Source organism: Sinohyriopsis cumingii, chromosome 18 (assembly GCF_028554795.1).
Source record: "Sinohyriopsis cumingii isolate HCF-2022 chromosome 18, ASM2855479v2, whole genome shotgun sequence".
In the NCBI taxonomy this organism is placed as follows: Eukaryota; Metazoa; Mollusca; class Bivalvia; order Unionida; family Unionidae; genus Sinohyriopsis; species Sinohyriopsis cumingii.
Genome location: NC_142978.1, coordinates 39,080,089 through 39,224,267, shown reverse-complemented (window position 1 = coordinate 39,224,267; position 144,179 = coordinate 39,080,089). Strand labels below are relative to the sequence as shown.

At 35.3% G+C, this 144,179-nt stretch overlaps 2 protein-coding genes across 2 annotated transcripts in view; both read right to left on the bottom strand.

The window, feature by feature from the left end:
• The window catches only part of LOC149776442 (uncharacterized), a 4,189-nt gene extending 1,720 nt beyond the window's left edge, over nt 1–2,469 (bottom strand). Inside the window, exons 1-2 of the mRNA XM_089941304.1 lie at nt 2,385–2,469; nt 1–59 (exon numbers count right to left, since the gene is read on the bottom strand). The exon at nt 1–59 is cut by the window's left edge and continues 157 nt beyond it. Coding sequence (XP_089797430.1) covers nt 1–59; nt 2,385–2,469 — 144 coding nt within the window. The remainder of the gene's footprint in view (nt 60–2,384) is intronic.
• A 73,349-nt stretch (nt 2,470–75,818) lies between these two features.
• Nucleotides 75,819–143,433, bottom strand: LOC149776441 (inhibitor of Bruton tyrosine kinase-like). Its single transcript, XM_089940857.1, has 8 exons — nt 143,317–143,433; nt 130,501–130,579; nt 124,529–124,582; nt 122,343–122,413; nt 116,495–116,553; nt 110,810–110,921; nt 94,313–94,366; nt 75,819–86,936 (listed from the first exon to the last, which is right to left on the bottom strand). The coding sequence occupies exons 1-8, from the start codon at nt 143,431–143,433 to the stop codon at nt 86,790–86,792; spliced, it is 693 nt and encodes a 230-aa protein (XP_089796983.1). The 3' UTR covers nt 75,819–86,789.
• Between the last annotated feature and the right edge of the window lie 746 nt (nt 143,434–144,179).

Sequence of the window (144,179 nt, the reverse complement as noted above, 5' to 3'; positions counted from 1 at the left end):
ACTGATAGGAATAGTAGTAAGACTGATAGGAGTAGTAGTAGGACTTGTAGGAATAGTTGCTAGACCGGAAGAAGTAGTAGTAAGACTGATAGGTGTAGTAGTAGGACTGGTAGGAGTAGTAGTAAGACTGGTAGGAGTAGTAGTGGTTGTAGTAAGACTGGTTGGAGTAGTAGTCTTATGTTACATTTTTAGGCTCTAATAAACAGAAACAAAGAAAGAGTGAAAACAATAAGCTTTGAAACATTTAACAGATAATTTATTTTTCTATGTAAAAAATAAACAAAAATAAGAACGTACTGTATTAAGAATCAAATCCCAAAATGATCCAAGAATAATCCACGAATTAAATTTTAGCAGTCCTAGTAAAGAAATGTTCTAATGAATTTAAGTTCGAGTCGCGAAAAAAAAATCCAAAATGGAAGGTGATGACGTATATTGTAGTTAGCATAGTGCTATATTGTCTGCAGTTCTTTTTTATTCCACTGACAATAATATTCCGGTGATTGAATTTCCGAATAAAATTTCAAGAAATGTCTTTGTCCAATAATTCTGTATGAGTACTCAAATATTTCCAGGTAAAAGAATTAAGAATTCCAAAAAATAAAATTTAGACTCATCTGGTGACAACGAAACACTTTTCAGTGTCCAAAGTAAAAGCCCAACTGAGAAATGTCTCTCTAAACATCACTATTAAATCTAACTACCGCGCAATTTCGGAAAACCAAGAATTGCCAAATAGAAGCTGTTTACAATCTAAAGTCACATACTCCCAGTATGACCTTGATAGAAACCAATTATTTTACTCCGAAAACAAAATAAAAAATAGAAAGTGTTTTTATTATTAAGTGTTTATGAAACGAGTCAGGTGAAACTGAATTTTCTGGAAAATATCAAAGTCCTAGTAAACAAAATTACAAAACTTTGACATGTAATGAAATTAAAATAAAAAAGATTTTAAAACTTACAAACATTTAAATAAAATCAAATATAAATTAAATCAAATATGCATAACATTTCCCCCATAAAGAAAAAGTAAGATTTATATGATAAAGCTCTCTTTGTACCATAGATTATTTATACATGAGATTAAAATAACTCTTATAAATTATATAAAGTGTACATGAAATAGTACATTTCTATACACGGGAAAGTGCATCTGCTATTAAATTATCTTTCCCTTTGATGTACCTGGTGTCAATATCATATTCCTGTAACAACAAACTCCACCTAAAGAGTCTTTAATTTTTATTTTTGATTTTGCCGATGAAAGTAAGGAGGTTTTGGTCACTAAAAACAATAATTGAAGAAGGAACTGAATTAATGTAAACTTCAAAATGTTGTAATGCGAATATCAAAGCCAAACATTTCTCCTCGATTGTTGAATAATTTCTTTGGTGCTTATTTAATTTCTTAGAAAAATGGCACACTGTGTGATCATCTCCATTTTCGTCTTCTTGAATCAAAACTGCTCCAACCCCAACTTCACTTGCATCAACAGACAGTTTAAATGATTGGCTGAAAATTGGATCTGTAAGAACTGGCGCGCTTTTAAGTATGGCTTTTAACTTGTCAAAAGCCTCCTGACATGTTTCAGTCCAAAGGAACTTGTTTTTCTTACTCAATAAATTTGTCAGGGGTTCAGCAATAATAGAAAAATTCGAACAAAATTTCCGATAGTATCCGGTGAACAGGCAAGGAATTCAGAGATAGCCTTGACCTTTGCATATATTGGTTTAACTTGACCATGTCCCACGATATGTCCTAGAAAAGTGATACTGGCACGGCATAACTCGCTCTTGGATAAATTAATTGTCAAACTTGCATCTGTGAGTCTGTCAAAGAATTTACGAATTGTTGCTAAATGTTCTTTCCAGGTGTCGTTGTAGACGATGACATCATCGATGTAAGCATCACAATTATCTAGAGGTAGTCATATTCACGAGACGTTGAAAAGCACTTGGCGACCCATTCATCCCAAACGTCATGACTTTATATTGAAAAAGTCCATCTGGAGTCACGAATGCCGAAATTTCCTTTGCTCTTTCCGTTAGTGGAATTTGCCAAAATCCTTTCAGAAGGTCATATTTGGTAACATACTTGGCATTTCCGATCTTCTCAATACAGTCATCGATTCTTGGTAATGGAAATGAATCTGTTTTTGTCACACTGTTCATCTTCCTATACTCAGTGCACATACGGCAAGTTTTATCTTGTTTTGGAACAAGTATGCATGGTGAACTCCAGTCACTTTTACTGGGCTCTATAAAATGATTCTCCAGTAAATACTGAATTTCATTATTAAGTATTGATGTTCATCCTGTAAGGGTGTCGTTTCACAGATTTGGAATTTTGAAGAATGAGCAAGAGAGACAGAACTCTATTACCAGACTCAAACATGCTCTCCATTGAAGTTCTGACAAACCTTAATTTCGCTTTTGACTTAAACTGCTGAATATCAAATTCAAACATAATAGGCTGGAAAGTTCCAGATCTAAATTTGACCCTTGACCCGACTGGACAAATTTGGGAAGGCCAAATTGAGTAAAAGCCTTTATCAAAGAATGTTAATATCATTACCTTTTATTATTTTTTCTTAAAATGTTTCATGGAATGTGTATCGTCCTTATTTATTTGCCGGGTGGGGAATTCCTTATATCTAAACTTTTAGAACTTAACTTTGTTTCGGAACGATATAGACAGTATCTGTGCTGCAGTAGCGATGTATCCTTATCCTTGCATACTATGAAACATCCACACGCTACAATATCGATGTATCATTATCCTTGCATACTATGAGACATCCACACGCAACAATATAGATGTATCCTTATCATTGCATGCTATGAAGCATCCACACGCTACAATATAGATGTATCTATATCCTTGCATAGTATGAAACATCCACACGCTACAATATCGATGTATCCTTATCCTTGCATAGTATGAAGCATCCACATGCTACAATAGCGATGTATCATTATCACTGCATACCATGAAACATCCACACGCTACAATAGCGATGTATCATTATCACTGCATACCATGAAACATCTACACTCTACAATAGCGATGTATCATTATCCTTGCATAGTATGAAACATCCACACGCTACAATATCGATGTATCCTTATCCTTGCATACTATGAAACATCCACACGCTACAATATCGATGTCTCCTTATCATTGCATGCTATGAAACATCCACACGCTACAATACCGATGTCTCCTTATCATTGCATGCTATGAAACATCCACACGCTACAATATAGATGTATCCTTATCATTGCATACTATGAAACATCCATACGCTACAATATCGATGTATCCTTATCCTTGCATAGCATGAAACATCCACACGCTACAATATAGATGTATCATTATCCTTGCATAGTATGAAACATCCACACGCTACAATATCGATGTATCCTTATCCTTGCATAGTATGAAACATCCACACGCTAAAATATAGATGTATCATTATCCTTGCATAGTATGAAACATCCACACGCTACAATAGCGATGTATCCTTATCCTTGCATGCTATGAAACATCCACACGCTACAATATCGATGTATCCTTATCCTTGCACATTATGAAACACCCACACGCTACAATATAGATGTATCCTTATCCTTGCATAGTATGAAACATCCACACGCTACAATTGCGATATATCCTTATCCTTGCATACTATGAAACATCCTCACGCTACAATTGCGATGTATCCTTATTCCATACTATGAAACATCCACACGCTACAATAGCGATGCATCCTTATCCTTGCATACCATGAAACATCCACACGCTACAATATCGATGTATCCTTATCCTTGCATATTATGAAACATCCACACGCTACAATATAGATGTATCCTTATCACTGCATACTATGAAACATCCACACGCTACAATATCGATGTATCCTTATCCTTGCATACTATGAAACATCCACACGCTGCAAAGGGAAATAATATGATACCCTTTCTCTGTGTGTAACTATATATGCTCTTAATCCCGCATTTTGGAAACACTCTAAACTTATCGTACAGTTGACAATACATTAATCATTTTCCAGGAATATAAAATTTGGGATTCCTCTTTTAGAGTCGGGGTGGGGCTGCGGATTCATCGGTGAAATGTACAAAAATTACCATTAAGTTCATTAATAATAATAATAATAATAATAATAATAGTTGTAGTCTGTATGAAAATAATGAAGACGGTAGTTAAGGCGACAACCCTCTATTATTTATTATGCTCCTCTAGATCTGGGTCAATGAACAAACAGTGTAAACCTCAATATGGCGGCACATTATGCGACGGCAGATCACGGTCATTATTGTTTGCTGGTGGACCAGATGTCCAAGCGAGTATATTCGGTAGTTCTCGTTCCACCACCTCATCTGAAATTTCAGCCAGTACATGACGCTCCGAAATCAGATGAAGTTTACTCAGCTTTCTCTGTTACCGTATGCTTTCAAATGGCATTAAATCCATTTCTTACATAACGAAGCGAGTCCGCTTAACAGTTTTGAGCATGGCACGGAATTGCTCGCCACTTCGTCGACAAATGTCACGACATCGTATTCCGCACAGCTTTTTGCATATAACAAAAATAACTTGCTTTGCATCTAACGCTTGTTGCCAAGAAGATATATTGCTTTTAATGGATAGTTATTTTTTTTAATAAAAACAGTTAAAACAGCTTTGTAGACAGAATATTGTATATGTTAAAAAACGTTTATTCTTTCTTTATATACATGTATATCGGCACAAAATATATGACAACTGTTTGTAGCCCAAGGCGCATGATCTCATAACTGAATGGACAATAAAATCACCTGAAGTTGTTTAATAAAGGTTTATTTCATTGTCATTCTCGCGTGGGCTAGATTGTACAATTAACAGGGGCATTGTAGCAACAATGGTATTAAAGCGAGGACTTAATCTCTTAATACAATACATGTCACTTATATAGTGTCAGTTTGGGACAGTTACTATGTGGGCACGCGCCGCGGCATTATTGTACGGACGATATAAAATCTGGAGTTTCTATGCCGCGGCGCGTGCCAACATAGTAACTGTCGACTTTGTTGACGACCGAAGGTTTTTGACTTTGTCAAATGATCGTTTATTATATATAGTGTAATAAAGTGCTCTCCAAAATGATAAATTCCACATTTTTTTCCAAATTAATTGCATCCCTAAAAAAAATAAACGCCTTTTTACAACATAAATTGACCTATTTCCAATACCATAAATCGATATGTTCCTGTTAGTACAGATTTTGAAACTGATAATTAAATTCTTGATTGTACGCGCTGTTCGGCATAAAATGCGAAGGGTTGAACATTAAGTTATGTTTGCTTATCAACGTATACCTGTTTTAATCTTATATGGTACAATACGATACGGTTTAAACAAATTGTAATGCAAATCCTTAGATGTTTGGTAATGAGTGAATATTTTTACATCTTTACAAAAGGTAAACGTCAGTAATAAAATTTAATTCAAGGCGTTTGACAAACTGATCAAGGAGTTCATCAACTTTGTAACATTCGTGAAACTGCGCTCCACTATCTTCTTTCTGTTCTCACTGCGAAAGTAGATGGGATCATATATTTTATTACTGTTTATCTGTACGTCTTCAGGTACGTGCGTCCGACTCGAATGTTTTAGCGCTATGGTACACAAATTTAAAACTTTTAGCTATGAAATTTGAAATGATTTATCATGGTAAAAATTAAATGACTGATTAGATTTACAATCCATTACTACAAAACATATATATATATATATATATATATATATATATATATATATATATATATATATATATATATATATATATATATATATATATATATACCCTTGAATGTATACATAAAGGGCTAACTTTCATGTTCTTGCCATTATTGCAATTTAATTTGTTTTAACATTTTTAATTTATTGAACTTATACTTGTTGGTCCAAGGTATGAACATACGTGTTATATTAACACCAATCCATTCTTCTTCTTCAAACAAGAATGATAGTGTTTCAGAATGATCTTTTAGCAATCATAATAGTTCCAACTACCCCCTTCCCCCTCAACAAAAGAAGCCAACTGAATTAGTGCAAACTCAGTCAGTACACAACATAATATTGACAGCCCTCTGAAATTATATTTCGGCAATTTTTATCTCAATGTATGTCCAAGACAGGCACAGGACACCCACTTATCTGCGACTGAGTGTACTTATCTCACAAAGTTGGATCATTTATGAGCCGTCACGAGGAGAGAGAGAGAGAGAGAGAGAGAGAGAGTTAGTTCATAACGGGTTCAGAGATGTATACATACAAATATTAACTAAGATGTGGCCACATAAATTTCTTAATGCTTTTTTACTTCTGCCCAAATTCATGGGACGTTTTTGCTGTCGTACCTTATTGTAAAAATGTTATATTGACTTTGAGCGCATATATCTTACTTTTCATTATAATGCTCAAAACCAAAACGTACATATTCAACAACGGATATAAAAGTACGATTTGTTCAGATAATTTCTCTTCAAGTTGTCTTTGCAGCTGTCACTTTTTTCGGGTATTACAATGAAGTACGAATTGTTTTATTTGTAAACATTCTTCTCCGGAAAACAAAAATGGTGCAAGTTTTTTTCTCCCCTTCTATTCTTGCCGTAAAAGGCATATTTTGTCTCTATTCGCGAAGTATCGATCCAGTCTTGACTGGAGATGGATATTTTGTTACGCTGATTTGAACAATGACAAATGTCAAGTAGGAATAGAAACTCATGATAACATTTTATTAACTTTATCTGACAAGCTTTATTTCACTGGCCAGTTTTATGACCATACCAAAATCAGCCTAATGTATTTATTACCTGGCCCGCAGCTATAGACATAGCAACGGTGTTCATGTCGGCACGCGCAATGTCAATGTAAGGCGTACGAGCGATCAGCTAACGCAAGTTTTTATTTCTTTTTAGAGAGTGACCCTCGGCACCTTTATTTAGGTTCACAACAGGGGGCCTGTTTAAATTGGTATTGTTTTCATTTTGCAAAGGTTATTTTAGAATGCAAAGTTGATACTGGCGTCTCCTGGGGGGCAACGCTGTCCTGAACCAGACATTCCGAAACGTGACTGGCACGCGTACCAAATCAAGTCCAAAACAGGTTGACTTTGCCGCAATCATTTTTCCCCCGCTATTGCAATACCATCCCAAATCATGCGCATGACCGGAAATAATCAACATGTCCCTGTATTATCACTATAAAAAGTATCATTTTATCTTCGTTCTTTGTTGAAAAGAATATGTTATTCCGCCATAGATCATGAGAATTAAATTGGAAAGCCATTAGACTTGAATTTCATGCAGGATCAACGAATGTTTAAAACATAAATCCGCCTCTTTCTTGCTGAAAGCCATCTTGATGCCGATACTTGCAAACGTTGCAAAAGGCCGGATTGGGCGTATTGTAGCAATTAATTATATATGAGGTCTCTTAAAAGACAGAAACGGCATGTATGCTTTTCTTTTTTATTGCCAGATGGAAACAATGACCAAAGACAAGCAGACGGTAATTCTATTATGATACCCGGAATTGCGTCGCTAGTAAACTTTAATGGCACTATGGTCATTATGTGCATTCATGTGGAAACAGCCTTCACCTTTGATCATTTTGTTTTCATCGTCATCATCAAGAGTGGCATACCACAATCATCGTGTCAGTCAATCAGTCTGTTTTTTTTTTTTTTTTTCATCCGTCAAACAACTGCCATGAAATTTGATACATATTTTGAGATTATGGTATTCACCAGAAAATGCAATAGCGAAAAAACGCTTTGTTCCAGAACTTTTCATAAGAGGTGTTTCCCTTGTTGACCGGTAACTGAATATTGTGAACACAACTAGTATCACCTATTTCAATGGCTCACCGGGGCCCCGAGTGGCCAAGTGGTCTAAAGCGCTCACCGTTACCATCTCACCTCTGTCTGCGTGGGTTCGAGTCTTAGGTTCGGCGAATGTGGGTATGTGAGAAAGTTTGTCAGTAGCTTATAGTCGGTGGTACTTTCCGGGGTTTTCCCTGGTTCTTATTCCTCCTTTAATACTGGCCGCCATGTTGTCTACCTTGTGCTGAAAAATGGCGTTAAACCCTGCAACAAGAACCTCAATGGCTTACCACGAATCTTACTCTTACAGACTCGTGTCAACTTAACTAGGATACATTTTTCAAAGGATCATGATGAAACATTATACATCTTATGGTCACCACATGAAGACATGCATATCGCAAAATTACTGTCTTCCATTATATATGTCAAGAGTTCTTGCCATTTTTTGTACTGAGTCTGAATGCATGTCTATTAGAGAACATCGTGAATGCCGGTTGTCGCTTAGTACGTTGAATGGGTAGCTACACATCTTGGGACATGTTCTGGTTATCATATAAACACGCGCATATTGACAATTCTTGGTCATGTCGAGCTCTTTGTAAGAGTTATCGCTCTTTTCATTTGCAGCACGGTTCAATGTGTGAAATAATTTTGTAAACGCACCCGCGCTCGTAGATTTCAATGGATGGCCTTGAACATTACGGTTATCCTTAGAATAATGATGAATAATCATTGCACAATGTTTGGAGGCGTTATCATAGCTGACAAGCGTCCAGTTTTTTTCCCATTTTGTTTGTCCCGTATTTTGGACCTGAATACGAGTGTACTTCTTTCAAGTGAAAAATCCGTTTTCAAATAAAATATAATTCAAATAAAATTTGTATTGCAAATTTCTGTTTAGAACGATTACCCGGTTACATTCTGAGAGAAAAACACATCATGTTTAATGTCGTGAGATTGCAGGTGTATTAGCAAGCAAAACACAGTATGTTTAATATCGTGAGATTGCAGGTGTATCAGCAAGCTAACCACAGTGTGTTTAATGTCGTGAGATTGTAAGTGTATTAGCAAGCAAAACACAGTATGTTTAATGACGTGAGATTGTAGGTGTATTAGCAATCAAAACACAGTATGTTTAATGTCGTGAGATTATAGGTGTCTTAGCAATCAAAACACAGTATGTTTAATATCGTGATATTGTAGCTGTATTAGCAATCAAAGCACAGTATGTTGAATACGGTGAGATTGCAGGAGTAATAGTAAGCAAAGCACAGTATGTTTAATGTCGTGATATTGTTGGTGTTTTAGTAAGCAAAACACAGTATGTTTAATATCGTGAGATTGTAGGTGTTTTAGCAAGCAAAACACAGTATGTTTAATACCGTGAGATTGTAGGTGTATTAGCAAGTAAAACACAGTATGTTTAATATCGTGAGATTGTAGGTGTATTAGCAAGTAAAACACAGTATGTTTAATATCGTGAGATTGTAGGTGTATTGGCAAGCAAAACACATTATGTTTAATATCGTGAGATTGTAGGTGTATTAGCAAGCAAAACACAGTATGTTTAATACCGTGAGATTGTAGGTGTATTAGCAAGTAAAACACAGTATGTTTCATATCGTGAGTTTGTAGGCGTATTAGCAATCAAAACACAGCATGTTTAATGTCGTGATATTGTAATTGTATAGCAAGAAAAGCACAGTATGTTTAATGCCGTTATATTGTACGTGTATTAGAAAGCTAAGCACAGTATATTTAATACGGTGAGATTGTAGGTGTAATAGTAAGCAAAGCACAGTATGTTTAATGTCGTGATATTGTATTATTTTAGCAAGCTAAGCACATTATATTTAATACGGTGAGATTGTAGGTGTATTAGCAATCAAAACACAGTATGTTTAATATCCTGAGATTATAGGTTCATTAGCAATCAAAGCACAGCATGTTTAATATTGTGATATTGTAGCTGTATTAGTAAAATAAGCACAGTATGCTTAATACCGTGAGATTGTAGGTGTATTAGCAAGCAAAACACAGTATGTTTAATGTCGTGAGATTGTAAGTGTATTAGCAAGCTCTAATAAGCCATAACAAAAGAAAGAGTGAAAACAACAAGCTTTCAAAAATTTAACAAATAATTTATTTCCCTGGGAAAGCAATGTAAAAGTAAAAAAATAAGAACTTATAGTTTGAAAAATAAAATCCAGAAATAATCCAAGAATAATCCACGAATTAAAGTTTTGAAGTCCTAATAATGAACTGTTCAAATGAATTCAAGTTCTAGTCCCGACCAAAAATCCAAAATGGAAGGCCATGACATATACCGTAGTCAGTATGGTGATGTAGTGAATACAGTTGTCCTAGAATTATGTATGAGCACTCAGATCTTTCCAGGTAAAGAATTATCTATTAGAATCCAAATAATCTGAATCAAATTTAAAATATAACTCCAAACTGGTCACAAACAAAGACTTTTCCAGTGTCCAAGGTAAAGTCCAAACTGAGAAATATCTCTCTAAACATCATTATTAAATATAAATACTGCACAATTTCGGAAAACCCAGAATTGCGAAATAGTAGCTGTTTACATCTGAAACTCACGTAGGACCTTGATAAAAACCAATCATTTTTCTCCGAGAATAAAATAAAAATAGAACGTTGTTTACATGTCTCAGTGATTTCTGAATCAAGGTCGGAAACTAAGTCAAAACTTGGAACAGTGTTTCTATTTTTAGGTATTTATCAAAAGAGTCAGATCAAACTGTATTTTCCGGAAAATATCAAATTCCTAGTAAATAAAATTACATTACACGGACATGTAATGAAATTTACATTTTTTAAAAAATAGTTACAAACAATTAAATTAAATATAAATTCAATCAAATATACGTAACAAAGCAAAACACAGCATGTTTAATTTCGTGCGATTGTAGGTGTATTAGCAAGCAAATTACAGTATGTTTAATATCGTGAGATTGTAGGTATGTTTAATGTCGTGAGATTGTATGTATGTTTAATGTCGTGAGATTGTATGTATGCTTAATGTCGTGAGATTGTAGGTGTATTAGAATGCAAACTACAGTATGTTTAATGTCTTACGATTGTAGTTGTATTGCCAAGCGAACACACAGTATGTGTAATGTCGTGATATTTAGGTGTATTAGCAAACAAAACACAGTATGTGTAATGTCTTACGATTGTAGTTGTATTAGCAAACAAAATACAGTAGGTTTAATACCGTGAGATTGTAGATGTATTCCCAAGCAAAAACACAGTATGTGTAATGTCGTGATATTGATGTGTATTAGCAAGCAAAACACAGTATGTGTAATGTCTTACGATTGTAGTTGTATTCCCAAGCGAAAACACAGTATGTGTAATTCGTGATATTGATGTGTATTAGCAAGCAAAATACAGTATGTGTAATGTCTTACGATTGTAGTTGTATTCCCAGGCGAAAACACAGTATGTGTAATTCGTGATATTTAGGTGTATTAGCAAGCAAAACACAGTATGTGTAATGTCTTACGATTGTAGTTGTATTAGCAAACAAAATACAGTATGTTTAATACCGTGAGATTGTAGATGTATTCCCAAGCAAAAACACAGTATGTGTAATGTCGTGATATTGATGTGTATTAGCAAGCAAAACACAGTATGTGTAATGTCGTAATATTTTTTTAGGTGTATTAGCAAGCAAAACACAGTATGTGTAATGTTTTACGATTGTAGTTGTATTAGCAAACAAAATACAGTATGTTTAATACCGTGAGATTGTAGATGTATTCCCAAGCAAAAACACAGTATGTGTAATGTCGTGATATTGATGTGTATTAGCAAGCAAAACACAGTATGTGTAATGTCGTAATATTTTTTTAGGTGTATTAGCAAACAAAATACAGTATGTGTAATGTCGTGAGATTGTAGATGTATTAGCAAACAAAACACAGTATGCTTAATGCCGTGAGATTGTAGATGTATTCCCAAGCGAAAACACAGTATGTGTAATTCGTGAGATTGTAGGTGTATTAGCAAGCAAATCACAGTATATTTAAATATCGTGAGATTGTATGTGTATTAGCAAGCAAAACACAGTATGTGTAATGTCTTACGATTGTAGCTGTATTAGCAATCAAAACACAGTATGTTTAATGTCGTGAGATTGTATGTGTATTAGCAAACAAACACACAGTATGTTTAATGTCGTGAGATTGTATGTGTATTAGCAAGCAAAACACAGTATGTTTAATGTCGTGAGATTGTAGGTGTATTAGCAAGTAAAACACAGTATGTGTAATGTCGTGAGATTGTAGGTGTATTAGCAAACTAAGCACAATATGTTCAATACCGTGTGAGTGTATGCGAGTAGTGCTGTAAAGCTGGTTGTATTGTCGTAAAAGAGCTGGTGAGCAAAGTTATACAATCCACTGCAGCTAAAGAGTTCTACTCCCATAAATTAATGTGATAAATACAGAAGTTTCAATACTGATGTTGTAAATTTTATCACGCTGTGGTTCGATACTGACGCACATAAAATCATTTCTATATGCATATGGTTCCCATTTCGTACTACTAACATGATCACGACAAATTTGATAGATGTATTAATGGTGCAACTTTCTTAATGTTATCACGTAGAAATCGGCTTTGAAACTTTTCCTTGTGTTTTCCCTCCTAACTCAAAGCCTTTTTGTTTGGGTGACAATATATATATATATATATATATATATATATATATATATATATATATATATATTTCAAGCGTTCAGAATGCACAACAAATGCAGTGTAAACTTAACTAGCATGCAAAACCCTCATTTATGTCTGCTGGCGACCTTCAAAATATAGCTGGTTGACCCAGAGTAATGTCTTTGCCAGGATTATCTAAAACATATCCGTCCTTTAATTGCTTAAGACCGGTCACCTCTGTTCTTGAACCGTTGAATCCCATGGGTCCAAAAATATAGAACATACGGACTTCTTTGTAGCACAGTACTGTATCTTGAGATATCACAATTTGTACAAATTTATTGAAATTAAGTTTTGAACGATTTTCTTGATCCTTACAAGCTTTGTTTATATTTGTCACGATCTTTCATTAATCGATAAATGTTAAAAGATAATCTTGATTTTCAGTAGTCAGCAACCATATCCACAATTTGCAAAACCGAGTCTTTGAGAATATTTCATGTCTTTATTCTTTGTTGATTTTTCTAACGAGAAGATATCGATTATGTCATAAAACACGAGAATTCGGTGATAAATATTATCAAGTTTGACAATCTGCAATCTTTGTCGCGAGTGTTTGCCAGATAAAGATGTCAAAAGAGAGCAGCGTTCCTGTGATTTAACTGGATCACTTCTAAATGTCGGCAATATTATGTAGTATTGAGTCAATAATACAGATTAGACCTTCTTTGATGAAACGAAAGAAAATTATATTCATTAAGCATTACACTGAAGTTTTTATCAATATGAAAATGAAACTGGAAACAAACAGTTGGCTATATTAGTGAAATTTCTTGAGTGGTCAGCAACATCCACCTATGCTCTTGAGGAGGCAACACATTTATGTGGTTCTGCTACCACTGTTTGCGTAATCTTTAGATGTTATGATAGTTTTAAATGAAAAGATCGGCAGCTTGATAATCCTGAATGTGACTGTTGTATTGCGTTTTCCTCACAGGTCTTCACGTCAATAGCCAAAGTATCTAAATATTATCATTAAAGTCACTTTCATCACATCTAAATATGCTGATAGCTATTTTTATCACAACTAAAGATGATGTAGTCAATTTCATCCCATCTAAAAATGCCCATAATCACTTTAATCATATCTAAATATCCCGGTAGTAACTTTCATCAATTACAAATTGGATGGGAGTCAAATCCATCACACCTATATATGATGGTAGTCACTTTCATCACACCTGAATATGCTGGTCACTTAGGGCTGATGTCGTTATGGCTAATCGATTTCTATGTCAACATAAAATATTTTACAGCATCCGCAACAAGCTGAAATAAACCAGTCAAAACATAATAAATTAAAAGGTTTAATTCCGGTAGAAATGGTCTTGTAAAGTTTTGCAAACACAACGGCTTTTATGTTATATTTGTTTGTCTTGTCTGTTTTGTACTTGCCTTTTAAAAAGACTCATTAAGAGTCAAATGCGCTCAGGCTAGTTAGATACTAGTTTTGCACTGTTCGTTGTCAGTTTATTGCATTTATTCCTGACACACGTGATCCTTACTGGATCCAGTGCACTTGAATGGACTGTTATTGGCCATATGATTTGTATTCGTTATATATATATATATATATATATATATATATATATATATATATATATATATATATATATATATATATATATATATATATATATATAATCATCATCAGCGGAAGTCAGTAACTTGAAATATTGCTTACTTTATCAGTTCAGAAATAATTGTATAATTAACATTATTAACTTTAACATGAACAAAGTCATATTATTCATGCCAGAAAAATTATCTAGACATCAAATTTTAACCTGTATTCAAATCTATATTCAAAAGTTCTTTCTAACCTAGAATGTGATTCAAGTGTTCCGAGTGCACAACAAATGCAGTGTAAACGTAATTAGCATGTAACCTCCTGATTTATGTCTGCTAGCGACCTTGACATTTAGCTGGTTGACCCAGAGTAATCTCTTTGCCAGGATTATCTAAAACATATCCGTCCTTTAATTGCTTAAGACCGGTCACCTCTGTTCTTGAACCGCCGATCCCATGGGTCCAAAAATACGGAACATACGGACTTCTTTGTAGTACAATACTTTATCTTGAGATATCACAATTTGTACAAATTTATTGAAATAAATGTTTGAATTATTTTATTGATCATCAAGTTTTGTTCATATTTCTCACGATCTTTCATTAATCGAAAAATATTAAAAGATAATCTTGATTTTCAGTAGTCAACAACCATATCCACAATTTGCAAAACCGAGTCTTTGAGAATATTTTCATGTCTTTATTCTTTGTAGATTTTTCTCACGAGAAGATATCGATTATGTCATAAAACACGAGAATTCGGTGATAAATATTATCAAGTTTGACAATCTGCAATCTTTGTCGCGAGTGTTTGCCAGATAAAGATGTCAAAAGAGAGCAGCGTTCCTGTGATTTAACTGGATCACTTCTAAATGTCGGCAATATTATGTAGTATTGAGTCAATAATACAGATTAGACCTTCTTTGATGAAACGAAAGAAAATTACATTCATTAAGCATCAACTTGATGTTTAACCAATTTGAAAATGAAACTGGAAACAAACAGTTGGCTATATTAGTGAGAATGCGGCTTCAAATTAATTCCCATCGAGCCACATTAATTTACGTTGGAGACTCCGGGTGGCCGAGTGGTCTTGACACTTAAACTAGGAGGAAATTGTCGGTGATTCGGTTTTATATGTACATCTGTACATATTGATTGTTCTCTTTGGTTCCTGAGGGCCGGTCAAAATCCTTTATCAGGAAATATACCGCAGGCATTTTCTTTTTTTCTTCTTCTTTTTCTTTTTCAAATGCCATATATTATCAATCTTTATCAATCTACTTAAAGGGTGGAGGGGAGGGAAGAAATGATGATCGAAGGGTGTTGTTTGCACACCTCTAGGCCATCTATTTGACTTTTAGTTTCTGTCCCAGGCTTAATTTTCAGATATTCGATGCACGGAATATCCTGATTTGCCGATTTGGACGTCATAATAATATTTAGACGATTATGATGTTAATTAGAATATTGCGGACGCAAACACTCATTATTATGGTTCGGATATATATATATATATATATATATATATATATATATATATATATATATATATATATATATATATATATATATATATATATATATATATATATATATATTCTCTGCATTCTTCTATATAATCCAGGAATATTTCTTTCCGTTCCGTCAGGTGTTTATTTATAATTCTCTATAATTAATTCTGTATACCTTGATTTCTTTCACAGGAATCCGGAATGACTGTATATAAATAGATGAGAGTTAATTACTGGGTCGTCACTCGAGCGTGTCTGCTACACACGAGTGCATATAACACCGATTGAGTAGCATCATTTTTGGTGATGTGTACTTAGTCGTGAGGGAATATGGGCTCGTATGTGCAGTCAAGGCGATAGGTAACGTTTCCCCGCGGACCTGGTTTGTGATTTATGTCATAATAATACGACAGTGACTACGAGGGTGACTGTGTACTTTGATGACAATGAATTACTTGTACGAATTAAAATTATCCACCTGTCCGATTATATTTTTATTTAAAACTTCTCCTAATCTTATCAGGCATCATGTACGATCCCTTTGGGTCCAGCAAGAGATTTCACCTTCCGGTTTGTATGGTATATATTTCTAATTTTGCCTGTCTGTGTATCTGTCTGTCTGTCTTTGACTTTTACATCTCCGCGCTTGGTAGAAACATAGGTTTCTTTACGTCTTAGAATTAAAGGGTAAACATTAAGGACCAGTAGCTATTTTTTGTTTTAGAAGCAGACTATGAAAATATATCTTTAAAACTATTGCGGAAAAATATGAATTATTTTAGTTTGAAGTATTCATCGGCATCATTGTATCATCAGTATCACATGTCATCATCTAAACGACCACATAACCTTGTAGAAAATCCTGTCACAAAATATGAATTGGAGTGTAATTTTCATTCGTTATAACTCCGTTTTTATCTTTCTTTTCATTAACTTTCATTTGAAGAAACCCTCTTTAAGCATTCTTAAAGCGCTTTGCTCCTCATTTTGCGAAATTAAAATGGCTCGAGTGGTGAGCAGCATCCACCTATGCTCTGGAGGAGGCAACGTATTTGGGTGGTTGTGCTATCATCTGTTGCGTAATCTTTAGATGTTATGTCAGTTTTAAATGAAAAGATCAGCAGCCGGATACTCCTGAATGTGACTGTTTTATTGCGTTTTCCTCACAGGTCTTCACGTAAATAGTCAAATTATCGGAATATTATCATTCAAATAAGTTTCATCACAGCTAAATATGCCAGTAGTTATTTTTATCACAACTAAAGATGCTGTAGTCAATTTCAGCACATCTAAAAATGCTCGTAGTTTCTTTCATCCCATCTAAAGATGCTTGTAATCACTTTAATCATATCTAAATATCCCGATAGTTACTGTCATCAAATACAAATTGGATGGGAGTCACATCCATCACGTCTATATATGATGTTAGTCACTTTCATCACATAGATATATGATTTGAGTCAATTTTCATCACATAGATATATGATAGTAGTCAGTTTCATCACATAGATATATCATGGTAGTCACTTTAATCACATAGATATATTATGGTGGTCAATTTCATCACATAGATATATGATAGTAGTCACTTTCATCACATAGATATATCATGGTAGTCACTTTAATCACATAGATATATTATGGTAGTCAATGTCATCACATAGATATATGATAGTAGTCACTTTCATCACATAGATATATCATGGTAGTCAATTTCATCACATAGATATATAATAGTAGTCACTTTCATCACATAGATATATCATGGTAGTCACTTTCATCACATAGATATATCATGGTAGTCACTTTCATCACATAGATATATCATGGTAGTCACTTTCATCACATAGATATATCATGGTAGTCACTTTCACCGCAGCTGTATATGCTGGCAGTTACTTTTATCACAGATATATGCTGGTAATCAATTGCATCACATAGATATATGATAGTAGTCGATTTAATCACATCGATACATGAAAGTAGTCTATTTCATCACATAGATATATCATGGTAATCAGTTTCATCACACAGATATATGATAATGGTCAATTTAATCACATCGATGTATGATAGTAGTCTACTTCATCACACATAAATATACACATAAATATAATGGAGGTCACTTGCATCGCATGCAAATAGGATAAAAGTCACTTGCATCGCCTGCAAATAGAATGGAAGTCACTTTCGTCGCATGCAAATAGAATGGAAGTCACTTTCGTTGTATGCAAATAGAATGGAAGTCACTTTCGTCGCATGCAAAAAGGATGAACGTCACTTTCGTCGCATGCAAATAGAATGGAAGTCACTTTCGTCGCATGCAAATAGAATGGACGTCACTTTCGTCGCATGCAAATAGGATGGACGTCACTTTCATTGCCTGCAATTATGCTGGAAGTCATGTTCATCACACTAAAATATGCTCGTAGTTACTTTCACTTTCACCACATCTAAATATGCTGGTAGTCACATCCATCACATATGAAGATGCTGATAGTCAATTTCACCACATCTAAGGATATCAGCCAGTTTCATCCGCTGAAAATAGGATGGTAGACACAGTCATCGCATGTAAATATGCTGGTAGTCAGTTTCCTCGCATGTAAATATGTTGGTAGTCAGTTTCATCGCATGTAAATATGCTGGTAGTCAGTTGCCTCGCACTAAAATATGCTAATAGTCACTTTCATCCCATTTAAATATGCTAGTAATGCCTTTAAAAAAAGGATTTTTTGCTAGTTATGTAATAAAATGTAGACAGGGTTTTCAATTTAAATTTTATATGAAAATCTGATTTATTATTTTTTATGAGATGATTCATTTAATGTAAGAAATACCTGAACATACTTAGAACGCAGGTTAAGTTAAGTTTGTTCTTCGATTAAAACAAAATATATCGGGTAGCTAAAGTTGCATATTTATCGACTGTGAATTCATTCTGTGCATTTGAGATGGGAACATAATTTGTCTTATTTATTTTCTTTCGTCTATTTTATTTCTGGTCAATGTGTAAAACACGTTTAGCTAGAATTAATTTGCTATATTTTGAATTGTACTAGCATATATATTTACATTACTATTTATGTACCTCCAGCATATTTATGACATAGTGAGGTTACACGAAGACAAATTTCAGCGGAATTTGTATTTATGTCTTTCTTCAAAATCCATACCTCGAAATATCAACCTTATGATTTTTCCGCCCATTTTTTATACTGATATGCTGAATTACTATTGTTACAACTTGCATTATGTACACCCTGAACACAACTGATATTACTAGAATTGTGAAAAGTGCTAATTGTAGTGATGCTAATTGATATGATGTTATATGCATATCCAATCAAGCATACATAATACGTTGCTTTCTTAATTGTAATGTAACCAGAGACTTGTAATGCAAGGCAACCTCAACTAGGACCAGATTATTAATGGAGTAAGAGACTTGTATATGCAAGGCAACCTCAACTAGGACCAGAGAATTAATGGAATAAGAGACTTGTAATGCAAGGTAACCTCAACTAGGACCAGATTATTAATGGAGTAAGAGACTTGTAGATGCAAGGCAACCTCAACTAGGACCAGAGTATTAATGGAGTAAGAGACTTATAATGCAAGGTAACCTCAGCTAGGACCAGAGTATTAATGGAGTACATGACTTGTAGATGCAAGGTAACCTCAACTAGGACCAGAGTGTTAATTGAGTAAGAGACTTGTAATGCAAGGCAACCTCAGCTAGGACCAGAGTATTAATGGAGTACATGACTTGTAGATGAAAGGTAACCTCAGCTAGGACCAGAGTATTAATGGAGTAAGAGACTTGTAATGCAAGGTAACCTCAGCTTGGACCAGAGTATTAATGGAGTACATGACTTGTAGATGAAAGGTAACCTCAACTAGGACCAGAGTATTAATGGAGTACATGACTTGTAGATGAAAGGTAACCTCAACTAGGACCAGAGTATTAATGGAGTAAGAGACTTGTAATGCAAGGTAACCTCAACTAGGACCAGAGTATTAATGGAGTAAGAGACTTGTAATGCAAGGTAACCTCAACTAGGACCAGAGTATTAATGGAGTAAGAGACTTGTAATGCAAGGTAACCTCAACTAGGACCAGCGTATGAATGGAGTAAGAGACTTGTAATGCAAGGCAACCTCAGCTAGGACCAGAGTATTAATGGAGTACATGACTTGTAGATGAAAGGTAACCTCAACTAGGACCAGAGTATTAATGGAGTAAGAGACTTGTAATGCAAGGCAACCTCAGCTAGGACCAGAGTATTAATGGAGTAAGAGACTTGTAATGCAAGGTAACCTCAACTAGGACCAGAGTATTAATGGAGTAACTACACTTACCGTAATTAGTGAGTTTGCGTGTGAACTTTCCCTTGACTTGTATTATGATTGTTTATGATTCTAAAACATATAACTTTAAAATGTTTTATGAAGTCCAACGTTATAGCTTTTATTTCCCGTAACTACGAATACGCAATCTTCCTTTTGTGATGACAAATAAGTGCATTATTCCACATTTAAGTTTACGAGTTAGATGATTTTGAACGAATAAGAAATCAAGAAATGCACTACCAATGAACTGTGTTTTGTAAATTTAAATTTCTGTACCAATTGCCAGGCCGATCAGCTGATTTGTACCAAACTGTACGCACAGGTCAAGGGTATATTGTATATTTCAGAGTTTGCTTGTTTGTTCTCATTTGTCTAATGTTTATTTGTATGACCTTGTTAGTTGTAAAGTATCACTAAGAGTCACGACTGAATTGCAAAAACATTTTATATAGATATGTCTGCAAATTCAGCCATGATATGAATACATTTTCTCCAGTGTTTTTGTTAGACAAATTATCTTTGAAGTAACATAACTCGGTTTTCAAATGCGATTCCTGCGCATAATACAATGCATGAATGTTATGATAAATTTCTGAACATTTTCTTTAAAAAGTAGCGTGTATTTATTTCCAGAATTTTTTTCTTCCTATTTTCTGTGGATTTTCATTCATTTCCTATTATAAAACAAAAATATTTCAGGTAAAGGATTATGCCCCAGCAGCGTAAGTAAACATCAGTGCATCAAACCGCATGGAAAGTTTATAAAAATCAGTATATTTATGTATATAAATTGGTTTTTAACGTATTAACTATTCTTCTTATGCAGTTAATCCATTATTTGTAAATTGTTATGCAAAGTTTCATTAACACAGGAAAATCTGAAACATTAATTTCTGTTTTTATCCGCAGGAAATCACTTAGATTAGGATTTAATGTTGTAATAGTTTTCTTTTTATGCTTTCTATTATTATTCCGATTACTGGAACATTTTGGGGAGAATCGCGGCTTGTTAGACTAATTAACATATGATCAATTTTCTCCTCGTTCTTTTCTCTGCACGTACTTAAATTTGTTCTTTTTCCCACCAAAAGCAATTCATGTTATTGTTTCAAAATTAAAGAGAAGTTTAGAAAACAGTCGGTTTTTCGGAACGCCGTTGTGTTTCGAACTGATTGATGATCAAGTACTGGCTTCTGGTAACTAATGGCATCCTAATTAGCAAATATGGCCACGCTTCATGAATCAGTCTCAAGCACCTGATTGTTGATAAATTATGGCAGGCATATGACTGGGTAAATAATTAACAGATACATGCTTACTGGCAAGTATCGTATGTACGATTATAGAAAATTGTATCAACTTAGCACGAAACTTTGGACATTGCATGCTTTTTAATGAAATCTCGCCTCTCAGTGAATTTGTAAAAGCCTATTTTATTTTATTTTCTACATAAATAACTTAATTCCGATTACATTGATCAAAAGATTAGAGTGATGACAAATGGCCATAACTGAGGACCGTGTCCATAAAGTGTACGGTATCCCATCAGGAAGATATAAATGCTATTCAAAGACTGGCACACAACTGGTTCATTTTTTTTCTCTCTCGCCTTCTCTATCTACCTATATGACCCACCAAAGCAAGAAAAAAGTGCATGAGTTAACAAAGTTGAACTACCAAATAATTTTTTTTGAATATTTGTCTACATACTTTTTTTTAAATATTCAATGTAATGTTCGTTTATTTTAAAATTCGATCACGAACAAATATTCTATTTCTGTCCAATAAAAAAATTCATAATAGATTGAAAAGATTAATGATCACTTCTCTCTTTATTGATGATTCGAATATTTACTTTTCTCTGATAGAATTACAAGCCATACCTCAAGAATAATATAATAATATGTCAACATAAATTATTAAAGTTTGCCCTACTTTAAGGTCGCCACATGGCCTTCAAGTCAAATGAGATAATACTTAAACTGATAAATGTAAAACTGAACTCAATGGAACTATGAAAGCAAAACTATTGGTGACCCTTACCCGACCTCGCTTTTCAAGGTGGCACACTTGCAGACCGCATTTGGAAAAAGAAAATTATCCAATGGCAACCTCTTGGAAAAAGAAACTATCCAATGGCAACGTCTTATGACTTCAGAGTATGATCTGAGACTTTTGTTGATCGAATAGCTCCGTTGGCGAATGATGATCCCACCCCAATGTGCTTAAATCCCATCGCACCTCAAGACCCCAACTTACATTTACAACTTTTTAGAGGTTGAATATTTTGTGTTATCAGGTCTCTATTGTTTCTATTTTAGTTTGCAGGAAAATGTTGTCTGCTATCTATATCATGGTTCAGAGAAAAATCTATATTCTGGCTTGCAAAATATGTATGCTGCTTGGTGACTGTTTCAGGCACCGATGCCACTAGAAAGATAGTAAGCATCTAGCGCTTTGTAATTGTGTGCATGTATTTGTGTGCATTAATGCTATCAGTCCAGATAATCTTGTTGTAGACCATTTAAAGGACGACAGAAATGATGATAGGATCTCCAACTTTGAGATGATTACCCAGAAGGAAAATTGCAAAAAAGGCAGGCAGTGCTGATGGTGGAATTAACTTCGGCCAGCCCGGTACTGCAATGTCAACCAATACGACAACAGAAGAAGAAAAACGTTTCGCTCAATACATACCTATGAATTATCGCTTGGTATGAGTCGCCATGTTGTCCTTTGCTGTTGAACATCTTATTCATTTGTTCACAATACAAGTTTTACATTTTACTTTATGGCTTGGACCTGGCTGTACCAAATACGAGTCATCATTGTTTTGCTTAGATTAGATTCAGCTCTGTAAAAAGACCTGAGCTGATGTTTTTGAGCTCTTAGAATCACCCATTCAACTTGAAGTAACTTCCCTTTCTATGGCATGGCGGTTCGCTATCCGCATACACTTTTATCTTCTTTTTAAGAGCGTGTGTAGCGTCTCGATAATATCACCATATTATTTGTTCTTGCTAATATATGCTCGATATTTGGATCGTACATTACCCTTATACCAAATCTTATTATTTGTTCTTGCTAATACATGCTCGATATTTGGATCGTACATTACCCTTATACCAAATCTTATTATTTGTTCTTGCTAATATATGCTCGATATTTGGATCGTACTTTACCCTTATACCAAATCTTATTATTTGTTCTTGCTAATATATGCTCGATATTTGGATCGTACTTTACCCTTATACCAAATCTTATTATTTGTTCTTGCTAATATATGCTCGATATTTGGATCGTATATTACCCTTATACCAAATCTTCTATTGAACTAGACTGTGTCCTTTCTTGTTATCTTCAGCTGATTACGTTGGAAATTATCTGGCCACTGAGACCTCTTTAGGTGTTCATAGTTATCTTGTATATCATTAGCACTCTTTCTCTCTCATCTCCTCTAAGTATTTCTTCTACCAGCGCTTCCAGTCAATAAACCACATGATCTCAGGAATGCGCGTGTTCGCCCATCACTGCTTAACCTTCAGTCGTCTTTTCTTGCTGACTTTGAGGGTCCTGATAATCTCGTCTTTTGGGATCGTACGTTGTTGTAGCCTGTTCTATGTTCTCAGCAACTTGTTGAGATAGCGTGTCACGTCGAGGTGAAATACTTGTTCTCCTACTTCTTCTGAAGAAAAAAAAAACGCGAAACGCAATTGCTGCTGCTTTTCTACGTAGCTGCGAATGTCATATTTCTAGCTTCATGCGTATCGACTCGTCCAAAGGACATTGTCTACAAGGTATTTGCATAAAATATTGCCTCGTAGATATAAAGTCTTTGCAGTACATTTCATGAATGGTTTTTGCATCCCCGGAAGTGTGATTTAGTTCTGCTTGCTACAGCTTGATAGCATTGTTTAAACCTTGCATCATCTATTTGACGACAGTGATCACGTACAATGGATTCTAGGTAGCGAGTATCTATGACAAAAACAATACATGTCTTAAAATACGACGATAGAGTCCTTGTCTCCGTCGAATTCTTCTGCGGCTGGATTTCTTCGGGTTCAAGTATTGCAAAGGTATTCGATTTTCACCAAGCGCTTTGTCCAAGACATACTTTTCTTGGCTAGGATTCAATGTTTGTATGATGACGTTTTCGTAGCAAAGACCGTTCTTAAGCAACAAATGTAGAAGCATAATGATTTTGCCGCGATCTGTGGAACCAACAATCGTGTAATGACAATCAGGAAACAGAAATGGTGCCTCGATTTTCTGCTGTCCTTTGAGTCGAAGTTGATTTTTGTATATAGCAGATCTTATTTAATGAGGCATTATACAGCTTTCGGCACGCTTGTCTGAACCAGATCTTATATGATGAGGCATTATACAGCTTTCGACACACTTGTCTGAACCAAATCTTATTTAATGAGGCATTATACAGCATTCGGCACGCTTGTCTGAACCAGATCTTATTTAATGAGGCATTATACAGCTTTCGGCACGCTTGTCTGAACCATATCTTAATAAGCGCGTCCTACGGACTGGTGATACCATGTCCGGAATCTTAAGCATATCTCCAAACCTGATCACAAACATTGCCACAAAAAAAAAAAACAAAAAAAAAACGATAGCACAGGCGCGGCTAAGAAAACTATGTGGACAAATATTCCACATCGGGAGTTTTTGAGACGACTGCTCATTATAGTTTCTCAGTGCTAAGTTCCTTGCTGTAGAAACAGATCTGGCCTCAAATAGCAGTGTCATTTAATTCATTGTATCTGATACAGATGTTTAACTAAAGAGCTGCGTCTCAATGACTGGCGACATTAACAAGAATTCCAGAAATATGCCAAACCTTGTCATGCCACCCTCGTATAATGATGATGCGTACGCAAAAAGTATGTAAACGACATCGCAGTACTAGTTCTGGTGTAAATACCGACCTGGTTCGTGTAAAGCCAACGGCTGCTTGCAATAGAAACGATTGGCGATATTCCAGGTGAAAAATCATTGTGATTAGTTTTTTTATGTTCAATCGAAGCTTATCTTTGTTCGGATGACTCCAGCAATGGCCTATTCGCCCATTATTATTTTGCAGCCACAAGATATTAGAATTACCAACAATGTGAACTCGACCATGTTTGAAGTCACAGGCACTGCAATGAGAATGTCCCTTGCGCAGACTAGAAATGTGGATGTGCCAACGGATAGTACAGATTCGGCAACAAAATTGTATGTGGCTTACAAGTGAATAAAAAGATGATTGAACACTTTGCAACACTGTCGTCTGATTCTGAAAATCGCGGAAGAATCGTAGTATCTGACTAATCGGAATATTCAGACACCCACAGGGTGTATTTTGCTTTTTACGAGTCACGTAGCTTCGGTTTCGCAAGCAATGAATTGGCTACGTCAGCCATTTCCTCAAATGTTTAGATTATTGTTAGGTGTCCTGCGGCTGTTACTATTTAGCGCTTTCAACCTAGAGGGAGAATAATTGGGACAGAGTATATCAAAATTTGGGGCTAGAAGCATCCAACGAAGACGACCATGCACTGGATTCCGCTTTTTGCGGGTACTGATATAATAAAACAAACCCCGTCTACATTTCACATTGCAAGCCTTGGTGCCACAACATATCTCTATAGATTGTGTTCCGTTTATGCGATACCAACTGACCCCATTTTAATTTTCAGATTATTACGTTGGATGAGCTTTTGTAAATATTTATATAATGTCAAGTGAAATAGTGACTATCACTAGGGGCTTTTACAAGTTACTGTTTGACATAACGTACAACGATCCACCCAAACTGCTGCAGAAAATATACACTACGATAACCTCAAGTATCTAAACGAGTTTTGGCAAGCTTTCAAGGCTGATCAAAGTGGCACTGTGGCAGATGATATCAAGCAAACCCATTTTAATGTAACTAGCAAGCGGGTCAACGTCAAAGCTAGATACGTATGAGGTAGTCAACAATTATACAAAGACGGGTCTAGACGCGATTGGAAAAGGTATAGAGATGTTCATTAACACAGTTGTTGATGAACTGCACTCAAACCTTGTTACGACGGTCATCGAACCTAAAAAGAAGCAAGCGTATATCACTTAAGACACCTAAGAAAGATAAAAATCACAATGCTGACTAGAAGGGTAAGATCCGTACACTTCTCGAGGAACAAACATCAGAAGCAATACGTTTCTGCTATACAGATTCTGTGTGAAGCAGTTGGCTTGAAATTTGACTATGTGAGTACAATTATGCAAGTGATGGCGCTGCCGGATAAACCAGGTCCTGATGGTAATGACGTTCCAGAGCAACGTGAGGCAGATAACCCAACTGTTGAAAAGCAACCACAACAAGATGCAATTTCAGAGAAAGATTGAAGGACAGTAAAGGCTTATTACGATGTCCTAAGATACTTATATTAATACGAGTACAAGTCTAATGTTCTCCCAGCAGCCCTTATTCATGTCAGACATATGATAGAAGTTCATAGAAATGCCAGATTGTTGCTTTAATAGTGTGCCAACAGCAGAAGTTAAAACGATTAACTATTATTATTAGCGCTTTCGCGACTAAACACCGCTCAAGAACTGCCTTGCTAAAGATGCAAACAGCCTTTTGATTCTTGCAAGAGGCACGTTAGATGGCGAGTTTGCTCATTTCTTGTGAAAAACAATTAATGCTTATTATATTATAATCAGATATGCTGACATGCCAACTAACTTTCAGAGGCTAGCACACACACAGTGACGCAATGTATTTTGACAAAATAGGCATGATTAGAGTTTTTACAACGGCAGAAACAAAAATACACAGTGGCATCGTTGCTGATTCCCCAGGATCACAAAACACTCTGAAAATTTGACATATTCCATTTAAAACACTTCTATACCTTGATGCAGCAAAAGCGCCGATGCTTTATTATTATCATGGTATCAAGAATACAACCTTCCAAGCAACCTACAACAAGATGATGTAGAAATGAAATTAAAAGCATCAGCACACTACAGTATTTTAAAGGATTCAAGAGACTGGAATACGTTACCCTTTGCCTGAATATACAGTCTTAAATAAAAGTAAGGAGGACGTGTTTAAAGTTGAATCTGTTGTGGTCTTAGAAATACCTACTGGCTAATTTAATGAAAATGAGCTTACTGAAGAGCAAATAAAAGAATTTGGAAGAAGTCTAGCCTCGCTACTATCTCTTCATCGCAACTATTCAAAATACCAATCCAACTCTTATCATCAGCTGACGAGCAAGCTTGCTGAAGAACAATCACAAGACGAGCCTCTCGTTTTCGAAGAATGCAAGCAGAGGACGAGGAAGTAATTGACCAGTACTATTCTATAGGAGGGCGATATCATCGATTTTAATAACATCAGCGATGACAGTAAAAAGCTCATAGGATATTACGAACACTATCACACTGATTCAAGCGCTTCTGCAGAAATTCGCATCTTATTCTTTCTTTATTTTACCGTGTTTCCGTTTATGCCAACGACTGCTGGGAGTATTTCTTCTGGAGTCATTCTAAATCTCTTTATGATGTTTATCTCTTGCGTTCGAATAGCAACACATGCCTGCTTTAAGAAGCTGGAACCAAAAATTCAAAATAAGCGAGCTATCGGCAAATACATTACAGGAATGTCCTCAATCGGATCAAGTAGCGGGAACCACGTACTGCATCGCCAATATTGTCAAAGGACTACGCGTAGTGGATAATAACATAGCAGATCACAGCCACGTGTTGTTTTCCAGATACAAAGAAAAATTGCAAAAATATCAGAAGCAAGCATAAGATAGCTGCGACATGGTACTCTAACAATACTTAAATCTTGATTAAAGCAAAAACAGCGCATCGTCACCAAACATATTACATTCTTCTTTCAGGGACAGAAGAGCTATTCCTTGTGTTTTTTTCTGCAAGCATTCTTTGGATGTTTAACAGTCATCGGTTTTTCAAAATAAAAAAATTAAGCTCCACATAAACTAAAGATAAAGCCTATTTTATGGTATTTCAAATTAGCGTGCCATCAAAGCGGTTCGGACAAAGTTATTCCCATTTTTCTTGGAACCAAGCTTGTTTTACTCTTCTTATAATCTGCTATGGCTGCGTTCTAATTATATGCATACAAGTTAAAGTGTTCCAGTCTTACCTTAGATACCTGGTAAATCGTCTTTGGGGCGCTCCCACCCGTATGTATCATCAACTGTTGTTTTATGAGAAAACATTTCGCTGACATCTTTTGGCCCCATCCTGCTGGAATCACTGCTAACACACACGTGTCCTTGAATGTGGACACTGTTATCCTGTAGTCAAAGGTATATATGGTTATACTATATTCTTTTGACTAATTGCAACACCAACTGCGTTCCAAATCATGTGCCAGTTTGGCGAGCGATATTGTTGAATGTGATCTTAAATATTTTCCATGGTATGAGCTCGACCAGTTTGTTCTCTGAACTTGCTGGTGATGGTATCATCACATCAGAGATATCTCGCGATCGGCACTCATCATCAACAGTCATAGAGCCATGATATATGTGTTGGTCTTCTTCAAAAACGCAGTAAGCTCTGCCTCAGTAGATTTGCCTAAATTAACCGAATTATCAAAGTCACAAACAAAGCTTACAATGTCAATGACTATCGATTCCTTCACGTATGGGTAGTATTCCTTATTATGGAATATTTTGTCATAATCCGGACAAAATCCTGGATGTGTTAAATAGCATTTTTGAAAAACGGTGTCTACCAGCATGCCTTAGGAAGCGACTACTGATGCCTCTATGCCAGACAATATCTGCATTAAGTAATAATCTGGCAACTTCTCTGCGTCTCTGGCAAAACGACACTTGAACTCGAGGCTATATCTAAACCATCTATCACTTGAATGCAGATATCACTGCCAGCAACCTTTTCAACCTTGATGATCTCTACGCATCTTCTGATGACTGACTCAAATAGCACACCACGCAGACATGGTAGGGTTAACGCAGACGGGCTCTTGTCAAGCTTTGTTTCAGACTATATTGATACTGGCAGAGTATATCGATACTGGTCTTTTTCTTTGCTGTTTTTCATTGTCAACTTTTTTTATTTATTGGTATAGCTGAATCGCATTGACAATGTTCAGAGTTCTTATAATACGTACATATAGTTTTGCTTATTAATGGAGTTTCATGGTGCCTGAACAGTTTTTATGTCAGGATTCATACCAAGACGAATGCTTTCGACAATAAGCTTAAATTATGAACATATCTAAACTTTTCAATGGATAATTAACTGTATGCAAAAGGTAAGTATTTTTAATTGAGGATGAAAAATCCCGAAGAAATAAAGAATAAAATAGGAATGAAACAAAAAGCATTTCTGCAAAATTATTCATATAATAATTTAGTCTTTCATTAATGTCGATTAATTGGCTGAAGAAGCTATGATTGTGGGCGGCATCAACCATGATTTTTTTCAAAAAGAGGATGATATATTTCATTCAAACGGGCTGCTTGTCCAAATGTCATAGTGAAAATAATGATCTTCAACGGATTTATTTATACAAGTATTAACTATTTTAAGCTACTCGGTGCAAAGGTGGTTCAGAGATTATATTCTTAGCTACTATCGGAAGCAGTTTAAAAATATCGTTTGCACTATGTTTCATCTGGCTCGAAGCTATTACTTTGCAACCAAAGTACTGTTGGACAACCGCTGATGCTAGAAAACAAAAAGAAGAAGAAAAAACCGAGGTACTCCAAGTGATAAAGAACTCCTTAAAGATGGCTGCCTTCCAAGACTACAGTAATCTTTTTAAATGTTGTCTCTTTCATTCAATGCGTATTACCGTCAACGAAAACTGGCATAATATATTCTTGTGTATATATGTAAACATGTGCGTATCGTATCTATGTTTTTAAGCTTTTTTAACAAATACAATTTCTTGTCACATATTTATATAAAAAAATAGAACCACATACATCCAAAATAAATTATATTGTACTAGTAACTCACAGATCAAATTATGTCTTGGGTCCTATAGAAAACTTATATAAATACTGTCTTTTCAGGATGTTCATGGATATTTCACCTATGTGAGAGTTTCAGCAATGTTTCATCGACTTGAATGAGAGATAACTCCATAAGGTACAAAAAAACAACATAAAGCAATAGTTCCTGCCTCCCTTACAAAAATGTACGCAGGACAAAGATCGACAATACTTTGTTACATTTTACAAAACAGATGATGATTTCTTCATATTTACACAGCCATAAGGGTTTTTATGAAACTTTAATGCATAAGTTGCCTTAGATCGATCATTCTTTTATTATTGTTTCTAATGACGATAACTACAATTGCAGTGCTTTCTTACTGGGCAAACCGGAAGCTTTTCGCGGACATTTGTTTGATTTTTTTTATCTTTTATTCTCAATGTAGCTTTAAGTTTAGCTATTGTACGATGTCTGCAGTGTGGCAGTTTATAGAGGTGTCTAGTACTGGGCCATTATGCTGCAGACAGGAAGCACCAATCGCGTTATCCTGACACGAGGCTGACTAACCCTAACACTAACCTCATAATGATGTGAGCCAATCAAGACAGCTGCTAATACCATTTTTTAAAGTCTCTGGTATGCCTCGACCCTGATTCGGACCCGCGATCTACCGGTATCGAGGTGGACGCTCTAACCACATAAGCAACCGGATCGGTCCAAATGCTTATATGTGCTTGTCAATTCTTACAGTTGTCTAATTGCAGACTTTATCTTAGACGTGAAACATTTTACTTTAAACCATTGTGTTTTCATTATTGATTCATACAGAGTAAATTTTCAACACGCAGGGTGGGATCTGGGATGGGGGTTGGGGGGAGGTTCCATGGTTTCCAGACCCCCCATGCTAAAACAAAATCCAAAACAAACCTCCTCACAAACATACAGTAACTACTTGAAATGTTAGCATGGGTTTATTCTTACGCACGGTTATTGTGTATTATTCACACTTTGAGAAAATAGAGACATAGACTTTTGGTGCCCTTTTGGTTAAAATCAAGGCCCTTTTGAAATTTTGAACCTGACCCCCTCCCCCAAACACTTGACACTTGGCATGCGTTGAGCCTGAGTCGTCGTATCACAGTTGAATGTTGTCATCTTGGTTACAGTCATGTTTAAACTATATAAGCACGTGACAAATAAAGTAGAAGTCTTTGATGCAACTACAGTCTGATACATACAGCTGTCTCTACTATCAATTATATTTTTTTATAATAAAAAATAGAGCATTTAAGAACAGTCATTGGTGAATTAATCTATAGCAGTGAAGACATGACACCAATATTTGCACAATCTGGTTTGTTAGATTTTAATGTTGTTTTGCAACCACTTCAATTTTTTTATTTATATAAAGTGGAATATTATGTCATAGAATCATATAAGTGAGTCATTTCTTGAAATCACAAAAGGTAACGTGAACGTGCCTGATACGTCCGACTAAATGTGCAGGCTAGACTTTTGCGTTAAGTCCAAAGGTGCAACTTGTTGAATACAACTATAGGGATGGTTGAGTGTTCTCCATCCCTCAGTCATTTTAGAAATTCCCACAACCATCCCTCTGCGCCATGTTCAATAATTCTTAGTTCTTGTTCAAACAAAATATTTCTTTGATATAATTAAAAAGTGTTGTTCTATCTAGGCCCCCTTAGGGCCCGGGACCCGGGGATATATCCCCGGTTGCCCCCCTCTCTTGTCAGCCCTGCAAATTATACGACGGTATGATTTTTGTAGTTGAACTCGTTTGCAACCTCTCCGGTGGCTTAGTGGTTAGAGCGTCCGCCTTGGAAGCGGGAGGTCGTGGGTTCGAACCCCGGCCGAGTCATACCAAAGACTTACGAAAATGGTAATAACAGCTGCCTCGCTAGGCGCTCAGAGTTAAGAGGTTAGTATTAGGACTGGTCGGCCTGGTGTCAGGATAATGTGACTGGGTGGGACATCATGCTACATGTCTCCGGCATGATACCCCAGTGCTAGACAGTGCACTATAAACTGACACACTGCAGATATCGTAGCGATATGACGGAAAAATTGTTAAATCTACGTTAAAAATCCTAAACACACAGACACACACACACACACACATCACACGCTCGTTTGCAACTTGTTTGCAGTTGGACTCGACCTATAAGAGAGTAATACGGTATGACAATTAAGAACAATATACGCGTTTGCATAACAAGATTTAGGATTGATTAAAACGTAACAACTTAGAAAACTAGCTTTCACATTTGTTTGTCTTGAAGTCTTGACCGGTACAGAACTCGTATGGCAATGACGTCATTCAATGCTTGTTTGTTTTTTAAATGAGTAATGTTACGCAACTTGTACACCTTATCGCTGGCTGTAGATAAGATAATAAGTAATATGTAAATTTATGTTGAACAAATGTTTTGTTCACACGGAAAGTTACAAAATCGTCAGAGAATTTTTAGTTTTTTTTTCGTGCCAAATGTGAGAACATACTTATTATCTGAGATGGGGGATGTTGTGAGGGAAAAATTAGGATACACGTTTTGTGACTTTTGTATTGATTGAAAACAATAGCGTAGCAACTGCAAAGCAACTGGGAGAGAGGGGAGGGGGGCCCCGTGGTGGCCACAATTCCCATCAGACATATTTTTTCACTGGGATGATACACAATAATTTAGTTTGGCGGGCGAGTGGGTGAATGGCCTGAATTTCTTGCTACGCCACTGATTGGAAAATATTTTTTTTAAATTCCGGGGAAAAAAAACCTATGCATTATGCGTTGGACGGTTCTTACTTCAAGTCCGAATCAGTCATTACGTATATAGCTTTTAAAGACATTTGAAATCTAGTTTCATTATATAAAATAAGTAAAATCTATTTTATGCTTCCCAAAAATATGATGCATAAATGTATTGTATATGTACAGCATCGCAGGTCGTAGCGTTATAGTCGTGGTTTTGTGCCGTAAATGTATACATACAAGTATTTATATTCTCTCTCTCTCTCTCTCTCCCTCTCTCTATCATTTGCCGTCACGGTAATTGCCTATCATTGCTGTGGACATCTTACACTAAAACTAATTCAGATGAGTTCTCTCTTGAATTAGTGACGTGTTAATTTAACAGTGCGGATATGCTTAAAGTATTTGAAACTATAAGGACACAAAATCACCATTATTCTACAATGGTGGCCTGGAGTGATGCCAGTTGTCTAAATACCCGTACACAAGCCAAATACATTTCAAAATTATTAACCGTAGAACTGTTGCAAGCCAATAATATCGGTCTTGCTGAAAGGAATCTTGGCATAGTTTATGGTTTATATACTATTATAATTTATTTGTGGTCATTTACTTCTTCTGGATCACTGGCGTATCCAGAAACATTGGTTTGGGAGAGGGGATGTAAACAGCAGGTGAGGGAACAGTTTTAAGAACCCACGAAAGCATTTAATGCGTTTACAGTGCATACTTGTAACCGTGTAACTGGAAAGAAAACTTTCTCTTGGAAACGTTCCTGTCGTTTCGCGCTCAGTTTATTTTTCTTTCGGGAAGGGTAAAAAGGAGAAGGATCGTGCCGGTTTCGCCTCCCCTTCCTCCTTGACCAGTCTCTGTGTATGTCAGAGGCATAATAACTGTACTTAACGCACAATAAAGTGAGAAAGCACAAACGACATAATCTTCACAGCTGTAATTTCGAACACCAGTCATTAAAATTGGTATTAAATGTCACTGCATTATCATAAAACCATCCCAAAGCTTGAAAGTTATTTGAATGTCTATTCAGCATCAATACTTGATTGTACTACATGCCATTGTTTTCTGTCCAATTAGTATTATGACTTTTATATAATAATAATAATAATAATAATAATATTATTATTATTATTATTATTATTATTATTATTATTATTATTATCAAAACTTTATTAAGCAGTCAAACGCGGAGAATCTTTGCATAGAAGTTTAATTTAATATTTTTGGATAGGAAACAAAACAAAAAGTTTAACCTTTTAATGGGAAATGTAGAAACGATATTTGTTTAAATTCCAAATTCATATTTAGGAGTATATCAGTCACATATTATAACTATATGTGTGTGTGTGTGTGTGTGTGTGTGTGTGTGCGCGCGCCCGCGCGCGCACTGGTTTTAACGGGACTAGTAACACATTTTTGGCTATCTCTTGCAGATATATGCAGACGATTATATATATATATATATATATATATATATATATATATATATATATATATATATATATATATATATATATGGGAGCTATGTGACAAATCATAAATAATGGTTTTAAAAAAACTTTCACAATGCTAAAGCGTTTGTGTGAGGAGATATACTTATTTCACCATTTTAACATGAAAGCAACATTGTCGGTGTAAAGAGATTATGCGTATAATTAATTTTGGATTGGATAAAAGTGTGGTCAAACCCAAATATATCTAAGAATAGCATTCATGAGAATAAAAGTGTAAAGTTGCGGATCTCAAGCAAAAAATACCCCAAAGATATACTCTAAATCTTTATAAACATGGTTGATTCAAGCAAATTGGAATGCAACATGGTTAAAACAATACGGTATGAAAAAGATATACATCTAGTATTTGATGTGAGAGTACAAATCCTCAAATGTGTGGAAATTTACAGAACAACCCGAACATCTTGTGTTTTGTCATGTCAATTTACAATTATGCAACATAACTAGAGATAGCATTTATGAAGGTCGAGTTTGATTTTAAAACAAAACATTTCGACTGAATATATGAAACATAAGCAAAAGGTGTCAATAGCAAAATTATATATATATATATATATATATATATATATATATATATATATATATATATATATATATATATATATATATATATATATATATACTTTTATTTTCATCATTTGCAAATTTTCAGATATATATATCTGAAAATTTGCAAATGATCAAAATAAAAGTATATCTTTTGGATATTAGACCTGTTGGTGTGTTCCTAAGACACAAATACAATTTGTCAAGCCTAAGGAATTCCCTGGATGTCGTTCATTTAAAATACTGGTGAAAAGGCATTATTCAGTTTCAGTTTGACTAATATCACGAAAACCCAGTTGCGCCAATAAATATCAATCATAATATGGGAACCAGTTAAACGAGCAATAAAATCAAAATATACGCTGAAATGAAAGAATGGTTAACTGCACAGTCTACCTGCACATTATACGAGCAGGCAAGAACACAGACCTACACGTAAAAGGGTTGTGTTAGCTATGTGGGTTGAACAGTTACAGAAAGAAAGTGTTCACATACAAACATATACAAAGAGATACAAACAGAGCTTGAAAGTTATATACAGTTTTTTGATAGCACCAGAGGTTATGTCGGTGTCCCGAGAGTGATTGTCTCTGTATCACTGTGAGATTATAAATGATGCTGGGCGCAAATATACAGAACGTACTAAGCTAGTACCAAATCTGAGATTAAAAATAACTACGTAGCTCACATACGTAATTTGCAATTATATCTGCGATTAGGTATGCGCGTGTAACGGATCCATTGAACGATTAGGTTTCGTTAGAGTGCATGGATGGCTGCGATTAGGTATGCGCGTGTAACGGATACATTGAATGATTAGGTTTCGTTAGAGTGCATGGATGGATACTTACATTCACATCAATACGGTACTGTGCACAAATGTCATGAAGGAGTACGAGAAAGATTTCTTCAAACTCATGAACGATACTGAGTTGTGCAAAACTATGGAGAATCTTCAGAAACGACTTCGCGTCGACCTTGTCCGTGATAGCGAAGACTAACTTATTGTAGACTCGGCTTTTGAGTCCCGAAAGATCTTCGATGGCGGACGCATTGCCGTAGGCAGTAAACAATAGAAATTGAATCTGACATGGTATATCTGCGTTGGTACGTCTGTATTCGTCTTATCCAAACTGTTGACAATATCAATGGATACCGATTCGTTGTTTATGCATATTAACACCGATGTGTGTACCGGCATGGGTAAGACATGGCTGTTAAATGACAAAGGTAAGCATTGCTGGTTGCCCGCCTTCCAACTGCTTCAGTGCATACAAATACCGGACAAAATTGTTTCCGATGAGATTTGTATGCAATGGTAATACTCTTCTGTATAATCAACTCAGCAGGTTTTAACCTAACTGTGCATGTGATTTCATTATTTAGTGTTTGTATGACTGGTGGAAGTCGTGTTACCCACTCGCGTGATCGCTCTGCGATCTGAAGCCTCATACATGATTCCTGCGCGTACAAATCTCCGAATAACCGTACCGCAAGTGTGTGGTTAAATCTTTCCACAATAGCCCGATCACGATATATGTTAATATCTCCAGCGCGAACCTGTACCGTATTTCGTTTTAGGAATGCATCGACGGTTGACATAATTTCTTTGCACGGATCCACTTGCTACCGCTGTGGCCATGTTAATGGTCCGCGTGCATAAACACGCTTAAGCGCATCTGCGATGCATGACAAATCTTTAAACGTAAACTACCCAATTTATTTAAATCGACTGTCAACATATAAAATAACTGACGCGTACTCAAACGTTCACGTGGAACAAACAAATAATCAGCCTGATGATAGTCGTTGGGTGTTTTGACATCAGATCATCCACAGGAAATCTTTCTTAGCGTGGGTAGGTAACCGCTAGGGCTGCAGTAGATTCTGGATAACGAAACTACGTTCGTCATTTAATATCAATGTACTCTATCTTCATGATTAGTGCTAGCGTACACCATGAACAATCTTAGCCTTCATACCTCCTTTGATGAGTCATCTTCCATTTCTTCATCCGAGTGATTGCGTTCAGTCATATTTGAGATCTATATTTGCAGGCTGACGTGCATGAATATCATTTAACGCTTTATAAGCAAGATCATGTTGGTAACATCGCTGAGCTTTTGTTGGTTGTTAGAATCAATTCGTGTATACAGCCGTGCTCCATGCCCACAGAATACAGGGATGTGCTTTTCATCAGAATCTTTACTCCATGGTGTTCCTGGTAGTTTTGCAATCGAGGCAACGACATCTGCGTTTACCATTAGACCTAGATGGTCCGAAAAACATGAACTTCTTTACTCCTCAACTGTAACATGTTAATGATATTGTGCTGTATTGACGCGCATGGTCTCGTAAACATTAATTAAACTTTGTGTGATTTTAATTAATCGTGGGATTTGTTTCGGATAATTCTATGGAAGCCAGACAGGTGCGGTATAGTTCCCTTGCTTTTGAGTTGACCAATGGTTTATGCAAGTTTCAAATCGGATTTTGACACGATAATTTAAACAATTATGATAAAGACAATCCAAACGTTGCCAGTGATACCATACCAGAGTGTGTGAAACGACGCCGGGAAGCAGCCTGAGAATACCTGGAAGTGATTCATGCTATACCTGGCAATAAAAGTGTCAAAGATATGTTACAGTCAAGACAAACTGGATGGGAACATCAAATAGACGGCTTTGAACAAACGTCTACACTGCTGATCAAAGCAGCAAAAGAGATCGTAGCCAAGGCCGAGGAAACCGCGAAAGAGGTAAAGAAAGCTGCGAAAACCACGGCAATGATGATGGGACCAGAATATGAACTTAGTCATGTTGTTCAGACAGCCTTAACGCGTCAAATATATCAAGAAAGCCGAGAGGGCAACCTCAGAGACAACTGGATGCTTAAGGCGATTGAGGAACTCCAAAATACATCGGAGAACATGTAGAGGAAGTTGGTGAGATCCAAGAAGACATCGAGGAAATTAGAGAGATCCAAGAAGGCATGAGGATACTTAACGCAAATGTCAAAGCGGCACTTAAAAATCTAACACATATACCATCTCCACGAGAACTGTTACCTACAAATCAACTGCCAAAGGTTTCCAGAGCCCAAGATCAAGGAAGAAAGAGCAAATGCAACAACAACTGCAACAAAGTTGTGAATATGTTCCCCCCATATTCACCCCACGCGGGGGCTCCGAGAGGCGGAGTGGTCTAAAGCGCTGATCGTTAATGATCACTGCCATCTCACCTCTGTCTGCGTGGGTCTGAGTCTCGGAATCAGCCAATGTGGGTATGTGAGAAAGCTTGCCAGTAGCTTCTCGTGGGTCGGTGGTTCTTTCCGGGGTTTTCCAGAGTTCTTCCTCCGCCATTTATACTGGCCGCCATATATAGCCTAATAATCTTGTGCTGACAATGGCGTTAAAACCCTACAACAACAGCACCACAAGCAAACATTTATCAGAACCATTATATAAATCCGAACCTGAACTCGAAGAATTTTCCAGGATAATGGAACGAAAACAACAAAAGAAAAGAAGTGACTTGGTGGACTGTCCGACTTGCACGACCTTGCTGATCGTTTGGAAACACACGTAGTAAATAAATGTTCGCGAGGGCAATAATACAACATACGTTATTAATGAGGCCGTATCGATTTGTCAAATGCTACACACCAACAACAGAAAGAACCCCATGCGTTTTGCGCGTTGACTTCTATGATGTATACAATGAACGAAATTTGTACACGGATGATGAATTCTGAGGCCATTGAAACACTTCGTGTTTTACGTGAAATAGACGTTGCAATGCACCGTCTCGGTGCAAACACAATCCGGAGCGTTAGCTTGATGAACACAATCTCATCAACGAAACCAGAATTTTATGTGATATTTTCTACACCAATAACCGTAGTGGAAGGTCGCACACAATCGTTATACGTTTATCCCAGTTTGCATAATATTGCATCGTCGCCATTTGGGCACATTCATGCAAGTAATTAGACTTCCCATGGGCAGTAACCAGCTTGAATCAATAAAGATATTTGACAGGCGCTCCAACTAATCAGTGGAAATGGCCTTAACATTTATATGTACACACAAGTCAAAATCATAAAGGGATATATTCACGTTGAATCGTGCTGAAAATAAGACCTAATATATATATAATGAATGCATACCAATCTGAGTCAAATTTGTATACCAGTCTGAATCTATGTTGTATATTAAATACGGGGCATTTTGTTTAGTGATCAGTATAAAACGCTAGGTTGAATTTCAGCAACATTTCTATCAAATTAGAATTCACTGAAAAAGTTGAAAAGAAAAAAGAAATAAGTATGTTGGCTACTATTTGTGCCCTGTTAAATTGGGCACATTTTTTACACGCATTCGCATCATTGGTGCTCCAACTGGTTTATCGGGGCCCCGAGTGGCCGAGTGGTTTAAAGCGCTCACCGTTACGGATCACTGCCATCTCACCTCTGTCTGCGTGGGTTCGAGTCCAAGGCTCGGCTAGTGTGGGTACGTGTGAAAGCCTGCCAGTAGCTTCTCGTGGGTCGGTGGTTCTTTCCTGGGTTTTCCAGGGTTCTTCCTCCACCAGTTATACTGGCCGCCATGTATATCTTGTGCTGAAAAATGGCGTTAAACCCGAGAACAACAACAACAACAACAACCAACTGGTTTATCAATAGACCTCTCACATCACTGCTACTTCTTTCACGTCACTGATGCTCCAACCGGTTAATCAATGGACTTCTTTCATTGCTGCTCTAGCTGGTGTATCAATGGACCTCTCACACCATTGCTGCTCCAACTGGTTTGTCAATGGACGTCTCGCATCATTGATACTCCATGAACATCTCGCGTCGTTGATGTTTCAGCTGGTATCAATGGACCTCCCGCATCATTACTGTTCCAACTCGTTATCAATGGACCTCCCGCGTCATAAATGATTTTTTAAAATATCGGATCTCTCTCGTCTTAGGAGAATGCACAGTCCACATGCATGTATAGTTACTGACTAAAAGTTGACGTTTTCTCCTTTAAATAAAAATCATGATAATCGACTGCACACATTAATTACGTTGATTTTAAGTAATACGTTTTAGTATAGTCAAATCTACATAAGTGACCCACTAGGCTTGATATATATTTGCCCGACTACAAACACCCACTTAAAAAAAAAAACAGTTGGATAAATTTGTACACCTAGCCGTGATATATTAGAATGCTTCTTGTACTTTGGATAATTGACATATGCTCACACTTTCTCACCTGTTTTAGCTGTATGCGGATGCACACTACCCCCAAAGCACACCAATATAAATGTCATACAGAGGTTAGGACATAAAATGTGTGTGTGTGTGTGTGTGTGTGTGTCTTGTACATGTTCATCCTGGTCATTAATTGTCACGAATTTGACCAAGGAAAATTTAAAGGCATCGATGCAAAAATCTATGAACGATATTACCTCCTGAGCGCAATGTGGGTATGTGAGAAAGCTTGCCAGTAGCTTCTCGAGGGTCGATGGTTCTTTGTGGGGATTTCCCGGGTTCTTCCTCCACCATTAATGCTGGCCGCCATGTATAGCCTATCGTGTGCTGAAAAATGGCGTTAAACCCTACAACAACAATAACAACAACAACCTCCTGACCGTCAAATATCATTTTAAAATAACTAAATAAGTTCACCTTCTAGTTAATTTATAACTGATTTTGTTCGCGATTTTCATTTATGGGTAAATGAAGTTACGTGCAATATCATGAAAAAGAACCGATATGCAGTTAAAAATGTATTTTGTGCGGAAAATGACAATGAAAAAAATACGAACAAATGAGTAAAATCTCCAGAAAGAGAACACAAAATGTATAAAGTGAAGACCGAATAGACAGACATACAAACATATGGACAAATATGTTATCATGAACCCCTACCCCGGGATATGTCATCGATATACATGCATAAGATACATTTTATTTAAAAAAATATTATTTAATTTTCTTTGTAATTCAATCTGACAACAAGTTGAAAGTTTATTTACTTCAAATCGACTTCATTGTCTGTTGAAATTCTCTCTATGTAGTAAGGAACTGGCGGGGCAAAATATATTAAAGATGAACAAAATCACATCCACACACACAAATGCACACAGACACACACACACACACACACACACACACACACACATACAAATACACACAGACACACACAAATACACACGCACACACACACACCACACACACACACACACACAGAGAGTGTCACTCGGTCACTGGCGGCCCCAGATTTAATTATCCTTCAACAGATCTTTTTCAAAGGTTCATTTTATAAACTATAATAACAGCGTAGGTATTTTAAGTATTCTGCCTCAAGAACACACCAATCAATTCAAAACGTCATTTCTGTTGATGCATACAGTTCTTGGACAATTTTTATCCGAAATTGTTTGGAGATGTATGGGAGAGCACCAAGGAGGATGGTAACAAACACAGTGTAGGAAAAGAATCTTATAACAGCAATATTTTTAACTTAAATTGACCACTTTTACCCGGTTTACCAGTGTTATATCCGTAAAAGAAAATCAGATGAATGCGTTTATGATCAAGCACGCAGCTTCATGCAGCATAGCCATGGCCGTGACAACATATGCAATGTCAATGTAACGCACATGTGTACTTCTGCATCTGAAGTTCGTATTTCTTTCAAGAGAATGACCCTTGACGCAGCTATTGAGCGTCACAGTGGGTTCGGATTATGTTTGTTTCACTCTGGTAAATGTAATCTAGAGTACAAAACTAACACTGGTGTCTCTCCTGACACCTTTGTCATGATCAAAACATTCCAGAACGTGCGTGGAACGCGTACATAAAGCAATCGGCAGCAGGTAACTGCGACTGTCATTTAGAGGTAAGTTTGAAGTACTATCTCGTTTCGTGCGCTGTACGGGTGACAGTTAGAAGCATACGATCTCGGATAATACAGAAAATACAAGTATTATTTTTCCAAAACCCTTGAAGGCTCCAATACATTCAATGTGTTGCATGGTTTCGAATGATTTTTTTTTAACAATAATGTTACAGACGCTGTTGTGAATTGCAACTCAATATTTCAAGGATGTGTTATTTGTTCATTGGCTTTTCTGTGCTGGTCTGGAAAAAAAGTCATGGTTGAAAAGAAGATTTTTTTAATTTGAAATTTTATATTTTTGTTTACGACACGGCCAGGAAAGGCATGTCGAGCACAGGATCGATGCATTGCCGTAGAACTTGCGACCATGGCACCAATATTAAAAAGTTGAGCGATACGGTGACAGAATCAATTGTCTTAACTATACAGCAATCAATTGAACCGTTTGAAGAAAATCTATCACTGGGTTTAGGTTATATATCTGAACAAATAAACGTTAACGAAAGTTTTCTGTCTGGGACCTTAACCGCACTTGGAAAAGATGCAAGAGAGCATGTCACAGAATTGTCTTAGCTTCTTAATGATTATTAGCAAGTAAAATGAAAATCCCTCGAGGCGTTGAAAAATGCTTACAAATGAAAAACACCAAAGCAAACACATTAACGCATCTTTTCCATGAATTTGACATGATGCCAAGATCAATGGGGCCAGAATGAATAATTGTATCCTCATCACGATTCGCCCCAAGAATGAAGAAAATATATCAGAGACTCAAGGCGTGCATGAAATATATGCCAATTAGATATACTTTAACCAAATACCTTAACGCAAATTGTGAATACTTTAACCAAATACCTTAACGCATATTTTGCTATGACTGTGACCTTTGCACAAAAACTGAAGAGGCGAGACAGCGCAAGTGACATTATGAACTAACTTAGCTTATTAAAAATTCATTCAAGAATTATCAAACTCAAAGGATTTAGAAAATATAAGTAAATGAAGAAACGTCAACAGAAACCTTGTTGCAAATACTGTTGGAGTGGGACCTAGACCTCATGGTAAAAGGGGCTAACACGCATATGACAGCATGAATGGTCTTAGATTTGTAATAATTCATGCCAAGTATGACGAGAATCAACCAAATGAAAAAGTTTAGCCAAAACCTTACAATTTGTATTTTTTAAAATATTTTTTTAAATATTGTAACTCGAATATTGTCCTGCAGGCGAGCAAGCATGTTATATAACTGTCTTAACTTCATAATAATTAGTGCTAAGTATAATTCGAATCTGCCAAAAAGTTTGGGAAACATATGTAAATGAACACCTGTAAACAATTCCTTAACCTGTGTGCTGCTGCCACTGACGTCACCGGAAAAAGTGATTGATATATCTTGCTTCACACTTATCACTGATGGACTGAACAATATTGTTGTGGAAACGGCATTTTGTTTCGGATTTCCCAGTCAGTGTGAAAACAAATAAAGCAAAAATATGGCTTGCTGTGTTTTAAAGAACACCAACATATCCCTATTAAATCATCAACCTTTGTGTCAACTATCCAAGAAATACCTCTCCGTATTGCATTATTCAATGCCCAATCAGTGGAACCACCGGAATAGCGCACAAAAATAGTTAATTTTATCAACAATCAGAATATCGACGTTTTTTTTTTCTTGACCGAAACATGGCTAAAAACATCAGGCGATGAGCCCAAGTGCGCGGATCTAATGCCTATCAGTTACTCATTGAAGTCGTTCCTCCGCCATTCTCGCGGAAGTGCAATTGCTGTCATAACAAAGAATTCCATGATCGAACGTCTTAACCACACCACAACTTTTAATTTCTACCACACATCGTTTGAAGTAGTCCAAACCACACTCACACTGGAACAACAAAAAAAAGTTGACTGAATCTCTCTTTTTGGAGCAGTTTCCGAATCTCCTGGAGTATGGAAATTCGATAGGTGGCAACCTGATTATTCTTGGAGATTTCAACTTTCACTTTGACTGTCCCGGGAACCCAAACACATCAAAACTCATAGATTCCAATAATGTTTTCAACTTCAAACAGTTAGTTAACCAACCCACCCATAAACATGGTCACATTTTAGACTGGATTCTTCTTAGACCTGATGATAATAGTGTACACTCCTCCCTGGTATCCAACGAACTTGCATCAGATCACCTCTGCATCATATGCCATCTTGACGTATCAGTCCCTAACCGTCCACCTTTATTTTCTACTAAAAGAAACCTCTGTATGATAAATAGAACCAAACTAAGGCATGACATCCAAGCAAACCTGACAACTTGCTTACCTCCTATAGCAGAAAAACTCGATAACTGCCTGCGTTCATTGCTCGACAAACATGCCCCACCTACCAAGTGCAGAGTATCAATTCAAAAGTGTTCTCCATGGTATAGCAGTGTTAGGGACCAGCTTCGCGCTGCTTAAATTAGGCTTTGGCTTTCCACCAGACTCACTTTTCATAAGAAAATTTATGAAGCCGCTAAGAATACTGTCACAAACATACTCCATGCAGCGAAATCGGCCCACTACACTACTAAGATCATGGAAAGTTCCAGCTGCAAAGAGCTCTTCGAGATTACTAACAAGATAATGTCAAGGAACAAATGTACATCACTTCCAACTACCTTCTCTCTAGTCGATCTTCCGGACATGTTTGCAAATTTCTTCTTTGACAAAGTACAAACCATTAGAGATAAGTTTGACAACACAATTTCAATTGACTCGTCGTCACCATACAGTTGCGATACAGAATTTCAGTGGCAACCATTAGCAGCATTTGAACCTGTCTCTATGGATTTAGTATGTACAATCGTAGTCAAGAGTGCACCAAAGTCATGTGAACTTGATCCAATTCCAACATCACTGCTGCTTGAGTGCTTAGATTCAGTATTGCCTTCACTGACTGATGTTATTAATACCTCTCTCTCTCTCTCATCCGGGGAATTCAGTCATCTGAATTCAAACAGTCTTTTTAGCAAAGTACACTCTGCATATCGCCCTTGCCACAGTACTGACACTACTCTTCTAAATGTAGTTAATGACATTCTCTCTGCTTTGGATATCGGAAAGGTCACAGTCCTCACCCTCCTTGATTTGTCTGCAGCATTTGACACAATAGACCATGATTTATTACTTCACCGTCTCCAGCATGTATTTGGCATTTATGATACAGCCTTACTGTGATTCAAGTCCTACTTGGTCAAAAGGACACAAATTGTGTCTGCAAATGGAATACACTCCAGCCCATTTAATATATGTTGTGGTGTTCCACAAGGGTCTGTTCTTAGACCTGTTCTCTTCAATCTATACACTCAGCCGCTCTCAAGTGTCATAAATCATCATCCAGTGTTTCACCAACTGTATGCTGACGACACCCAAATATGCAAATCCAGCCACCAAACTGAAGTTGATGCTACCATCCAAGGTGTAGGGAGGTGCATTTCTGATGTGAAATCATGGATGACAGGTAACAAGCTGCAGATGAATGATGATAAAACTGAGGCCGTTCTGATCACAACACAAAGACTCTCTCAGTCACATCCTTTACCTCAAACAATAACTATCAGCAACACCAACATTAAATTCACACAGTCAGCACGAAACCTAGGTGTTACTCTGGACAGTACTCTCATATTGCACCAACATGTCACGAACATATGCAAGGCTGCATATCTTGAGCTGAGACGCATCAGCTCAGTTCGCAAATATCTTTCAGTTGATGCCACTAAAACACTTGTATGTTCATTAGTACTTTCAAGACTGGACTATTGTAACTCAGTTCTCTCTGGTTCATCTCAATATCTACTTCAGAAACTTCAAAAAGTTCAAAACACAGCTGCTCGGATCATACTTAGAGTACCACGATCAGAGCACACCTCTCCGCTGTTATGTACCCTACACTGGCTATCCATTTGATCCAGAATCAAACACAATATTTGTTCTATGTGCTACGTTTCACTGATGGACTCCAGTCCAAAAATACCTATTTGACCTCATCCATGTGTACACACCAGCAAGATACTTACGCTCCTCTTCTGACAATCGTATACTCATTATTCCCACTACGAAAACGAAGTCATATGGACAACGTTCTTTTGCATACCAGGGTCCAGCAACGTGGAATGAATTGCCCACTGATCTTAGAAACAAATACACTGTGATCTCATTCAAGAGTGCTCTTAAAACTCGCTTATTTCGACTGCAAGAACAAACTTAAAGACCTAATAATGTTCCCTCCCTTAACTAGTTTCAGCATGTTTTTTTTTTTAAAAATTATGTTTTCTAATTTCATGGTGTTTGTTTTGTTGCAATAATATCATTATATGTGTTTTTTATGTAATAGGTGTTGTTTAATGTTGCAAAGCGCTTAGAGCTTCTAACGATTAGGCGTTATACAAGTCCTCATTATTATTATTATTATTATTATTATTATTTCTGAAGCACAGTTCACCTTTATTGTGTATGAACTTTTCTTGGTCATTCCACCATGTATTGTGGTCAAACATTATATTTTCTATTTAGGCTTAATGTTGCTTCTGTCGACTGCAATTAACATTCTCCACTGGTTAGCAAATCTGGAGAAATTTCTGGAAAATAGTATAAATATTTTAAAGGATTGCAATGAGATGCAATAACAGCTTATGAAGCGATACCTGGCGTCCTCTATAGAAAAATTTGACCCCAATGGATTTTCGTTGAATGTTTCTGAAACTTATATTCATCTAAATTTTGACCATGGTTGAATAACTTTGTTTTACACAGTACGAATTTGATTACTGGTATCAGTGTATCAGCTTACTGCCCATTGATCAGGATAAATATGTATCGACGTTAAAATCAATAACATCTAACCATTTTAAAGTCTGGCTGCCGGCGGCATGTCGTAAGTCCTTTTTATTATTTTATTTCCATTGCTACAAATATGCAATGTCTTGTTTGTATAGCTTTTGCCGTTTTTCGTATTACATGCGAATGTCACAATTGTGTGATTTTGCAAAATATTATTTTGTGTATCGATCTATTATCGACCAGCAATTATAAATTTATAGGAAGAATTGTGTCACATGCCTAGGAGATTGTGCTCTCGCATGCTACCTCTTGCATTATCGCAAATGTAAGAGTTAACCATGCAGTGAGTTCAAGAAGGTATAGGCATTATGCCTTATTTTGAAAAGAATTTTGAACCGGAAAAAAGCGACCTTAATAAAGACTGATGGATACAAATATTTTCCCGGTTTTAATTCCCTTCAAGAATAGTAAATGAATAGCGATTTAGACATAAATACCAGGTCATGTTTGAAGGCTAGTGTCAAACATGGCACAGAGTGCCATTAAGTCAATCTGCATGCGCCGTAAGTACAAATATAGAAACAGCTGTCTTGGTAACCTTATCTCTTACGTGACTTTAACAGGGATTACAAACAAGAGCGTTAGAGGTAATGGATTGTGACGTTGTTATTACTCAGTAAGGCAAAGTCAATTTTCTATAGTGTTTCTGAGAGACGAATTATCTTTGACATAACTGGCAACTGCAGCTGTACCTACTGTATGACAGATAGGTAGAAATTTTGCCAAAACTTTATTAGAATGATATTTTTTTAAAATTTAACTTTGTGGTTTTCTTTTATCATCAGCCGTTTTCAAAATACTGTCATTTAAGAGGATACGTTGCCGAAAATGGAGGAGACCCCGTCAATTGTCAGACTTTGACATTTGAGTATTTTCAGGTTACCTACCTTTCAGAGGTTAACACGTCCCTAAAAATTCTGGAATTATTTAGTAACATATAATTCTGGCACGTATTCATCAATCTCTGAAGTGAATACATTAGTTGGCAATTTTATTCAACATGTACAAATTTAATAGGTATACTTGTTATGGACTGATATCAACATATATGATGACCTTGATAAGGGAAAGGCCAGACTTAATCGATGTTTTATTTTAATAATTTCCCCCGAAAAAATGTTGAGAAGACAACATTTCATAACATATTTTGGATACATTGCTTCACTTTTTCCTAATAGGCAACAAAAGTGATATTTGAAGTTTTAATTAAGAGCTAAAAAAAAAAGCATGAAATTGTGATTTTATTTCAACGTTCGTGTGTATTGTCGGATTTTCCTGAATTAAACATAATACTTTACACAAAGTACAAATGAGTATAACCACAATACTCTGTTCAAAGGATCAAATAAATGACATTTTGTTTCTAAAACAATAAATACCGCGATATCCGGCTGTGTTAAAGGAGAAAAAGGTACTTTTTAAATCGATTTAAAAAACGGTTGTAAACATACAACACTTTTATGGCTATATCTTTAATTATCCGCACCCTAATATATGTAAAATTATCTCAATGGATAGCGTAAATAAATAAAGTGTCATAGATAACTAGTTGGAACCCTTAGCATATGTCATTTTCTTTCTTTTTCACTTCCTGCACTTTTTTTAAATTTATTTATTTGTTTTAAATTCATGCTTCAATTTGCATTGAATTCGGAAGTTAACACTGCATTCCTTGTCTCGAATATATACGATTCATGTATTGTAAGAATGTCGTACATATTTCATAGGTATGAATGGGTTTTGATTTTAGTGGTTTGTATGTAATAGAAATCATGTATTTTAGGAATTTCATGCATTACTTTGATACGAATTGTGAGAATAGGGAGAAAAAAAATGTACATGCTTTTTTTCTTATTTTATTTTCTCATCGCCGATTTTGCTTTTCTTCTGAGCAGAATTAAACAGAAAATACTGCAACTGGTACCATGACCGCTTTGTCCTTTTGTCTGGGAATGTAATATGCGTGTAGCTGTTAGGGCGTGGAGGGAAATGTGATATGTTCCTCCGCTTCTTATGGTGCTTTGGTTATGTTATCTTGGAAATTATCCACCAGGGTGCTATATCCCGGATCGAGCAAACAATAAAATAAAACATGAATTAATGGCTGGAATAGATCAGAGAAAAGATATAGAATATAGCAACACGACCCCACCCCGGTGTGAAAAACACATCAGTTTTATCAGTTACATAAACAAAATGAATTTGAACATGGCATTTGAATGATACAGTTTCTCTTAGGATTTTGATTTTATTTTAAACGTGGCTTTAACAATGATTCAGTCATATTGCTAAAGTGTGCGCAGTGTGACAATTTATAGTAATGTCTAGCACTGGGGCATCATGCTGCAGACATGTAGCATAATGTCCCACCAAGTCACATTATCCTGACACCAGACCAACCAGTCCTAACACTAACCTCTTAATGCTGAGCGCCAAGCAAGGCAGTTGTTAGTACCATTTTTGTAAGTCTTTGGTATGACTCGGCCGGGGTTGGAACCCACGACCTCCCGCTTCCGAGGCGGACGCTCTAACCACTAGGCCACGGAGAGGTCAGTTTCTCTTAAAAACAGAATTACAAACTTTATGCGAAATGCGGTATGTTAGTGTTGCTGCGTCCCCCCCCCCCCCCTTCTCTCTCTCTCCAACCTCCTCAACCGTATCTTGGTCGTCTGATGTCTTTTCTCACAACGTGGTGCACAGGTATGCAGCTATTTTTCCTTCGAATAAATCAAATGCAACCTAAATATTTTTTCTTTTTTTTTTCTTGCGTACAATATTCCCCCCTCTTGTTATGTCAGATATCGTCTAATCGTAGCTCAACAGACTAAGGCAATGATTAGTTCGCAATCTGATACTGATCACAACCTATTAACATAAATGTAATGTCTCTGTAGCAGCTGATCGCATTCCTAACTGGGACCTTGACATAACTAGACCGCTTTGATAACTATTACGTCCAGCTGTGGCTGTAAATTACAAGCTGAACGATATCGATCGAATTACGCCGATTCTCTCAGAAAGAGAATTCACAACTTAATTACACAAATGAATTAATGGAATTCAAGTCGTGTCTAAACTAAATTACTTGCAAACTAGCGATTCATTGACATAGACATAATAAAATCAACTCTAAGCATACATGCTTCACATCCTTTAAGACAGATAAATAAATTTTCACTATTCTCACAATTCGTATCAGAGTAATGCATGAAATTCCTAACATACATTACTTCTATTACATGAAACCACTAAAATCCTAACCCATTCATAACAATGAAATATTGTACGACAGTCTTACAATGCATTAATCGTATCATATTCGAGACATGGAATGCAGGGTTAAATTCTGAATTCAAGGCAAACTGAAGCATGAATTTAAAACAAATAAGTTCAACAAATGAACATTTTGTATATGATTGAAAAAATACCTCGTGCTTTTCTGAGATTCATTCTCTTTTCTATGAAGCCAAATATCTATTTCCGTGTCCCTCAATTTTCCAGTCACTCCCCTGGTGTATGATTTATTTAAAAACGCGAGAAATTACTTGTTGATTTCCTCAGAGTCCCTCATACTTCCCTTTTGACAGAAAAAAACTTTGAGTAATTTCCTGAAGACGATTGCTTAAAGCTTATGTTTCGTCTGGGAACACACACACACACACACACACACACACACACACACACACACACATACTCGTTAGATTAGCAGTCATGATAAACTTTCCCTAACCGCCAAAATTTTAACACTGCCATCGAAGTCAGAATAATTGTATATAGTCATCCTTTATTAATAAATATTTTGGAAAGTATCATTTTATGACACCTTTTTCAAATGGCCCAAGACTACCCACGTTCTGTCTCTGACTTGTCTCAACTTTGTCATTTCATTCGCTTAACCCCACGTTAACATATCTGTCGGACCGTTATCCAAGCTTTTCTTAATTAAAATTCACTCATTTCCCACCCACAGACAGGAGAGGTTAGCCATCGCAAGTCACAAATTTATGGTGAACCGGGCCCATACGTCAGTCTTAATGGCTACGTGTCACGCTGACCACGACGGAATGTACTGCAAAAATATCTACAAAATTGGCACCATTTCAGCAGCTTTATTATACGCCTACGTATAGGTGGTTCCTAACTTGTGTACTTAGGTCTTCGGAAAACCTCTTGGTTCTTCTACCTAATTATATTTGTTTGTGATCATTAGATGAAAGGCCCGAGAGTGGTCGGACTAGAATGGGTTAACTTCAGTGGCAACATCTAGAGGATTTTCTCCGAAATTTCTTCGTTGACAAAGCACTTCCTGTGCACGTGAGACAGCATTTAAGTATGATTTTGATAAGACATAATTCATTTTAAATAAAGCTTAACAGTCTAATCTAGTCCATCTTTCTCAGAACAGGATTTAAACTATTCTTTACTGTTATCCAATCAGATTACAGGGGTTTGTTTAAGTCTAATTTCTACCACTGGCCCTGCATCAGCCAATCAAAAGTTGAACTTATTCATCCAACGGCATTCCGCTGCTGTGTATAAGAGCGGGTGATCTGGAAAGTTTATTCTTTCTAAAGTTAACCGTCTCAGAAGACGAGAGAGAGAGAGAGAGAGAGAGAGCTATGGTTGCGTTATAAATGCCGGTTTTGGTACTGTTTGTCGGTAACCATTGTGCACAGGTTACTTAAATGGAATTGTGGTTGCCTAGATAATCCTGCATTAGTGTTGTGATAGCTCCGCAGAATAAAACCATTTCGTTCCGTTTAGTGAAAATTACTTTCATTAATCAATGTTGAATTTACTTTGGGTTTTTTTTGGGGGGGGGGGGGGATTTGGTATGTTTTTTATGCATGTGATTGTAAACGACCACATGATACGGATCTGAAATTGCTTACACTTCGGTGAATTCCTAGGACCGTTTTCGGTTTCCAGTCCGTTTCCAGTGTTATACGGACAAGATTTGCTTTTATCAACTCATTACAACATCGCGATAACAAGACCTTCCCCACCTTGATAATGATCAAATTTTGCAACTCCATACAATATTTTCGATTAGACGTTCAAACACTGTAATCGCGAGCCTTTCCTTCTCTAGAACACTCACCTCTGTAGCCAAGCAATGTGTGAAAGGCTGGCTTTAGGTGGAAATGTACCTTTATAAATTGCTACATTTTTATTTCAACATCGTGTTCAGTCCTCTGTTACTTAGGGTCACAGATATGAATAAAGAGCAGCGGATCTCACTGACAACCGATAAAGAAAAAAATTTAAATGCTTAGATATAAAAAAAAACAGTGAATACTAAACATGTCAACTATATTTGCTCAGTAAGTAATAACGACGAACCCCATTAATCTTTGTGTTGTAATTTTGCACAGGCTGAAAAAAGAACAGTTTTGGTTGACAATGAAATTTCCACATGGCTTAACGAAGATACAACTATGTATTGTAGCGTTATGTAATGAGACTGAAACAAGACAATTACGTGCTATGGTTCCGCTCCACATTTTCGCACTTTTTTTACTTTTTATTTTTAAAAAAATAATGAATTTCCCTTTATTCTGGTACATAGTTGATGGGTAGACTTTGGGTTATAGAGCGTACAGCTTGTCCTTATTTCAGATGTGCACCTGTCAAAAATATCTGACCGTTTGCTCGATCCGCTTCTTGAACTTCAAAGGTAGATTGAAAGGGGGAACAGAACAAGCTGATAAAAAATGAACTTATGATTTATTTTATAATTCACTAACTGCACTTTCAGAAGCTGGTAGAGTCTAATCTTTTCCTTATTTTATAACTACTAAAAGTAGTGTACTTTGGACCATGCTCATCTTTCGAGCACATGGGTAGAGCCATTTTATCAGCTGTCGACATTAGATAGTGCATTGTAAATTTCAGTCACAGTACATAAACGTACCATTTAGGCACGTCAGCATTCTCTCGACAGTGCATGTTGCCAACGTAAACTTCATAAACCGGTCCTCTTCTCAGAAGTACGTACTAACTGTACAGCGCCAACTATCTTCTATCAAATGTTTAATTGATCAATTACGCTGATTTGACGACAGAAAGGAGAAAAATTGCAATTATAAAGTTTAAATGGTTAAGTATTTATAAATTTGTAATTCTTACCTATCACTCACAAAGGCAAAATTGTATTTACTTATGAGTGTTATTTAAAATCTACACTTCCATAACACCCAACCACGTATGTATGTATGTATGTATGTATGTATGTATGTATGTATGTATGTGTGTGTGTGTATGCTGTACCACGAGATGTACAAGTTTCTCATTAAAAAGAAACGAGGCCTGCCGAGTTTCCCTGTAATGAAAAATCTATACAAAGAGTGATATATCAGACACAAATTATACAAGGTATACATAATTTCATTTATGTAGTATACAAATACACATTTTTTATTTTCCTAAAGAGTTAAGATTACTTCCAAGAAACTGTGTACTGACAGACTGAATGAATTCTTCACATTTGCGCTTAATGTATCCATTACAAAATGTAGTTCTGTAGCTTATTCACAATCCTCTTTGCAAATTGATAAGTTTCTTCTTTTCTTCTTTTATGTTCAATTTTCATTTATATTAAGAAAATAATATAAGATACACGATAATTATGATTTAAGCGTGAAAGATGGTTTAAATGAGGAAAGTTGAGCATCACAAACTAAGTATGGTTAGCTTCTTGAACACTGAACGCGCAGAGCATATTGAACGAGTCTGAAATATAAGCAATTGAAAAAAAATAGTGCCCTACAAACAAAGCATGGTTAGCTTTTTGAACACTGAACGTGGAGTCACTAACTTACCGGCGAGTATATTGAAACGAGTGGGGAAAATAAACTAAGCGAAATGACGAACCAACAAGAAGTAATTCAAACATTTAGATGCATATGCAGTTGATCTAGGTCATTATTATGCAAAAATTAACATTGCTACAGACCAGAATATCCTCCATCTCTCACTTTCCCCTTTCCATTGGTCGTTTTTTTTTGCAAATTGTACCATCATTCATAGTGTTGTGTTTGTAAGGCCCTACATTCTTTACTAAAACCATACATCGTCTTTAAATCATAAGTGTGCCTTCTATTTAGTTAATCAATATGAATGAAATTAGAAATTAAAGAAAGAATTTAAACGAAACAAAGCAATCTATCGATATGTAAAGAGGACTGTGAACAGCCGCAACGGATACAGAGCTACATTTTGATTTGGACACGTTAAAGAGTTCACTCGTTCCGTCTCAATATACATTGGATTGTATTCAATTTTAAATCCGTTCTATATGGATTTGAATGTTATATATGTATCATTGATATTCCACTGTTCATTAAAAGAAAACTCGGCAAGGCTCGTTACTTTAAGTAAAAAATTTATGTATATATCACTAAGAGGTTAGTGTCAGGACTGGTCGGACTGGTGTCAGGATAATGTGACAGGGTCGGAAATCATGCTCCAGTGCTAGACATCACTATAAAGTGCCACAATGCAGATATGACTGAAAAATGTGTCAAGATACTTTAAAAATCCATCACACACACACACACACATACACACACACACACACACGCATATATATATAACTCACAACAAGAAACAAAGTGATTTATAATGGATTCCAAAGTAAATACACAACTGTAGGGTCAACAATACACAGCAATAATATTAATGCGTTCATAGCACCTACCCACCAACCTTTAATCTGTGTAGCTTGCACTGTCATTAGTTTAAACAATAAATCGCATTTTGATCTACTTAAAACTGAATTTAGAGTCATATAGTCAATTGATGTGCATTGAAAAAACTTTTCCAGTTGGTCTGGAATGGGTATGGGGTGCGATGTTTTCTGCCGATACAACTAAATTCTGTTTTTGTAGTTGTGATGGACTGGATTTATTAGCCAAATCAATTCCATACGACGTATATGTGACTTGCTACAATGCAGCTGCACACGTATTTCTGTTCTGTCATTGGTTGTTTGGCAACGTAATGTGGGAAACACAATATGAATTATTTTAAATTAAATTCTCAAAGACACATGATTAGATATTGTTTGCAAGGGAACATCACATTTATTCGTGTCTGAGTGCAGTAAGGGGAATGTGATTTCTCTTGGAAGTCTAGTCGAAAGTACATTACAATTTCGCTGTGTGGGTCAATTTTTGGAACCATATAATTCTGAGTAGCAGAAGTAACTAGGAAAGTACACTTCGAGCAAAGTTAATATTCAAAAGGTAAGTGTATTTATTACCAGCTAAAGACGGCAAATGTTGATGCCCTGTCACTTGCACGCTCTTTGTTGGAGGGACCACATATATTTCCATGACCCGTTTGACTTGTATAGCTTCATTCAATCCAAACATTTGTTCATGAAAGGAAAACGGGAGAAAATAGAGAAGCAGCTGAAGTGTGACTGCCCATTTCGTCAGCGGAAATATGCGTTTACGTCATCTTGGCTTATTAGCTCTAAGTGTCTTGGGTTTCTACCAAAACCCGCCTTCTTCACTTGCATTTTTTTGGTTCGAATTTAGCGTTTATACTAGCATGTAAAATAGGACTTCTCTGAGGGAGACGAGATAGCCCTTTCTATACTATTTTTATAGACCCTTGAGAGCACGGCCAAAGTCCGAACTATTCTACTGGTACGTAGTTACGAACATCTCTCGTAAATAACCGTTTAAATGATCCAATTGATATTTTTCAATACCGCGTGTATAAAACATATCAATTCTTTTATTAAAATGTTTACAGTTGTATATAATGTCTTAGCATTGCGTTAATTGGCAAGCCATGAATCAAGTAACTTTCTTTATCAGTCTGTTTATCTCTTTATCCACAATATCGATTGGCATGAAAGAGTGATTATTTGTGTTCAGATTTATTGAAACGTTAGAAGAGGACCGAGTATCCATACGCTTTTTTGAAATATGAAAGCGGCAATTATTCATTCTCATCGAACCTTGTTGAAGTTTTTGTTAAACTTAATACATGTTAATTTATATAGATCAGTTGATATACAGTCAGTGTTGTAACGTAGAGGAAACAATTTCCTTTGTATTGGAATTATTAAAATATGTACTTTCTATAATAGTTGTACATTGAGAGCACCATCGTCTGCTACATTCAGATAACGATAAGCATATTTTTATTTCTTTTTGTCGGTTTCGTTCTGAAAACAAATTCTTGCAAATTACAAGGCCTTCTATAAGCAAGAAACGACATGTTTCTGTTTTATTTGATAAGTTGAGGAGACGACAATAAATATTACCTATAAGTAGTTTCTTTAATGTGTGAAGTAGTGATATATATATATATATATATATATATATATATATATATATATATATATATATATATATATATATATATAGAGAGAGAGAGAGAGAGAGAGAGAGAGAGAGAGAGAGAGAGAGAGAGATGTGCCTTTCACAAGGACACAGCTAGACAGCTGAATTAAGAATTACTTCCTGTGTTTTACAATTAATATTTCTCTTCAATTATTGACCGCTCCGATGGACTAGTGGTTAGAGCGTACGCCTCGGAAGCGGGAGGTCGTGGGTTCGAACCCCGGCCGATTCTTACCATAAACTTACAAAAATGGTACTAACAGCTTGCCTCGCTCGGCGCTCAGCATTAAGAGGTTAGTGTTAGGACTGGTCGGCCTGATGTCAGGATAATATGACTGGATAATGTCATGCAATCTGCAAAATGCAATGATGATGATAATAATAATAATAATAATTATTATTATTATTATTATTATTATTATTATTATTATTATTATTATTATTATTATTATTAAGCCAAAAACTTAAATTAATTACAATAACTGTAACTTTAATTAGCTTATCTGCACCCAATTTAGCACATTCTTAAAACGGCATAACATTACCTATTTTTGAAATACGATTAATTTAGACAGAATCGAAAATAATTTCGTCACCAGTGATCGCTCAGGGCAAAGATATGAAGAAACGGGTTTTATCGACGGCAATTGTTTAGCGCGAGCCAAACACTTCGTTTAGCCATCTGTTCACTATTTGCGTCTGCGCAACTCTAAGTGCGCAAGTGAATCAGACGATAGTGGAGACAGCAGTATCACATATGGCGCCTGAATCTTGCTTTTGTGGTTTTGTGTCGAAGTTCAAGTAGTCGACCTTAGTTAGAATATATGCCGCTTAATCTAATTAAGTTATGTATTTTAATTAAACAATCTTTCCAATTAAATGTTTGAGTGCCGGAAGCCACGATTGTTTTTCAAAACACGGTTACACTAAAGCAGTAGAGAAAGATTTTTTGGGGGCTGGTTGGGGTGGGAAGAAGGCGATCATGAAAGATGACAGAATTATACGTGATGAGCGAAAGTTGAAGTAATACTGGTGAAAGGAGAGTAAATTAAACGTGATTGTAATTAACAGAGTGATGTTGGATCAGAGAAGAATAAGATATCAAAGCACATCTAACAATGAAAGACAAAAAGTCGAAGGAAATAATCATACATGGTCAGAGGAATTAATAATTTCCCACCTAGCACCCATTACTTGTATCTATCCTAATTCCGTTGTTGCTGGCTATTTTAATTTCTTTTTTTAAAGTTGCCTTGTGAGTGTAGATTTTTTCAGATGCGCCCTGTTGCATGTGTGTGTGTGTGTGATTTGGATTTTTAACGAGGCTTTAACAAGTTTTCAGTCATATCGTTACGATATCTCAAGTGTGACAGTTTATAGTGATGTCAAGCACATGTAGCATGAAGTCCCACCCAGTCACATTATCCTGACTCCAGGCCGACCAGTCCTAACACTAACCTCTTAATGCTCAGCGCCTAGCGAGGCGGCTGTTAGTACCAGTTTTATAAATCTTTGGTATGACTCGGCCGGGGTTTGAACCCGCGACCTCCCGCATCGGAGGCTGACGTTCTAACCACTAGGCCACCTGAGCAGTCTGTTGAAACATGGGACTAAGTTGAGCAGAAGTCGCGGTGGCTCAATAGTTATCCATCCGATCTGGTAATGAAAATGGTGCGTGTTCAAATCCTATAACTGGATCGGCCTAGTTCGGTTACCGAGTGCGTCCTTGGGCAAATGACTTTATTCCAATTACCTCCGTACTAAATAACATATTTGCGTTGATGAGCCGAAAAACAACAAACACCATTCTTTGTTAAAATTAAGTTAATGATACTGTGTTGAACGAATTTTTTTAATGAAGTATAACAGTTTTGCGGCACTACTGCCAAACAGTGGATATGTATAATGTAGTGCCAACGTTTGAAAAATGTATAAATGAAATGCCTTAAAATTAGAAAGCTAAACTCTCTTAAATAAATGTCAACATGAAGTAGAACAAGATTAAATATAATACATAAATATAATATAATTCTGTAAAGTGTAAGTAAAGAGATAAAGTTAACACAAGAAACCTGATTAGAATGTGTTGTATAAACAGCATTCCATAAGACGTGGAAGATTTTCTCGGGTGGTGACGTTTCCTCCAGCAGTTTACGTCAAAATATTTCTATCTCGCAGGATGGAAATCAACACGACAAAAAATGTGTTCGAGTCTGTGGACACTAGCAGGATACGCAATCCGGTCGAAGTTCGCCTTTCAGGAGATATGCATGATTCATGTATGTGTCCGATTCACGACCGGCACAATGCCACCTCATGTTTCCGACTTGTTCCATTCAAGGGATGCCACTCTCCAACCGTGAGGTTACAGTTCTTGACTTTGTGGAATTTTCATGACACATATTTTGCCAAGTATAACGATATTTTAAGTCAGTATGGTGACTTTTCCATTCGGAAACGGGTGACCGATAGAAAACTTTGGGTGTTTTTTCAGCCCTTTCATTATACTTTGTACTGATATGACTAGACAAGGCAAGATAAAACATTATTACATTCAGGTTGTAAAGTTTACAACATACGAGGCATATAAGAAACAAAACACCGATAGTGTAATATCATCATGCATTGCTTAACAGCAACCGCAAAACTCGGAAAAGACATTCTAAAAATCTGCGAATACTTTTCAAAAGTCAAATATTATCTTTAGTCAATTACTGATTATATTTATAATTGTTATTCATAGAAATATAGAAATCAGGTATAACTTTTTATCTTTCATCGTGAAAATAAGAACACGACAAAAGATGGTCGATATTTGTCACCCATTTCTAACGACTGATAGAGTGTGCAATATTTTTCGTGATAGGGAACTTCTGCCAGTTGCATCAGAAAACCTGTTTCTTGGTGCAGTTCTAAACTAAATTAAGTTGTTAGATATATTTTGTTGCTAGTGAGAAATAGATTTTTTTTCTCTCTAAATCCAAACTAGTTTTGAATAACCTGTCGTTAAGACCTTTAAAAGACGTAACGATATGAGTTGTCCATGCTTTCTGTATTATCTTTTAGTCGTAGTTCAACAGATTTTATCAACCATTTAACTGATACAAAACGTTGATTTCTCCATACGTTGCTAGACACAACATCATCCAATACAGATTTTTTACTTCTATTATCCGTTTATTGTAGTCGGAATTAACACAAATGTGTTTGAAGAGAGAATAGATATGAAAAGTCATTTTTCTTCATAACCACTAACCAATCAAGCCTAATAATTTGCCATAAGACTTTTAATGTTAACAATTAAGGGGAACCGATCATATTCACTGTATTCTATAAATGGAAAGATACATTTTAAAAATAATTCTTCCTATAAGGAAACAAAGATGCATTTTATATAACTATATTAGATCGTACAAATCATCAAGTCCATGATTATTCATCTACAACATCGATATAGAAACTGTTAATCTTAAATTTGTATGTTTTTTGTTGTTGTTGTTGTTGTTGTTGTTAACCAAATGCAATATTTTGTTTGTTTTCTCTGTAATGATTTTAAGTATATTGTACCTTAGCAGTATTATCTACGGCAAGTATCGTGTCATCACAGACGCAACATAACATTTAACATATTTACAGAGTCAGTTTGCTTGGAGGGTACAGAGCGACCTCTATTCCATTTACTAGTAAAAATGGTTATACATATGGTATTTAGTAACTAGGACAACAACAATGGAGATCAAGTTTCCTATTGTCTTAATTTTTTTACACGAGAAAATTTAAACAACAGAAAATTCATTATTTACACACATTATTTGATATCATTATAAATACCTGATATAACATAAAAACACTTTCCCTTTGTGTCTATCGAATACATTTTATGCCATATCCCAATTCTCCATACATTATCAAAGGCACTTTTAAAACCAACAACAGTATTAAAATATTTCTTGCAATGTTTAATAACTTCAATAAGGCTGTACAAACGAAAGATATTGTCTATTGTGTAATGGCCATTCTTGAACCCAATTTGAGTCTCATATAGAAATTTATTATAATAAAGGATTTAAGACAATAATAAGTTTAATATAGCTGTAAAACTTTACTAAGAAAGCTAACTAAAATAACCGGTCTATAATTTGACATAACGGTTTTGTCATAAAAAAGATTTCATGAAACGGCACAATAACAACTTCAGTCCATCCGACTGGTACGAAGCCAGTAATCACGATTACATTTAAAAGTTTTACAAATTTAACATTACAGCAATTGACTTTTTATATAATCATTTATAATATTATCAAGTGCTTTATTGTTTTTAACAAATTTTTTTTAACAACTTTTAATATTTCCTCAGCCGTAATTAGTTCATTCAGACACGAGTTATCAACAACATCCGCCGCTTGTATCATTTAGGGGATTACACGCTCCTCACATTCTACAACTATTGAATTTATTTCTTTAAAATATTCAAACATTCTTGCAATACGATACTTTGAATAAGTCTTTTCTTGCCGATATTATTTAGCAAATTCCAGTATCTTTTTGAAACGTTTAATTGAAAAGTGCGTATTTTCCTTTGCAATGAATTTTATAACGAGAGTCATGATTTGCAAGGTTTTCTTATACTGTCTGCTTGGGGTTAACATACTAGCTTTACTTGCTATACAAGCACTTAATGCCAAACCATGGTTTTAAGTAAACCTTTTTTGTGTGTGTGTGCAGAAGTTTCAGTTATGCCCTTTATGAGAAAATGTCAGTACTTTTGAGCTAAAAACCCGTTACTTATGTTGCGGATAATTCTGTTTACAATCGACAGTACAGAATACGTTTCCCAGATTGCACGAGAAGATCGTGTTTCTGTAATATCTGGGTTGTCAGATTTGAAATTCTGCAGGCTTTCATTTTAGAAAGGTGATTCAAAAAGATCTTAACAACTGGGGGATTTTTTTTAATGAAAAGTTATAACGGAGTTCAAAGCTTTGAGAGATAACGTTAGGCAATGACCCTTTATGAACATTTTCTATTGAAGAGCTTGAAACTACATCAAGGGATGTAACCATTTTGAGTCTACTCATTTTCCCTAGGGCTTAAAATGCGAGTTTTGTCCCTTTATATAGCTTAACAGTTTTCAAGCCCGCCGTCAAAAATACAACCATACATTTGTACATCAGATTTTTAGATGGCATATATATATATATATATATATATATATATATATATATATATATATATATATATGAAACCATTCAACTGATGAAATGAAAAAATGAATTGATCGCTTAAATCATTTTCACCCGACAATTAAATTTACTTATACTGCATCTAGTACGCATGTTTCATTTTTAGATGTAAATGTAATAAAAAATATTGATAACACTACCTCTACAAATATTCTCATCAAGGAAACTAATATCCACCAATATGTGGAATATTCTTCATCCCATGTCATGTAAAAATGGTATACCATATAGCCAGTCCAAAAGATAAAGACACATTATTTTAGATGATTGTATATTACAAAATTCGTTGAATAAATTACAAACATATTTCCAAAATAGAAATTATCCTACATATATAATTGATTCTGCGCTGAACAAAGCCCGTAATCTTACTCAACATGAAGTTTTAAACACAGCAGACTGTAATATTGAGAAAAATGTAATTCCTTTCGCAATGCAATATAATCCTTCATTACCTAATATAGGTCATATAATTAATAAATATTATAGTCTCTTAAATTTATCAAAGAGAACCAGCGTAAAGTCACTTTTCAAAAGTAAACAAATTCTCGCTTATAAAAGACCCAGGAATTTGCAAGATTTTCTAATTTGAACTAAGCAGACAGAAAATAAAAAAGACAATTTTCGTCATCTAAATGTAAAAAACACCAGTGCTCTCAATGTGCAAACATAAGAGAAAGTACTTCTTTCAGTACGCTAATACAAAAGAGATACTTTCTCTACGTGATAACACTAACTGCATATCAATTGATGTGATTTATTTGATAACCTGTTAAAAAATGTAGCATGCAATATGTTGGACAATCACTTCAACGGGTTTCTAAGAGAATGAATAATCATCGATTTCATATAAAAATATATAGAGATCTTCAGTTTTCCTCTAATATTTCAACACACTTAACACCAATAATCACTCTCTACTCGATTTTTCTTTCATGCCAATATATATTGTTCATGGTGATATGAATAGACTCATAAAACAAACTTACCGCGTTCATAAGTTAGATACTTTGTATCCTAATGGTCTTAATGCCAGTGCACTATATAAAATTATATATTTTTTGTGTGTGTGTTTAAATTGATATATTATATATCATTCATAACAATATAATCATATGTAGGACTGTTTGTCTCTTTTATTCTATTATTTTAACCATACATTTGTGAAATATTGCGTCATACAAAATTAAAATGACTAACAATTACTCAGAGATCGGTACAATTATGGAAATTTACTGACACCATGTGCGCAAAATTCAAACGTGAATGTTTGTAATTAAGGAAATTTTTCAACCTGAAGGACTGTCCTAACTAAATAAGTGGCTAACGCGTCATTGCTTGGTACGGATCGACAGATTTATGTAAAACTGTGCAGAATTTGAACTTGAGTATATCCATAGACTTCCAGGAGGGTTCGAGTGACTTTTGGTGGCTTTCGGCTGGATTTTTCCTCCTTTTCATCTCCCAGACATGTAATTCCAAGCATGTTTTGCATGCATTAATTTTAATCCCCGAAGAGCGTGACCTGTACGCATATTAGGGCTAGCTCGTCGGATTGTAGACCAACAAGTAGATCTACGCTTTTTCTTCTTCTGACGCTACTGATAGTAATGTCAGGAAAAAAAGCGGAGATCTACTTGTTGTTTTAGTCGGGTGGTGCCTCCATCCCCACTCCAAGAGAAATTATTTAGTGCGCCGTGCGTACACTTTTCAATTAATCCCCGAAATGAGTGCCCGCACTAAGAATAGGAGTAAAATCTCGTTGAGTCGATGCTCGTTCCCACTGAACGAGTCAACGCACATGGCCGAACACGGATTAAATTCAAATTCAGTCAACCCCAACAGAAAAGACTCTACAATATTCATGTCGCGTACCATTCCGTCATTTCGGTTCTATGGAAACTATCCTTACTCATTTACTGTAAATGTTTTACCCAAGTATTAGAAATTGGGATATCGTTGTGAAACAACACTGAGTTTCAATGTAATAATTTGCGTCATTTCCCATACAATTTCAACAAATTTGTTGCTTAATCGATGAAAAGATAATCATCATAAGATGAAATGTTTATTTTCATCAGTAATTTACACCATGGTTCTAAGTTTTGAATTATTTAACTTAACCAAGTTACTTACAAAACAATTTATTAAAAATTCACACAGTATTAATCACGCTAGCCTAAACAGGCAAAACGTAAATGTTCTGAAATCTTCAAATTCTTGTAAATTCTGTTTGTCAGTGGTTCCGAGTAGTTTGCAACAAATCTAAGTACAGTGTCATTACCAACCTGTTTCAGTTATTTTATTAACCCAATATCTACACGGTTATGCATTGAAATCAAAAGGCATTTGATAGGAAGGAACAACTTTTCAGAAGAAAAACATGCCAGGACGTTGAAATCATTTGGCTTATTTCTTCATTTCGACTTTTAGGAAAGAAGTTCTCTTAAGACTTATACATCATCATCATCATCATCATCATCATCTTTTTTTCCTTCCATGGAAGATTACATGATATAAGAATAAATCATCTGAATACAATCAATAAATATTTAAAAAAAAAAAAAAAAAAAAAAAAAAAATGTTCTATATTAGAATACAAATTCTTACACAATATCAATCAACAAAGTGGTCGTCAACTCATAAGTTGCAAGTTTCAGTACCTTATTTACAGAGGATAGCTGCACACTGCATGACAAAGTATGCTGCATACAGGACGAATAGCTTGGAGTTTTCTTTGTCGATTACTCCTGATGGTAACCTTTTACCTAAAAGATATTGTAGTTGCAGCTCATCTTCTGCATTAAATAACGTAATGTGCAGGCTCAGGGGAAATTTATCAGTAAGGAAATCCCAGAAAGAATTTCGAAAGTTCGACATATAAGGACAACTAACACAACAATGAATTATCAAGTCTGTATAAACATTCCCACATCTAATACACATATCAAGCTGTGTTTGTGGAACAACAGCCCATAGTTTAGCTACATATGTAAATACCTTAGTGTGTTGTCTGGTTTTAGCCGACTGCCACACTGAGGCAGGTCGTAAGTATTCGTGTATCGAAGAGAATCTATCAAAATCTGCTTGATTAGACATACGAACTCTCCAGATGCTATTTTCAAGACCAACAATTTTTGACCTTACAATTTCTTTCCAATTATGTTTATCTGGAATTTCAGAATGATGTAAATAATCAGTTAGATACCCGAGCAAGTCAAACTTCTTTGAGGTATAATATAAATTTGAAATTAACCCGCAGCTTGACATGCATCCGCTCAGAATGAAGTGAAATAACGCAACGTTAAACACACGTTTAGTATGTACATTGTTAGGCATCAAACACAATCTGTGTAAAAACATCAATTTTCTTCTATCAATTTCGGACTGCGCTGATGTCCATCCTAGCATTCCCAGGGCAATGTCTGATCTTGTATGTATTGGAAAACCTTGTAAATGTTTGGCAAAATACCTCAGAGTTTTATCCAATAAAGCGAGGTCACTTTTTGAAATGTTACACCATAATTCACTTCCATAAAACATTGAAGGGAAAATTACCTTTTTAATTACATTTGCAGCAACCAAAGGATTTAAACCATTCGGTTTAATGCCAATACCAAACAGACCGTGAAAAGATTTTGTCCTTTTCTTGCATGCATCGAGTATTGCGTCATGCGACGTCAGCTTTGAGTTAATCCGGTGACCCAGGTGTGTTGCCGAATCGGTAACCGGCAAACATGACGGGCCAAGATACCATTTCATATTGATAAAATTCTTGTATTGGGGTCCGAAAATGATAATGTATGACTTTGTAACATTAAGCTAGAATCGCCACTTATTACTGTAGTCGTATGCTATATCTAACAGCTTTTGTAGATTGCTAGGATATATAGCCAAAAGTGAAATATCATCAGCTAGGGTTGGATTTCCCACAGCTAAGGATCCAATCTTTGCTCCAAATCCACTATTTTCTAACTGTAGCAGCAAGTAATTTATAAATATTGTGTACATCAAGGTTGACAAAACACCCCCTTGTCTCACTCCTTGGCCAATTGAGAACCAATCTGAAAATTGCCCATTTACAAGAACTTTACTCTGTAAATTTGTATACATGTTAAAAAATATCAAAAGGGATTTACCCGTAATTCCCAACGTGAATAATTTAAAAAGCAGTCCTTCGTGCCACACGGTATCAAATGCCTTTTTTGTATCAAGAAAAGCAGCAAAAACCCGTGAACCCATGTTTACATTATACTGTACTGATTGCAACAGCACAAAACTCGCTGTTGTGCAGCCTAAACCTTTTTGGTAACCATGTTGTTGTGAACTGGGTATACTAGAATTAGTATCTTTGAGTCAAGTTACCAAGCTTTCATGAATAATTTTCTCAAAGGTTTTGTAGATAACAGGCAGTAAAGTAACAGACCTGTAACTTTCGAGGGAGTTCTTTGATTTTCTGTTACCTTTGTACAGTGGTATTACTAACCCTTTTTTGCAATCTACAGGTATGTAAGATTGATCAATCATCCGAGTAAATAAAATTGTCATACACTCGATGAGGTAGTCGCTGCCATAGATCAAATGTTCATTGCAAATTTGATCATGGCCCGATGCTTTTGATTTCTTTAGACCTTTAATGATTTCTCTTACTTCATTTAAACTGATACTGGTCTGTAAGGCCTCGATATGGCTTACTTCGTCCTGTAGACCCCGATTTAATTCTCTCTCTATAAATTCATAAAAGTTTCCGTCAAAACTATGGTTTAAATTCGGCGTGTGAATGTCCTCATAGTATCTAGCAAAGCCATTTGCGATGGAATCATCATCACGGACACAAACTCCATCAGTTGATAGTTCCTGACAAAAATTTATATTGTTCCCTCTCTTAATGTTGATCATTTTCCAAAAGTGTCTTACATCGCATTCATGTGCTTTTTCAATTTCTTCATACACCTCCCCCATATATTTTTCCACAGCCAGTTTTTGAACGTTTCTAAAGTCTCTCTTCTTATCTTTATATTCTCTGTAAGAATTAAATTGACTACCCCTCGGTCTTCCCTCATTTATCCAAGTATACCTAGCTTGTCTTTGAAGTTTATGTGCTTCTTTGAGTTCATTTGACCAGTATGGTTTGGCATGATAATTGAATTTAGACTTTGGAAGCGCGATGTCGCTTGACTGCTGTATTGCATTAACAATGTGCTGGTAAAAGCTATCAACATTGTCCGAAATAGTATCTATATCTAAAGTTTTCAGGCGAAGGTCCAGCTCAGATTGATAGTTTTTCAAGATATCAGCGTTTAATTTATTCCAGGCTATGTTGTTTCTCTTCATAGACTGTCTGAAGTCTCTCCCACAGGTCACTGTACGAAGGGAAGTAAGGATAGGGAGGTGGTCAGATATCACGTGCTCTTCGTGATCTGAAACAATGTGCACACTTCGTAATCTACCTATGCATTGATCCGACAGTACAAAATGATCAGTCATCGTTCTTGCTGGGGTGAACGTATAACGGGAACCAGTGCATATTATTAAATGTCCAGCACTCACTAGATTATTATATCGCAAGAACTCATGAAATACTCTATCTTTGTAATCTCTGAAAGTGTCTGGTTCAGCTACTGCATTGAAATCACCAGTAAAATACACGTCCCCCAGCTGTGAGTACTGATCATAGAGATTTTGAATCAACTCAATTTGCGCTTTGTAACAATCTATGCCATATAATAGGGTCGGCATATATACACAAAAAATATATACATTTTGCATATCGGGAAATTTGAATTCTATGCCAACAACTCTGTCACTATTAACTTCATCTATAAAGTTAGCATATCTCATGAGAGAAGTTTTGCAGAAGATTGCAACTCCTCCTTTACCACATTTTATTAACATACAATTAGAGGAAATATCCTCTGCCTTAGCAGTGCATTTATAATCAGAACGAATAGTATCGCAAAATGGAAGTATGTGCTGTAATAGTTTATGTTCAGTTACGCAAGCTACGTCAACATTATATTTATCCAGCATTGCACTAAAGCTAAGAGCAGAGGACATAATTCCTCTAACATTCCAGGTCAGTATATTAAGATTCATATTAACTTGCAATATAGGCATATTAATACTTATGCATCGTGAAAGCAGGACTAAAATGACAAAGATGACAAAACACATTAACTTACGACAGAACAAAATGGCAAATTTATGAACAATTAACTGTCACCCTAGTCACAGAATATCGCATCCTGCACCTTCATTTGCCTCCTGATCGCGATTGCTAAACCTGTCTCGCCAAGATTAATTCCCATACCACCTTCTTACATAAACACCTTTTGGCCATGTTACATCATTTTCAACAGTGTTGCAGTCTGAATTATATACAGTCAGCTTGGCCGATAGACAATTACGTCTACTGTGGATAAACTTTATGGATAACGGATCTATATCGTATTCTTTCAAGAATTTACCGAGGCCTTCAGCAGTAGATTTGACGCCAATGCCACCCACATAAAAGCGCCTTGTTCTACGTCTAACTACACCTTCAAATACAACATTCTCATTTTTGTCATCAACATCCTCATGTCCAACAATACTCTCTGAACCTATTTCTAAACCTGATTTACCAAATGATATAGGTCTTTCTACCTGACCTCCAATAACGGTAGGTATCTTGCTAGGAGGGGTTTTCAAGTCAATACCTTTCACATTACTGTTGCTAGTAATCGGATGCCTAACGTTCTCTATCCTGGTCGAAGTCGAAGTTAACAGTTTATTTTGATTCCGAATGGGTGTGCGTACAACATTTGTCACATCAGGATGAACATTGGCTTTATAAATCTGTGGGATATTTCCATCGACAGGGGCGATATGTCTTCTAACGAAAGTCTGTGAAATTATATCCGAACTTTTTGAAACCAGAGTTTGCAGAGCACTGACCCCACTCTTTTCCAAAGTTGGTTGGGCCGTTACACTGGTTCGTGACTCCACTGCCGTTGTACCTGGTGTAGAGTCGTCAGCCTCAACCAACACGGGAGACAAACAGTTGGACACTGCAGTTCTGTTCTGAGATTCACTTGATAGGCAGCAGTGTGTATCGCAACCAGTTTTGTTAGAGTCGATCAAGACGGAAGATGAACAGTTAGACACATGAATCTTGTTCTGAGCAGCAACTGATGGAGAGCGTTGATCACCACATCCACTGGGACTACATGATAGGTTACTTACAGCTGGACTATTCGTGTGAACGACATCCGCATAAGACATGGGTTTACTCAAAGATTTCATCAGCTTAACTCTAAGTTGCTCGGTGATGGTGTGGAGAGTTTCATTTTCTTTCATCAACACGCTTTGAGTAGTTTTCAGTGACTTAATCTCATTACGGAGCAGTTCTATTGTTTGAGATTGTGCCTGTACCTTATTGTTTACATCAGCACGGAATGCATTAAGGTCATTCATAGTCACCAATGTGATTTGGGTTGCCTTCAGAGATATAATCTCTTCTCTGAGCGAAACAACAGTTTGTTGTAGATGACCGCAATCACTCTTGATTTCCGCTAGCGAGAGTCTTGCTGAATTAATCACTTGTTCTGCTTGCCCTGAGCTATGTTCATCGTCATGTTCACAATGTTCAGCTTGTCAATTAGGGTTTGATTTCTTCTTGCTAAAAATAGAATCGATCTCGCAAGGATCCCCTTTTATAAATATAGCTAAAGAATAACAATCCCTTGCATATTTTATTAAACTACTTACACCATTTCTGTTCTTTCTAACAACCAAATATCCAGACGGACAGCCAGGAAAACCTCGTGCTTTACTAAATAAAACTGACCTATACCAGGTTACAATATCTTCACTGTCGTGTGAAACCTCTAGCAATTTCTCAATATACATGTCTCTGGGTAGATTATCTAGTTCCTGATCAAGTCTTCTAATATAGTCCTGATTGGGAACCTGAGATATGACATCTTGATATGTTGGGCTGTTACAACGGTGACTCGAATCTTGGGCATCTCTGTCAAAACATGTATTATCAACATTCTGTGTACTCGTGTACTGAGGTTGCGAGCATAGATCTGCCTTGTTTGCATTGTCAGGCTCATCACTCACCAAATCTGCATCATAAAAAGCATTTAAACCACAATTCCCATGTACAGTACAATCACCTTCATTTTCTGTTTCCAGTTCAGTATATTTCTTCCTGGAGCGAGTCTCATAAACAGAATTATCCATGATTTGCACATAAGCACTGCAACGTCCATCTGAACATTACGCCATCTTGTTATTGTCCTCTTCTTGGTATTATTTCTTTGCTCTTGTTTTCCTGTTCCTTTATTCTATTTTAACTGGTGATGGTGGTGGCCACACTCAGTAGAACTTTTAAAATTATACACCAAGCCGGTTTTACACAGTAAACAAATCAAGCAAATTGAGAGATAGTTTTCAAACTTGACGTTATGGGAATGACGTCACTAAAATCAATTCTTGTAAATTCTGTTTGTCAGTGGTTCCGAGTAGTTTGCAACAAATCTAAGTACAGTGTCATTACCAACCTGTTTCAGTTATTTTATTAACCCAATATCTACACGGTTATGCATTGAAATCAAAAGGCATTTGATAGGAAGGAACAACTTTTCAGAAGAAAAACATGCTAGGACGTTGAAATCATTTGGCTTATTTCTTCATTTCGACTTTTAGGAAAGAAGTTCTCTTAAGACTTATACGATAAGCAAGAGTTAAATTATGCGAAGAAATTGAAAGAAGTTAAAACAAACTGCTAAGTTGTTGAATAATCCTTATCAGAAAATTAACAGATCAAATAATTGGCTTTGCCAAAATTTATTTATTTATTCTCTGCATAGCCCAATCCTCCATTATACATGTAGAAAATTTTATTTGGAGCAGTAAAACCAGAAGGGTTAAAACAGATGTAGCACCGTCTACAGATAGCGGTTTTTGCATGGCTCATGTTCACTTTTTTATTCATTATATAGCGGTTCTTTAGATTAAACGCCTTATTGCAAATCAAACACTTTTGTAGAATATATTAGAAAACAAGCTGTAGGAAAATTGGAGGTATCCAGAGATTAAAAATTAGAGGAGACAAAATTAAGAGAGATAAGTAAATGCATTAGTAATATATTCTGGAAAGATGTTATCTTTGCTTTAGCAAGATGGTAACAAGATGGAGAAAGGAGCCCTCGTCAGTGGAAGAAATCATGTCTCATGATATTCCAAATTGTATTGATGCCAGTATTAATAACTTTCATTCCTGTGCAAAATGACTGTCAAATGGAATAATGTGTCAAAAGTCATTTTTGATAACCAAGGATCATTATTAAATTTTGAAGGTTCACACTATTAATTTCACTGAATATTTCTCATTTATCTAAAAACATAACTGGAAAAGCAAATAAATAATTATATTATTAAGGAAAACACTCTGATGAATGTAAAATCAGAAAAAATTCAATCTTAACAAATAAGAACTTAAAATCTAAATATAAACATTTGGTAGAGAGTAGAATAAATAAACCTCGTGGAAAATATGAGCCATGGCAGAAGCTATTAAGGTATGTGATCAAACTTGGGGAAAAAATCTATAATATTAGCAAAATAAGCATATCAAAAATGCACATTTAATTGTCCTTCAGTTCAAATTCATGCACAGGATTATTGTAACAGATCAATTTTGGAAGATAAAAATCTAATTTTATGACAAAATATGCACTTTCTTTGTAAACAAGGACATACTATTGAACTTCTATATAATGAATTTCCAGTGACTGAAGAGTTTTGGAAATCCTTTACTACATATCAAATATTATGATTTCAGATTTTTATTTCTTTTTGGGAAATGGCAAGATAATTTATGTTTTAATTTTGATTGCAAAATATCTCATTTATAAGTCTTGTTGTGTTTCAAAAGAACAAAATTGTACAAGTTACCAAAGCAATGCTATACTAAACAAACTGGAAAAAGTGGACCCTTTTTTAACTTCAACAGCTTGTATAATACTAGGGCCAAACATTATATATACTGTTGAGTTCTGTATTTTTACATAACATTTTCCTGAGTAGCACCCAATTTTCACTGATAAGTACATGTATTATCACACATATTCATAAATACTGAAATTAAAGATCAAACCATTAGCACACATATACATGCATACAGAAATTAAAGATAAAACCATTAGCACACATATACATATATACCGAAATTAAAGATAAAACCATTAGTACACATATACATGCATACCGAAATTAAAGATAAATCCATTTCTGCTTTATAACTGATGAGTGCTGAAACCATCATTGATATTCTTAAGCTGTAACATTTTCAAATTAGCTGCTGTTGGCAACACTGGATGTAAGATTGGCATCATTTTCATTTAGAACACCACACTGGATGTAAGATTGGCACCATTTTCATTTAGAACACCACACTGGATGTAAGATTGGCACCATTTTCATTTAGAACACCACGCTGGATGTAAGATTGGCGCCATTTTCATTTAGAACACCACACTGGATGTAAGATTAACACCATTTTCATTTAGAACACCACACTGGATGTAAGATTGGCACCATTTTCATTTAGAACACCACACTGGATGTAAGATTGACACCATTTTCATTTAGAACACCATGATGGGTGTAAGATTGGCACCATTTTCATTTAGAACACCACACTGGATGTAAGATTGGCACCATTTTCATTTAGAACACCACACTGGATGTAAGACTGGCACCATTTTCATTTAGAACACCACACAGGGTGTACGATTGCCCCCATTTTCATTTAGAACACCACACAGGATGTAAGATTGGCACAATTTTCATTTACAACATCACACTGATGTAAGATTGGCACCATTTTCATTTAGAACACCACACTGGATGTAAGACTGGCACCATTTTCATTTAGAACACCACACAGGGTGTAAGATTAGCACCATTTTCATTTAGAACACCACACTGGATGTAAGACTGGCACCATTTTCATTTAGAACACCACACAGGGTGTAAGATTGCCACCATTTTCATTTAGAACACCATACAGGATGTAAGATTGGCACCATTTTCATTTAGAACACCACGCTGGATGTAAGACTGGCACCATTTTCATTTAGAACACCACACAGGGTGTAAGATTAGCACCATTTTCATTTAGAACACCACACTGGATGTAAGACTGGCACCATTTTCATTTAGAACACCACACAGGGTGTAAGATTGGCACCATTTTCATTTAGAACACCACACTGGATGTAAGATTGGCACCATTTTCATTTAGAACACCACACTGGATGTAAGATTGGCACCATTTTCATTTAGAACACCACACAGGGTGTAAGATTAGCACCATTTTCATTTAGAATACCACACTGGATGTAAGACTGGCACAATTTTCATTTACAACATCACACTGATGTAAGATTGGCACCATTTTTATTTAGAACACCACACTGGATGTAAGACTGGCACCATTTTCATTTAGAACACCACACAGGGTGTAAGATTAGCACCATTTTCATTTAGAACACCACACTGATTGTAAGATTAACACCATTTTCATTTAGAACACCACACTGGATGTAAGATTGGCACCATTTTCATTTAGAACACCATGCTGGGTGTAAGATTGGCACCATTTTCATTTAGAACACCACACTGGATGTAAGATTGGCACCCTTTTCATTTAGAACACCACACTGGATGTAAGATTGGCACCATTTTCATTTAGAACACCACACAGGGTGTAAGATTAGCACCATTTTCATTTAGAACACCACACTGGATGTAAGATTGGCACCATTTTCATTTAGAACACCACACAGGGTGTAAGATTGCCACCATTTTCATTTAGAACACCACACTGGATGTAAGACTGGCACCATTTTCATTTAGAACACCACACAGGGTGTAAGATTGCCACCATTTTCATTTAGAACACCACACAGGGTGTAAGATTAGCACCATTTTCATTTAGAACACCACACTGATTGTAAGATTAACACCATTTTCATTTAGAACACCACACTGGATGTAAGATTGGCACCATTTTCATTTAAAACACCATGCTGGGTGTAAGATTGGTACCATTTTCATTTAGAACACCACACTGGATGTAAGATTGGCACCATTTTCATTTAGAACACCACACTGGATGTAAGATTGGCACCATTTTCATTTAGAACACCACACAGGGTGTAAGATTAGCACCATTTTCATTTAGAACACCACACTGGATGTAAGACTGGCACCATTTTCATTTAGAACACCACACAGGGTGTAAGATTGCCACCATTTTCATTTAGAACACCACACTGGATGTAAGATTGGCACCATTTTCATTTACAACATCACACTGGATTTAAGATTGGCACCATTTTCATTTAGAACACCACACTGGATGTAAGACTGGCACCATTTTCATTTAGAACACCACACAGGATGTAAGATTAGCACCATTTTCATTTAGAACTCCACACTGGATGTAAGATTAGCACCATTTTCATTTAGAACTCCACACCGGATGTAAGATTGGCACCATTTTCATTTAGAACACCACAATGGATGTAAGACTGGCACCATTTTAATTTAGAACACCACACAGGGTGTAAGATTAGCACCATTTTCATTTAGAACACCACACTGGATGTAAGATTGGCACCATTTTCATTTAGAACACCACACTGAATGTACGATTAACACCATTTTCATTTAGAACACCACACTGGATGTAAGATTGGCACCATTTTCATTTAGAACACCACACTGGTTGTAAGATTGACACCATTTTCATTTAGAACACCACACTGGATGTAAGATTGGCACCCTTTTCATTTAGAACACCACACTGGATGTAAGATTGGCACCATTTTCATTTAGAACATCACAGTGGATGTAAGATTAGCACCATTTTCATTTAGAACACCACACTGGATGTAAGATTGGCACAATTTTCATTTAGAACACCACACTGGATGTAAGACTGGCACCATTTACATTTAGAACACCATACTGGATGTAAGATTGGCACCATTTTCATTTAGAACACCACACAGGGTGTAAGATTGCTACCATTTCCATTTAGAACACCACACTGGATGTAAGATTGGCACCATTGTCATTTAGAACACCACACTGGATGTAAGAATGGCACCATTTTCATTTAGAACACCACACTGGATGTAAGATTGGCACCATTTTCATTTAGAACACCACACTGGGTGTAAGATTAGCACCATTTTCATTTAGAACATCACACTAGATGTAAGATTGGCACCATTTTCATTTAGAACAAAGTAGACATCAATTAGAGGAATTTTAGCAAAAGCAACAAAAATATAACCATCCCATTCATGAGGGGTAGTGATACCAAGAATTTTTTTAAAAACCATGTCTTGGCACCAATATCTGATAAAATATTGGCTTCATTTCCATTTAGGATCAACTAGAAAACCGTACACTGATATGATCATCAATTCTGCAGGAATAGCGATAGCAAGATTTTCATGATTGTCACCATTGGATGTCAGATAAGAACCATTTTCATTCTGGGCTAACTAGACACCACAAGAAATCTTCTGTTGTTGAGTCCATCTATTTGGGGGCAGCAATAACAAGGTTTTCAAAAAGGCCACTGTTGCCACCATATTGGTCAACTGAGCAGCACCATTTTCATTTGTGACCATGTAGACCTTGGATTGAAAGTGTGTGTAAAGTTTCAGGGAAATTCTCAATGTAAACTTGTGCTCATATATGGATGGACATAAAATTATGTTTAATAACGGATAATCCATTATTAAGGATGGCTCTCAACAGGCCATCAAGTGAGCTCTTCTTGACTATGACCAGTAGAGCTCACCAGTTATTATGTACTTTTGAGAGAGTGATATACTGAAAGTTAAATTGTCTGCATTTAAAACATGCACAATGGAGAGAATGTTGGCATACCTCTATGCTGCTTTAATGTAATGTGGCTGACATTTCGTTCGATACTGTACTTTTGGATATTGTACATGATCGTGTGTTAAAAAAATCAGCCTATATTAGTCTAAAGTACACTATCCATAGCAGCTAATAAAATAGGGAAAATGAATTCTGCCAGACTAGACTATACCAGCTTCTGAAAGTGCAATGAATGAATTACCAAATATATAAAATGTAAAAATAGTTATTGGCTCTTTTTATATAATTTACCTCTGAAGTTCAGGAAGTGAAAATGACCAAGTGGAGCAAAGCACCTTTTTGATAGGTGCACATCTGGAGTAAGGCCAAGCTGTATACTCTATAACCCATATTACACCCATCAATCATACACCAAAATATAGGGAATTCAAGGTTCTTTGAATTATACCTAAGATGTGCAAGGTCTATTTTAAATAGCCAGTACAATCAGTGAGGAAAGCCAGGGAAATTCTTTTTCTTTGAAATTCTAACCCTATGCAAAATACAAAACTGTAGAGCACCACCATAAGCACACAAATGAAGTAAATAAATACATAACAAATAACTAAATTATTTAATCAATAAATAAATAAAATTCTCTCCTATAGGCAGATAATAGTAAAATTTCAAAATAAACAATGAAGTTTACTTCTTGTCAAAAGAAAATTAAAAGTAAGGGAAAATGAACTGCAGATGATAAAGACATGTAATGCCATGTCATTGAACTCACATCTGGAATGAATAGACATCAACATTATTATTTACTTATCATACATATGAAAGCTGAACAAAGTCTGAAGATACTGTATTCTAATTAGTGCATTTTGTTTAATTTTAAGGAAAAGGAGGAACATAGTCATAATGCTGTCATGCAATATTTTGTACAGTGTCATAATGCCATTATGCAGCATTTTTTACGGTGTCATAATGCCATTATGCAGCATTTTTTATGGTGTCATAATGCCGTTATGCAATATTTTGTACAATGTCATAATGCCATTATGCAATATTTTGTAGTGTCATAATGCCATTATGCAATATTTTGTACAGTGTCATAATGCCATTATGCAATATTTTGTAGTGTCATAATGCCGTTATGCAATATTTTGTACAGTGTCATAATGCCGTTATGCAATATTTTGTACAGTGTCATAATGCCGTTATGCAATATTTTGTACAGTGTCATAATGCCGTTATGCAATATTTTGTACTGGGTCATAATGCCATTATGCAATATTTTGTACAGTGTCATAATGCTGTTATGCAATAGTTTGTACAGTCTGTAATGATAAATCAATGAGGTAAATAATGAAACCATCTAGAGTTTCAACTGCTTGCATTTCAGTCTCATTCTTTGACAAATATTTTGCAAAATTTCAGAATTTCTTTGCGAGTTTAAACTTGAAACTCTTTCCAAAAATGTCCTAATTAATTTAAATTAAATTAACAACTGAGTTATTTATATATTTTCTTGCATCATGACATTTAAAAAATATAGAGAAAGAAATTTAGTGAGGTAGATGTCATTATAAAAATGTCACATTTTGTTAACTTGTACTCAGATGCAACTATTTTCACTGATGTTTTTGAGTTTCTAGTTGAAGATTCCTGTGAAATTTATTCAACATGATAAAGAATAATGAAAGTATCTGCTGTGCCATCTTTGTCATTCAGCTTTTTTATGTCAGGCATTGGCAAATAAAATTTGTACCCATTGTCAGTAGTTTGATGGCAGACCCATGTAGCATAAAATTGTCAGGGGGAGATAAATGTATAGGAACTCTCCACTGGAAAGGTCTATAATTATATATATGTGCCTATTATTAAGGTCTCACTGGACAGTTTATCTGGTGAATTTTCATCCGACAATGACCTATTGCAGAAAAATAAGAATAATTTTACACCGAAGATAAAAATAAAAATAAACTAATGATTATTGTAGAAAGCATGCACGTGAGATTTTGACTGTGGCAATCAGGTTAATTTCTTATAAAACTGGTGGCTTTTATACTGAACCAACACTGCCACCAACCCCAATTTTTTACATTCATTTTTGACAGCAAAGAGCTATTTTGAATATTTTCCTGTGACAAGGCAGCTAAAAGAATCTGCATGCGCCTTATGCATGAATAAAGTTCAATAGTACTATAATAAATCAGCATACTTTTCATCACCCCTCAACCATCTAGATTTTTAGATATTTACCTCTATAGAAGACAAGTAAATATGTAAGCCAAGTTGACTGTTCATTTGCAGCCCAAGTTATGCATTTGATCTCCAATGCTAGTCAAACTGTGACAGGCAGTCACCAAACAAGCCAAAGCATTTTCAAGCCTAACTCAAAGTAAATCTAAAGCACGTTACAGATTTAGCTTCTGTGGGAATTTATAAATGCTAGGCAATTAGTTTCCTGCCTTCTACCTTAAAAATTGGGGAGGTGTCAAAATACGAAACTATCCAGCGAGACCTTAAAAGCACAAACTATTCTTAGTAAAGAAACTATTTTAATTAAAGAAGTGGTGACAGCATCACATAGACTAGGAAGGACCCCTCCAAGCCAAAAACCATTATGGACATTTGGTTGTAAAAAAATTCTTTATTTTTCTTTATTTCATTGAATGAGGAACCATATTTCATCTCATTAAACTGCACCCCCCCCCCCAATTCAATGATGTCTGAAATGTTATTTCTAGCACAAAAATTAATAAATCTTACAATTTTGAAAAATTCTTGAATGTAGAACAAAATCTGAAGCATTTAAATCCTCCTCCACTTCAAATCATTAAATTAAAAATTCAAAGTTTCTACCACTTTAAATATTGCATTCCTATATAAGTTTCTGAACAACAAAACATCAAAAACAAATTTACTGCCATAATTGAAACACATTTATTGCAGTAAATTAGAATCTACTGATAGATTGATGATAATTAATTTTTAAAAAAGGTACATCACAGGTAAGTGTATTTATTTGACAAGCATATACACAACCAATACTTGCAATAATGAAATACCCAACTGTGCTGGTTTACTCACAAAACAGTGTATGGTTCACTGGCAACAGCCATCACAGTACCTGTATAAACATAACAAATGCTAGAGAAAGTGAGTACAGTATGCAGATTACATATTTTTCAAGAGCATGCTCAATATAAATTGTCTCTCATGCCTTGAATTGAAATGCAAAATATAAATATGTAATGTCAACCAGTTAACTTTTTAAAAGGCTTTTTCCAGAACAAAACATTCATCCTCACCTAGGCTTGTTAATGTTTATAACACTTTTAAGTATGGATTGTACCACAACAAATATAAATTTGAGTGGCTCTTTACACCCACCTCCCTTCTGAAATTTTTAACAGCCCTAATCATGCAGCCACTTTCTCACGTTTGAGTTAATTAACTGTCATAACATTTTGCATATACTGAGACAAAAAAAATATATCCTCACTGCTCCATTTAAAATATTTTTACATTTAGTGTCATTTTCATAAACTCGTATTCTGCATTAAAACTAAGCATTAACCATTTTTTTAGGGGTGGAGTATGAAGGTGGTTGGCATTTTTAAAATAAATTTCCTGTCCAAGGTTCTTCCAAAAAGAAATTGCTTTCCATATGCCCATAGGCCCTATGTTATTTGGTATTTAAAAAAATCTGTCTCTAATAATGAACAAGAACTTATGAAATTTTAGTAACTTGCACATAGAGGATCACAAAAGCAGACTTCTGGAAACAACATGGTCCAACAATGCTTGTACGCTAGACCTAGGGTCTACAAAACTTCTTGGTCTTTGCTACCATATGACATTTCAGGTAACCTAATGGGCCACTCCATGATATACTGGTTACATTTTTCAAAGATGAACAATGACAATATTTCACCTAAGATAATTAATCTTCAGGACTCATTTGTTGATGTTGTTTTGGGTTAAAAGTCATTTCTCAGTGCAAGGTAGGCTATACTTGGCAGCCAGTATAACTGGTGAAGGATAAACCCAGGAAAATCCCAGTAAGAACCACCAACCCATAGGAAGCTATTGGCAGCTTTCTCACATACACAGTGGCTGAGCCCAAGGCTCGAACCCATGTGGACAGAGGTGAGATGGAAGTGATTGGTAAAGGCGAGTGCTTTAGACCACTTGGCCACAAAGAACCCCTTTCATGGCTCCTAACAAGAAAAAAGAGTCAGTCTTAAACCTGATGGATTGATATTTAAATGCCTTCTTTGGCATACTGGATTTGAACTGGGGAAACTGATCCTTTGCCTGGGAACCATTTCATTTGCACAGAGAAGGCAGTAAGGGGCTGTAGGCAGGTGTCTACCCTGTCTCTGTTTTGGATCAATGTATAACTATATAGTTTTCAAAGTAACTGAAATAACGAGTGCATAAACAAGTATAAAAGACAACTCTATTCAAGCAAAACTGATTAATTATGAACATCAGTGAAGTAATAAAATTCAAAAGATAATTAAAAATGCTATTGAAATTTGTGAAAAAAAGAAATGACAGTAACAAAAATTAAGAAAGTCAACAGATTTGTAACACAATCTACAAATGAATGCAATAAAATATATTAATATACATGCATTCTTTTGCAGCAATAACAAGCATAACAATACTAAACATGAATGATCAATATGGATTTGTGACATATTCACACTTCAAATAAACTCCTCAAGGGAAAATTTATGGCAGATGTCAATTATTCAACCACATCAGGTGTTGGAATATGTAACAGTGAAATGTCAGTAAAATCATACATTAACTCCACTCTGAGAAAATTTCAGGTCTCTTGAAAAGATTTTTTTACATACACTTTTCCAAAAATGTTATCCATGACTGAATACATAACCAAATATCAATAATATTCGTGAACTGTATTCTGTTCCTTTGATTAAGGTCTTTTTGGACACGACAATACAAAGCATGCCTGTGAGATTCAGATTTAGCAAACCATCATTTTCCATGGTCTGTTTAGTCTGTTCTTCGGATTCATAAGTTTCTGCCGTACTATTGTGGAATTTAGTTACAATTGGCTGACACAGCCTTGTACATTTAAGATCTACACCTTCATTACAAATGGTGAGGTTCTTTTCACAACTGTATGGTACTTAGCCAGACTAGTGTACTGTAGATACTCACTCATAAGTCAAGTTAAACTGCAAACAACAAAGCTTCTGATCCACGATAGTATAATATGCCTGCAGATCAGGGTCTGTTTTGCTTGTCGTACTGATTACTCCTTACACACTGCATAGACAAAGATCTGCTGATGCATTATGTGATGGTAGATCTGGATCTATGCTGTTGGACTCTACTTAAAAGCGAGCATCTTACTGTATTCTTTGAAGTCTGCCGCATAGATTTATAGTAATTGTCTGCACTTGGTGTGAGAGTTCAGTAAACATGTTCTATAGCAAGAACCTGGAAGTCACCGAGTCATAGTGGCAGTAGATACACTGGGTGTATATTTATGATAATTTATTCAGATATGCCTAAATGAATGACTAACATATCGGACCCTGTGATAAACTATGGTGACATGGTATTGATCACATGAAAGTAAATTATGCACACTGGCATTGTTTCCTTTACAGGGTATTGTAAATCAATTAATCTGTCTAATTTAACTGGCTCAGTTGACAAGAGATAAATTAAAAATCAGAATGGTTGGAATGACAGCTTTTGGAGTTGGGCATATAAGTAAAAGTAACAGGACTGTCATATGGCAGAATTCTGGAGAAGTCAGGCATTTAATATGCCATGGTATTGGTTAATGAATTCCCCGTTTTTTTTCTTAACCTAACCACAGTCAGTATTTTATATCATGTTAGGGACTGTAAATAACATACATGTACTTATATGTTAAGGATAGAAGGGCCCTGAATAATGTTGCAGTTTCAAATTATGACAGCTTTAATCTGATTGGTTAATACAAAGGTCAGAGGAACAGGACTTCATGATTAGATCGAAATTTGAACAAGATGTTCACATTTGTTGACAAGGCAGGTAGTTACTGTATAAGGTATTTCTCTCATATTTAACAACAAACATATTAATGTACAAAAAAGATTACTTAAGTCATATCTACAAGCTTTTGGCATAATCATTATGCTTTTTTTCACTAAATTATGCCTTACACGTAAATGTATTCAGATTAAGCCATTTCAGTATATCCCCTCCCAAAAAAATTAATCATTTGTGTTTTCTCATTTTTATTACCATCCCATTAATCTTTCAGACCATATTCTAGAAAAGACGGCTTTTACGTAACTATGACATAAGAGTATGCTTGTTCGAAGACTGGCATGCACTTTCCAAACAGTATTATGTTCTATTTATAGCAGATGCCTATTTGCAAGAACATGCTGGTTCTACTTTCAAACTTTTGACCTCAGTTTCTATTTATAATAGCTGTACGTCTTAGGAGAGAACAAACTGGTTTTCTAATTTTTAATCTTTGCGCGCAGACTCTTTGTTCTAATCCGTATCTGGTAGAGAACCATTCTGTAGGTATTTGGTGCTAAAAGTCGAGTCATATTTAGTCGATGCGTGTGTTAGAACAAAAATGTTTTTCAAATAATTTTACTGATGGATATTAAAAAGACAAAAAACCAATTCAAAGATGAAAACATGAATTATACAATAGTGTTCCATTCTAGGGCAGCTTCATGCCCCTTGCAGGCTATGTGTAAAGGACTTTAATATTGGTCATCGTGGTAAAACAAAGAAGCCTTGAATTAGCTCATTTTACTAACTCCAATACTAAGGTAACTTCTTTTTTACAGCAGAAATAAAATGTGGACACAAATTTTATAAATGCAGAGGCATTATTTACCAAGTTCTTAACAGAACACAGACTACCCTTAGCAGCAGAAGACTACGTTTGTTCTTTGTTCAAATGGATGTTTCCTGATTCCAAAATTCTGATTGCAAAATATATGCGGGTGCAAGAACAAAATCATCAAATATTGTTAGGTGTTTAGCAGAAGATAATTCACTTAAAATTGCAGAAGCCATGAAAATTCATAAAGGAGTTGCATTCTATATTTTGAAAAATGTCTCCATCGGTGTACATATGGAAAAAGCTGCTGATAAGTTTGAAGGAGAACTCCTGAAGTATCAAGATGGCATTCTACCTGACGATGTACTTCATGCGGACAGAGTTGATTGTACAATGGCACCTTATTTCCCACCTAAAAGACCCAATAAGTGGAAGATATAAATTTCCTCTTCTTTGTCATGTTATGAAAGGAATATTGGTTCTTTACCATTCTACTGCTGATTGTGAGAGAATGTTCAGTAATGTTAACAAAAATAAAACTGAATTCAGATCCAGGCTTTGTAACCCAGCACTTAGTGCTCTACTGGTGTGCAAAACATTCATAGTCTCAGCTGGTACATAGTGTTTTGAAATGCAATATTAGAGTCTGTTGATTTTTAAAGCTCAAAGTGTTATATATGAAAACTTGAAGCAGTAATTGGTGTTAAAAGTCCAGTGGGACAAATAAATCATTTTGTACATATGCTCATTGAATTTTTATCATGCTGTATGCAGATTACTCTTTTTCTGCTCGGATTACTCTTTTTGTTCACTTGGATTACACATTTTCCTCACCAGCGGTTGGCATGTATGCAAACGACTCAAAGCCAAGCACAGCTGGATAAGAAGCTTTTGATTACAATGGTTAAAATAGCAATGTTTGCTGTCATGCAAAGTCAATAAATTTACATGAAATAATTGATTTAAAAAATATAAATTTTTAAACATATTTTGCATGAAATCTAATACTAACATTAATAATTAAGTAAAATATTGGAATTTTCATGAAAAAGTTTAAAGTTTTCATTTGGCAAACCTGAATTTTCACCAAACAAACCTTCCTGAACAATTCATCCTCCAACAAACAAAGTTTTACATTTATTTTGCACAACTAATTTCTGAATTGAAACAATCAATTTTTAATGCCAAGACTACGAAGAAGAAATGTCAAAACATTATATGAATTTAAAATGGTTATGTACCACAAGATAGAGTTTATTTATAAGTATATTCACTAGATAAACATTTATTTACTAACCAAGCATGTGCAATAATTAATTAACACAATGAACCTTCACAACAGTCAATCAAACCTATTTTTTTCTCATTCATTCTTTCTGATGCAAATAAAAACACGCCATAAAATACTAACAATTAATATTCATGCATGAATGCTTTCGCTAACGCTAATATTTTTGGACACAATAAAACTGTAATACAAACATTGAAAAAACAACCAAATTACAATAAATTACCATTGTGAATATCTTTACTTTAAAGAATGATGGGTAGAAAAGAAAAATGTTTAATCTGTTTATATTACCATATACTTCATCACTTATTACAAGAAACAATTGATTAAAAATATAAATATTTCCATGTATTTTGCAAGAAATCAAATACTAAATTATCAATATATGAATAATCAGAATTTCTTGACAATTTTAACCTTTAATCTGCTTTAGCCATTATAAAATTTTAAACAAAGATGTGAATAGCATTTCTGATATTTGTGTTTGTGTGTACACTATTAAAGTAATTCAAATTACATGAATATTTCCACAACAATAGTTTCATCTATTGAAGGTTTTTGAATAATGTTTGCTAAACTAATAATGCATCAGGTTTTGAAGCTCACTGAAAAACTGTCAATATCAGTAAATTTTCAAAGCTGTAAATGCACTTTATACTGAATCATTAAAAAAAAAAACAATGATTATCAAGCGCGACAATTTTAATTTTAAAATAAAAGGCACTCAGTTTCCCTTGACTTATTATATTTATTGTCACATTTTTAAATAATTTGATAAATGGATTCTTGAATGAAGCTTGCATGCTTTCATCTTTGGAAAACTTACACACTTTCTATCATATTCTGAGAAATACTGCAGCACAAAATAAAGCAGATCAATATATGTCAACATGATGAATTCAAATAAATGAAAGACATAGAATATTACAGATTCTGATATAAGGCATAAATAAATAGAACATTACAGATTCTGATATAAGGCATAAATAAATAGAACATTACAGATTCTGATATAAGGCATAAACAAAGTACTGAAAGGCAAGAGAATGTCAGTTCATCATTTTTCTTTAACTAAGCCTGTCAATCAATCCGCAATTAAGTAATACCATAACTCTGTCAAAATCTAAATTATACTTAGGTTTGAAGCAAACCAGCATTTTACCCAAGCTCAGTTATCAAAATTCCATTTGCATAAGATTCCCCATTCCCAGTTATCAAAAATCCTCATATATGCATAAGATTCCCCACCCAGTTATCAAAATCCCCATATAAACATATGATTTTCCATCGCCAGTTATCAAAATCCCCATATGTGCATAATTTCCCATCCCCAGTTATCACAATCTCCATATACACTTATGACTTTCCATCCCTAGTTATCAAAATCCCCACGTATGCATAAGATTCCCCATTCCCAGTTATCACAATCTCCATATACACTTATGATTTTCCATCCCTAGTTATCAAAATCCCCATATATGCATAAGATTCCCCATTCCCAGTTATAAAAATCCCCATATATGCACAAGATTGCTATTCCCCAAAACAATGAAAATAGATAATGGATCCAAATTCCAATACTGCTGTGAACATTTGAATTATAACCCAAAATTTGATGTCTTTATCATGAATGGTAAAAAAAAAGCTGTGCAACATTACAAATGAATGAACACATGCCCAGATGGGAGGTGATAATACACTTTGTCTAATACAAATTTCTTATCCTGGGAGGAAATTATTTTATCATACACTTATGCATAATGAAGGATTCTTTTTCTCACATTTCTGTATGAAACATGACAGTCAAAATCAAAATGCCATATTGTGAAAACTGATGAAATTTTCAAACAGCAAAAACGCATGGACTGAAAATTTGTTCACTTTAAGAAAGAGAATAAAAAGTTCGGGTTACAATGAAGAACTCAGTGTAAACCTTAAATAACATTTAAATACAAACATTATTTAAATCACAGTAGTGCAGATGATGAAAGTAATGGAAATACATACAGCTCCATCTGTATACAGAAAATGGCTTTGTCAAAGACACAAATTTGAATAGCTCAAAAAATAAACTCCACTCTTATCCAAAAGATTAAATGAGACAGACAAAAAATAATGATAAAATATAATCACAGTAGAAGGTCATGTGATGAAAGACAACAATTATGGGAAAAAGTTAGAGCTATTCTCCATCATTGCTTTGCACTGGAAAACACAAATTTATCATAAACACATAAAAATGAGAAAAAAAAACATAATCCCCACCTTTTCTCTAAATGCTTACTGCTAATGAATAAAGAATAAAACCATAACAACAACATTTGCTTTAGAAAGAGACTAAAATAACTAACGAACAACCTGAGTACAACATACAATCAGCTGTAAACAGTGTGTACCCAGATCAGCCATAATAAAATCTATAGATTATGGTCTATGCTTTTTACCTGGAATTTTGAAAAGGAGAATAAACAGGGTAGACTACTCCAATTTATCAGTATAGGTATATGGTGTTGTAATGCTCTATTCACAAGTAAAACTTCTGCCATAGCTTCAACAAATACAAGAGATTAATCATCAAGAGATTATTTTTGTTGAGTTAGAAAGTAATCAAGAGCCCCTCAATAGGAATGCCATTTTACTGTCCCAAAAGAATTTTCAGGCAATAAAAACTGGACTATTTCCTCATTTTAACTGCTGAGTTTTGAAACCATCTCAAATATTCTTGAGCCATAAGATTTATCAAATCTGCTACTGTAGCAGCAAATATGACATAATGATCCATTCAGGATGAGCAGAAATAACAAGATTTCTAAGATGGCTACTGTGGTGGTCATATTGAATGGCTGACCTAAACCCTTTTATTAGTCTTCATAACATGTCTTCCTGTTAAACTCCTATGTCAACAGGACTTTCCATACAGGAGCAGAAGTGATAAAATTGCTGCCGTTGTGTCAATATTGGTCACATATCTGCATCATTATAATTTAGGACCAACCTGATGTCATAAAAAGTCTTGAGTCAATATGGCTTTCTGTTTAAGAGAAGTGATAACAAAATTTTAAAGATGGCTGCTGTGGTGGCCATACTGGATGAAGGAGTAGCACTATTTTAATTTTGAACTAAGCAGACCTTGGGATTAATGTGTAAAGTTTCAAGGTAATCCTCAAAGTATTTAAGGAGAAACAGCGACAACAGATTTGTACCAATGGACAGACATCAAAAGACAGACTTAAGGTGATGGATGATGGACAACAGGCAATCACATAAGCTCTTTTGGTCTGTGACCAGTGGAGCTAAAATCTTGAACAATGAGTTTAATCTAAAAACCTTAGCAGTAACATTAACTTAGGGTGTGGATGGACACATGGATGGGTGTATAAATGGACAGATGTCAAAGCAACTGCTGCATTGAGATTCGATCAAGGCAGGCTAAACAAATATGTCCAATCACAATCACTGCCACATTGAGAACCGAGGCTGATGGTCTGAGGTTGGAGGAATGGTTTCATTATCATCAGCAAGTACATCTCCCGTTACTGCAGCATGAATGAAAGGGTCACTGTTGAATGCATATGTTGACTCTGGTCTACTAGAAGCTGCCTGAAGAGAAGAAATGAAAAAAAATTGAACCCTTTCATTTTATCACCACTATAAAGGAACATTCTGAGACTTACATCAAGTTTTGTAAGCTTATATGACTCTTTTTTTATGAGCAAATAAAATCACTCATGCATAATATAATATATCCCATGTACAATATAATATATCCCATGTATAATACAATATATCCCATATGCAATATAATATACATGTGCAATATAATACATCCCATGTACAATACAATATATCCCATATGCAATATAATATACTACATGTGCAATATAATATATCCAATGTGCAATATAATATATCCACTGTGCAATATAATATATTCCATGTGCAATATAATATATCCCATGAGCAATATAATATACCCCATTTGCAATATAATATATCCTATGTACAATATAATATATCCCATGTACAATACAATATATCCCATGAGCAATATAATATATCCCATTTGCAATATAATATATCCCATGTGCAATATAATATATGCAATTTGAAATATAATATATCCAATGTGCAATATTTATAGGTTACTGCATTTGTATAGGAAAATAAGAACTTGTTTTGCCATGGAATTACTGCATGACAAAATGAGTACATATTTTCCCATACAAATGCAGTAAACTTTTTATTCTTTGCTCATTTTCTTATTCTACTTAAGGCCATATTATAAGAAACACAAATGCAGATTCATAATTACACAACAACATTATTAATCCACACACAACTCCCCCCAGATAAATTTGAACTTAGTCACGTGCTAGACATACATTTTGAAAGAAATTGCATTTGGGTCTACTTAAAATTGAAATTTGAAGTCATACTGTGAATGAATGCACATTGCAACAACTTTTCCATTTGATCTGGAGTGAACAGAATTTGGTATTTTTGTCAATTCTATGAAATTTCATGATTATGGACTGGATTTCTCTGTGCAAATTCTACATGAAATATGTCAGATTGAAGCAGCAAGGGAGAAGCCTGTTGACACTGCAAGTGTATTTCTGTTCTGTCATCGAATGTTTTAAATCACAATGTGGGAAAAATATGAAGTTTTTCAATCGCCATTATCAAAAGATGCTATGGAATTTAATGTTTATTTCATTTTGAGTGCAGTAAGGAGGATGCAATTGCACTTTGAATATAGTCGAAATTACAGTACATTTTGAAATGTGAAATTAAGCTTGAAAAACCATGATATGGCTCATGTAGTTCGGATTTGCAGAACAAAGAAAGTACATTTTGAGGAAATTCAGGATGTAAAACTGTAAGTATATTTCTGGCCATTCTTATTACCAGTAAAGAAGACAGTTTATGCCTTGTCACTTGCATGTTATTTTTAAGGACCCTGTCTGGCATCTATAGCTAGCCTAAATCCAAAACACTGTATCAAAAAAGTTAACACAGAATGTGCCAAAGCAGCTGGTATGTGGCAGTCCACGAAACATCTGCTTTAGTACATTCAAAAACAAATTTAATCAACCAAAATGTAAAGCATCTACTACAAAAGTGCACATGATTTGTTTACAAATTAGTTCCTACTACACTACTGGGCACATGTGAGTTCAATATGAAGTTGTGCACGAGTGCAATATCGTAAAATACTGAACGAGTCCGACAATGTAAAGTTAACAGAAAAAAATGAGCATATAATAAAATATATTCCAAGTACAATACAATGTATACAATGTGCAATATAATATATCCCATATGCAATATAATATATCATATGTACAATACATTATATCCCATGTGCAATATAATATATCCCATGTGCAATATAATATATCCCATGTACAATACAATATATCCCATTTGCAATATAATATATCCCATGTGCAATATAATATATCCCACATGCAATACAATATATCCCATGTACAATACATTATATCCCATTTGCAATTTAATTATATTCCATGTGCAATGTAATATATCCCATTTGCAATATAATATATCCCATTTGCAATATAATATATCCCATGTGCAATATAATATATCCCAAGTGTAATTTAATATATTCCATGTGCAATACAATATATCCAAATGCAATATTAATTAACTGGCATGGTTATGTCTGATTTGGCAATTCACAATCATCACAAATTCCCACAAAATAAACAAATGCTTCATTGCATTTAAGTGTAAATTCCACTTATCACAGTGGACTAACACACCTCCACATTGTCCTTTATACACATCTTACAGTGCATGTACACTGCATCTTTCCATACATTCAAATTTGGATGCATGTAATTTTATATCATTCTTAAAAAATATTAACTTTACATACAATATATACTCGCTTATAAGTCGAGTCCAACTGCAAACTGCACAGATCCAGATCTGCCACCACATAATGCACTGGCAGATCTGGGTCTACGCAATTTGTTAGGAGTAAATCAGTATAAGTATATGAATAAGTATATCGACTTTCATCCTGTAATCTCAAACAGCTGTAAAATTATATAGCAGAAGGGAAAGAGTGCTGGAAAGTGTGAAACACTGATCCATGTTGTTGTTGTAGGGTTTAACGCCATTTTTCAGCACACGATAGCCTATACATGGTGGCCAGTATTAATGGTGGAGGAAGAACCTGGGAAAACCTAGAAAGAACTACCGACCCACGAGAAGCTACTGGCAAGCTTTCTCACATACAGACATAGGCTGAATCTGAGACTCAAACCCACGCAGACAGATGTGAGATGGCAGTGATCCGTAACGGAGAGTGCTTTAGACCACTTGGCCACTCGGGGCCCCGATCCATGTTGTAAAGTTATATAACAAAAATTGTGGTCACTGGTCGCATACTGAAGATAATAATAATAATAATGAGGACTTTGTATAGCGCCTAATCTTTAGAAGCTCTAAGCGCTTTACAACATTAGGCAACACCTATAAGATAAAAAACATATAATCATAAGATTACAAAAATAAACACCATGTAATTAGAATACATTAAAAACATGCTGAGAATATTTAAGGTAGGAAACATTATTAGGTCTTTAAGTTTGTTCTTGCAGTCGAAATAAATGAGTTCTGAGAGCACTCTTGAATGGGATCAATGTGTCTTTGTGTCTAAGTTCAGTGGGCAATTCATTCCACGTTGCTGGGCCCTGGTATGCAAAAGAACACTGTCCACATGACTTTGTTTTCATAGTGGAAATAATGAGTATACGATTGTCAGAAGAGGAGCATAAGTATCTTGCTGGTGTGTACACATGGGTGAGGTCGGATAGGTATGTTGGACTAAGAGTCTGACAGTGAAATGTAGCACAGAGAACAAATTTTATGTTTGATTCTGGATCGAATGGATAGCCAGTGTAAGGTACAGAGCAGTGGGGAGGTGTGCTCTCATCGTGGTACTCTAAGTATGATCCGAGCAGCTGTGTTTTGAACTTTTTGAAGTTTCTGGAGCAGATACTGAGATGAACCAGAGAGAATTGAGTTACAATAGTCCATTCTTGAAAGTACTAATGAACACATGTGTTTTAGTGGCATCAACTGAAAGATATTTGCGAATTGAGCTGATGCGTCTCAGCTCAAGACATGTAGCCTTGCATATGTTCATGACATGTTGGTGCAATGTGAGAGTACTGTCCAGAGTAACACCTAGGTTTCGTACTGATTGTGTGAATTTAATGTTGGTGTTGCTGATATTTATTGTTTGAGGTAAAGGATGTGAATGAGAAAGTCTTTGTATTTTGATAAGAATGACCTCAGTTTTATCATCATTCATTTGCAGCTTGTTAAATGTCATCCATGATTTCACATCAGAAATGCGCCTCTTTACGCCTTGAATGGTAGCATCAACTTGAATTGGGTGGCTAGATTTGTATATTTGGGTGTCATCAGCTTACAATTGCTGAGACACTGGAGGATGATCTATGACACTTGAGAGCGACTGAGTTTATAGAATGAAGAGAACAGGTCCAAGAACAGACCCCTGTCGAACACACAACATAGATCAACTGGGATGGAGTGTATTCCATTTGCAGATACAATTTGTGTCCTGTTGACCAAGTAGGACTTGAACCACAGTAAGGCTGTATCATGAATGCCAAATACATGCTGGGGATGGTGAAGTAATATATCATGGCCTATAGTGTCAAATGCTGCAGACAAATCAAGGAGGATGAGGACTGTAATCTTTCCGCTATCCAACACAGAGAGAATGTCATTTACTACTTTTAGAAAAATAGTTTCAGTACTGTGGCAAGGGTGATATGCAGATTGTACATTGCTAAAAAGACTGTTTGAATTCAGATGAGATACAAGATGGAATAGAACAACCTTTTCTAAGATTTTTTATATGAATGGGAGATTAGAAACTGGGCAGTAGTTCTTTAAATCGTTATGGTCTAGTGTTGCTTTCTTCAGCAGAGGCTTTAGAATGGCAGTTTTGAAAAATGATGGGAATTCCCCTGATGAGAGAGAGGTATTTATAACATGAGTTAGTGAAGACAACACTGGATCTAAGTACTCAAGCAGCAGTGATGTTGGCACTGGATCAAGTTCACGTGACTTTGGTGCACTCTCCATCAGGATTGTACATATGAAATCCATAGAGACAGGTTCAAATGCTGCTAATGGTTGCCGCTCAAATTCTCTATCCCAACTGTATGGTGATGATGAGTCAAACGAAATTGTTGTGTCAAGCTTATCTCTAATGGTTTGTACTTTGTCACAGAAGAAATTTGCAAACATGTCCGAAAGGTCGACTGGAGAGAAGGTAGTTGGAAGTGGTATAGATTTGTTCCTTGACATTAGCTTGTTACTAATCTCAAAGGGCTCTTTGCAGCTGGAACTTTCCATGATTTTAGTAGTGTAGTGGGCTGATTTTGCTGCATGGACTATATTTGTGACATTCTTCTTAGCGGCTTCATAGATTTGCCTATGAATAGTGAGTCTGGTGGAAAGCCAAAGCCTCTCAGCTTTACGGTGGTCTCTTTTGGCAGTGGAAAGCTGGTCTCTAACAGTACTATACCATGGAGAACACTTTTGAATTGATACTCTGCACTTGGTAGCTGGGGCATGTTTGTCGAGCAATGAACGCAGGCAGTTATTGAGTTGTTCTGCTGTAGGAGGTAAGCAAGCTGTTAGGTTTGCTTGGATGTCGTGCATTACTTTGGTTCTGTTTATCATACGGAGGTTTCTCTTAGTAGCAGATAAAGGTGGAGGGTTAGGGACTGATACGTCAAGATGGCATATGATGCAGAGGTGATCTGATGCAAGTTCGTTGGATACCAGGGAGGAGTGTACACTATTATCATCAGGTCTAAGAAGAATCCAGTCTAAAATGTGACCATGTTTATGGGTGGGTTGGTTAACTAACTGTTTGAAGTTGAAAACATTAATGGAATCTATGAGTTTTGATGTGTTTGGGTTTCCGGGACAGTCAAAGTGAAAGTTGAAATCTCCAAGAATAATCAGGTTGCCACCTATCGAATTTCAATACTCCAGGAGAGTCGGAAACTGCTCCAAAAAGAGAGATTCAGCCAGCTTGCTTTTTCTACTAGGAGGAGGGCAGTATAGGCAGAAAAAATGGACTGACCTTTGCTCCAGTGTGAGTGTGGTTTGGACTAGTTCAAACGATGTGTGGTCGAAATTGAATGTTGTGGTGTGGTTAAGATGTTTGATCATGGAGTTCTTTGTGTTGACAGCAATTCCACCTCCGCGAGAGTTACAGGGGAACGACTTAATGGAGTAAACAGTGGGTGTTAGATCCGTACACTTGGGCTCATCGCCTGATGTTTTTCAGCCATGTTTCTGTCAGAAAAAAGACGTCAATGTTCTTGTCGTTGATAAAATTAACTATTTCTGTATTAATGATGAATGTAGTCCCAGTTCATTTAGTCTAGAGCACAATGTAGTGTGGAGAGGCAAGGAGTGATCATTTAAAGCAATTAATGAGGGTCCATCATAGCATAAACGGGTTGACTGGCGAGTATCACATGATGGCGGTTTTTTGAAAAACAGTGGAGCAAGACAGCTGAGAAAAAGTCTAATTGTTCTCATTTCCAAAACAAGGAGATGAAGAAACACGAATTGAACAGTCAATACAGAATGAACACAATAACATAGATGAAGACAGGCAACAAGCACAAATATCATGAAAACGGCACTAAAAAACGGAACAGCTGCTTCAAGCCGGTTAAGCAATAGCGGCCATCTTGTTTTCATATCATGGTCATGATCAAAAGTTTATATAATAGATTATTATTATTATTATTATTATTATTATTATTATTATTATTATACGATTAAGAACAATAAAATAGTCACCATGTGAGTAGTTTTTGTCAGTTTGCATTAGAACTTTTGTGCAATTTATGAATTAGGGGACATTATTTTGACTAGATCTGAAAAATGATCTGTATCCAGAAACGGGTGATTATGTTCACCTATAAGGTTGGCAAAAAGTATCTTAGCACATGTAACTTTATGCACATCTGATGTATTTTCCTGATTTTAGTGATGACATAGCTGTTGCCATGGTTAACATGCTTTTACGAGATCATGTTACTGCATGATGCATGAAGTCATTCTTGCCACCAGAACTGACTTTAAAATCAGCTTTACAGGAAGAGCTGAATGTACATTCTTGTCCCTTTCAATCTGATTGCAACCACTGAAATTCCCAGTTTCCACCATCACTGAATTTTGTGTGATATTTCTGTTGCATGATTTTTGGTGTTCTGACATTGGGACACTTAGACATCTGGACAAACTTTAAACACCAAAGTCAAACCAACCCAGTTTTATGCCATCTGAGCTCTTAAGTAAGTAATCCAACCATAATCAATTAACATCTTTAATCCTGTCCAAATTACTTTTCACCATACACAGTACAGACCCTACTCAACCTCAACATCTTTGACTGCTGAATTGGATAGATCCCTGAAATACTAATAGCTTAACATTCTAATCCCCTGGCCTGGCTGTTTGTACTGCCTGCTGAATTGGATAGATCCCTGAAATACTAATAGCTTGACATTCTAATCCCCTGGCCTGACTGTTTGTACTGCCTGCTGAATTGGATAGATCCCTGAAATACTAATAGCTTGACATTCTAATCCCCTGGCCTGGCTATTTGTACTGCCTGCTGAATTGGATAGATCCCTGAAATACTAATAGCTTAACATTCTAATCCCCTGGCCTGGCTATTTGTACTGCCTGCTGAATTGGATAGATCCCTGAAATACTAATAGCTTGACATTCTAATCCCCTGGCCTGGCTATTTGTACTGCCTGCTGAATTGGATAGATCCCTGAAATACTAATAGCTTAACATTCTAATCCCCTGGCCTGACTGTTTGTACTGCCTGCTGAATTGGATAGATCCCTGAAATACTAATAGCTTACCATTCTAATTCCCTGGCCTGGCTGTTTGTACTGCCTGCTGAATTGATTAGATCCCTGAAAAATAATAACAAATTGCTAAATAAAGGAGAGAGAGAGAGAGAGAGAGAGAGATTTGGAGATCTGTAACACCTTCAGCCTTTTTTTCCTTTAAGCACATTCACAACACCATCATGGATTCTCTTCAGGTACATATATTATGTCCTCTATGGACATTAGTGATTGTATGAAAAGAAAACTAGTTACTGGTTATAATAATAGTCCTTGGTTTCTATTAAGCCTTCCAAGATGGAACAGTGCCTCCAACATGTTTGTAAATTATAATGTATTCAGTTTTGATGAGGTAATGAGAAAATATGTGTTCTCAATGATGACAAGAATATCTGATAGCAAGAACTGTATCTTGAAATCTATGTGGAACTAAGACAGTCATTCAAATTCACATATTATAAGTAGATGGAACAAAATATTCATTAAAAGTGCAACACAATTTCATTCTTAACAATTCTGGACACAGTCAGTTGTTGTAGATGTGTCTGTATACTTGTCCACAATATATCAATGACCTTTTGTGTTTAAAATAATTTTATTTTCAATTTATATTTTAATAAAGATGTATGGACTATGTAGTCTGAAATAAAGAATTCTTATCTTATTATACTCTGATGTGATTGTAAAGTCAATTACGTCAATGTTTATAGGGCAAGATATTAACAACTTCTTAACATCTACACACAACACTTGTATACAAAAACACATTGAATTAGACTGACCAATCATTAAATTCCATTCATAATCCTAATGCACCTAATATCAGTATGTTATCATGAAAGTGTATAAATGAATAAAGTGGTCTGATGAAATTAAAACAACCAAGAATATAGATTTCCTATGGTAATGTTATGAAAATATATTAGTGCATTATATAATACAATATACAAGGCATCCCAATGTAATTTTTCATGAATCAGTCAGAACTCTTAAGGTCTGGTTGTCAAGTGAGTAAAAAAAGAAGTTACTATTCTTCTCTTAAATTTCATTATCAGTAAAAAAAATATATAAGGCAAAGACTTTGATGTTTCCACCTGAACAGTTAAGTTAATTAACTTTGAATAATATGTGATCTTCTGGTCTCATCTGCTATATAAAATCATGTACTTTCATTCTCTTTCTATCTTCATTTTTCATCTGACATATGTAAATTTATTTATGTTGATGCACAATGAAACAGTGTTTATCCTAGGATCCCACACTGAGACAGTGTTTATCCCTGGATCCCACACTGAGACAGTGTTTATCCCTGGATCCCACACTGAGACAGTGTTTATCCCTGGATCCCACACTGAGACAGGTTTTATCCCTGGATCCCACACTGAGACAGTGTTTATCCCTGGATCCCACACTGAGACAGTGTTTATCCCTGGATCCCACACTGAGACAGGTTTTATCCCTGGATCCCACACTGAGACAGTGTTTATCCCTGGATCCCACACTGAGACAGTGTTTATCCCTGGATCCCACACTGAGACAGGTTTTATCCCTGGATCCCACACTGAGACAGTGTTTATCCCTGGATCCCACACTGAGACAGTGTTTATCCCTGGATCCCACACTGAGACAGTGTTTATCCCTGGATCCCACACTGAGACAGTGTTTATCCCTGGATCCCACACTGAGACAGTGTTTATCCCTGGATCCCACACTGAGACAGGTTTTATCCCTGGATCCCACACTGAGACAGTGTTTATCCCTGGATCCCACACTGAGACAGGTTTTATCCCTGGATTCCACACTGAGACAGGTTTTATCCCTGGATCCCACACTGAGACAGTGTTTATCCCTGGATCCCACACTGAGACAGGTTTTATCCCTGGATCCCACACTGAGAAGTGTTTATCCCTGGATCCCACACTGAGACAGTGTTTATCCCTGGATCCCACACTGAGACAGTGTTTATCCCTGGATCCCACACTGAGACAGGTTTTATCCCTGGATCCCACACTGAGACAGGTTTTATCCCTGGATCCCACACTGAGACAGTGTTTATCCCTGGATCCCACACTGAGACAGTGTTTATCCCTGGATCCCACACTGAGACAGGTTTTATCCCTGGATCCCACACTGAGACAGTGTTTATCCCTGGATCCCACACTGAGACAGTGTTTATCCCTGGATCCCACACTGAGACAGGTTTTATCCCTGGATCCCACACTGAGACAGTGTTTATCCCTGGATCCCACACTGAGACAGTGTTTATCCCTGGATCCCACACTGAGACAGTGTTTATCCCTGGATCCCACACTGAGACAGGTTTTATCCCTGGATCCCACACTGAGGCAGTGTTTATCCCTGGATCCCACACTGAGACAGTGTTTATCCCTGGATCCCACACTGAGACAGGTTTTATCCCTGGATCCTACACTGAGGCAGTGTTTATCCCTGGATCCCACACTGAGACAGTGTTTATCTATTGATGCACCATGAGAAATAAGTATTAATATAAGGCTAAATAAAAAATATGTGTAGTTATGGTTACATCGATAAAAAAAAAATTACGACAGGGAAGTTGGTAGAAGTTTTTTGGTGATGTAAGGATGGATTTATATGAAGCACTAAGTAGAAAATAAGCAATACTCACACCCTGAATTTAATTTCAATCACAGTTACATCCCTTTCTTAATTTTTTCCTCCTGAATTTTTTTTATCTTTCCAGATTGTCTTTGAGCAAAAATTGTAGGGTGGGTAGGGTAACCAGAACCAAACACCTTTATACATTGTATTTGGTCTAATGGCAATGTGTTTTTACACGTAGATGTTGCTTTCTGTCAATATTAAAGTCAAACCTGTCTAAAGTAGCCACCAATTGGAGAAGGCCAAAGTGGATTTTATTCAAAGGTGACCTCTGTAGATAGGTTCGGCTCTAAAACTTGGTTCATGAAAAATAATAGGCACTGAATAACAATAACATTATTATTAGTTGTTGTAGTTGTTGTTGGGTTTAACGCCATTTTTGAGCACAAGATAGGCTATACATGGCGGCCAGTATTAATGGTGGAGGAAGAACCCGGGAAAACCCCAGAAAGAACCACCGACCCACGAGAAGCTACTGGCAAGCTTTCTCACATACCCACATTGGCCGAATCCGTTATTATTAGTAGTATTATCATTATTATAATATACTGTATTATTATTATTATTATTATTATTATTATTATTATTATTATTATTATTATCAGTGGTAGCATGTTATCAAGATATTTAATTTAGCACTACTGAGCAAATACATAATAAATGCTTCACACACATTTACCACATTCTCACTTAAACCAATTATGTAAATTAAATCGTCACTGATTTTTTAAAAAAGTCTTATAAAATCTACCTGCTAATTGAAATACATCTCTATCAAATCATTAAAATTTATAACTGTGAACATGCACCTATTTATAAAACTCTCTGTTTCTTTTGCACAAGCAAACACTTTAATCTCACTATCAGTAGAAATGTTGCTTAAATAAAACTGGTTTCTCTACGATTTCAATACAGGCAATTATGCGCTAATAAGATATAATGGAGAGATTACGCACCATATCAAAACTAATTTCATTACAAGTTGACAGCTTAACTGTGGTTTTGAAACACAGGACTGACTTTTTGTTAGACCAGCTGGTATAATTAGGTGTGGAGGCAGGTGTTCTATTACAAACAATGGACATATTCAGGTGTTCCATTACAAACAATGGACATATTCAGGTGTTCCATTACAAACAATGGACAGATTCAGGTGTTCCATTACAAACAATGGACATATTCAGGTGTTCCATTACAAACAATGGACATATTCAGGTGTTCCATTACAAACAATGGACAGATTCAGGTGTTCCATTACAAACAACGGACAGATTCAGGTGTTCCATTACAAACAATGGACAGATTCAGGTGTTCCATTACAAACAATGGACAGATTCAGCAGTTGCTTAAACTCACTGAGATCAAAAGACAGTCGACTTTTATGTGAGACCTTTCATGAATGGGGAATGAAAAGAAGATTCCTGGGGCTATTGTTAGTAACACATAAACTAAAACTTCGTCTGCCTTTACAAACAAGATTTCTACAAATGAAAATAATGCCTGAAATATCCATTCTTCAAGAAGTTAAAACTAAAATATTTCTTTGTTTTGATATAGTATTTTCTGACAAACATGAATCATGTATATATTTTGCTATGACTGACCTCTGGCTCTAATAAAAATCTGTATCTCTACTTGAAGCTTAACTTTTTCATCAGAGACAGCCTTAATTCAAAGTCTTAAAATAAAAATTAAAAATTAGGAGTGATCTCTTACACACCAGATTAGTACTGTTCTCAAAATCAACTATAATATCTTACTTCTGCTTAAGTTATTCATCCTTGAAGATTCTTTTCAATTTTGCCAGAAATGGGGATAGGAAATGCATTCTGCGGATTACTTTTGAATGCATCCAACTACATCTGCTTCCTAGAGATTTTCATTTGGCCTGATGCCTTGATAAAAGACAATGCTTATGATTGGCTATTTAGCTCATGCATATGCAGACGGGTAAAAATTTGACTTATTTTTTTCTTTTTTGTGTATTGGACCCATGACTGTCATGTCCTGGCCACTTTTTACTCTAAATTTCAAACTTATTCTACTTTTTGCACAGGTTCCCCTGTCCATGTGCAATTCAAACCAGTATGCTTTAGATTTAAGTCTAGTAAATAGTGTAAAATACAGACACAACTTATGGTTCCAAAATTGGTAATTATGGACACAATCAAATCAGGCCTAAAAAATTAGGTTTTTTCGCCTGCTGTATTTTGTAATTAGAGTAGAAAGTCTACATTATTTTGGTACAATTCTAAGACTACAGTGGTCTACTTTTCTACAATACATGTACCACACATTTTGGTGAGTCAGAATGCTAACATTACAGAGCTCAGAAGTAGGGCATAGCTCCATGATGCATAAATATGGCCATGCAGAGTTAATGAGCTAACAATCTATTGGATCCGCATTTCTGCCACAACTACAATTTTTTTTTTGCTACAGAGCCAGGGAGATGCTTGAACCCTCTCCATTAAGGACAGAAACTTGCCTCACTCTCGAATTTGACATACTGACCCCATTGAGTTACACTGACAGTGTGTCTGGAGTATGGCAAGTGCAAGTGAGATTATATTAAATGTTCACATCAATTCACATGATATTCCTTTATCTAAACAATGCCTTGCTCATCAAACAAAAGTTTAATCTGCATTCTGAGAACAGTCACTTTTGACAAGCCTTAGTGACCACTTGAGGACATTAATGTAGAAAATTTGATTGGGGGGGGGGAATAAGAATGGATGTTGTGACTAGATGACAGCTTTGTACATACAAAGAGAAGTTTAACTTAGTAATTTCTGCTTTAATTTGACTAACTATATGTTTGCTGTTGAATATACTTGCACAGACATAAAATGTAATGTTAAATCCTCTTGTATTCTGACCAAACATTTTGTCCAACGCTTGCTTGCTGTTGATAATATTTACATATTTTAATAACAGGAGGTACTGGCAATTTCTGCATGATGCTGGAGGCATGTCTACCTTTCATAATACCAACATGTGAATAATAATGTCAACATGTGATGTTGGTAATTTTGTACCTAACTTGACTACACATGTCTGTGGCCTCATATCTATTGTTAATAATTACACATAATTGATTATTCTCATGCATTTTATTAAATAAAGGTGTTTACTGTTCATAATTCTTATGCAAGCATAAATGAGGATTGGTAATTTTAATGTATTTTGACCAAGCACCGTGTCTGAAGACTACTGGCTACTGATACTAATTACACAAATAAATGAGGTGTTGTTAATTTCTTTTGTATTTGTTAACTTACATTCAGGTAGGTAAAATAAAAAGATCTTCCCACTATTATCTAACTTGATACTAACATGACCAATAAAAAATAATTATCCCACTGTCAACAAACTTGATATTAACATGATCAATAATAAAAATAATTATCATACTGTCAACAAACTTGATACTAACATGATCAATAATAAAAATAATTATCCCACTGTCAACAAACTTGATACTAACATGACCAATAAAAAACAATTACCCCACTGTCAACAAACTTGATATTAACATGATCAATAATAAAAATAATTATCCCACTGTCAACAAACTTGATACTAACATGACCAATAAAAATAATTATCCCACTGTCAACAAACTTGATATTAACATGACCAATAAAAAAATAATTATCCCACTGTCAACAAACTCGATACTAACATGACCAATAAAAAATAATTATCCCACTGTCAACAAACTTGATATTAACATGACCAATAAAAAATAATTATCCCACTGTCAACAAACTTGATATTAACATGACCAATAAAAAATAATTATCCCACTGTCAACAAACTTGATATTAACATGACCAATAAAAAATAATTATCCTACTGTCAACAAACTTGATACTAACATGATCAATAATAAAAATAATTATCATACTGTCAACAAAATTGATACTAACATGACCAATAAAAAATAATTATCCCACTGTCAACAAACTTGATATTAACATGACCAATAAAAAATAATTATCCCACTATCAACAAACTTGATATTAACATGACCAATAAAAAATAATTATCCCACTGTCAACAAACTTGATATTAACATGATCAATAATAAAAATAATTATCCCGCTGTAAACAAACTTGATACTAACATGACCAATAAAAAACAATTATCCCACTGTCAACAAACTTGATAGTAACATGATCAATAATAAAAATAATTATCCTACTGTCAACAAACTTGATACTAACATGATCAATAATAAAAATAATTATCCCACTGTCAACAAACTTGATACTAACATGATCAATAATAAAAATAATTATCATACTGTCAACAAACTTGATACTAACTTGATCAATAATAAAAATAATTTCATATGGTATTAATATTGAAAATGGATAATGTTCTGTTTCTACCTATATAGTTATTATCTTCTATGCCAGTAATAGTACATAATACACTGTACAGCTGCAGCTCTTACAAATTAAAATGCATAGTTCATTTTGTGACAAATATTGTATAGCCATCTGAAAATATGGAACCTTGTTCCACTAGAATATATGCGCTTTCAAAATCTCATTGGATCAATAATAACTAGGTCAGACTATCATCTATTACTCATTTTGATGTTAAGCATAATATTAGTTGCAATTGTTTTTTTAAAGTTGAAATCCATTTTTTAGTAAAAGATAGGCAAAACACGATGGCCAGTATGACTGCCAGAGGAAAAACCAGAGGAAATGCTGTTAAGAACCACTGACCCACAGGAAGCTACTGGCAAGCTTTCTCATATACAGTGTACCCATATTAGCTGAGCCTGAGATTAAAACCCACATATTGGTGAGATATCAGTGATCAATAAAGGAAAGCAATTTAGACCACTCATTCACCTGGGATCCAAAGTATAATATTAGAGATTTATATCTCAGAATTTAAACAACATTTATTAAAACTGAATGCATCTTGCTATAAAAAAGCTCATAAAAATAAAAACATTCAGTGAAGTCCGACCCCTGCCTACCAGAAAGAAATTATCCAATGACTAACCCTTGTAACAGTAAAAGTCCAATGACTGACCATATAACAGTAAAAGTCCAATGACTGACCATATAACAATAAAAGTCCAATGACTGACTATATAATAGTATGTACAGCTCTCCCTCGTTATAGTGCACATTAAGATAATCCAATTGCATATAGAACATAATATCACTATGGTGACCAAAATTAAACCATGTACTAGAATTGATCCATCAAATATATGACAGAGTTGAAAGAAAACAACATGCAGTTTAGTATCGTATCTATATTTCTTTTAAAACTTTGTTATTGACAAAAATAAGTGTACAAATAGTATGAAGTAAATAAATATATTTAATTTACATAAGTAAAATTATGTTTGTTTAACTGCCATTTTGTTTGTCTTCTCCACCCTACCAATGTGACATGCATTACAGTTTTGCTATCATTCTCAGAATACCATTTTGGTACAAATTGCAGTGAGTAGTTATTAACCTTAATTACCACGTTTGATTCCTTAATCTCAAATGACTTGAAACTTATAAAGCAAAAAGGACAGCACCATGAAAGACTTACACTACCTCTCCATAACCAAATGGCTTCAAAGTTCAAGACCAAGAAGGAAATTGTGACAAAAAACTTAAACATACTGAGTTATGACTTTAACCTTGAAAATATTACTCCTAATGTGTTGGATTTTAAATGTAGCTTTAAGAAATTGTTAGCGATATCGCTACGATGTCTGCAGTGTGGCAATTTATAGTGATGTCTAGCACTGGGGCATCATGCTGCAGACATGTAGCATCATGTGCCACTCAATCATATTATCCAGAAACCAGGCCAACCAGTCATGACACTAACCTCTTAATGCTGAGTGCCAAGCAAGGCAGCTGCTAGTACCATTTTTATAATGCTTTGGTATGACCTGACTGGGGTTCGAACCTACAATCTCTTGCATCTGAGGCAGACACTCTAACCACTTGGATCACCGGAGTGTTAGATTCCCCACCTTCCATTAAGATAAGGTACAAGTATACAAAGTTTTTATTCCTTAATCTGAAATTGCTTCAGAGGAAAATAAAGTTTTGATAGAAAACTAAAGTATTGAATAGTGACCTTTAACTTGTAAACAGAAACCTAAATTAAATATGTATCGCACCTTTCTAATAGTTAGATATAAGTATGATGAGTGGTCTAAAGTGCTCACCTTTACCGATCACTGCCATCTCACCACTGTGTGCCTGGGTTTGAGTCTCAGGCTTGGCCAATGTGAATATGTGAGAAAACTTGCCAGGAGCTTCACACAGGTCTGTGGATCTTTTTGGTTTTTTTTTCCAGGGTTCTTCCTCCGCTACTTATGCTAGCTATCATGTATAGTGTATCTTGTGCAAAGAAATAGTGTTAAACCCATAACAACAACAATAAGTCACCAAAGTTTTATTTCTTAATCTTAAAATGACTTTAAGGTTACGGAGAGGTAAAGAAAATGTCATGGAAAACATAAAATATTGGCCCATGACCTTAACACTGAAGATCATGATCCCCAATGTGGTCCTTGACACACATTCTAATGATAATGTATAAATATAACAATTATACAGTAAAAACTGTTATGAGCGACCTCTACTATGAGCGACCAGCTGTCATTTCTGAGCACAATCATAATGCACAGATTGATTAAATTATATAAATGCTCTGTTATGAGTGACCATCTGCTGAACGCGACCAGCAACCACGATGTCCTAGCATAATATACATTTCGACACTGCTATAAACGACCGCATTGCAAAAAAGAAACAGATCGACACCACCGACCTTGACTTAATCCTTTGTAAACATGAGAGCTCAGGATAAATGTAGTATGCAAACAAAGTGCACATTAAATAACACTACAGTTGAACAACCATGTAGCGAGATAAACACCACTAACCATCATTTAAACCTTTGTAACAATGACCAAATAAATAGTAAAGACTGTTCTAATAAGGTATTTAATTAAAAAAATTGGCTAGCTACCAGTTTTGTGAAATTTTCAAGTCCAGCATATGGTGTCATTTGTAAACTGCAGTAAACCAGACTAAAGTACGTCACTAACTGCCACTGTAGTGCCGAAGTCATGTGAATAGCCAATAAGGTTACCCATTTTTTCATCAAAGTGAGTAATGATGGACATTTTCAGTTAATTTAGAGGTTTGTATTTTTTCTTTATTTTTGTGAAAACCCACACAACGCCAAAAGTTCTAATGTCCCAGTGAGAAATCTTTTGAAAGGGCTTCAGTGTAGGGTTGAGTACATCCTTTGTCTTTCCAAATAATCCGTAATGCCTGGGGTGGGGTGGGTGGTGAATGCACCCTTTATCTTTAATAATAGTAAGTGAGAATCATTTCCAGATTCATTTTTTATATTTCTTTTGTTACAGTGTTTCACCAAGCCACCATCTGTTTACCTGGGTGCAGATGGTTGCAACCTTTGTTTATTGAGTTATAACGCTGATGATTTAAACTTTGTCTCAAAATAAATGTATTGTTTCTTGATGAGTTAATTATGTCTTTTTGTTTCATTCATTGGTACATAATATATATTTATTCCACATTTCCCCAAAACCTGATCAAAACCAAATACATCTGGTCATTATTATGTTCAACATTAATACCAATGGCAGAACCTCAGATGAAAAAAAGAAAAATTCTAACCCCGGAAGAAAGAACATATTCATGTGATGTTCAAATACAAATTTGATTTACGTTGCTTGAAAATGTATATCTTTAAAATATAAAGTTATTTTGAGAGGAATGCATGCAATATTTAACAAGATTTATGAATAAAGCATATGATACATGTACAGTGAGTATGGGTATTTTTACTTCTTCAACAATGCTACTGATACTGGACACCAGTCCATTTTCACACATCTCATATGAGAGACCACCTGTCTTGCAAGACCGCTCTTGGCTGGCAGAAGGGGTGATCTCTCTTAACAGGTTTTACTGTAAATGTTCAGTCCCTTGATAACACATGTCGTCATAATTACTGAACTTAAACAAAATGTGTAGATGAAAAAAATGGATGGACAGACAAAAATGTTGATGCTTGTCCCCCACTTTTCATTAAAAGGTGTAAAAGCATAATCTCTTGAAGCTGCAACAAATATTTGTAACATGTAGACAATTTCCAAAACAATCATGAGTACAAAGAAAGTGAAATGTTTTAGGTAGTATGTATGTATAGGGTTTCATGCCAGATCAGATTTTGATACAACTTTTACACTGAGTATTTATATAATAATTTTAAAAACTCTCTAAAAGTATAATTTCTTGCATCAAACAATTTCTAAATGTGCTAAAGAAAGTAACATTTGCAAGTTTGACATAAATCAATTTTGAGTTGGGAAAGGGAAGTAACTCTAAAAATTATTTGTTAGGAGTTTGTAAATCATAATGTATGTTAAGATTCACTGATGTACGTGCATCTTATAAAAAAGATATTTCAGTAAGACCAGTCAATTCTGATTTGGAAAAAGATCATTAAAGGCATTAATTTTGTCTTACATGGATCATGGGAAATAATAAAGCATTAAGTTTGTCCCGCTTAGATCATGGGACATAATAAAGCATTATTTTGTCTTACATGGATCATGGGACATAATAAAGCATTATTTTGTCTTACATGGATCATGGGACATAAAGCATTATTCTGTCTTACATGGATCATGGGACATAATAAAGCATTACTTTTGTCCTACTTGGATCATGGGACATAAAGCATTATTTTGTCTTACATGGATCATGGGACATAACAAATCATTAATTTTGTCTTACATGGATCATGGGACATAAAAAAGCATTAATTTTGTCCTACATGAATCATGGAACATAATAAAGCATTACTTTTGTCCTACTTGGATCATCAAAACAGATCTGCAAATTTTGATGACGATCTTGAGAACTCTGTATTTTATTCACATCTAGCATGCCTTGATCTGACATCAAAAGGCAAATATATTTACGTAATTATAGGTTAGTGTATGCATACTGTCTTATAACTCAGGTGGACAAGTTGTTTCATGCATAAAAGTTTTTGTGTGTGTATGTAATTTGGATTTTAATGTAGCTTTAACAAATTTTCAAGTCATATCGTTAGGATGTCTGCAATGTGGCTGTTGATAGTGCTGTCTCGCACTGGGGCATCAAGCTGCAGACATGTAGCATGATGTCCCACCCAGTCACATTATCCTGACACCAGGCCGACCAGTCCTATACTAACCTTTAATGCTGAACATCAAGTGAGGCAGCTGCCGGTACCATTTTTACAAATCTTTCATATGACTCAGTTGGCATTCAAACCCATGACCTCCCACATCAGAGGCAGACACTCTAACCAATTAGACCACTGGAGCAGTCTACACAGAAGTTTGTTTGGTAACTCAATTTGGAAGCGACCAACCTTGGATTAATGTAACTACTGTGCCTAGCAAGAGCAGAAATTGGACCAAATGCTGCCTGGCTACAGGAAAGGAATATGAACTTACTGATAATGGCTTGTCTTCTTTGGTGGGAATGTGGACATCATTTTACTTGCCGGGAAAACAACAAAGCACTCTAAATAATTATTCTTTGGAATTAAACTAAGTAGAGTTTATATGGATATAAATAATGTAGACATTTAAATATAAATTATATCTTTGAAGCTGAATGAGTTTGGTATGTATTGTCTATAATTTCTATTTCTGTGCAGTACTGTAGTCCTTTTCTTATATCACCCCCACCAGTGCCCACCTCCTTTGTATGGCCAGTCTTCTTGACACCATTGAGTTTGTGTACAGAAGCATCCGCATTGACCACCACCTCTATGATATGGTATGCAGTCAGCATATTAATCCAAAAAATATTAAATTTACCCCTCACACTCAGCCACAGTTTATTTAATATGTGTTCAAACCAATTATTTAATTCACATGGTTCGGTAAGTAATCCAATCAATTTTGACTGATGTCTGTTTCCAGACATCAGATTTTGTTACTGAGGTAATTGCTGGCTAACATACATTTATAACAAGTACCATTATGTTTAATATTGAATCATTATCTATAATCGCTGATTTTACAGGAAGTTGGCTCAACAATATTATGATTTGGTTTCAGGCTTCACACAGCTTTAGAGTTCTTCTCTTTGATGATTACAACCAGAACAATATCATAACTTGAATAATGTAGGCAAATAGTTTTTGTTGATTGACACACATAGAGAGATTAACCCTGAATAAAAAACAGGGTCCCAGGTGAAGACCGAAACAAATCATGTGACAGTACACGTATCACTTCCTTTAGAAACAGGTATTTTGTATACTCTAAAAATGTTTTGTCTGCATGATCAAATTGTGGTAAAATTAGCAACAAAGGAAAAAGTCATTACAAATATTTAACATGTCATCATGCATATGGAAAATTCTTACTTTAGAAAAAAATGTAAAAGTTATTCAACTCAATAACAGTGGGTATAGTTCAAGAGTTCTTGCCAAAAATTTCATAAAATATTACAACAGATATGATAGAAATAGTCTACAGCAGTGGGAAAATAGAGTAAATGGAGAGAGAACGATTCTAAATGTCATGTGATGTTTGTAGCAAGAATTAAATGAAAAGGTTTTTGAATGGTTTTGCACTGCACATGATATGAACATTCCGACCACTCCAGTGGCCTAGTGACTAGAGCATCCGCATTGGATGCGGGAGGTCACAGGTAGGAACCCAGGACCGAGTGATACCAAAGACTTACAAAAATGGTACTTTGGTCTAACAGCTGCCTCGCTTGGCGTTCAGCATTAAGAGGTTAGTGTTAGGACTGGTTGGCCTGGTGTCAGGATAATGTGACTGGGTGGGACATCATGCTACATGTCTGCAGTATGATGCCCCAGTGCTAGACATCACTATAAACTGTCACACTGCAGACATCGTAGCGATATGACTGAAAAATTGTTAATGCTACGTTAAAAATCAAAATCACACACACACACAAGAACATCCCACTCATGTCCCATGCTTAAGAATGAAGTACTATTAATGTCTGTTCACATGAAATTAAAGACAAGAAGAACTTTTTAATAATTAATGTTGTTGTTGTTGTTGCTGTTGTAGGGTTTAACACCATTTTTCAGCACACGATAGGCTATACATGGCGGCCAGTATTAATGGTGGAGGAAGAACCCGGGAAATCCCCGCAAAGAACCACCGACCCTCGAGAAGCTAATGGCAAGCTTTCTCACATATCCAGATTGACCGAATCTGAGACTCGAACCCATGCAGACAGACGTGAGATGGCAGTGATCCATAACGGATAGCGATTTAGACCACTCGGCCACTCGGGGCCCACAAAAATTAATGTTACTTTTAAATGACAATATTAAATGTTTTGAAGTTACATACAGCTTTCTTACGTCATACACAAACTTCTCACAAATATAGTCCCACTCTGGAAATGACACCCCTCTTACAAGACCGCTTTCCCAGTGCAGATGGGGGGGGGATTGACCTTTAAAAAAGGGGGACCACTATATTATGACTGTTTTCTCTTCAACAAAAGCTTCAGATAAGTGGAGACTGCAAAATGGCAAACAGAATGATTGAAATCTCTCTCATATTGGGCCTTATCTTATTTAAGATCATGAAGTGTAAAAATAAAAATGTGATGCCTACATCCATGTTACACATATCGATTATTTAGCTTATCTATTCCAATACATCCATGTTACACATATCGATTATTTAGCTTATCTATTCCAATACTCACATATCAAGCAACATTTTGTACATGCTTTATTGCAATTACATCTGATGCACATGAATTTAATATTGATGAAATTGTATTTTGGAGACTTCAATGTCCTTTTTTTTCTGTACACAATCTCTTCCCCCAAAATGATTCTAATTTTACACATTATATTTATTACTTCGAAAAAAGACCAGTTTCTTTTGTGTACAAAATATTACAGAAAATACAGTAGATAGGGATAAACATAATATTGATCCAATAATGCTGGCTAGAATAATAATAATAACAGGATGCTTTGGAAGTTACCTGTGTATTTATTATTCTGTAACACTCAATGGTAAAGACAGAGTAAACCTGACTTGAAAGACCACCTCTCATTTTAAGACCAGATGATTCATACACACATCTGTTTTATTACAATATGAGCTTCACATAGAGATCTGTTTTATTACAATATGAACTTCATATAGAGATCTGTTTTATTACAATATGAAGTTCATATAGAGATCTGTTTTATTACAATATGAACTTCATATAGAGATCTGTTTTATTACAATATGAACTCCCAAAATATCAAATCTTGTGAGACCTTACTTTGCAGGCAGAAGGAATGGTTTCTCAAGCTAAATTGTAACTTGTGCTTATATCATTCATACCAAAAAGTCGGACAATGTAATCGAACATAACTGGAAACTGAGATGATGATAATAATAATAATAATAATATTAATAATGGAAGACACATTTATAAGGAATATACATGCAAAATTCATTAGGTCCTTATAATTATATATTGATGTCCATATAAATATTTATTCATAACACTTAATTTGGTCAGGATATCCAGAATGTACCAAATGTACATTTATTATAGCTGCATTGGTATTAACCAAATTTTATTGTAATAAGAAAATAATAAATGGAAAGTCAATGAAATTCTGATTGCTACATGTATGTCATCCCTCTAACATTGTATTTTTAGAGGAAAATAAAAGATTAGCGAATATACTCACAAATAAAATCCAACCACAAACAAACAGACTCTAACATGCCATTGAACAGTGCACCAACAGATCAGGGTCTATGTTTTTTGTTCTGCTGATGATGCCTAGCAAACTGGACAGACCCAGATCTTCTAGTGCATTATGTAATGGCAGATCTGGGTCTATGCAGTTTGCAGTCAGACTCGACTTATAAGTGAGTATGTATGGTAATCGTTTTTCAAAGCCACTAAATATAAATCACAGCTGTTTATATGGGATGCACTATTAGGAGGATTGCAGCTGTGATTTTTAAATTTCACAAATAAACCTTTTATAAAAATGAATAAGATCAACAAACTGTGATATATTTCTGAAATTAAAGCAATGCAACATTGTTTGAGATTTTGAAGGTGGAAGTTAGTAAGGTAGTTAGCTAGAAAAAGTACTTGTCCAATAACAACACAGCTGATTGTTCTCTACAGGATAAGATTCTAAATCAACGATGACATGATTCTAAATTAACCATGACAAGATTCTAAATCAACCATGACAAGATTCTAAATCAGCCATGCCAAGATTCTAAATCAACCATGACAAGATTCTAAATCAACAATGCCAAGATTCTAAATCAACCATGACAAGATTCTAAATCAACCATGACAAGATTCTAAATCAGCCATGACAAGATTCTAAATCAACCATGGCAAGATTCTAAATCAACCATGACTAGATTCTAAATCAACCATGACAAGATTCTAAATCAAAGATGACAAGATTCTAAATCAACCATGACTAGATTCTAAATCAACCATGACAAGATTCTAAATCAACGATGACATGATTCTAAATCAGCCATGACAAGATTCTAAATCAACCATGACAAGATTCTAAATCAACCATGCCAAGATTCTAAATCAACCATGACAAGATTCTAAATCAACGATGACATGATTCTAAATCAGCCATGACAAGATTCTAAATCAACCATGACAAGATTCTAAATCAATGATGACAAGATTCTAAATCAACCATGACTAGATTCTAAATCAACCATGACAAGATTCTAAATCAACCATGCTAATAAGGATCTCATGTGTACTTGAATGTATACTCACTGGTCTGATTATCTTCTTGTCTACAAGCTCTGCCCTGGAGGTCCGTGAATATTGAAGAATTGCAAAATGTGGCCAAATCTTATCTGATGCAGAGGCAAAGTCTATCGGGGTCCTAAAAACAGAAAATGTGTACTGTATTAGCAGCATTGTTAGTAGTAGTAGTAGTAGTATTAGTAGTAGTAGTAAAGTAATAGTAGCAGTGGTGAAGTAGTAAAAATAGTACTAGAAGCAGTAGTGGAAATAGTAACACTAAGATTAGTAGTGGTAGTGGTGGAAGCAGCAGTAGTAGAATAGTAGTAGTTGTGGTGGTTGTGGTGGAAGTAATAGTAGTAGTAGCAGAAGTAATACAAGGAGCAGTAGTAGCAGTATGACAGTATGGTACAGCCCATATTGTCCAAGCTTGTTTGACTAAGACAGGTTAAATTAGTTTGTGTTTTAAAAAAGTCCTGGTTGAGATTACATATGACATCATTAAAATAAGAGAAAATGAAGACTCATCTAAACTGGATGGACAAAAGAAATAATAGTAAAATAAATCATGGTGAAGAAACAGAATTATATACAATATAATAGCATACACTACAATCTGAGGATTCACGCTGTGTAAGTTTGACCATTTCTTATAATGCATGTGTAGTTTACTGTTGAGAAAAGCTATATATTTTTCTTAATCCTTGACAAAAAAAGTCAATTATTTCTGTATACTCTTCAGAATGTAATTTTTGTTTTCTAACAAAACCTAAAACAAGAATACAATAAATGATACATGATATGTCTGCCAAATTAAAATGTGGAGCCCATTTTTCTTTTCAGTCTTGGTGACCATACCCTTTTACCTATTGACCCCAAAATTACTTCATGCCATTCTTGTCTCAAATGGAAGTCAATGCCAATGTCTGGTCATGATTTGTGCCATAGGACTCGAGTTATTTTGTGGAAACCATTTTCTTTCTTGGAGACCCTATGTCAGACTTGCCAATCCTGACGAGTCCGTCTCAGTAAGGCAGTTGATTTTTATCCGTAAGATTGACCAGTTTTCTGTAAGGTGTAGCAAAATATCAATAACTGCTACTGTAAAGCTGGAAAACCTAATTAAAAGTTTGACGCATAGATGATAAACATTATGTTCAACTGAAAAGTTTGTAAAGTACACACAGACTTTATTTACCACTAGTATAGTTGCACAAACTCTAGTTCCAAACCCTATGCAGCTCAATGGCTTTTTGCTATCTCTCAACTTGACATAATTCTTAGAAATACTTTTCCACTTCACATGACAATGGCAATCATTTCTCCCGCCATAAGACATACTCAAACTGGCATGTGATGTCCAACAGACGTAATTGTGTCCTTTCCAGCTTTTATTCACAAGAATCCAAATACTCCTTTTTATTCTTCTGTGTTGATTATTAATACTTTTCTAGAAGCTTATTTTCCCTTTCATCTTAAACATGAATCGCTTTCTGGATGCCATTTTAAAAAATTCTATAATCAACAGTTTTGATCATGTCAAAGTGTCTGGAGTGCTGCAGTAAAGTTAGGCTGGTTCCCTGACTAATTTCACTAATTCTAAGATGAAACCCAGATCCAAATAAAACATGAATGAACCGATTATTTGGACTTTTTGGCAACATTTTCCATAGTTTCTGCTAGTATGCTGTAAGTGCGTATTTTAAGGGTAATATTTTTAAGACTTACGGCAATATCGTAAGAGTTGGCAGGTCTGCTATATCCTCAACCAATGTCCTTTTAACCTGAATATCAATTAACAATTTCTTAGTCTTAAATGTAAGCACTCTGTAAAGTTTAGTCAAGGCATGTGGTACAGACCTTTGAGTAGTTTTGTAGAAATGTTTCTTTCTTTCAATCCAGGTGGCCTTGACCCATTACCTTTTAACCTGAAAATCAACATGTCTTCTTGTCTCAAATGCAAGCCATGCACAATGCTTAGTCAAAGGTAGGTGATAAAGATCTCACTATATCATGTGAACACCATTCTTCTTCTTCTTGGAGTCACTGTGACCATGATCTTTGATATTTTGACCCAAAAATCAACACGTGTCTTCTCTTATCTTAGTAACAAGCCATTTACAATGTTTGGTGATGATATATGTTACACAAGTCAAATCACTGGGTGGAAACAGTTTTCAATCTTTAGGTCCCCATCTTAGTCTGATTTAGATTTTCAACTTAGTTTTAACAATTTGAGTCATATTGCTTAAATTCTGCAGTGTAGAAGTTTATACTGATGTCTAGCACTGGGACATCATGCCATAAACATGCAGCATCGTGTCCCACCCATTTACATTATCCAGACACCAGGCTAAATAGTCCTAACAATAACCTCTCAATGCTAAGTGCCAAGCGAGGCAGTAGATAATACCATTTTTATAAGTCTTTGATATGACTCAGCTGGGCAGTGAACCCATGAGCTCCCAATATACAAGCTCTAACCACTTAAGCTACTGGAGCAGTCTGGGCCCCTGTGAAATTGACCTTTCACTTTTTGAGCCCTAAATCTATAGGTTTCTTCCTTGCCCCAAATGCAAACTATTTGCAATGTCTGGTAATGGCAGATGGTTGAGAATTTGAATTATTGTGTATTAATGAAATAGGGAACAGATATACAGACATGGACAGGTGGACAGACTGATGTAAACCATTACAACATGATATGCTCTAATGGCAGGTATATGTAAATTCAGAATTTGGATACTAAAGTAAAACTCATCTGAACAATGTCTGCTATGATCAACCAACTGTCATTTACTACCATAAACATCATAATATGGTTTGAATTTATAATTTGAACATATTGTCATGTGCAACCCCAAATGAATGCAACCAGCAGCCACAACATTAAGGCTAAAATGTTTTAACATTACTATACATCACAAAAAACACCAATAACCTTTATTTAATCCTCTGTAACAACAATGGCCATGTTGAGATAGCATGCAGGGCGCATGCATCATGCAATGGCAGATCTGGGTTTGTGAAGTTTGCAAATGGATTTAACTTATAAGTGAGTAAAGACAGTAATCAGTCATGAATAATAAGTTAGTGTGTGATTTCCACCAGATTCACTATTCATAAGCAAATTTATGAAGTCGCTAAGAAGAGTGTCACAAATATAGTCCATGCAGCGAAATCAGCCCACTGCACTACTAAGATCACAGAAAGTTCCAGCTGCAAAGAGCTCTTTGAGATTACTAGCAAGCTAATGTCAAGGAACAAATCAACACCACTTCCAACTACCTTCTCTCCAGTCGACCTTCCGGACATGTTTGCAAATTTCTTCTGTGACAAAGTACAAACCATTAGAGATAAGCTTGACACCACTATTTCAACTGACTCGTCGTCACCATACAGTTGGGATACAGAATTTGAGCAGCAACCATTAGCAGCATTTGAACCTGTCTCTATCGATTTCGTATGTACAATCGTGATGATGAGTGCACCAAAGTCATGTGAACTTGATCCAATTCCAACATCACTGTTGCTTGAGTGCTTAGATCCAATATTGCCTTCACTAACTGATGTTATTAATACCTCTCTCTCTCATCTGGGGAATTCCCATCATTTTTCAAAACTGCCATTGTAAAGCATCTGCTGAAGAAACCAACACTAGACCATAACGATTTAAAGAACTACCGCCCAGTTTCTAATCTCCCATTCATTTCAAAAATCTTAGAAAAGGTTGTTCTATCCCAGCTTGTATCTCATCTAAATTCAAACAGTCTTTTTAGCAATGTACAATCTGCATATTGCCCTTGCCACATTACTGAAAATACTCTTCTAAAAGTAGTTAATGACATTCTCTCTGCGTTGGATAGCGGAAAGATTACAGTCCTCACCATCCTTGATTTGTCTGCAGCATTTGACACAATAGACCATGATATATTACTTCACCGTCTCCAGCATGTATTTGGCATTCATGATACAGCCTTATGTGGTTCAAGTCCTACTTGGTCAACAGACACAAATTCTGTCTGCAAATGGAATACACTCCAGCCCAGTTGATCTATGTTGTGGTGTTCCACAGGGGTCTGTTTTTGGACCTGTTCTCTTCATTCTATACACTCAGTTGCTCTCAAGTGTCATAGATCATCATCCAGTGTCTCACCAATTGTACGCTGATGACACCCAAATATACAAATCTAGCCACCCAACTGAAGTTGATGCTACCATCCAAGGTGTAGAGAGGTGCATTTCTGATGTGAAATCATGGATGACTTGTAACAAGCTGCAGATGAATGATGATAAAACTGAGGCCATTCTGATAACAACATAAAGACTTTCTCATTCACATCCTTTACCTCAAACAATAAATATCAGCAACGCCAACATTAAATTCACACAATTAGTACGAAACCTAGGTGTTACTCTGGACAGTACTCTCACATTGCACCAACATGTCATGAACATATGCAAAGCTGCATATCTTGAGCTGAGAGCATCAGCTCAATTCACAAATATCTTTCAGTTGATGCCACTAAAACACTTGTGTGTTCATTAGTACTTTCAAGACTGGACTATTGTAACTCAATTCTGTCTGGTTCATCTAAATATCTACTCCAGAAACTTCAAAAAGTTCAAAACACAGCTATTCGGATCATACTTAGAATACCACGATCAGAGCACACCTCCCCGCTGCTCTGTACCCTACACTGGCTATCCATTCGATCCAGAATCAAACACAAAATTTGTTCTCTGTGCTACATTTCACTGTCGGACTCTAGTCCAACATACCTATCTGACCTCACCCATGTGTACACACCAGCAAGATACTTATGCTCCTCTTCTGACAATCGTATACTCATTATTCCCACTATGAAAACAAAGTCATATGGACAGTGTTCTTTTGCATACCAGGGCCCAGCAACGTGGAATGAATTGCCCACTGAACTTAGACACAAAGACACAGTAATCACATTCAAGAGGGCTCTCAAAACTCACTTATTTTGACTGCCAGAACAAACTTAAAGACCTAATAATGTTTCCTACCTGAAATATTCTCAGAATGTATTTTATTTTTTAATGTTTTTCTGATTTCATGTTGTTTGTTTTTGTAATAATATTATTATGTTTTTTATCTTATAGGTGTTGTCTAATGTTGTAAAGCGCTTAGAGCTTCTAAAGATTAGATGCTACACAAAGTCCTCATTATTATTATTATTATTTGGATTTATAATAAGTTAGTAATAGAGATGGATGAGTACCATGCTGGCCACCTAAACCTGGCCAGGTTTGCACTAACTAGAAATACCTGGCCCCTGCAATTCTCCCTACCCATCCATTCCTTTAATGTGTGTGTATGTCTGTGTGTGTGCATGCATATCTATTTATGTATGTGTGTGTGTATGTATGTGTGTGTGTGTGTGTGTGTATGCATGCATGTCTCTGTGTGTGTGTGTGTGTATGTATGTATGTATGTATGTATGTATGTATGTATGTATGTATGTATGTATGTATGTATTAAGGATAGATGGGAACCTGGTACAGCCACATGAATTTGCCTGGATTTGCACCACCCAAAAATACCCTGCCCAGCCAGATACCTGAAAATTTCACAACCAGTCCATCCCTAGTTAATAATAACTGATAACTATCAGAAATATAATATAAAAAAATAGCAATCAATAACTATCAGATAAAAAAATAACTATAATATGTTATATGTACCTCCTCTCTGCATCAGGAATTTCTGGCTTTGCCCCATGTTCTAAAAGAACCATTATTACCTGAAAAAAATATTTTGTAGTGTAATTCAATTATTAGTAAAGTATCAATTAACAACTGACAAAAAGATTTGATTTATTTATTGCTTCTAGCATCAGCTATGTATGTGTGTATCTACAAGTGGACTGCAATCTTCGTGGATAGCCATACGCTGAAGAAATGAAACATAAAGCGGTCAGCGACACCAAAATTACATCCATTCCAAAGAACCAAATGCAGATTTTTGTAATGATAGCCTAGAGTATAATACAGATATAAATATGTTAAAGTTTACAATGATCGTGGAAATTTCACCCATATTTTGACTTTTCTTCATTTTTTGTGTGAACTGTACCAGTATAGTATTTAAGTGCTGATCAAGGTGACCTTCGTTCTGGCCTCTGTTGCGAAGGGGCCTGCAAATGGAGGAAATAGAGCACTGTACTGGAACTGTTTGCATCATTTCTGTTATTGGCAAGTAGAGGGACTGCATCACAGTACTGAAACTGTTTGCATCATTTCTGTCCAAGGCAAGTATATGGATTGCATCACAGTACTGAAATTGTATGTGTCATATCTGTCATGGGCAAGAAAGACTGATCATTGGATGGCTTCTTTTGAGTGTGGATTTGCAAGTGGAGGAGTGTGACCACAATACAGAAATCACATATTAGTGCCATAACCCAACACTTTCTAAGCTACTGTCCATTTTTTTCAAACCACTAAACCTAAATTTCTCTCATGTGGTTGTGAATAATAATTCTGAATTTACTTAACAATTTTACATAATGCACATTTTCAAAAATATAATTATATCATAGTATTAACTATCTCAAAATAAGTCTGAGTTATATATCTTTTCAAACTCATTCATACATGCAAGTACCATTTGCATACATATGACAGGGAATACAGCTATCACCAGTGTCTATATATCTGTTGATAAACAGTTTTGTTTCTGCGACATGACTCTCAAACTGACTGAAATATCACTAGAAAACTTTATACACATACTGAACTGGTGGCTGAGTTGGACCTTTTGCTCTTCATCATTTTTCTATCAGTTTCAGTATTATGTGCTTTTGTCCATCCACACTTTCGTTACCAGAGCTAACCATTAAAAGTATCATAAAACCTGGTACAACAGTATTGAACATATTCCTATTCACAATTTTTCAGTTTCATTATATTTTATGGACCTTTTTACATTTTGTTCCCATCCATCTATTATCCACATTTTGTCTTTCTACCCACATTTTTGTTTCCAATGCATAACTCTCCGACTATTTTAGATGCAGTATCTATGAAACATGGTACACATGGTGTAGTGGTCCAGCTGTGTCGTTTCTCAATTTCAATATTATTAATGTTTTTGTTTCTTATTCAAGGTTTCCACATTTTTTAAGCAATAACTTGCCGATCATTTCAAGGTTTTCTCCTGGATGAAAACAATTTTTTTTCAGGTTCACTTATGCCCCTTACTGAACAGAATCTGCAACATACTGTCTTAGAAAACATGAATTTTTAAAATCAAAACCAGTTTTATTTTGTGGACTCATATTATATCTGACCATATACTAAACAACAGGGGGCCCTGAGTGGTCTAAAGTGCTCTCTGTTAAAGATCACTGCCATCTCACCTCTGTCTGTGTGGGTTTGAGTCTAGGATTCAGCCAATGTGGGTATGTGAGAAAGCTTGCCAATAGCTTTGAGGATTGGTGGTTCTTCCAGGGTTTTCCTGAATTCTTCCTCCACCATTAATACTGGCCGCCATGCATAGCCTATTGTGCGCTGAAAAATGGCATTAAACCCCACAACAACAACAACTAAACAACAAGTGCAACTACTGTAAGTCATATAAATCTGCAAGTGACTAAGTAAAACTTATAGAATAAAAATGTTAATTTTACTCTGCTTAACATCAAATGCTGGTATGAAGAAATATTATTCTAGAAAATGGTTGTTTTAAATTTTGACAAGAAACCCTTAAAAATATTTATAGACCTTTGTACAAAATGAATGAATGACACTTTTCTATGTTAAAAATACACTCATGTCTGTCTGGTGTTGTGTAATCTGGACTGTGTATTTATTGTAATCATTGTCAAGGACACCGAGAGTGTGGTATTCTGCAATGAAAATTATCCCAGCAGTTGGAAGATTTCTATGCATTTAGCAAGGCCTGATTGTAAAATTCACTACAAAAGGTGAGTTGGGGTGGAAGTGATGTCAATGGTTACTACTGATGATAATGTTAAATTATAATTTTTATGTCATTTCAAGTACAAACTACTAATTAATAAGTAAAGATTGAACACAATATGTTTTAACTTTAAATATCAAAGGGGAAACAGGAGAAGGTAAGCTTTATTATTTTTCTCCAGAAATTACTGAAATCACACTTGGCAGACAACTCTCTCACATACTGGCACAATGTAACCCTAGACTGGTTTACGAGCCTTCTTTACAGATCAAGATGGAAGTACTATAGTTTGCACAAGTACAAAAATGATATGCATGAAAATAAATTAATCTTTAGTACTGTATATAATCACTTACAAGTCAAGTACAAAACAAACAGCATAGACCTTGATTTGCCATCCCACAATGCACAGGCAGATCATGGTCTATGTTGTCTATTCTAATGATTACCTCTAACATGTTAACTGCATAGACAGATATATGCCAGTATATTATGCAACAGCAGATCATGGTCTATGTTGTCTACTCTAATGATTACCCCTAACATGTTAACTGCATAGACAGATATATGCCAGTATATTATGCAACAGCAGATCTTGGTATATGTTGTCTACTCTAATGATTACCCCTAACATGTTAACTGCATAGACAGATATCTGCCAGTACATTATGCAACAGCAGATCTTGGTGCAATCAAGTATAGACAGTATGTGGATAATGTATCACACACCTTGTATCCCAAGTTATGTTGTTGTTGTTGTTGTGGGGTTTAACGCCATTTTTCAGCACAGGATAGGCTATACATGGCAGCCAGTATTAATGGTGGAGGAAGATCGCGGGAAAACCCCGGAGAGAACCACTGACCCTCGAGAAGCTGCTGACAAGCTTTCTCACATACCCACATTGGCCCAATCCGAGACTCGAACCTACGCAGATAGAGGTGAGATGGCAGTGATCCGTAACGGAGAGCGCTTTAGACCACTTGGCCACTCGGGGCCCCATCCTGAGTTAAAATTGTCTTTGAAACATTGTAAACAGTAAACTATGAGCGTGGACTGGACCACCAACTGATCTATTAATTATATATACATGAAAATATGAGCTTTTTTTAGAAAACACAATATCAAACCATACCAGTCCTTTATATGTGTTGCTTGCTTAAAATAGCTAAAATAATACAAATATACCACAGATAAAGATGCCTGCCACAAAAAATGTACAAGTCACACAAAAAATGTACAAGTAAAAACAGTTGCAAAATACAGTGTGACCCAACTATAACACGGTGGTTGGGGTCCATAGAACCCAACCAAGATTATAGACTGAACCATGTTATAACCAACCAAGTCGGTTAGCTGAAGAAAATGATGCATTTACCTAAAATATGGTGGGGATGGGGGGTGGGTAATAAAAGCAGGCACAAAGCAATGTGCTTTTGATTAAATGAAGATAAACTAGTCTGAAAAACACTTCTATATTGACAGCTTACATTTGTGTAGTACAATCCATAATACATTAAGAACTGTACATGAATATAAGAAATCAATGAATTCGAGTATAGTGCACACGTTAAAAAATTCATGTACGACTCACATCCCCTTAGAAAATACAAATAACCCACATATAAAAAAATTGGTAGCATTCATTTTGATCTATATCCAATTGTCAAAAAACAGTTCACTACAAATGTCGCAAATAGCATGTGGCTATAGTTTGTTTACATTGCACTCGGCAGACAACTCTCTCACATGCTGGCATAATGTAACCCTAGACTGGTTTACAAGCCTTCTTTACAGATGAAGATGGAAGTACTATAGTTTGCACAAGTTATACATAAATTAGCGTATAATTTTGCTGAAGCTACCCAGGGGATCAGGCTATTCATAAGGAAATGAAAACGTGAACAAATTAAAAAGTTTAACAAATATCTCTGCAAGATACCCGATCTTAAATTAACTTGATAGCTAGATATCTATAGTTTCAAAAGATTGGAAATTTAACTTCTGTTCTATGCCACCATTGGTAGTGACTGAAAGCATAACTTTTTTCCTTGCAAAAATGAGACTTTCCCGGCACAATAAACATGTTCCAGTCACTTTGGAAAATGCAATGATCTATCAGATTCCAATGCTTGTATGTAAATTTGGTGTTAACTTCCTTTGATGAAAGTTGTTTTAATTTTTTTTGTTGTGAAGATTGTAGTCAGCTATTTTTTTTATTAAGGGTGCATGTGTTATTTAAGTTACCGCAAAAGGACAGCTTTGGAGGACCAAACAGATGTCCATTTCTTACTGCAGCAGCAACATCAAATAACTGTAGAATATTGATTGAGACTGAATTTTTGTTTCAATTGCTTAGTAATCAGTTTTCTTTGAAGTTACAGCAAAAAAATATTCTGGGTACATTTTAAAAACAAAAGAAATTAGCCATCATTTGGTCAACTGTAGGCGGAGTTACTGTTCCTGCCTTCAAAATTTGGTAGATTTTAGCTAGTCCTGGTAGCATGACTATAGGTTAGATCAACAAGTAGAGCTCTGTTGTTTTTTGTGGATTATTTTTACATTCCTGGTAGTGAAGTGATGTTGCCTTCCGTGCATGCATCAGAAATTAAAAAAGAATGGCCAACATGTGTTTGGTTCTGACAGGGATTACTATAGAAAATGCAATTGTTCTAAAGGATTTAATTTTACAAGTGAAAAGAAGAGGAATTTTACTTATCGTCCACACACAAAGTTCAGTATAAATAAATGTATCAATTACTAGTAAGTGGCCAATAGTCCAAGACTATTTCTTCAGAAAGATCCATTATGAGATGGTGCCTCATCCTGTCTCCACTACCATAAATGTCAACAACAAAAATAAATAAAAATATAAATAAAATGCAGAGATCCAACAGCATAGGGTACTCAAGCCAGATGTCATAATAAGTGGATTATGATACAACAATTAAGATGGTTTGTCAATATGAACAAAGAATTTGTTTATCTAATAATAAACACATTCTAGTGCATTTTATATCAAGTTTGCAGCTTCCTTAAATTCACGATGACTGTGAATTTTAATTACTTCATATACAAGTTTAAACAACCATCAATGTCGCAAAAACAACTCGCCAGCTGGTAATATTTTGTCACCAGTAAGGAAAATAAATCCCAATTTGTGATACTGATGAAGCCAGCATGATCACTGAATAAACTTTTTACGTTATTTTTCGTAGTTTTAGTATGAGAAAAATACATGTAAATGAAATGGCATGAGCCATGCCACAATTGTCTTGCTGCAGAATTCATACACAATCTCTTCCCCAAAAACGATAATAAACTTTTTACATGTTACTTTTCATACTTTTAAGAAAGAAAACAAATAATTTCATCTGTGAGAAAAATACAAGTACATGTATATGCAATTTCAGGAGACATGCCAAAATCATGTTATATCCAAATTCATATTATAATGGAGTATGCTGTTGCAGGGTCACACTATCATGAAATGACAATGCATGGCCTAATTTATAGTCCATTACAGTTTATCAATTACCTGAAAACAGAAATTACTAACCAACTGTTTTATTGATTAATCTTGTGGTATATAGTATATACTTTGCACTTACTGGGCCATGCTCCTGGAAAGTAGCGGCATGGAGTGGAGTCCATTTCGTTCCTTTGTTCTGATGATTTGGGTCTGAAATAGAATAGTACTAAGCAGGATTGTTTTCTATTTATAAAGGCTACAGGTTACATGCCTATCTCTCAGTTTCTCCTCCCTGCTTTTTTTTCTTTCTTTACTGTGATTACTGAAAAGCATGTTTCTAGAAATATGAACATGTTTTTTGTTGAATGCACTGTGTTATGGCTGGAATGTTAACTGTTTATTGAGGGTCCCTCATTACTTGCCTACATGGTCTACTCCCAAACTTGGTTCAAGTATGGAAATGTATAATTCCCTGTTAGAATTTATACTGTACCATAACGCCAGTTTCACACCTGTTGCAACAGTATTTATTTTTATATCAATGCAGACAATATAAAATGCAGATTTTGTTTGACAGATTTTACTAATGACATTAACCAATTAGCAAAAACTCTCATGGGCAATTTGTTCACTTGCTATTGTACTTTATATCATTACTTTTATTTCAAACAAAGCCACAATGGTATTTATTGTTATAGCAGTGCCATGAATATAAAGGGTATATTCTGCTGGATGCTTGAAAGTATGCACAGCAACAGAGATGGGATCACTTTGGTGTGGCAGTGTATACCTTAATCTGCTTCTTAGTTGAAGTTCAAATCCTGGACCAACCCTCAAGGTTGTATGTCACCTATCATACGAAGAGTTTCTATCCCATGTCAGATAAGGTATTTAAAATTACTGTATTTTACAGTTGTAAAATGATGAGCATATTTTGCAACTGATAAAGTTATTGTTATCACTGGACATGTCTGGCAGATGCAAGCTTTTCCAGAGGCTTGGTATGTACGCATATATGCTCATCAACACTATGCTGGCTATAGAGTGCCAATCAAAAGCTCAGTGGCAATAACTGCAGAGACAAAAACCTTGCCAAAATCTCCAGAAAGGCAAACCCTGAAATCAATAGTACATACGAAAATGTAAAAATGTGACAAATCTTTAATAATAAAAGGTAAACATACTGCGAAATCTCAGTCCCAAAAATACAAAACAAAGATAAAGGAAAAACTGAAAAATCCCAAATAAGATAGGTCAACATTGTTCTAAACAAACCACACTGTTTGCAGAGTCAAAAGCACCCTCAGTTGAAACATCATCACAAGATGCAATCCAAAGTAAACAGGTTACAGCTATTAGGTTGTCAGTTACTCTGATAGGCAGAAGAGCACACTGGGCCTCTTGAATACTCTTGAGCCACCAGTGGTTTCATGACCAACTGACACAACTTCAGTGGTTTAATTTCATAAAGGATCAATGTTTTGTAATTTCCATTTCCGCTGTTACATTTAGCATGCAAAATGTAAGTGAAAATTAGCCTAAGTATGTAAGAATGACTAATTTAGTCATATCCCACGATTTGGTGAAATCACATGAAATGAAGCATTATCAAATTTAACCATGCATGCATGCAGACACAGAATCAGACATTGTCTCCTAATTTTGTGAGGAGATAACAGATGTCTCTTCATCTCATTTGAATGCTACATCAATTGTCTAGCTTAACTTTAATCAAACTGAGTATCAATTACTGCATATGACTGGCTTAACTTTTATTAAACTGAATAGTAATTACTGCATGCGACTGGCTTAATTTGTATCAAACTGAATAGTAATTACTGCATATGACTGGCTTAACTTTTATCAAACAGTATTAATTACTGCATAGTACTGACATAACCTTATAAAACTGAGTATAAATTACTGTATTAGACTGTTTTTATTTTGTCAAACTGCATATTAATGAACTGCATATGACTAGCTTCACTTGATAAAATTTAGCATTAATTACTGCATATGGCTGATTAATCTGATCAAACTTAGCATTAATTACTGCATACGGCTGGATTAATTTGATCAAACTTAACATTAATTACTGCATACGGCTGGATTAATTTGATCAAACTTAGCATTAATTACTGCATACGGCTGGATTAATTTGATCAAATTTAGCATTAATTACTGCATATGGCTAGATTAATTTGATGAAACTTAGCATTAATTAGTGCATATCACTGGCTTCACTTTATCAAATTTAGCATTAATTACTGCATATGGCTGGATTAATTTTATCAAACTGAGTATTAATTACTGCATATGACATACCTGCTCCCTTATTCATTAACAGCTGCACCATGTCTCTCATTCCCCAGAAAGATGCTGAAAATATATAAAAGCGTTATCTAATTCCTGAATAAACCTTCAAATCATAAGGATGTAGAAATAAATTGCCAATATAAAGCATGATGTCCAGCCTTTCCATCTGTTTGCCTATCTATATCATTATTTTTCCTATTCTTTCTCTCCATGCCTCCTTCTGGTTGCCTGAAGATTTGTGAAATGAATGGTAAAATTATATAAATATTAATCTTTTTTGACATGCTTTGCAACATATTCTTGGGTAAATGCTGGACTCAAAATTTTAGCCATTGTGACCCTTATATCCAATCAGAACTTGGCAATGTGCAGGAAAACAGTAAATTGAGTGCAAAAAAGCTCAATTTTTTTATTTTTATAATATCTTAAAACTTCAGTTTTAGAAAACCTTGATGTGAAATGAGATGAGAAAGCTGAAATGGTATGGCCATGTCACTAGAGCCAACAGTCTATCCACAACAGTCCTGCAGGACAGCGTCCAGGGTGGCAGAAGGAGAGGTAGACAGAGAAAAAAGTGGACTGACAACATCACAGAATGGACCAGGAAAAGTTTTGTGGAGACACAGGCATTGGCACTTGATCGAGACAAGTGGAGGGAACTGGTCAGATGTTCAGCAGCACAGTGCCTCATCGACCACACTAGGTCATGAGACTGATGATGATGATGATGTGAAATATCTGATAAACAAGAATTTCTCATTAAACCTTCACGAAACAAAAGTTAGTCAAAAGTACTGATGTCCTACTGTCCAAAATGAATCTCCATGAATTCAAGATAGGACCATTTCTTCCTTTTAGCTGGTGAGTGCTGAAACATTCTCTGATATTCTTGAGTGGCAAGATATTCAAATTAGCCCTTGTGGCAGCCATATCAGATGTAAGAATTGTGGCAGCCATATCAGATGTAAGAATTGTGGCAGCCATATCAGATGTAAGAATTGTGGCAGCCATATCAGATGTAAGAACTGTGGCAGCCATATCAGATGTAAGAATTGTGGCAGCCATATCAGATGTAAGAATTGTGGCAGCCATATCAGATGTAAGACCTGCACCATTTTCATTCAGGAAAAACTTGCCATGATTAGAAGACTTTTTGTGAAAATATTATCATGACATGACCATCCATTCAGGAGAATTAGTGACATGATTTTCAATATGTTTATTGTTGCAGCCATATTTGAGGTCAGATCAGCACCATTTTCATTCAGAAACTAATAGCTATCTTATTCTTCTGCTATAAACCCATGTCTATATGATTTTTCATTTAGAAGGAGTAGCAATAACAAGATTTTCAAGATGGTTGCATTGGTGGCTATATTCAAAGTCAGATCAGAACTATTTTCATTGAGTACCAACCAGACATAACAAGAACTTTTTCAGTGCAAACCCAAAATATTGGTTGCTTGAACATAACCATTTTCAATCAGGACAATCTAGACATCACAAAACATCTGGTGAAACTCCTATGTCAATATGAATTTCTGTTAGAAGTATCAATAACAAGGTTTTAAACATGGCTTCCATGGTGGCTATACTAGACATCAGATAGGCACATTCAGGGCCCCAGGTGGTCAAGTGATCTAAAGCATTCACCTTTACTGATCACTGGCTTCTCATCTCTGTCCACGTGGGTTCAAAGTATCATGCATGGCATATGTGGTTATGTGAAAAAGCATACCAGTAGCTTCCTGTGGGTAAGTGGTTCTTCCCAGAGTTTTCCCAGGTTCTTCCTCCATGAGTTATACTGGCAGCTAAGTACAGCCTATCATGTGCTAAACAAAATGGCATTAAGCCCACAACAACAACAAAGATTTTTATTTAGGATCATCTAGACGTCAAAAGAGGCATCTTTTAGTTAAAACCATATGTCAATATGGCCATCCATTCTGAAGAAGTAGCACTAGCAAGAACTTCAAGATGGTTGTGGTGGCAGCCATACTGGATGTATCATAAGACCTATTTTCAATTAGGTCTAACTAGACCATAGGTTGAATGTGTGTGTACAATATCGTGGCAATCCTCCAAGCAGTTTAAGAGAAGTTGTGATAACAAACTTGTACTAACGGATGGATAGACAGCAGACAACAGGCCATCATATGAGGGTTATGACCAGTAGAGCTAAAAGCAAATTTTGTATATTGATTCCTTATTCTGATTGTAACAGTGTATTTTAATTTGAATTTGTACTGTATTATTTATTAATTTTACTGAATAAATCTTATCTCTTATCTCTGTAAGACTTGATGTGTAACTTAATTATTGCAACAAGCTCAAAATAGGCTACAGTTGGAAACTGAAGGCAGTAACTGCTGGTTACCCAGCAATTTTCCTTGCTGCCTGGGAAATTACTGAGCTACCCCCAAGATTGCCATAATCAAAATATAAAGAGTAAGTCCTAATTGCCCACAATACGTGTACTTCACTATCAGTCCTGCTAATGGAATGTGTCACATACAAGTGTTTTGTCACTGGAAAGCATACCAACTTCTATGAATTTTTTTTTTACAATCACTTTTATTAATATTTTTTAGTTGCCCAACCCAGCTTTCACATTGGTAAACATGGCTGCGTGGCATCAAATTTTAGTTGACCAAACCACATGCTATGAATTTCATACAGGATGGCACAAATGGAAACTTTTATTGAAGGAAGAGGTACTTTTAAAACAAAGGGGCAGTTTTTGTGATAAAAATACCTGAAGCACATCATGAAATTTTAAAATTTCATCTTTATAGAAGCAGGTTGGTTATAATGGTGATCTGGAGTGAGGCTGAGGGAAGGATCCTTAAAGGGCACAGCAGCAGGCAGGGGAGGATCCTTAAAGGGCACAGCAGCGGGGCTAGGAGGGCCCTGAGGGCAGAGGCAAGGAGCACCCCTTTATTTCTGTATAGCTGAATCTCTGCTAAACTTTGTACATTCAAAACCTTTGAATCTTCAGTTACAATTTACATATAACTGTGAATCGAAATCAAACCAGCTGATTTCCTAGGTTAATCTTCAAAGAAAATAAACAATTACATCCAAAATGGCAATAAGAAAGAACTGGGTTTTATCTTATGTTGGTGACCTAAACAGCCAACAGTGAAGTACTATTTGGAATAATTCCTTCAAAACGGAAAATATAATGCTTTGATTTCAACATTTAAGCTGAATTCCTGTGGCTCCCAACCATCAACTAGTCACCACTATTGTCTCCTAAATAGCCATATAATTTGCACATACGGTTGTGACTCCCAACCCCTAACCTGTCATCAGTATTGTCTAATAGTTAGCCATATAATTGGCACATAAGGTTGTGACTCCCAACCCCTAACCTGTCATCAGTATTGCCTCCTAGTTAGCCATATAATTTGCACATAGGACAGTGACTTCCAACTCCTAACCTGTCACCAGTATAGTCTCCAAGTTGGCCATATAATTTGCACATAGAACAGTGACTCCCAGCCCCTAACCTGTCACCAGTATAGTCTCCTAGTTAGCCATATAATTTGCACATAGGATAGTGACTCCCAACCCTTAACCTGTCACCAGTATAGTCTCCTAGTTAGCCATATAATTTGCACATAGGACAGTGACTCCCAACCCTTAACCTGTCACCAGTATAGTCTCCTAGTTAGCCATATAATTTGCACATAGGAAATTGACTCCCAACACCTAACCTGTCACCAGTATAGTCTCCTAGTTAGCCATATAATTTGCACATAAACCTATCCATACTCCCACGTGTCACAATATTGTAAAAAATGATTCATTTTTAACTAGCAATGTCACTCAAATACAATGCCGTTGGAGAACTTGTATGTAGGTATTCCAATTTGTTGTCAATCCCTCAAACAATACAGAAACCTCTAATATTTGGACTAAAGTTGTATGCACAAACTTAGAGAGACTGGAAAATCTAATAAAGAAAACATAACATGTGTTCCATGGAATTTTAAGATCTGTTTACATCAATAATAATTTCCCATCTCTGTGCCCAAGGCCCATCAGCTGATGATAAATCCCACCATATTTATCCAAGACCACTGAGAGACCTTTAGTAAAAAGCAATCACAAACTGAATAATTGCTCTCTTTTATTGTCTACATTATTACTTACACTTCATGCAAGAAAAGAAAGAATAATAATACATACTACCCAGCCATATTTCCCTAATATTAAATTTTAATTTTACTGCTGGAATCTTAGTTACAATTTCATATCTCACCCAAGTGTTGTCATAAAGCAATTAGTCATGTTGTTCTGCCCAGGTGTAAAAAGTGTACATGACAACAAAGACTAAATATAGCAGTTGATACAAAGAAGGCCTGTTGTGTTGTATCAAGTCCTTAAATTAGGCATTTATAACAGATCTTCAAACCATACCCACTGGACAGGATATCAAACATTAATATATTTTCTAATTTGTCTGTTTGTCTCTCTTTTGTACAATTTAATCTATTCCTTCATTATCCACGCTCAATCTTTCACATATTCCAACCCTTTCTACATTTTTTTCTGCTTTCCTCCTTCTACTGACTTATTAATCCTTTATACATTCATAAAGAAGTAAAAGGCCGAAACCATCAATCATTATTTCTTAAGTTATCTTCAGTGTATCTTGAACTGACCAATATAGAGACCACTAAAAGGATCCAATGTTAAAAATCTTAACATGGACAGCAAGGAACATACTGATCCTTCCATTGTGAAAAAGAAATTGTTTGGATTTTGTGGGCTTAATGCCATAATAGGCAATACATTGAGGCCAGTATATCTGGTGGAAAATGAACCAAAAGAAAAAAACTTGGGAAGAACCACCAACTAATCACACCAATGTACCTTTCTCTATTCATCTGCAAGTTTACTTTTATTCAATAAAATTTGTTTTTGACGAAACATACATTTATAACTGTATTCATTAATTTCTAGCTGTATTCATCATTCATTAATTGATGAATCATACATTTATAACTGTATTCATTAATTTATAACTGTATTCATCATTCATTAAATGATTAATCATACATTTACAACTGTATTCATTAATTTATAACCGTATTCATTAATTTATAGTTGTATTCATCATTCAGTAATTGATTACTCATATTTATAGCTGTATTCATTAATATATAGCTGTATTCATTTTGTTCATTTGTTTATGAATTACATTGTTAATGCATTAATTGACTCTGCATAATTCATTAACCAAATGCCTCTCCTTGCTATGAAACCTTGCATTATATCACAAGAAATATTAATTAGTTGAAAAGGGAGGTAATAATGTGAAATGGGCCTCCTGATAAACAAATAAATGTGGCTCCAAAAACGAACAATGAGAGCCAAATTGTACAGTTCATACAAACTCAACTGTACTGATTTTAATTTTTAAATTTGAATGATGAAATCATAAATGCTCTTTGACTTAAAACTACAACTAATATATTGCTGCCATGCTTTGTTGTTGTTGTAGGGTTTAATGCCATTTTTCAGCACACAATAGGCTATACATGGTGGCCAGTATTAATGGTGGAGGAAGAACCAGGGAAAACCCCAGAAAGAACCACCGACCCACGATAAGCTACTGGCAAGCTTTCTCACATACCCACATTGGCCGAATCCGAGATTCAAACCCACACAGACAGAGGTGAAATGGCAGTGGTCCATAACGGAGGGCACTTTAGACCACTCGGAGCCCCTTGCTGCCATGCAACAAAGTGGATTAGAAATCATTGAAAAGATTGTTTTTTAATGTTACTTATATAAAATTAGACAAAAACATTTAAATATTCTCACTGCCCATTATTCACTGAAAAAAATTATTCACACCAATCAATCAATTAAATTAGAATGATTTTTGTCCTTTATTTTACTTCTGTACAGAACTTTGAGTTTCTATTAGGAGTTCAAATATTACTCTTGAAATAAGGAATTAAATTCACCTATATACAGCTGGCTTTGCATGACCTCTGGTCCTGACCCTTCTATTTTTATATTTTCTGTCAAGAACTCTTCCACCAGCTGAAAAAATGAAACAAAACTATGTTAAAAAATGTACAGCTGACGTACATGTAGTACTAAATTATTTTGTACAATGAAGGAATGCATTATGATTTTATTAATGGAAATTGCCAAAAACAATATTATTTAAAAAGAGAAGTTAATTTTCATGCTTTAACTTGTTAAGTGTGTAAGTGCCTTTGCTAAGTGACAATTAAAATGAAATTATATAAATGTCAGTTACATGCATCTTTAAATTCAGTTAAGTGTTAATATTGTGTACATGAGTCTATGAAAGAAAGTTAACTGTTTATTTCAACTGAAAATGCTGACCAAAACTATAGCTCATTTCCGGGTTAACATAATTTGCAATCTTTCAACTGAATTAAAAACTGATCAGTGAATTGAAAAATATTGTCTAAAAAGTATGATACTTGATGCAGTTAAGTTTCCTGAAATACTCCATCTTTATAACGCTCATGAACACAAAAGAAGCCTGTGTTATACGACAACCTTAATTATATTCAGGCATGTTCTAACATGGCTGTGTCATAATAAGTGCATCAAGTCGCCTGTGTTATAAGTGAAACCACCTTATACTGAAGAGTGTTCTAACAAGGCTGTCATAACAAGTTTATACATAGCTTGGTTTTGCAACCACCATATACACTGCTACCTCATTCTAGTACACTGACATAAGTCATAAACCTAATAATAATGCAGAGGCAGGTGTGGATCCCAATTTTTAAATTAAAAAATACCCCCAAAACAAGCCCTTACTCGATAAAGGTGATTTAAAAACCAGGATCAAATTTAGTAATTGAAAGCTTGATATATCATTAGTTTTATCACTGAAAATGGCAATTAATTCCTGGAAATTTGAATTAGCATCATAAAATTTGCAGCTTTTAATAGGAAGTCATTAATTTCATTAAATTGTCTTAGAAAGAAAATTCTCAGTACAGTGTATGTAACAATACAGAATGAAATATTTATCCTAAAAAATATTAGCAAGGCCTAATGATGGCAATGCTTTAAGAAATAAATGCAAATGAATCAGTCTTGTCAAGTGAAATTCATTAGTTTTATTTGGCTTCAGTGTCATAACCATAAATATGACATGCATCTTGTATTCAAACATACAAATTGTTCATCAACAATCACAGTGATGCCCGAGAGCATTAACATAAGAACTTAATCAAGACCCGACTGTGTTTTGATCTCCAACTTGTGGAAGTGCTTTTTGCACTGTAACAATCGAACAAACATAGACAAGCTTTGTTAGCATGTTAATTATGTTTTTAGTATCACATCAAGAAGGACAAAACAAGCAAAAAGGCATGCAAATCTAACCTGACCAACCACACAGTAAAACAAATATTATGTAACTTAATTAAAGTATCTAACATTAATCATTGGTTTATCCTAATCATTTACAAATGTAATCAGGGATAGATAGCAATGGAACCAAGCAAAAGGTGTATCCAGTAGATGAAAAGTTCACTTCCACAGATAGGGTTCATTGTGGAGAAGTGAGTTCCAAAGTTTGTAGGGAAGTTAAAATTTCATAAATGGCTCTCCGAGTTTTGCTGTGGACAAGCAAAAATCTAGCTATTACTTGCAATGTAATCACAGCATTTTACTAAACAGGCCCCCCCCCAAGTTTCGACATCACAGGTTCTCTAAAAACATGTCCATCTTTTTTAAAATGGATTCTTGTTCTCTTCTAAATAAGCAACAACAACATGATGTATCTGAATTCAGATGCAAAAAGTGATGTAAAACACAATGTTTTCACTAGTACACAAGTAATGTGTGTTGAAATTCTTGAAATTCTTTATACTGAAAATAAATTTAATTGATCAAGTGAAGTGAATACCTTCATTACTATTCCCAGCACGATTATAAAAATAGTATTCAACCATTTCATCTGCCTGCCCCTTCTGACTGTTCACGTCCATCTCTGTCCTAAGTTTTCAGAGGCTGCTCAGTATTTTTTGTGCCCTCATTTATACAGCAGTATTTTTTTTAAATCATGTGTGTGTGTGTTATTGAGCGAGAGGTGTACAGAGGTATATTGTAACGAGAATATGTCATACATGTCAAAAATAGGATATTTAATAATGCTCAGATGCCATATTGATTGACATCTAAAGCTAAGTGAAATAAAAAGTAATCATGATGAAACAAAATTTAAACAATTTTTATGGAATCAATGAATATACCATATATATTCCTCTACAAGTCAGATTTAGCAGAAAACTGCATAGATCCAGATCTGCCATTGCATAACGCACCTGCAGATTTAGGTCTATGCATTTTGTAATGGGCAATCAGTAGATCAAATAAAATATACCCTGATCTGCTAGTGCATTATGCAACAGCATGTCAGGATCTACACTGTTTGCAGTTGAATCCAACTCTGAGTATGTACAGTACCGGCATTACAAGGGGTACAAAAATATGCATGTATTCCGCAGCTTTATAATGAGTGGCCATAATATATATGTGCTGCTAATTTTACAATTATATTAAAAAATATATCTTACATATACAAAATTTAACAAACAAAGTAAAAAAAATCTTTACAAAAAAGCTAAGCAAAATACACACAAACTATGTAGATATTTTGAGGTGTGCAGGCAATACTGACTTAGATGCCAACATGATACTAAAAATAGCTTAAAGCCATCAAGTTCTGATACAACTTATCTGCTGTTAAGCAAAGCAGTAAATTTTATCAACGACTGGCTTCTGAAAGAAACTAGGAATTTCTAAAATTAGTCAATTCTCTTTTTCTTTGTTATGTCATGGCAATAACTAAAGTATATCCATCTATATACAGAATGGTATACATGTACATAGGTATTATTTAGACAAACAGAGGGGAAATGGCTTGGAAGATGGATAAAATGATGCTGACAAATTTCAAAGCCAACAATGTATGAGTTCTGAAAAAAATATCAATTTTAGAACTTCTTACAAGACCAAAAATGATACCAAAACATCAGCACAGAAACGTCCAAAGGAACAGGTTCTCTCAACCATGAATAATGCTAATGCTTTTAAATTTAATGCTTTAAAAAATTCAACTGAAAACACTCAAAACTGAAACCTAACTATACCAGAATCCCATCTAGACTGATATTTTTTCAAGTCCCAAAGTTTTCCAACTTTAATATCATTATTTTCCCCCAGTAAACTAAAACCCCTCAACTCCAAGTAAAGAAACAAGTTTAAATCCCAAAATTCAACTTTACACATTAATAAAAGCTATAAAGGCATGACTCAATTCAACCTTGAAAATGTATTTTAGCTGCTAAATTCCTGACATATACTGGAACAGATTCATTGTGGTTGGTAAGTACTGTAGTAGGTTTATTTGTGAGACAAACACCCAGAAAATGTCCCAAGGCCACACAGGGTTAAAACAATACTGGACATACACACTGGGACACAGATCTGAGCTGAATAAAGGCAAATATGAAGTCTCTGAACCATAAAAGTGCTAGCTTTTAATGCGAGTTATTCAAAACTAAATTCTTGTTGGTGACCCATTTAAAAAGGAGTTATATTTGCTTATTACACACTTGTGATTGATGCCATTCATTTCCATACATGTTTAAAAAAAAAAATTTAAAAATGTTTCTTTAAAAAAAAAAAATATCAAGGTTTAATTAATCATGCATATGGCCTTGCATGTAATGATCTGATGAAGAACAGTATTCTAAAAGCCAAATTGACCAAATTGATTTTCAATGGAGAAAAATCCAGACATTCATGTATTAATGTTTCTTCACTCACATGTCAGACTGACCACCTAAGTCGGATTGAACTATCTTTACAGGATACAATTTTTTTGAATCTGTTCTAAAACCAATATTGAAGAAGCTTGGGGAAAAATTCAGCTAGGACCATCTACTGTTTCAAGTATTCTAAAGATAAAGTAATTATACAATAATTTCTTAAAAAACAATAACAATGCAAACACATCATTTTAACAATGCCTTCAAATTTACAAACTGAAAGATTTTTATTGTACAATGGTTTAGTCAAGCCAGAATCTCAAACATCTCCAACCTCAGGCCCTATAATATATAATCTCTCTTTCTCTCTTGCCATATAAGCGCTAAGAAAATAAGACATCTTTTTTCACATCTACGAAAACCCCTGTAAATAAAAAACATATTAAAACTAAAATTTGTTTTGAATCCCTAACATGTTGGGGCACTGAGGGGTTTCAGAGTCATTATTAATTGAAATGAGGGCAGAAGAATAATGGAAACAAATCTGATAGTTATTATGCATAATGAAACTTTTCTTACTCTTTCATTCTTTGTATCAAAACATGGGAAAACTATTTATTTAATCAGTGATTGTACATGTATCTTTAGAATATTTTATATTTTACATAGACATAGTTATTAAATTTACTAATGCAAGTGTGTGTTTAAAAGCAAGGGTATTTTGCAAATTGGCATGATAAATGACACACAAATTTATTCACATTTTATGCAGAGGACCTTCATCAATAAGTAAAAGCACTACAAACAAAACAATTGTGCTTCAAAATTGACATTAAATCAGTTCATAAACTTTTATAAATTTCCAGGTGCCACATTCAACTGAGACAGGGACATAAAATAAAGATTAGATTTGTAAAAATACAACAAGAGAGTTCAGCTTGAAAATTGTGTGTCATTCAGTCCTTCAACACACTTCTAATATTACTGGATATAATTCAAGATATCAGCTACACAGCAACGACCGACACAGAACAAAACAATTAAGCCAGGTCACATAGCAAGAAATTCATTTTTAAAAAAAACAAAACCAACCTTTATATGCTTATCATCCAAAAAGTATCGTGGCTTTAAAAATATAAAAAAAATCTTCTAAAGCAATGAAATCACTATTACCAAAGAATAACAATAATAATGAACTATAATATATTTACTGATTACATTTTTAAAATACAAGACAAATGAAACTTCATGCATCCAGAAATAGTTTATACTGAAATAAGGGTAATTATTGGGCAATAATAAGTACATCAAAGTAAAACAAGAGTCCCCTTTAGGGACTGATGTTCAACTGACTGAAAGGATTGTTAGGAATCCACTAAAAGTTAATTTATTCCATCTCTTAATTTGGTTCAACTCCTGAGTATTTAAACAATCTCTGATACTTTTGAGAAGTTCCAGCATACCAAAAAATTTGGCTTCACTCCAAAAATCATATTTATTTAAGTTTAGTACAGTACATGACCTTTGACCTTGAAACTACTATTTTTGATAAAGATCCCTTAACGTACTTGTTTCAGATGATATCAAGATATACCAACACGCTATGTCTGATTGAATCAATATTTCTTTTTCAAGGATATAAAAACAAGTTACTGAACTGGCATCATTAAAGGCACTAATCAGACACAAAGTGTGTTTGATAAAAATTTATTCAAATTTGCTTGTGTGATCATGCTCACAAGCCAATATAGCTAAACAACTGAAACAGCTGTTGTATCTTAAAATCAATATCCAACTGTCATCTTGTTAACTGGAATATAAATAAAATGTCTGGTCAAAATTCATTTCTATGTACAAGTAACCGTGTTCATAAGCTCAGTGAAGTACAAAAATAAAATGGAAGCAATGACCATTCACTTGCCCCAATGTAATGTCTGGTTTCCAAACTAATTCACAAATGTGTGGTTGTAGTAGTGGTAAAATCTGCACTATTTTCATTTATAACCAACGAAATAGTGCAAGAAATGCTTTAGTGAAAACCCCATGTCAATATGACACCATCTGTGTAAGAGTAGTGACAACAATATTGCAAGATGGTCAGACACATTTTCATTCAGAACAATTTATATGCTGTGGTGGTTTTGTGAAAAAAAAACATGTTGATACACCTATCTGTTCAGAAGCAGCAGCCATTTAAAGATTTTCAGGATGGTCATCACGGCAGACATTTCGAACAGGATGGTCATCATGCCAGACATGTAGATCAAGATGATCATCATGCCAGACATTTAGATCAGGATGGCCATCATGGCAGACATTTAGATCAGGATGGCCATCATGGCAGACCTTTAGATCAGGATGGTCATCATTGCAGACCTTTAGATCAAGATGGACATCATGCCAGACCTTTAGATCAGGATGGACATCATGCCAGACATTTAGATCAGGATGGACATCATGCCAGACATTTAGATCAGGATGGCCATCATGGCAGACCTTTAGATCAGGATGGTCATCATTGCAGACCTTTAGAACAGGATGGACATCATGGCAGACCTTTAGATCAAGATGGTAATCATGGCAGACATGTAGATCAGGATGGACATCATGGCAGACATTTAGATCAGGATGGACATCATGGCAGACCTTTAGATCAGGATGGACATCATGGCAGACATTTAGATCAGGATGGACATCATGGCAGACCTTTAGATCAGGATGGACATCATGGCAGACCTTTAGATCAGGATGGACATCATGGCAGACCTTTAGATCAGGATGGTCATCATGGCAGACCTTTAGATCAGGATGGTCATCATGACAGACCTTTAGATCAGGATGGTCATCATGGCAGACCTTTAGATCAGGATGGTCATCATGACAGACCTTTAGATCAGGATGGCCATCATAGCAGATCTTTAGATCAAGATGGTCATCATGCCAGACATTTAGATCAGGATGGACATCATGGCAGACCTTTAGACCAGGTTCATTTTAAAAAAGAAAGATATATTAAAGCTAACAATAAAACAGTGCCAGTATGGCCCATCTGTTCAGGAGGACTAACTGCAACTTGATTTTATTTCTTCTAATTCTGGGAGGTCATATAAGTATTCTTTCCATTTAGGACCAACTAGCCACTTCTTTAAAGTGTCTTAGCAAGAACCTGTGTAGATACCACCATAACTTCAAGAGTAGCAGTGACAAGGTTTTAACAGTGGCTGCTATAGCCATTGAGTTGGAGGTCTAGTCAGTTATTTCATTTAGGACCAACTATATATATATATAAGTCTGTTAATGACAATTCCATGTCTATATGATGATCTGTTATAGATATTTCTGAAAACATACATACAGCCCTTTAATTCATATCAGTGGCAAGTAGGCCTACTGTTTCTGGGCAGTGAGAGTGTGATGTCAACAATCTGAAAGAAAACAAATGCTTCCTATCAGATGACTTGTTAAGTATCATATGGTGACGTGTAAAAAACTACTTAAGGTGGCATAATCTATACCCAGAATGTCACAAGGTGGCATAATCTATACCCAGAATGTCACAATGTGGCATAATCTATACCCAGAATGTCATAATGTGGCATAATCTATACCCAGAATGTCACAAGGTGGCATAATCTATACCCAGAATGTCACAAGGTGGCATAATCTATACCCAGAATGTCACAAGAAGTTACTGGTGATCAGTTCTTAAACATATTTATTAATAATAAATAGAATATATTTGAAACTCTCTTGTTATTTTAAATGAGAGTAAATCCTTACAGTTTTTAAACTTCTGTCTTTCCATTGTTTCAACTCTCATTACAAAAAAAGTTTAATTAAACTACAAATAACAATATTCAATGAAATTTAGATCCCTAACAATGTCAGTAATGCTTACTGGTGGCATCACTTTGAGAAATAAATACCATATAAATAAGTTTTGTCAGGCAAAATTTGTGTTTTAGTTCTACCAAAAAAATGTGAAAAGTTTCAATCTAGAATCACAGGTATGTCCACAAGCATTTTTGTGAAAACTTAAGTGCTTACTGCATTTTGATATACTATTTGCAGAAATGTTTCTTATATTGTTACAATTTATTAAAAGTATACCTGCTTTGTATAATCATGTTAATTATGTCATTTGTATCAAATTAAAGAAAGTGGGTGGAATTTCTATAAAAAAAAGTTAAAAGGTTTACAAATCCTACCTGGATAAGAGCTAGCAGTCGTAGTACATGTAGTGTGTCATTTCAACTCATTTCAATTGATGAATCAACCACCGTTATAAATACTATTATCTAGGTAATGTAACTAAAGTATCCAACATAATTAGTGGTTTATCCTACTAAATCACAAATGTGATCAATGACAGCAAGGGAAGCAAGCATGGAAAGTTTTGTTTCACATATACAGTTCATTATAGGGATGCAAGATACAAAGTTTGTAATTAACTCAAATTCCCAAACTGGCATTCAGAGGTTTGCTGAAAGATGTGCAGAAATTTCACTATTACACGGAATGAAATTGCAGCATTAATATTATATAAATATACAAATTTTAAAATTCAAGTTTTAATGCTGAAAGCTTTTGTTTCACACAATAAATGACCCTAGTTTTAGAAAAAAGAGAAATCTTGTTTTGTTATGAATCAAGAATAACACTTGACTATAACAACAATCACATGCAAAAGCAGCGGTACACATTTGATCTGTGTTGTGTTACTTAATGTTTGTAATAATCTTTCAAAAGTTGGTTATCTTGGAAATAAAGGTAATTTATACATAAAAGTAAATACAGCTCCCCCATTATAAAGTGCTTTGCTAAAATTCAACTCCAGATATAAAGCGATAGCACTATGGACCCCAACATCAAAATTATACAAATTTATTAAAAAATTATAAGAATTTTTTACCATCAACTGAAACTTTTACATAAAAACTACTATCCTTGATTTCGACATTACCAAAATGTTTTTACAGTCATGATTTATCTCAAATTAGCCACTGCTGTTTGCAATTAAGTTAAGATATTGTATTCCTGACATGCTACTGAACACCTGAAATTACCTATATCTTCAAAAAACCATAATTGTCATTGGTTCATATGAAATATTCTATTTGGCTAAAGTACATATGACTAAGTTGCTTTTAGTACTAAAGCCACCACTGTGACAGCAGACCAGTGACTTTATCTCTGTAAACACAGCTCACTGATTATAAAGAAGACCAGCTTATTGTCAACCATTTTTTATTAACACCTGGAAAAAGACCACAGAAAGAATTAGCTGTGGCATATCTTTTGAACTTGCTGCTGCTTTCTGTAATCTGTCGCTGTGCTGCCCAGAAGAGATAGATCTTTATTTCCACAATGTAGCCATTGAAAATTATGCACTAGATGAAACATCATCGATTTTTGCTACAAATAAATAAATAAAAATGAATAATCCAGTCCACAGAAAATGCATATGATGTAAGTGAATACTGGAATTGGCAAAAATATGCTGTACATAATACAACAAGAAAATGAGTATATTTTGTGAGCTAGAACAAATTAACAGAAATAGCCTTTAATTTCAGACACAAAAATTAATCCCCTTACTTCCTTGACAACAACAACAAACCCACTATGATACATTGATGATACTTCACTTGCATTGTTTTCAGATAGGGTCAAATAGTTTACCAAATGGCAAAAGTGCAATTTACTTTGACCAATTAGGTCAACCAAACCCTACAGCTTTCTTGAGCCACATATAATTATATCATATTTATATCATCAGACTAGGAAAGAGACAACTTTATGAAAAGTGGATTGGGAGAGGTGTTTTGCTATAGAACGAGTTTGATCTTGTAAATTGATTCTGGAGCAAGTTTAGTGTATAATACAAACTTAAGATAATTTTTGTTTCCTACATTAATACAGGATATATATCGTCTTGTGGTATCAAAAACTACATATTTAACTCATGGTTTTGCCACTCACAAAAAGATAAAGTTTTTGGTACAATATGATGAAATATATCCAGTATTAACATAGGAAAAGAAAATATCCTCCGTTTATTAGCCATAATAGCAATATAATTATAAAGCAACTATTACTTATGCTCATTGTCAATGACAAGCTGGGATGGCATAATCTTACTTTTTTAGAGGGTCAATCTGTAATTCACAACCATGCTTACAATGTGGTCAGTGTTTTTGGTAGTCCTACAATGTATGACATATCACATGTTATTTATGTTTTAGTTCTACATCTTGCCTTCTGAAGCATGTTCTGATGTCACATGACATGAGAACAAGCAGTCAGAGTTTCAGGAATATCTCACACACTTTGCAGCCCATATGGACACTCTTCCACAAATTTATGTGTAATTAATATACTTACTGTGCTGTCTTTATCCTGGTGGAATCAACATCTGACACTAGCAAATGAATGCATTTTCATGTTCCATTGACATATATTTGATTCTATTGAAATGCAATGGTAGTAGAGATATGCCCAAATATGTTCAAGCTGGTTCAAGTGGAGGTAAGTTTCTTGAATGAATGAAATGTTGCTGACTGTTCCAATAGCTCATTCTCTCAGCTGAAGCACAAATTCATTATTTACTGTTTCAATATAACAAAAGAAATTTACTTTTTATTATGGTAATGACGAAAAAAGCACACCAAAATGGCAATGTTTGATAAAACAACCAGCTACTTTCGTTTCATTAAATAAAAAAAAGCCTTGTTAAAATCTACTTAGGCATTCCTCAGCTACCATCGCATTGCAACCAACTAATGTATGTCAAAAGAACGTGAAAATACATCCATTTGCTAGTGTCAGATTTTGAGTCTATCATAATATAGACCAACAAGTAAGTCTCTGCTTTTTTTCTCTTTCTGACAGGGGAGACCAACGTTGTTGGACCATATTCCATATGGAAGTTTTACGCTGTTTTAACCTCCCCATCAGTTCTGACTATTGGATGCTCACTAGTAATTATTAAATATATATCAACTGACCTTGGTATACAGATGATAACTAAAAACCCTCCTCTTTTGACCCATGACATTAAATCCTTTACAGCACTCACTTTTTAGTAATAGTCCCTGTCAGAACAGAATACATATGTATATATCTATTATTGGCCTTGTTTTTAAATTGCTGATGCATGTGTAGAAAGCTGCATCACCCCAAGGCAAGAACATCTGGAAACCTTCTAGTGAGGAGTATATCACCATGAACTAACTAATGCTTGGGATGGAACTTGGTTAAGGTCTGGCCATCAATGCAGAAATTTGAGAGACAAGACAGACATGTCAGAAATTCAATATTGTGAGAATGATAAATACATTTTTTGAAAAGGGATATAAAAATGCACAAAACTTAGCCACTTCATTCATTATGTATGTATGTATTATTATTATTAGTCAGCATATCTTTACAGCTCTTCACAGTTTTAATTTTTAAAAATATGTATTTATCGTTCTCTCAAAACTGAATTTCTGACACGTCTGTCTCTGTCTCTGAAAATTCCACTGTTACAGCCAGACCTAACCGCTGTACTATCCCAAGGTGATTGTGTGTGTGTGATTTGGCTTTTTAACATAGCTTTAACAGTTTTCACTCATATCGCTATGATATCTGCAGTGTGGAAGTTTATAGTGATGTCTAGCACTGGGGCATCATGCCACAAACATGGAGCATGATGTCATACCAAGTCACATTATCCTGACACCAGGCCAACCAATCCTAACACTAACCTATTAATGCTGAGCGCCAAGCGAGGCAGATGTTTGTACCATTTTTATAAGTCTTTGGTATGACAGCTGGGGATCAAACCCATGAACTGCAACATTAAAGCAGACACTCTAACCACTAGGCCAACAGAGCAGTAAAAGGTGAGTGCTCTAAAGGATATAAAATCCATGGGTCAAAAGAAGAGGGCTTTTAGTTACCATCCGCATACCAAAGTCAGTCAAAATAAATGTATTAATTACTAGCGAACGTCCAATAGTCAGAACTAATGGGGAGGTTAAAACAACATAAAACTTCAGTACGGAATATGGCCTGACAACAGTGGTCTCCTGTGTCAGAAAAAAAGAAAACAAAAGTGGAGACCTACTTGTTGGTCTAATCACAATAAAGACAGCAAAATAAGTATATCAATAACACTTAAGTATGTGGAGGAATGTCAATATTTGTTGCCAAGTATCTGTTAGTCCTGAAAATTTTACCTCTTGTTCTCCTGTCAGTAGAGGAGATGGGAACATGCTACACAAGGCAGTTGTTTAGGCAGTAAAACCCATCAGCCCCCAAAACAAAAATAATTGGTGATGTGTCATATGTTTTGGGACATGTTGTGAGTTAGTTATTGGTAGTTATTTTTAATTGGTCAAGTCTTGAAGGAAGAGGTTAGGGCAAATCTAAAATCAGCTGATTGAAGCTTATGAAAAAAACATCAAAGTATAATCAGACTAAAGCAATTACAGAAAAGTGTGTGAGATATTAGTGAGAAACTAGCCTCTTGTTTCTCTGTCGTTTACTTAGGCATTATGATGTCGACCTATACAACATCAGTATTAGTGTGACGTATTACCATTCGAGGACTAACAAACAAGGTGCAGATCATTCAACAATTAGAAATGAATAAACTTTATCAGCATTAAAGTTCTGAACAACAATTAATATTTTCAGATCGGTACATTAGCCTACATAACTACGTTGACATAGCTTTCAGATGTGGGTGTTGTCAATAGCGACCCTTTTTTGAAGACTGAAACGAGTGCCTATGATTAAAGTTACATCTCCAAAATGACAAAGCTCTGCAAATACGAATCATGGAGGTCTATAATGTAAGACGACCCCACAATGCCATATCAGGTTGGACATTGCAGGAACAGAATCGTAGGTGGCTCGCTAACGCAGCCTTCAATGTTTGTTTGCTTAGCGACCTGATCAAGCCTCCGTTGCAATTTCTGTGAATAATCCTCTCAAACACTGACAATTTAATCCAAAATTATGTACCCTTTCATCTCCTTGTTGTGCAAGTGTGGACAAATTTTCAAGAGGAACATTTGCTGTCCTTAAATGGCTCTGTAAATCTTTCAGTATACTGTACTCCGTTTCCCTTTCTTCCGCCATCTTGTTTACAATGTTAAAAAATACCATAACTAACGAGGCATTCCAAATATACAATACTTTTAATTCTGTTAGTTTCCCCCGTTGATGCAAGGCACCGTCATGACTTCTCGTTTGATTTAAAAAAAAATAATCATGATTTTTAATAGCGTTAAACTGCACAATATTTTAGTAAGCAGCAATTCCAGGACGGATTGAATAGCTGCGATTTGTTGTTTCTTAAATTGATATTAATTAAAAATTCCACTTCAGTGTTTTTATTGCCACTATAAGAAGAGTAATTACGTGGTAGATAATACAGTAATTACCATGTTTATCCTTACACATATCTTGCCTCATAAAGTAATTACCATGTTCATCATTACACATTTCTTGCCTCATAAAATGTAGATTAATTATCTCGCATGTTTTTAATAACAATAATAATAAACTTGAAATATATGAGAGATGCTAGAGGTAATTAAGTTTACTACAGATGTTCTGGATATCTCTGCTGTTATGTATAATTGATTTAATTACATGCATATCTGATTTAATATATATTTATTTCAATTTAATTGTTTGTTAGTTTTAAATTTTTTATTTTTCATTACATCATATTGTAATGTAAATGTATTCACTAGATGATACCTTTTTTTAAAAAATAGCTTGACCTTGACTGTTAGTTTATAAACATCAGGTGTTGATCTAAATCCTAGCCTTGTTTCAGAATTTGCAGCAACCTTCGCAAACAAATTCTATTTTATTTT

Excerpts from the sequence above, each read along its gene's own strand:
- LOC149776441 (XM_089940857.1), bottom strand. The coding sequence starts at position 143,433 with ATGGCGGAAGAAAGGGAAACGGAGTACAGTATACTGAAAGATTTACAG. Across the intron at positions 116,554-122,342 it reads CTTTCCAGGAGCATGGCCCA|GTAATAATGGTTCTTTTAGA; the intron begins GTAAGTGCAAAG and ends TATTTTTTTCAG. Across the intron at positions 86,937-94,312 it reads CAGGCCAGGGAATTAGAATG|GCAGCTTCTAGTAGACCAGA; the intron begins GTAAGCTATTAG and ends TCTTCTCTTCAG.